Source organism: Urocampus carinirostris, chromosome 12 (assembly GCF_059441175.1).
Source record: "Urocampus carinirostris isolate Australia breed hairy pipefish chromosome 12, RoL_Ucar_1.0, whole genome shotgun sequence".
Lineage (NCBI taxonomy): Eukaryota > Metazoa > Chordata > Actinopteri > Syngnathiformes > Syngnathidae > Urocampus > Urocampus carinirostris.
In genome coordinates, this window is record NC_142360.1 from 20,325,715 (window position 1) to 20,469,893 (window position 144,179).

At 38.9% G+C, this 144,179-nt stretch overlaps 4 protein-coding genes and 3 pseudogenes across 5 annotated transcripts; 4 read left to right on the forward strand and 3 right to left on the reverse strand.

Annotated features, from left to right (window-relative positions):
* Window positions 1-13,106: 13,106 nt before the first annotated feature.
* Window positions 13,107-36,012, reverse strand: cth (cystathionase (cystathionine gamma-lyase)). 2 transcript variants are annotated; one of them, XM_088349874.1, is made up of 13 exons: window positions 35,752-36,012; window positions 30,738-30,819; window positions 26,642-26,737; window positions 26,452-26,561; window positions 26,239-26,373; window positions 26,083-26,140; window positions 25,119-25,196; window positions 22,272-22,424; window positions 20,307-20,428; window positions 18,607-18,659; window positions 16,744-16,891; window positions 15,248-15,313; window positions 13,107-13,511 (listed from the first exon to the last, which is right to left on the reverse strand). In XM_088349874.1, exons 1-13 carry the CDS (start codon window positions 35,932-35,934, stop codon window positions 13,494-13,496), a joined length of 1,302 nt encoding a protein of 433 aa, XP_088206000.1. In that variant the 5' UTR covers window positions 35,935-36,012; the 3' UTR covers window positions 13,107-13,493. The 2 variants fall into 2 exon arrangements, with proteins under 2 accessions (XP_088206000.1, XP_088206001.1); XM_088349875.1 differs by lacking the exon at window positions 15,248-15,313.
* A 395-nt stretch (window positions 36,013-36,407) lies between these two features.
* LOC148355213 (U2 spliceosomal RNA) lies at window positions 36,408-36,580 on the forward strand (annotated as a pseudogene).
* A 921-nt stretch (window positions 36,581-37,501) lies between these two features.
* Window positions 37,502-37,670, reverse strand: LOC148355214 (U2 spliceosomal RNA; annotated as a pseudogene).
* A 2,047-nt stretch (window positions 37,671-39,717) lies between these two features.
* LOC148355215 (ankyrin repeat domain-containing protein 13C-like) lies at window positions 39,718-82,831 on the forward strand. Its single transcript, XM_088349270.1, has 13 exons — window positions 39,718-40,331; window positions 45,453-45,494; window positions 55,511-55,615; window positions 71,701-71,786; window positions 72,386-72,431; window positions 72,579-72,645; window positions 73,040-73,184; window positions 73,272-73,403; window positions 73,465-73,626; window positions 75,051-75,130; window positions 76,181-76,279; window positions 76,345-76,445; window positions 77,691-82,831. Exons 1-13 carry the CDS (start codon window positions 39,956-39,958, stop codon window positions 77,819-77,821), a joined length of 1,572 nt encoding a protein of 523 aa, XP_088205396.1. The 5' UTR covers window positions 39,718-39,955; the 3' UTR covers window positions 77,822-82,831.
* Window positions 82,832-83,511: 680 nt separating this feature from the next.
* LOC148355216 (uncharacterized) lies at window positions 83,512-102,707 on the reverse strand. Its single transcript, XM_088349366.1, has 12 exons — window positions 102,363-102,707; window positions 100,070-100,203; window positions 94,878-94,987; window positions 94,723-94,812; window positions 92,147-92,193; window positions 91,091-91,224; window positions 89,896-89,977; window positions 89,178-89,294; window positions 87,141-87,227; window positions 85,964-86,020; window positions 85,706-85,877; window positions 83,512-84,800 (listed from the first exon to the last, which is right to left on the reverse strand). Exons 1-12 carry the CDS (start codon window positions 102,482-102,484, stop codon window positions 84,594-84,596), a joined length of 1,359 nt encoding a protein of 452 aa, XP_088205492.1. The 5' UTR covers window positions 102,485-102,707; the 3' UTR covers window positions 83,512-84,593.
* Window positions 102,708-103,386: 679 nt separating this feature from the next.
* Window positions 103,387-115,162, forward strand: xxylt1 (xyloside xylosyltransferase 1). The gene is made up of 5 exons (XM_088350074.1): window positions 103,387-103,650; window positions 103,723-104,885; window positions 105,848-105,995; window positions 107,437-107,569; window positions 111,522-115,162. The coding sequence occupies exons 2-5, from the start codon at window positions 104,403-104,405 to the stop codon at window positions 111,916-111,918; spliced, it is 1,161 nt and encodes a 386-aa protein (XP_088206200.1). The 5' UTR covers window positions 103,387-103,650; window positions 103,723-104,402; the 3' UTR covers window positions 111,919-115,162.
* A 16,857-nt stretch (window positions 115,163-132,019) lies between these two features.
* LOC148355218 (U2 spliceosomal RNA) lies at window positions 132,020-132,176 on the forward strand (annotated as a pseudogene).
* The last annotated feature ends 12,003 nt before the right edge of the window (window positions 132,177-144,179 follow it).

The window sequence follows — 144,179 nt, forward strand, 5'->3', positions numbered from 1 at the left end:
TTCAGGGTGTCCCCTGCCTACTGACCAAAGATAGGTGGGATGGGCTCCAGCACCCCCGTGACCCTACTGAAGATAAGCAGTGCAGATATTGGACGGATGGATGACGTCACTGAACACTAAGGTAGTGTTTAGCACATCTATCAAAAGGTAATAAATTGTTCAAACCTCATGTTGTTGGGATATGATATAACGAAATTGTGAATATGCTCATTTCCTGTTAAAAATGTCGGAAAAAAATTGTTAAAACGTCATATTGTTTATTTGCTGTTAATAGTGTCAATAAAATTGTTCAAACAACAAATAAATAAATAAATACATTGTTACAACAAGTAGATGGATGAGGTAGAAGCTTTGCTGCTCCATTTTACTCGTAAAATATTGAACTTTAAAACCACACTGAATGGATCGATCCATAATGAAACCTTAGCAAATGCTGTAATCCATAAACATTTTAACCTGCTGAAAGAGAGTTGTACAATAGATTACAGGACAGATATTGAATCAAATTCTACAAAAGCATACATAAAACAGGGTTTATATACTGTACCTTTTTGCATGGCCAAACTCTGACACTTTTTAATGACTTTAAAAGCCAATTGTCCAATGTCTCTAGTACCATTAAAAGAAAATAATACAGTGTGATTCATGTATTTTCCAGAGCCACAAATATATCTGCGATTAACACATGTTATTTTTAATCTTGCGTGTGCATTAATCGAGACTACTGGGGCGGCAGTAGCTCAGGAGGTAGAGCGATCGTTTTAGGATTAAGGGATCCCAGTTCGAATCCCGTCTTGTCCGTGTTACATGCCGAAGTGTCATTGGGTAAGACACTGAACCCCCAATACCCCCAATAAGCAGGTTAGCGCCTCACATGGCTGCACAGATCATGGCCGCTATTGGGAAATGTGAAGCACAATGTAAAGCGCTTTGGGAAGTCATTGACTTGAAAAGCGCTATATAAATGCAGATCATTTCATTTCATTTCATATGATTTTAGAATTTGGGTAAATCGCAAATATAGGTGTTGGGTAAAAGTATGTAGCTTATATTTTCAGTTCCTCCCATTACAATTTACCACTGGGAAATTCTTCCTCATTTTACTTACAGGGCCCATCATAAATATCCATGATTGAAAATCCTTGCACTAATATACATTCCATAGTGCCTCGTTTAGGTGTAACATGCGCCTGTTCTCTTAGACGGGTCCTGTAGGAGGCAATGGCGCTTCATAGGACAATGCCGTACAAACTAATGCCAGTGCCGTTAATTATGAGGGAAGAAGAAATTCAACAGGACAACAATGTCAAGCATTTGCAAGCACTTCACCTGAGATTCAAGTACTTTTTAATCGTTAAAAACACATCAATATTCGAGCATTTTTGAGGATTTCAAGCACCTGTATGAAACCTGATACCAAAAAAACAAGTTAACTTGGGTTAAATAAATAGGGTTGCTTTTATTCCAGTTGAAGTAACGTCCAAATTGAAAAAGAAACCACAAGACCTTTTAAGGAAATTGAGGGACGTTTGCATTCTAAGAAAGAACACTCATGGGTTTTCTTTGGAGCTTGTAAGGAAAATTATTGACAGGAAAATTAAAATGTAAAGGCTTCAAGGTCCTTTCCAAGCATTTCCATGTTCCTATGACTGAACAGGAATATCACTGAACCTCCCTCGGCTTGGCCACAGGAGGAACATTAAGGATAATTAATGAATATTTTATCATTCTGGGATTTCATAAAGGTCCACTGCTGGCAAAATGTCAATTTTATGTAAATATAAGAAATTACATTTTGACAGCTGAAAAAATAGAGAAGTTGCCAGCTCAGTGTGGGAATAATTGATGCAACCTGTCACCTCCACGGGGTTAGAAGCTGGTAAAACGTCGCCTCCAGCTCAACTTGCTCAAGCATCCATCTACTTCGTGTTAATTCGAACTCATGCAGGAGTCACTTAATTTTCTTCCCTAATCTGACACATACCTCTCGCTCAATTTTGTTTCCTGAGGGCTGAGCGAGCGTGTGGTGTATTATTGACTTTCGGAAAAAAATGCAATGGGGGGTGGTAGTTATAATAATGAGGAAACAAGACATAATTTTCCGCTTGGTTGGCTCCAAGGCTTGTTTGCAGTTGAAAGGTTGTCATGCTGCGCCACTCCACAGATTTCAACCTTTTGTCAAATCAAACAACGACGGTGTATTGATGGTCACTTGATAAGTTTACGGTTTACAGTTCACGGATCCCTTAACGGCATGGGTCATCGGATGCTGCTGGAAATGTGAATTTCCCTTCGGGGATGAATAAAGTATCTATCTATCTATCTATCTATCTACCTTGGGGATTGTATGTCACTACTTTTGATTTTTTCTGTGCTGATTTCCATCACATTCTGGGTTGATGCTTTGTCCAGGGAATTGACCAGATCTCTGAGATCCCGTTTGTCTCCTGCCAATCCGGCAATATTTTCAGCAAAAAGGAGTTCAGTGATGTTGTGTCCCCCAATGCTGACTGCACCTTCACGTTGCTCCAGAGCTTCGGACATGATCCTCTCCAGAAAGATGGTGAATAAAGTTGGAGAATGCAGCCTTGTCTCACACCAACTGGGGTTCAAAACCACGCTCTTATGGTACCATTTATGAGTACTGCACTGTTGGCATTGGCATACAGTTTTTTTATGGGTTTAAATTGGTTTCTGGCCCATATCATACTTTGGCATGGTGGCCCATAGAGTAGATTGCCATACTGTGTCAAATGCCTTCTTTAAATCAACAAAAATGTGACAGGTTTCTCTGGTGTTGATGAAACTTCTCGCATAGGATGCGCAGATTGAAAATCTGTGCTGTGGTGCTTCTTCACTCCCTGAAGCCTGCCTGCTCTTCGGCTGGATACTCGATGAGTACGAGTTGTAAACACTTCAACATGGAATCAGTGCACTTGTATTGGGGTTGTGGCCAACCGGGGAATAAAAGTTAGGTTCACATTTATAAAACACACAACCAATAGACTGTTTTCTAGGTTTGAACGGAAAGAGCTTTATCAACCACTATAAACAATCTCGGGAAATGAAAGGTGAGGTCCAAAAAACTAAGGTTCTTCTCCAAAAGGAGGTGGGCTTTTCTACGTTAGTGGAGCCTTTACTCAGGGGTTGCACGGTTCTTTGAGTCCTCCCCTCCCTAGATGAGAACACATCAGACAGAGAGAGTGAAATGTTAATGACAAAATCAAGGAATTCTTCCAGTGCTTCCAAAACCTAGGGTTCTGTCTTATCTTCGGCCCAAACAAAAGGAAGTTCCTCTTCGTTCTTCAGAAAATATTCGGCTACTGACTGCTTACTCCAGAGAGGTGGAGAGATTGGCGCATTCGCTTCACCAGGCTGATCATCAATCTTCTTCTCTGGTTTGCGGCGATTAAATGTTGCCCCATTGAGAATCAGTGGATTGGCCTCAGGTGCAACCACACTCAGGATACAACTGATTGAAGGACATGCACTGGGAGGACTTCGCCCTATACAGAAGGTCGTGTCCGACCGCCCAGTGCCGCCTGCCCTGTCGGATGGGTTTCCACAAGGTATTGAACAAAACAAAACCGGTTTTTGTTTTGTTATGAGTGTATTTAATTTTTCATGTGAGTTTGCATTGTTTGGAATGTGCTCATTAGATTTGTTTGTATTAAAATAATTCCACTTAATGTGAACCGTCTGCCATCAATCTTTAACTGGCATTATAAACATTAAACTCACAGTTGCACTATCAGAGGTCTCACAAGAGAATGAAGGACAATTTTGCCTCCAGGAAGGGTAAAAAAATGCACCAAGGGCCTTTCACTAAACTACAGTGCCATTCATGGGCCATTGCCAAGATCCTTGCTGTGGCCTTCTTGCACCTTATTCTTGGCTGGGCTCCTTCTCTGAAAAAATGAGTACCCCAATTGAGCTGTAAATGCCTTTGCTAATGGCTTCTGCAATTGGCTTCAGCACCTGGTGTGTCACCCAGTGTATCTCAACTGGCCAAGTACTTTCCGGCAAGAGCTAAGAATATGTATGAGTTCCTTTTCGAAAAGATAGTTGGCAATTTGGAGTTTCTTCTTTCCCCCAGGTGAAGAGGTTCACTGGGCTAGGTAGGACGTCGTATATCGCCCAAACGAGGAAGCTAATTCGGTGGGGTCCGGCCTGCCACTTATCCCTCCAGGCGACTTTGCGGTCTATGGCATGCTCCCGCCTGGTCCAGGCCCCCTACCGCCTCAAACTCAGCTCGTTTTCCTTCCTCCGCTGCAGTCCTGACTTCCTCCTGGATCATGCGTACACTCCCCTTGCAACCCCATGTGACAGGGTTGTGTTGGAAACATCCCCAGACCTACTCTACCTTGGGCCAAAATTCAAAGTTTTCCAACTACATTTTCTCAAGATTGCTTAATCGTTGTTAAAAGTTGTTTTCCATGCATATGGTCTTTTTAATCAAATCTCTTTCATTGAATTCTGATTTTATCCCTTAGTTTGCTAGGGGTTTATTTGCTCCTCCAGATATTTGCAAATTTCCGGACAAATGTTTTCCAAATTCTTTTGGCTATCGCCAGTGTTTGTGCAATCGCAGTTATTGATTTTTCAACTCTTCACAGACAAAAGAAAAACATACTGGATGTGAAGGCAGTTAAAAACAGTTAAATCATGTAGATATTTTTGTAATAATTTAGCCAAGTTAATATTTACTTAAACAGAAACAAAATATCTAGAGCACTGTGTTACATATTGGAAATGAATACCTATAAACAATACAATCCTCAGTGACCTCAGCACTCAACGGTTTGGGGGGAAAATCAAGTTTTTCACACTCAATACCGGCTTAATTATGTTCTTTTCCTTTTTCCAAGAAACACAAGCGACTCCCGCTGGAAAGCTTTCACATCTGTAATTATTTCTCTCCCTACGTCTACACTTGTCAAAAGCATTAGAGCCAGCCTGCACGAAGACGTGACTAGAAATAATGCCGGAAACGTAATTATCAGGAAAAATTGGTCAAGCGGTCATTTTTGATCGAAACATTAATTGATGACTTTGTGCATTTGTTTTCAAATACTTGCATCTGAACATCACTTTGTTTTTAATATGGCGGAAGGGAAATATGCCAGTCAATTCTTTGTAATAGAAGAATAAAAGGAAGTTATTTTTTATTTTGCTGTTATCTTCTGTATAAAAAGTAATTTTGGGGACGGCGGTTTTCCAGACAGATACCACGACTCATTTTGATACCACACGTAACATTGATTATTTTTTCTTCAAAAAACATTAAATATAGTGAAGGGGGGATTAATATCACATTTTTTTAGACCGATACCGTAATCCTGAATGGTAGTTGATACCATTATCACTTTTTACGATACTATCACTACGGTTACTTCATGAAATTACAGTACCTTCATTCTAAAAACAATGAGTGCTATTTTAAAAGATAATGTTGTGAATTCCATGTACATATATTTTTATTATTTGGATTTATTTAATGGTTGATTTTTAAATTTAGGTTTCTGTTTTGTTAAATGGCTCTTTTCACTGGGGCAGCACGGCGGTCCAGTGGTTAGTGCGTGTGCGGCAAAGTTCTGAGGTCATGAGATCGAACCTCCTGTGTGGAGTTTGCATGTTCTCCCTGTGCTCGCGTGGTTTCCTCCGGGCTCTCCAGTTTCCTCCCATATTCCAAAAACATGCATGTCAGGTTAGTTGGCCGGTCCAAATTGTCCCTAGGTGTGAATGAGCGAGTGAATTGTCTGTACCTGTGTGCCCTGCGACTGGCTGGCAACCAGTTCAGGGTGTCCCCTCCCCACTGCCCGGAGATAGCTGATATGGTCTCCAGCACCCCTGCCACCCTACTGAGGATAAGCGTTGCAGATAATCACTCTCTCATTATTTCTTTTCCTTCTGCTCTCTCTTCTCTCATTCTCACTCCGTATCCTTTTTCTTTCTCTATCTCTGTTTCTCTCTTTCTCCCTTTGATGAAGATACCAGGTATTGGTTCTCGTCATTTACTTGGATCCGACATAACGAGCGCTCCTAATCGGAAAACTAGAAATGTATCCATTTTGAATTCATCCATTCATCTATTATCTGCACTACTTATGCTCTGTAGGGTGGGCCGAGGGGCTTGAGCCCATCACTTGCTCATTCATACCTAGAGACAATTCAAACTGGTTATGTTTTTGGAATGTGGGAAGAAACCGGAGTCAAGTCAAGTCAAGTCATTTGTATTTGTATAGCCCTTAATCACAAAGGGTCTCAAAGGGCTTCACAGGTTATTACACAGACTATATTACACAGACTATTTTTAGACTATTATTACACCATCCCCTGCTCTGGAACCAACATGAGGGCAAGGAAAACTCAAAAAACCTCAACATGAGGAAAATGAAGAAACCTTGAGAAGGGACCGCACATGTGGTATCCCCCTTCCAGGATTACCAGACAGCAAAGGATGTTGCAATCCACGAAAAGTATAGGTTATTCATATGCTATAGAGCAGAAATGAGTTTTAAGTTTAGATTTAAACATTTTCACTGAAGTTGCAGATCGGATCTCTGGGGGAAGAGCAATCAGTAAACCAAGGCGTGCGTCTTTTAGGTCGTGATTTAAGCCGTATGGGCGCTACTGTATCCAGGACACTAGCCAGGGTAGCATTAAACTCATTCATGAGTGAGTCGATAGAGCCTTTGTATGAAGGAAAGGACGCAACTGCTCTTGGAAGAAGATCGGAGAGCTCAGAAACTGTGCCAGAGCTTATATTGCGTCCGCTAAATCCTTCAGCTTTTTTAGTACTAAATTTAGCTAGCACCTCGAATGTAACTAAATAATGATCCGAGATAACGGTAGTACACGGTGCCTAGAGGAAACTCACGCAAGCACGGGAAGAGCATGCAAACCCTGCACAGGAAGGCTGGTGGCTGGATTTGATACCATGACCTCAGAACTGTGCCGCGGGCATGCTGACCACTTATTTTGAATTTTTTTAGACGAATACTTTAATTCGAGACAACACTGTAGGATGAAATACCGATATTGCGATACATGGATTTGTTATCGCATGTCAAACAAACTATCATCTGTCAACTTCAGATTAAACTCGATGCCCCAAAGTTCCTGATCTCAATATAAAAGACAGATATATCACGATACTATCACCCCGTACTGCAATAATTGTACTTTGAGCAGTGCTCTATGTTTATAAAGGATCACGTGGCATATACCTGAAATGGACATATGAGATAATGTAGAGCACATTTTGTATATGTTACCAAGTTCAATATTGAATATTTGTGTCCGTTTAAACAAACAGGCCTACACTGAAATGATCATATGCTGTTATCGAGCAGTATAGGTCCTAAGTGGCCTTGGATTCAGATGGGCACGCAAACATGCCTTTTATGGGCGTTTTGTGTACCCTCTGTAATTTTATATGGACCATAAAAACCACAGCGCATACACATCATACTGCTGTTTCACAATTTCTCTCCTCAAGACAAATAGCACCATTGGAGCATGAGGCATCGGGTTCGGGAGGGTACAAATCATACTCACCAAGACAACCGGTGGACTGGGGAGGTGTATAGCAGTTGCCGTGGCGACGAGATTACCGGGTGCTTATCGCGGGGTCGGTTTTAAAGCAAATCACCCAAAAAGATGATGATGAAATTTTTATTTCAAGGTAAGTGTAAGGCAGTGTTTCTCAACAGGTGAGTCAGGACTCAAAAGTGTGCCGGGTTATATGTCGAAATGTCCTTGGGCAAGACACTGAATGCCTAATGCCCCTAATTAGCAGGTAGGCGCGTTGCATGGCTGACTCCCTATTGGTGTGTGAGTCTGTGTGTGAATGGGTAAGTGTGAAGCACATTGTAAAGCGCTTTGGGAGGTCTTCATTAACTTGAAAAGCGCTACCATTTACCATCTAAAGTCAATCGGCGCCAGCCGGATAGTGTTTGAGAGGGTGCACATCTCATTTTATTGTAATTTAGTTTGTTTTATTTTCTTTTTCTTCCTATAATAATAAGTCCCACAAACGTTAGTGATGAGGGGAAGAGGGGTGGAAAACAGTGACATCAATGATTGAGTCAAAGAAGGAAATGATTGCGAAATTCGAAAATGTCTGCCAATTAAGCACGGCTTGAAGGTTCAGTAAATTGTTTTAATTTTTTTTTGTTTTCAACCAGTATATTAATATTTATTATTTACAAAATCAACAAATTATTGTTGTTTAGGTATACCTTTTATTAATATTTGGAGTATGAAATAATTTTAGTATGTGGCTATTTTAAAGCAGTTTTAGGGTGTCGGCTTCTAAGAAAATATCGAAGTTGATTTGTAACTAGGTACTTTTGGGTGTCAGTAATCTTGGGTTTACTGAATTACTTTTTGAATAAAGTAACTAGTAACTTCAAATGATTACAGTTTCTCAGTTACACGCCCAACACTGCAGTATATTCTAAAAATTATGTTTGTTTCGAAAAATCAATACATAATCACTGCCAGGCTTTCTGGGAAATATCCCAAGGAGAAGAATTGTCAATATTAATATTCAGAAGTTATTTCTCTGGCTTAGTGTTCCTCAACTGGTGGGTCTTGACCCAAAAATGGGTCATAGACATGGCAAAATAAGGCTGCAAGGTACAGTAAATGTATTAAAATCAATATATATTTAGCTTTTTTTCCATCAGTATATTAATCTTTATTACCTACATAACTCAATGATTTTTGTTGTTTAGGTATACGTTTTGTTAATAATTGGTGTATGACTTTTTTAGCAGTTTTAGAAGGTCGTTTTTTTGCGATGCATGCTTATATGCAAGTATATCAGTTTAGTTCAGTTACAAAAGTTCTCTACAGCCCCTTTTCATCCTCCAAAAACATGCAATTAGAACCATACACAGGGTAGGACATCGAGATCATACTAATATTTTATTCCTTCAGTCCAAATTATTAAAATTAGATGATTTAGTAAAATTTTTCACTGCACAACTGCTATTCAAGGTCAACAAAAACATAGTGCCAGAAAACATCCATAAATTATTCATTCAGAAAGAGGGGAATTATAATTTAAGGGGCGGTAGTGAATTCATAATCTCAAAGGTGAGAACCACCAGGAAAAGTATGTGTGTGTCTGTGTGTGGAGTCAAGCTTTAGAACGGATTGCAAGACGAGATCAAACGGTGCCCAACTATTCACTTGTTGAGGTTTAGATACAAAGGAACATTCCTGGTGGAATAAAGAGATGAGGAGGGTGGGGTATGAGTGGTGCGGGAGATTGGGTATAGTGCGTCTAGTTAACTTTGTGTTATTGTTGCTATTCTTATATCAAAACTGTTATTATTAACATCATTACATTTGTTGTTATATCATTGGTATATTTGGTGGGGAAAATGAAGGGGTGGGTAATATAAGCATTTGCTTCTTACTACCCCTTTGCGAACATATTATGTAACATTATTTTGTTGTTGAGTTATTGTTTTTATTTTGATGTTCGAATAAAGTTTTCATTCATTCATTCATTTTTGCTGGTTTAAATGGCAAAATCCTTTACTTGGATACATTTGAGAGGTGAAATTTCTCTCTTGATTCTGGGTCGCAGATTGTCATGGTGGAATGGTGGGACCTCAAGTCAATTGAGGACCACTGTTCTAGCTTCCCTCCAAAGCACCACAAATCTCTATTCCTAATCAGAGTGGATGAAACAAGTATCATCTCTGATATTCTACGTGATAGAGAGCCCATTGGAGCTGCAGTGTCAGTCACTTAAGCAACAGCTGGCGCGTGTTTGTACAAACAACGTTGGATTTGCATCTTGCTGTTTTATTTGGTGATAGCGTGCGGGTGAATCACACTATTTTAGACTAACACATAAAACTCCCAAGACGACTACTTTTTTTTTTACTTTGGAGCCACAAATGCTATTAAAGCAAGTTGCCTAAAAGAGAAATAATTTACAATCATTGTGTTACCCTGTCTTTTGTTACTCAATAAGTTATTGTGTTTAAAATATAATGGTTAGATCCCTAAACTACTATAGGGCCGTAGGAGCACCATTTCTTGTGGTGTGTTTTGGCCAAGTAGTCTGGTAGCGCCCATCCCTCTCCAGGCCAACATCTGTTTCCACCCGGTCTCGAACCAGGGACCTTTTGCGTGTTAGGCGAATGTGCTAAACACTGCAATACGGAAGGCCAAAAGGGAACGTAGGTTCATTAGTAAGTGTTTTACATAAAGATTTTTTGGTTTATTTGACCTCAAAGGATTATAAAAGACCCTTGTTTACATCTAGGCACAGAATGTGTAGTGTTCCTCCCCACAATCATGCAGATATGTTTTAAAATATTCCAAACGCGATTGATTTTGATAAATGAATTTTAAAAGTAGACAGTTCGACCTCATGTGCCGTCACCGGATGACACCAGCACGTCCCGTTGAAAAACAGACAGCCATCAAAGTAATCAGCGAATGCATGGCACTCCTTTCAGCTTGGAGCGATTTGAACTTTGCTTACCGAGTCTCCGGGGGACTTTTGTTTTGTCCGAGTTGATCGTCAAAGGGTAAGTTTACCTGATGTCGTATACAACGTGCGTTTTTTTTTTACTTCGCCTAATTTTTAGGTATGTGATTGCGACGTTTTGTGTTTCTGTCCACGTGTCTTGAAATTAAAACTCGCCAAGTTTTCCAGTTTTCTTTGGTCTGGGTTAGCCCCAATAGCAGTCGGCTAGCTGGCCAGCCTGCCGTGCTCATTCTTTTTTGTCCCACCTGGTTTTGTGTTTGTTGCTGCTATGGATCGTGGTTATCGTGGCCGCTTACTGCATGATTTTGGTCAGCCAGTTTGCTTTTTTTTTTCTGCCGGTCCGTCCCGGTTCGTTCTCTATAGCAGTCGGCCAGCCTGCCGTGTCCCGGCTGGTTTAGCCCATGTAAGCTCTCTGTGTGTGTGCCAGGTCACTCCATCTTGGCTGCTTGCCATTCGTTGTACCATTTCTGCACCCACCTGTGACACAACGCCTAGACAGTCTCCCTTAAAACTACCACAACTTGGCTCAAAACTTTTTCGACTAGATTACATGTAAACCAACATGGTGTCTTTCACGTGACGCCAGTGCTCAGGAAGTTAAAGAGAAAATAGGCTGTCTTCAAAATGCATTCTCTCGGAAAATAATTGGAATATACCAATGACATATATGTAGATATTATGCGAAAAGTATGTACTATTTACTTTTGTATGTTTGTTTTGTATTTTTAAGATCTGGGAATAACTTTAAAGTTGATAATTGTAGCAAAATAATACTTCTTCCGGGTTTCTTGCATCATTTCTGGTTCCGCCAGTTTAACCGACACGGACTGTTGCATGTCCAATCCATCCTCATCCATGTTGATGGATTAACAAGGCAATGCTGTAAGTTTCTAACGATATTTATATGATGTATTCAAAACTATATCTTGTAAAAGATGGAAAGTTTTTGCACTTTTTTTTGCATGAACTTAATGGCACAAGGTCTCAATGCGTATTGTACTTTTGAAGTTTTCACCATTCAAAGAAGAATTTAATCTTCAATAACACATTCCTTGTGGTCACGGTCCCTCTTCAGTGGTAAAACCAATTGACGAAACTACCGCCATAAGCAGGTTTAGTGTGTCGAGGGAAATTACCCATTTTATCCTTGCAAAAAGGCATGTACATATGTTTTACCACTAAAAAGGAATGTATTGATAAATGGTTACTGTATGTAGGAGTTTCATTGGAAATATGCATTTCCGATTGTATTTACTGTAATTCTGCTAAACCGTTTGCATTTATAAAGCGCTTCTCAAGTCACTAAAGGCCTCCCGACGCACTTTACGTACCCGTTCTCAATTGGCACTGGGTTATAAGACGCAGTTTAAAATTTCTAGCAAATGTTTGTTTTAAGTTGCACCTTATAGTCCTGAAAATAGGGTAATGTTTATTTTCTCATTTGTATTCATTCTCAACTGTATGCAACATTTTCGATCAGGATTTTGGACTTTTTTTCAATGAAAAATCTAAAGTGACTTGTTGTCACACACAATTTTAGCATGTGCACTCAAACAATATACCTTTCTTTTTCGTGTCATTGAACCTAACACGTAGCACTTGAATGAATTATACATACACATACATACATTAATGATACATACTACATGAATAACTTGGTCAATAGAACATTTATTCAAAACGATCTCAGAAGATTTAAATTTATTTCATTTATCACGCTTGTGATCCTGAACTTTTGTTCAACCTCCTGGTATTCGTCCCGGAAGGTGCCTTGAAGAAAATGAGTCACGTACAGACTGTAATGTTACGGAAAATTGACTTTAAATAGATTTGTTTGTCTCTAGTCTTTAGTGCTTCTGACTGGAAATAATGCATTTTAAGAGTAAGGTGGAAACTCAACAAATTCAGTGCACCCGACAGCAATACACGTACACAAAACTCGCTTTTCCATTTCAGATGACCAACAGTGAATGAAGACTCCTGGTGCAAGAAATAATTCAGTTGAAATAAAACATATGTATTCTTTAGTCACATGTTGCAGGAAGCCATAAGGGTCCAGACTTTTTACCCAATGGGCCGCTGACAGATTTTACTAGATGTCAGTGTTTTGAGTAGTTTAAACTCAAACAAGTGCTACTAAGCACAAGGAACGAAAACTACAGACACTCAATGTGAGCAAACCGCACCAAATTTATTCTTATCTTGCCCCACCTTTCACAAGTTTTTTAGTTTTGGGGGGAAGCCTTCTCAGCAAGATGGCGGAAAAGCATTTTCGCTCCTTCTAGATGAGCGTCATGTAAAAAAAGAATTTAGGAAAAAGGTATTTAGGAAGAAAAGCACGTTTACTCAATATGTAGTTTATGTAATTTTGCTTATTAAGATCATTGTTTTTTTAATACAAGGGGGCGTTAAAAAGTAACGGTCAATGGTCTGCATTTATATAGCGCTTTTCAAGTCAATGAAGACCTCCTAAACCGCTTTACAATGTGCTTCACACTTACCTACCTACAAAAATAATCAATCAAATAATAGTATATTATGGGGTTTCTTTCGGTACGTGTCCCAAAGTAAATACAAGGAAAGCTGCTTTATATAGAGAAGGTTTATGCGGGTAATTGAAAAGACAGAAATTTGTGCTACTTAGATTTGCGATTATGGCAGAAGCGTAGTTGGTGTTACATTCAGAGTATAAAATGGCATGTAAATGAAAAGTCATCTTTAGACGTGGATGGTGTTAAACACACTTTTAAATCCTGTTAGAAAAAGAGTTTGGATCACTTTGCTCTTCAATTGATACCAAGCATATAAAAACCAAGTCAACTTGGTTAAGATAAATCATATTTTTGTTCCACATCAAAATTTAAAAGAAACCACAAATCTTTCTAAAAGACATAAAGTGACATTTTCATTTTGGTTTGCGACAATTAATCCAGTTGGAGTCGTTTCATCCTCAAAAACGGGCCCGGCTGACAATTTAGTTCATCTTTGGGTTCTATAAAAGAAGACAACAGAGTCAAACTCATTAATAATAGATTCGCAGAGCAACAGGCAGACATTTTAATAAGATGCGGGTAATGAGATGATGCCTTTTCCACACACAAAGAAAAGAAAAACAACAGCAGGATCCGTTATATGCTTTCTTTCCTCGTCGTCTTGATGAGTAATGGAGGGCGGGGAGCTCGGTGTTGCGCGAGTCTAATGCAGATTAACAACCGCTCACGGTTGCATTATGCTTGGCAGCCACCCAAAATCGAGAGCAAACGGGCTCATCAATCAAAAGACGCAATTGAGACTCCTAGAAACGAGGATGCCGGACTTGATGATTTCATTTTTTGGCAGCACTCATCAAAAGGGGACTTCTCGCATCGCCACGTGCCAATCCAATTCCGATTTGCTACCGACGGATTTGAGAAAAAGTATTCTCCGGGGGTTGATGAGGGAGGGGGGCGATATCGCATAAATTCTGCTGCATCAGAGCGTCAGCGGGGAGATTTTGGGAAATGCACTTTGCTTCCCGGCAGTGTGGCAGCGAGTGGGAAGCGGTGATAAAAGAGCCAAAGTCAGCCGATTTCGACGCGCTCAATGGCGTTTAAATGTGTTTAGCTTGACTTTAGAATGTCAATGGTCATTCGAGAAGATTTTGTGGGAATCAGGTGCTGACATTATAATTCATGTGTTTATTACTGTAACATATTGCTCTCTGGTTTTACTGATGTCTAACATCAAAAGTTTGCAGGTGGTTCCAAAACCTTTGACTAAGACAAAAGTCTGCAACCCATGGCTCTGGAGCCACATGCGGCTTTTTCATCCTTCTGTTGTGGCTCCTTGTGAATGTGGAAAATAATGAGTATTTTACAAAAATTTAATTGGTAACTTGTAACATTAAAACTTATCATTTTTAATATTTTTACTGCCCGAATACTTGGCGTCCCCTCACGTCTGGCAGCCAGCGTTTTTCCGGCACACTACCAGCATGATTTTTTGACCCCTGTCTGGAAGGTAAATGATGGATAAATCCAAAGAAAGGACAATTTCTGAAGGTAACATAACTTTTAATGACACGGGGGCAGATTATTTTGCTTTGAAAAATCGGGAAACAACAAAAATGTTGCGAGACATTTTGAAAACAAACATTCTTACTTTGTGAAGTAGTCCTTTTTTTTAAATTCAGGAGGACAACTGCTTAGCATTTATAAATAAATACAAAGTTAACTACACACACACACATAAAAAAAAAAAAAAAATGCCGAGCATGTTAACTACCAAAAAGTCTTATGTTAACCATAGCCAGACTGAATATTGTGTGCTGATGTGGTTATTATGTTAGCTTCCTATGTAATGTCTGAGCTTTCTGTACCCTCATAGAATGAATGCCAAGAATGGAAGGAGATAACGTATTTGACAAACCCACATTTGATTACCAGCATAAAAAGCTAGTGAGAGGCTAGAACCTGCTTTCACTGCCTGGAAAAACCCTCAAACAATTTAGAGAGATATATAAACTAAACATTGCCTGCACAGTTAATAATTAAACATAATGTTAGTAAGTGATTTTTTTTTTTTGGACCGCATTGTTTCCTACGGTATTACGATCAGTGTCCCAAAACCCATTGTGTTGAACTTTAGAGGGTTCACTTTCACTCCAAACAAACATGGAAAGAGATGGGCAATGGTGCACAACATCGGACGGGATTAATGGGATGAAAATAAATAAAGTGATCACAGAACCTTGGAGGAGAATTCTGGGAAAGCGGAAGAGCCATCTGCTGGCTTTTTTAAGACTCTGATGCCTTTCTGCAGCAGAAAATACAAAAGAAAACTACAGCTATAATACACAATATAATCAAATGTTCTCTTTTAACTGGAAATAAGCAGAGAAAGCTGTGGAAAAATAAGACGACTGTGCACAAAAAGACTTCTTGCTTCTGATGGAGAACCATGTGACAGTGAAGGCCCGTGCTAAAAGACCACATCATCTGACAAAGCAATCACACCTATCCATCTGCATTCATTTGTCTTCATTTTGACAAATGTTGTTACCAATTGAATAGGTCAAGTGAATAAATGCAAAATACTAAAGTAGACCTTTTCTCCGCAGTTGCGTTTTTGTGCTGAATAGTCACTTTTTAGATGGAATAAAATTGGCTATTCGAAAGTGCTAACGTATAGTTAGAGTGTGGCTCCATTTAAAGTGATTTAAGAAGCTGTGCTCAACCAGTCTGGATAAGTGTGTATAAATAACATTTTTTTTCATGACTTTTATATGTGGCCACGAGACACAGGACATACCTTGACAATATGCACAAATTCTTAAAAAGGCTCGCAAATTCAGCCCACTAACGGATAACTATGCAACTGTGACATAGCCTGTAAAAATATTTCTATTAATCTTTAGTGCTGTGCTTGGTGTACACTACATTAATGTCAAAATAACATTTGGCAATAAAAAAAAAGGTAGTAGTGTATTGGTGTTTTATAACCACACCAGACGCATAACGCTTCGAGGAAAATTTACAAGCAATGGCCAATGTGAACCCCATATGGGGGTGAAGATTTGTTTCCCTCTGAGCAAAAATAATTACCATATTTTCCGCACTATAAGGTGCACCCACAAAAACTAGTCTTTTGTGATATGTTTTCCATAAAGCCCACTGGAAGTAAAACTACAGTTGGAGCTACCATATATAGTGTATAAGTGCAATAATTAAGCAGTCCAAAAAAGGTGGCTGACCAAAAATGCAATAGATATAAATTACAGCAAAAAAAGCACGAATATTTGATGCATTTGATGATGATAAATCATACAACGCATTCTTTTATGACTACTTTCAGTTTCCTCCATTCCAACATTTGTTTCAGGCATCTTGAGTAAAACTAGTGTGCAAACGGGATAAAACCCCATGCCTTTTCTAATGTCATCTGTATCCCTAATGGCCAAGACCTGGGTTCGATTTCCGTTGCATACAGTGTTTTGCAATAATGGTAAATATTGGAGATTTTTGATTGATTAATCATTGCACAAATATTGTAGTAAAACCTCGAGTAGTAACATTTCTAATCATATTCACTGTGTTTGTGATATATTAAAGCACACTCTCAAATATCAGAAAACATTATTTTTCCAGATGCGCCGTATAGTCCAGAAATTACGGTAAAACTTGTGGGGCAAAAACCAAAGGGGTTCATCAGGCAGCTACTTGATATTCCCCTTTTTTTAAACTCACTTCAGCAAAAGCAGCAGCAAGCGCTTGATCCAGATCTCGGATGATGTCCTCCTCATTCTCCAGTCCCACAGACAGCCGGATTAGAGTGTCGCTAATGCCCAAGACAATCCTCTCCTTCTCGGGAACCGACGCATGAGTCATAATTGCCCTATGTTCAAATAAAACAGGGACATTTTGGTGCGAGTCACCAGCTTTAACACATGGTTTTTGTGTGTGGAGAGACACATTAAATGGAACGACATTTTGCCGTAAAAGACTATGAAATTACTTAATACTTCCTCAAATTGAAAAAGAAAACCCACAGGTATTGGAGGTTGAATAATTACAAAAAAAAAAAAAAATACCTCAGTGTTGTTTATGCAGTTTCTCAAAGACAATCCTATCGCTGTGAATTGGGCAATATTGATCGAAGTGCATTTACTGACGCGAGTCATTATTAGACCCCATGTTGTTACATTGGTTGATATCTGCCTCTCTCTGGTGGTGTTTCTCCTGCATTACAGTTCTCCTGTTTCAATTGTCATGATGCAAAATGACCAGGCCTAGAGTTTTCTAACCAGTGTTCCAGGACTGTTAAACCTTGTCTAGTGTGCCACAGAAAATTGCCTAACTTTATCTTGGAAAAAAACACGCCATAGTTGAGTATCTTTGCTTTTTCCCAGTGGTCAGATGAGTAACTAAGACTCATCTATAGCATGTGGCAGCAGACTAGTATTATTTTACACGCCAATTAACTGCTAATGTCAGGCAGCAAGTTAATATATTCAATATCTTATTTAGTTTAATGAAGCTTTTTAAGATTGGACAAGTAATGTGCATAAATTGCACATATATTTTAACCCCACCCAAAAAAACTGCAAGAAGCTAGAAGTAAATTAAAAAAAGTTCCACTGGCAGATACCTTTTGCCCAATTTGAGTTTATTTTTCAAGAAAAGCAACATAAAAATAAGTTAAAAATATAGTAAAAACACAAAATTATAGTAAAAACATTCATCAACTTTAGTAACTGAGTCATTGTGACCCAAAAAAATAATAACAAAAACATCAAACGTCAATTTAGGCAACAGGATAAAAAAAGCAATGATTTTCAAACATTTGACAGTTTGGATGTCAAAAGTGTAACTTAGCTAAGAAATGTTGAGAAACACAGACCTAGCCAACCATTCACACATCAAAGTCTATTAATGAACGTATGGAAATCAATTGTTGCGTAAATTATTTTTTTTTTCCCCCAGTATTAATTGTTAAATGTCACTGTATTGGGTAGTGTAACTGGAAAGGAGAAATAAAAAAAGAATACAAACTATGGATACTCAAGGTGACCAAGCTGCACCATTCTTCTTCTCATTTGTTTTCTAGCTTTGCACACTCATAGCAGCAAGATGGCGAAAAATTACGTCAGCTACAAATTTCTCAACAAACAAGTATTCAAATAAATGCATGTTTACTTGATAGTGCATACATTTTACACATTAAAATAAAATAAAATAAAATTAAATAAAGAAAAATCCATACGTATTTTCTAATTACGTTTTTACCACCAGAATGTGTTCAAAAGACACGAGCCTCTTTAACCAAATATTGTTTTCTAAAATATGTACTTGTGTCTTGATATTTTATTTTATTTAGTAGTTTACTAGTGATTCTACAAACTACTTGTTGTATTGTCATCTTAAATTATTTACTTGTGTGAGACTACAAATTATGCATATTGATTTATTTTACCATGAATACAAAAAAAAAAAAATTCAATTTGTGCACATTTTGGTAACGTTAGAACAATCCTGGGTATCCATAAAGAAAATCATGCAAGCGCATGCAAACACCACATGTTATAATATAATTATGTCACCCATACTTACGGATGTTCTGCTAAACTCTCATAACCGCCCAGACTCTCAGCTGTCGCAAACATCTGAATGAAAAAAAAAGGGGAAATGAGTCGTTGACTTTACACCAACACATTGCCATGGTGAAATGCATCAACACAGACTCAAACGTTAAAAGGTGGGGTGTGTCGTTTGAGGGGTACCCCCCAAAAAAATAATCCTCGGATTTTTACCCAAATGCCTAAAAAGATGCACCCAAAGTAAAACTGAAGCTGTACTTGAACCATTTGGAGTATGAGCATAGTTTTGGACTCTTTTTGAAGACAACAGTTTGATGTTTTCTTCTTCAGAGTCAAAATCAGTTGTAGTATTACTGGCACTAAATTATGGAAGTTTGAATACACGCACCAGAAAAAAGATTATGTCTGCCTAATCTTTTCTTTACATAAATTTGCCAGGAGATACGATGTAGCAGAGTGATGGGACTGAATGACACAACAGGATTACAGCCCAAAGACTCCCTGAACTCCACCTCAAGTTTGAAAGCAAAATTACAAAAAAAAAAAAAGAGGAAAAAGCATTTTGCATTAGGTTTTGCTAAAGAGAGGTCCAGGCAAACCAAAGGTATGCAAGTTGGGTGACCCTTTGGAAGAGGGCAGCTATTCTGGAAATGTTTCATCATAAAAGATGATCTTGGGCTCGAATTTAATATCTGTTATTAGCCATTGTTTGACTTAAATGCTCGCAGTACCGGCAAATATGATTTCATTTTATAATGGTTATTTTGTGCTGAAGAAATGGGAACAGTTTAAAAAGTTGAAGGTTTAATATTTTATTTTCTCAAAGAAAAACAAGTGTAAATGAAAAATATATACTATTGCGCCAAACTGTAAAGAATTAAATATATATTGCACAACTTATGGGTTATATAGGTCTTTTTAAATTGCTGTTGCTAAATGTTATCACACTTATCTTAATTTGCACTAATGTTACAATGTACTATTCTCAAATGCATCATTATTATTACAACATATGCCAGTTTTACTAAGCATGTTACAATTATCATTTTTTAGGGGGGGGCCTAATACATCATTATAGTCTTATCTTTTCATAGTCTCTATACTGTATGTTTTATCCTGCAGTGCTATGTCTAAACTCAATGTTTTACAACATTGATATCAATGACAATACAGTAAAGACAATTCTAAATCTATGTAGTATGTGTTAATGCCCAACTGTGATCAAAGATTTCCTATGCTCTATTTTCCATTGCCACCCCATTCTACTTTTATCAGAGCTGTTTGGGGAGGAACCCATTGTGTTTGAGTGAAGAGGGCTGGGGAGTGTTAGAGAGCTGTCATGCTGGTTGTCCCATCAGTTTTTTTTTTTAATTTCAATTCGTCAGTAGAGCATTAATCTTGTGAAAATAACCTGTGGATAAGGGGGCGGGAACATTTTTGAGGGCGTCTAAGAAATGCATGTACTTGCACGCACATCATGAACAGGCTACAATAACTACTTTAAGCCAAAAGATGGCATCAGAGAGTAACTATGTTTTCAAATCATGCACCCTACCTTTCAAGATTCTAAATGAAATACAAAACATCAGTGGTTTTAATCTATCATGACACTAAAATAATATTCATTAAAAAAATTAAAATAAAATAAAAAGAGCACATCTAACCAATCTACCTGTGTATCACAGTCTTGAAAAAACTTATAGAAAAAGTTACTTTAAGACTTTTGAGGAAGGTGCTGGCATGCTGGAGTTTGCCTTTAATGTAAAAGGTGATCATTCCAGGGCATCCTGTGCATTGTCTTTTCACGACTTCGTACTGAGGGTGAGAGGGTAGGCCTGTGATAGCAAATAGAAAACATTCAGGTAAGAAAGAGTGTCATTACCGCGTTTCAGAGTGCACTCTCATTTTCTTTGTAGGATAATAACCGTACATCTCTGCAACTCCTCAAGAACTTACTTGAAAATGTGCCAAAAGCACATTCATTCAATAACAACCACATCATTGTAAGATTAATTATGAGAAAAATGATAATTTTAATGTTAAAGAAAAATCTGACTGAATATGATAATTGCATAGCTGCCCTTGAATTAATGTTTCTCAACTGGTGGGTTGGGACCAGAAAGTGGACCCATTTTCAGTGGCTTGCGCGGCTTTGGGAAAATAATACTAACAGAAAAAAAGAGGGTAATTTAAACTCCTTAACAGTAGATGGCGATAAGAAGTGGGATGACATCAGTCAATTCACACCACACAAAAAAACTAGACCAATCAAGTTTTACACATTTTGAACATGGCCAAATGCAACTATAGAAGAGAATACATGAGATATAGATTTTATTATGTAAAAGAAAAAGCTACTGAAATAAAGGGTTTTGGATTTGATTAAATATGCAGCTTATTGAGCATGAAAGGGAATATCATTACATAAAGTTCTTTTGGTTCTGCTGGTCATATTATCTTTCATTTAAGCGGCACAATCCTTTCTCAGGTGGTGCTTCCAAAATGCACGTTTATATGATAAATTATATATGTTTGCTGTCTTGCCGTCTCTGTCTCTTAGGGAGTAGAGATAGAGAGGAAGGCTGCAGTTGACGTGGATGGATAGTGTTATGAGTGCACTGCAGGAAAGGGGGCTAAATATAGTGGAAGCTGGAGCTTTTGTTGGTGATAGGAATGAGTGGAGAGGTGTAAAAGGATAGTAGGATGTGTAGACGCGTTCTAACGGATGGGCAGGGGACCTGTATGATGTGGCACGGGTAAACCAGTGAAAGCTGTCGGGCCCTGCTGTTGAGCAGAAGAGTGTGTTGTGTCACCCTGACTTGAGTGACACGACCGCTTTCTTGTGTCCCTTTTCATCTGGAGGGACGAAAGCATGAACAACTTGGGTGCCGAGGTGCTTGTTTGGGCAATTGGGTTGGCCATGGTCCACAATACGTTGTGTGTGTTTTTGCTACCTTTTCCCTTTTTTGTATGTGTTTGTCTTGCTGTCGGTCACCTCTCTCGAGGGATATGACCAGGGTAGATAGGTATATGTTTGCTTATTATTCAAATAAATGTATTTTTGTAATAAATGGAGGGTTTTTTTTCTGCACCGCTTATTCCCTACTCATCCGCACTGAGAGGAGCCAGTTGAGGTGGCTCTGGCATATGAAAAGGAGGCCTCCTGGACACCTCCTCCAGGAGCCGTTGTGGGCATGTCTCACCGGCAGGAGGCCCCGGGGATGACCCAGGACACGCTGGAGAGACTGTCTCTAGGATGGCCTGGGAACGCCTCGGGATCCCGCCAGATGAAGTGGCTGGGGATAGGGAGGTCTAGGCTTCCCTGCTAAGGCTGCTGCTGCCCAGCAACCCGAACCCGAATAAGGGTATCCGTGTATTTATTACTGAAACATCCATTGCAGCCTGGTCATCCTGGAAGGGGGGGTTACCTCATGTGCGGTCCCTTCCAAGTTTCTTAATTTTCCTCATGTTTAGGTTTTTGAGTTTTTCCCTGCCCTAATGTAAGTTTTAGATCAGGGGATGGTGTAATAATTGTCTGTGGTTGGCAATAATCTGTGGTCTTTGCAGCCCTTTGTGATGAAGAGCTATACATATAAACATGACTTGACTATTGTGCAAAATACATGAAAATATAACAAATATATAATATTACATATTGTCGGCCGCACAGTTACTCGCCTGGGTAGATCACACGCTCCACTCTCGAATCAGCCTGGAGAAACTTCGCTGCAGCCATTGCATTCTTAAAGTGGCAATCCATGCGTAGGTGCAAAGTCTTCAACCCTCGGTTGACCAGGTAGCAGTCAAAAGGGGACGGCACGCCTCCAAGGGCTAAAACAAAAAGGCGCATGTGAGAAACACTTTTAGAATTCAGTCCACAAAAATAGCTCAACAATAAAACATTTTGGGGTTGTATTTCTCAATTTAGCTTGAGAAATTATGACAAAAAATGCTTTGAAATATAAGCATTTCTAGCACATAGTTTCAGAGTCAAAGTGCCCCAAAATGTACAGGTCGTATGCAAAAGATTTGGAATCCCTGATGATTTAAGATTTTCCTTTATAAATCATTGGTTGTTTGGATTAGCAATTTTAGTTAAATATATCATACAGCAATTGGACAAACACAGTGATATCTGAGAAGTGAAGAAAGTATACAGGATTTACAGAAAGTGTGCAATAATGGCTTAAACAAAAGTAGGCAGGTGCATACATTTGGGCACCCTTCTTGTTTAATGAATTGAATACCTTTAGCACTAATTATTGGAACACAAAATTTGTGTCTTTGAAACTTCTCTGAAGAGTGGCAACATGGGAGCCTCAGAACAACTGTCAAATGACCTGAAAATAATGATTGTTCAACATCCTGGTTTAGGGGAAGGATTAAAAAAAGCTAGCTCAGAGATTTCAGCTGTCAGTTTCCACTGTAAGGAACATAGTAGGGAAATGGAAGCTCACAGGCACAGTTCTAGTTCAGGCCCGGAATGGCAGGCCAAGAAAAATCTCAGATAAGCAGAGTCGGAGCATGGCGAGAACAGACAAACTCAACCTACAGACCAGCTCCAAACTATTCAGTGCAATTTGCACAAGGAGATGCTGTATGGAAGAGTAATTCGGCAGAAGCCTTTACTGCGCACAAGCCACAAACAGTCGCTTGCGGTATGCTAAAGCACATTTGGACAAGCCAGCTTCATTTTGAAATAAGGTGCTGTGGACTGATGAAACTAAAATTGAGTTATTTGGACATAACAAGGGGCTGTATGCATGGCGGAGGAAGAACACAGCATTCCAAGACCAATACTTGCTACCCACAGTGAAATTTGGTGGCAGTTCCATCATGCTGTGGGGCTGTGTGGCCAGTGCAGGTACTGGTAATCTTGTTAAAGTTGAAGGTTGCGTGGATTCCAGTCAGAATCAGCAGATTCTTGCCAACGGTGATTTAGAATCAGTGACAAAGCTGCAGTTGCGCCGAGGTTGGATACTTCAAGACAACAACCCCAAACACTGCTCAAATTCTACTAAGGCATTCATGCAGAGAAACAAGTACAATGTTCTGGAATGGCCATCTCAGTCCCCAGACTTGAACATTATTGAAAATCTGTGGTGTCCATGTTTGGAAACCATCAAACCTGACTGAAGTGGAGATGTTTTGTGAAGAAGAATGGTCAAAAATACCTTCAACCAGAATCCAGACCCTCATTGGAAGCTATAGGAAGAGTTTAGAGGCCATTATTTCTGCAAAAGGAGGATCTACTAAATATTTATGTAATTTTTCTGTTGGGGTGCCCAAATTTATGCACCAGACTACTGTTGTTTAAGCAATTATTGCATATTTTCTATAAATCCTATAAACTTAATTTCACTTCTCAGATATCATTGTGTTTGTCTGCTATATGTTATATTTAACTGAAATTGCGGATTCGAACAACCAATGATTTATAAAGGAAAATCTTGAAAATGATCATGGGTGCCCAAACATTTGCTAACGACTGTATATAATTACACATATGGACTTTAAATATCTCTCCCGTTTGAAGTGTCTTTATGAATTCCCGCCAGGTGCCATTTAGAAAGTTAATGTATTTTAAAAATCCAGGAAAAGCATAGCAGTTTGATGAATAGGATTTGTATGGAAGTCAATCAATGTCCCCAAAATTGAGACTTATTGGAAATGACTGGTCTGATACCATTTAAAACCTTAATATTGACAATTAGTTTGACATTTCAGCACCATGGCAGTTTGAGTGCTTTATATTTTAATGAACAAATAAAATACATTAAAAAAACTGTGATGTTACACTGTATTTTCAAAGTGGAAAACTTGTAAATGAAAACATACCCCACACGCATACAAAAATTATCGATCACTTATTAGAAAAAGAAAGCCCACAATAATAACATGGAGAGAAGGTTGACTAAGAAAGTCAGGTCAAGTCACATTAATTTGTATAGCCCCTAATCACAAAAGAAAACAACCAGTAAAAGTCTAGTCACTTGGTCTAAAGGACATTCTGTCATAAGCGGTTTGGCAAATTCTATTTTTGCTTTATATGATTTATATTCCAGATTTGCATTCTCCTTGGTCTTGTTTATTTGAACTCAGACAAACACAGTGCACTTTGAGGCACTGATATAGCTTGCCCTTGGCATTCACATTTCATTTGGAGGTTGTTCTGTCCGTGCAGTTTCGCTGCTATTTCTATTATGAATCTCCATTTGCTTTCAATTATCCTGATAGTTACCAAAAGAGGTTTGATGGATCTTCAGTATTTCACTGTGTTCAATTGAAATTACAATTACAACTTGGGGATACCCTTATGGTCATTGCTTTGAATGATTTTCTTCGCTTTATGAAAACTTCACTTCATTTAGTCTGTTTATCGTTTTTCACAACCACATTACTTGCATGTTTACAAACCTTGCTATCGAAACATTCCGTTATCGTTTTGCTTAATTCAATTCCATGGCTGTCAAGTTTGTCTGACTTTTAAGAAGTTGCCCCATTTTACAGCAATTTTCTTCTCACCATTCTGCAAAAACTTGAGTCGCTCATACAGATCTTCACGGATGACAGACATCAGTCCCATAACTACGTCACTGTGACCTGTAGGTCAGATAAAGAACAGAATGTGGATCAACCCTTGATAACAACCTGGGCTGTGCAAATATTTACCATGATGCAGATAGGGATAATGACATATATGACAGTGGTACTCAAATGAGGGTATAAAGAGGAGACTCGACGAGGCACATGTGATTTTAAATAAACTTTACAAGTACAATTACAAACAAAAAAAAAAAACAAAATTAAAAAAATTAATTAAAAAAAAAAAAAATTTCAAGAAGATACTGCTTAAATGAATTTATGTCATGTAGATATTTTTTTTAATGTATTTTGTTAATAATTTGGATTTTAGAACATATTCATTATAACCGCCAAGTAAGACTTCATATGGTGGAATAAATATTCTAATTATTATAATGTTGTATAATTGTCTATGTAATTATAAAATGTAATGTATGGAAAACATGTCCATTGTCAAGTAATTGTGTTTGTTTTCAGAATTATATTAATTCACCATATTTTTTATTGTAGAACTATATATATATATATATATATATATATATATATATATATATATATATATGTGTGTGTGTATGTATGTATGTATCGTTTTTGCTTATTCATCCACAAGGGTTTTATCTTAGTAAAACAAATAATATTAAATTTCAGCAAAAATAACTACCAGCAAAAAAAATTTTCGGAAAGGTGATCAAATCATATGTTACTGCTTTTTTCACTTTTTTTCATATAGTTTTATATTAATTGGGGTTAAAAAAAAGAAAAAAAAAGAAAATACAATGATTATCACTGATTTATTCTCTATTGATAAATGAGGATGGTATTTTGAAATGACATTCCCCAGCAACTAATACCGCAATCTAATAAACTAATTTTAAAAGTAAAATAAAACCTCAACCTCACCTACCATTCATATATTTGGTGGCCGAGTACATACAAATATCTGCGCCTAAAGCCAGAGGGCGCTGCAAAAACATATAGAATAAATGTAAACATCGATAGATTGTCTACAATTTCTCTTTTTTCAGCTTGATCATTAAAACTGCCCATCTTATTGACTTACCTGAAAGTAAGCAGACATGAAGGTGTTGTCTACAACGACCACAATGTCTTTGTTATGCTCGTGCACCAGGTTGGAACATGCCCTGATGTCGACAACTTTCATAGTTGGGTTTGTTGGAGTTTCGATCCAAACCATCTGCAAAACACGTGAGAAATAAAGTTGAGCCCAAAAATGTTGAATTAGACAACAGATATATAATGTGTCATTACTTACTTTAGTGTTGGGCTTAAGAGCCGCCTTGAGTAGCTCAGGTTTGGTACAATCCACTAAGCTGATCTGCAGTCCAAAATTGGCAGCCACTTTTTGGAAGTAGCGGTTTGTACCTTGTAATATGAAGAAAAAGAAAATATCACCACTGATGGAGAAAAATATTGCCTTGAGTGCCTGCTGAATGAGTGCTCACCTCCATAAACGTCATCCATACAAACGATTCCATCTCCTGCCTTCAGCAAGTGAGTGATGGTCACTGTGGCAGCAAGCCCGGAAGCTACAGCAAGGCCTGCAGCATAACAAACCGCAGAAGAATTGGAATAGTCTTAAATAACTATATAAATATAACAAAACTATCAAAAAAGGGAAGTCAACCAAAAAGGTTCCATTTCCAAGGACCCAGTCATTACATGAACAGCAAGTGTCAAAATGGCCACTCACTGAGATGGATAACAACAGGTGGATGTCATATCTCGATTCATATTTCACACTAGTAGTATTATATAGAATGCTTAGAGAAGTGGATGGGTATAGAGCAAGTTTGGGATTGCTTTTGCTTCAAATGAAAGGTCAGTGCCGTGCAAATGATCTGATATTTATACTTCTGAAAAGAAAAAATCCCAAAGTTTGAAAAAAAGAACTGAAAGAGCAGATATTGGGCCGGTCAAGAATAACTACCCTGTAGATCAGGAGGCGGGAAAACTTTTTTCAAATAGAAATTAATTTATAGAGCAATTTTCAGACAAGAACATTTAAAGTGCTGAAGAAAAACATTGAATGGAAAAAAATAAAAAAAACCCTTTCCCCATAACATCCCAGAATGTCAAACACAGACAGAATGATGCAAATTCACGTTGGCAAGGCACAGAATAACCGTGTGAGGAAAGTGATCTCAGGACCTGAGGGAGGTTCATCCACACTAACAGAAATGGCAGCATACAAAGTTTTAAGCTTTGCTCCCATCAGCCAGCAAACCACACCCTATTAGTGCCGAGACAAACCCACATAAATACAATATGAAATTTGAAGAATTAAAAGGAAAAGCTGCAGTGTATAAGGACTAGAGAATGTGTACATAAAATAATAAGATAAAAAGTAAAATAAAATACAGTGAACGAGAGAGAAGTAAAAATAATCTACCTAAGTAAAAACAGTCAATTGAAAGCCATACTAAAAAAGTGTCCCTTGAAACTAATTTTTGGGTTTACCCTGGGATCAGTTAACCTAAATGACTGCTAAAGTTGATATAATAAAAGCAGATCAGCCAAAGGCAGTCTGAACCTGTAACGAAATCTCAAAACCAGTAAAAATGCCCAAACAAGGAAGAAGTTTGAAAAACATCCAAGTTGCCGATTTTATAACTGGTATAATGGGAAACCCCCCTGCTGCTCAATTCTGCAACAGCTCCAGACTTGTGATATCTATTTGGGGAGTCTGGAGAGCAGGGAATTACAATAAACTAAATGGTGGGAGACAAAAGTATGTAGAAACTATTTTAGGTTTTTTTTTTTTTTTTTAAGTTCGGAATAAAACTAAGCGCAGAGTGAAAAACAAGAACCAAGTTTTAACAAATTATGAGGGTCTAAAATCTTGTAATTCTGGTAACATTTTCGTTTCATGACTCCCAAGGCCTATGAATACTTGAGTGTGCATTGTTTATTTTGTACATATTTTGTTTAATTAGGTTTTCCAAAAAAAAATGAATAAAATCAATGTGAAGAATTTTTTAAATTTATTTTTAATAATAAGAAACAAATTGTTATATTTATTGTTGTATAAAATAAAAACAAATTGGTAAACTATATCGTTAATAGTTCAGTTAAAACAGGATGAGTCATTATTTACTTCAAGTTGTGTTATGCATAAAATGTCAAGTTTAACATATGTACAAACAAAACCACCATAATGAAGGGGTTTTGGTTAATTTAGACACCAAATATTGCCCATGGGCACCAAAGAATTTGAGTCATGTGAGAAGTATGCGATAAAATTACATTAAAAGTATTCCAATATGAAGCAGAATAAGTGCCGAGAGATGGAATGACACAGACGTTAATTTCATAACGCAATTATTTTTTAAATAAACAGTTATTATATGCTGCTGTAGTGTAATAGAAAACGAGTGCTAAAAAGCACAAGAAAGAAAACCAGCTACGGGAACTCAAAGTGACCAAAATGCACCAAGGCTTTTTGCACGGTTTTGTGGAACCTTTAGCAGCAAGATGTCAGACATTTATGTCAGCTACTTTTAGGTGAGGCTCAGGTTATGAAAAATAAATGCAAATTTCACAACCTACGTCAAGGTTCGTAAACCTTTTTGACTCAAAGAGCAATAAAACCAAAATATTTTGATTTTTTTTTTTTTTTTATAGAGCCACACCATATATTCTAAGACAAAAATTCAACAAAACAGCTAAACCTGCTGTCCGGACAAAATCAGATTTTATTTTACTGAATGACGTTTGATGATTTGATAAAATGTATAGAATAATGATAATATCAGAGCCTGTGACCCGTATCAATATAAATATTCCACTTAAAATGTGTATCCCTCCTTCAGTTACTTAAGGGTGTTCAGGTTCATTTTGACCGTCATTTTTGTCATAAATAAATGGTTTCATGTTGAGAGCAAGTTATTTTGTAAAAATGTCACAAAATAATGCAAACAAGAAAACTAGCGTATTTACTTTCAGCGCAGACAGCAGAGTGTTTGTGCTGTGTGCATATCTCGGCCAATCCCTACCAGCACCTAAACAAATTTCTCTGGGTGCTTTGATCGCATTTTTGGGTGTTTATGGTTTGTTATGTGGGTTGTTATCAGTAATTGTCTCAGCAGTGAACATATGTTTAATGACCTTCCATATGAAGAATTCCTTAGCAGAGTACAGTTAAATAATGTTAATTTGAAAACTTGACAGTGGACTGAAGTTAATAAGGTGCCTAATATATACTAGACCGAAAAAAATGTTTTGATAGTGTTATTTCGACTTAGTGTGTATTGCAAATATCTTCCATCAAGCTTTAAATGAATCGACGCGGGGCAAATTTGTATGAACATAATTTTGTCTCTGAGCCAGATGTACTCATGGAGAGGCATAGGTCCCGACCCCTGACGCAGGCTATACAAAAAAAAACAGCACGATTACATGTTAGTTTATGTATTTTTACTTAATATAATTATGTTTTTTTTCAATGAAATCTGGTTTTTGTTACTACTAGGAGGCTCTAAATTACATACCGTCTCTTTAAATGTTTTTATGTTGACTTTCCATTGAGGTTTTTTTCTGCAAAGTGCAGGTTTTTGTGTTCAGCCCCAATCATGTTACGATATTAGCTAATAGAACTACTAAATTCAAATTTAGAGAAATAAATAAACATGTTTTACTTGGTGTAAACATACAAATGTGTCCATCACTGCAATAGGCTGCAATAAAATTATTAAAGCGGCGCTGCCACGAGCGGCTGCCTTTTCCAGCAGCTGCCCTGTTGTTTTATTGTCTGCTCCTATCTTCGGTGTTTTTTCTTCCCGTTTTGACAACTACACTATGGATTACTTCTATCCTATGGACATGGGTTTCAACGCACAAGAAATGCGTGTATTTCAACTCCTTGCCCTGAGGAATTCTCGTGCCGGCGTGATGAAGGGGCCCATGGTGGAAGAAAAGCCGAAGCTAGCGAAGCGGCTAGCGGCGTTATAAGTTTTCGGTACCATCCGTAATCATGGTAAATGCGAACTCACGACCAAATAGGATCATCGAGTGCTTTTTGAAAACATCGAAGCGCACAGGGAGCGCAGTTGCTGTGTTTTGCGGAAACGTGGCTAACGTTTAGCATTCCGGACGCTAACGTGTAGCCACCCGGAGCCACCTGGAGAAATCCGGCTTCAACGTCGCTAAACAGAGACATGAAAGCCAGGGGGAATCGGAGAGGAGGCGGACTTGCTAACACGAGGTGGTGTATCCCTGGATTCTCACAAAGAAAAGATTTCCATCTGTCGCAGGAATGTCGAACTTTTGGACTGGCGTGACGTCATCCACTCCGCTACAAGCACCCTCGGGCATCATGTTAATCTGTTAATAAACAACGGGGTAGACTGCTGGAAGTGTGAATTTCCCTACGGGGATGAATAAAGTATATATCTATCTATCTATCTATCTATCTAGGCGACTAAAAGAATGCCCATTTCACTTTTACGGTTGAAAATTCATAAGACACTACTGAAAAGGAGAAATGACAACACAGCTTAAATGAAGGAAAAATATGCAGTTATTACACATTGTTGCTCTTACAGTGCTTGGCCCCATCGAGTGCTGCCACGGCCTTTTCAAGACATTCTCTAGTCGGGTTTCCACTGCGGCTGTATTCATAACCCTGCACAAAACAAAACAAAACATGCTCTTGAAACTTTCACTTTGAGATCACACATTCCTTCGCTTTTACTTTGCAACCACTTTCTATGTTACTTTTTAGATTTGTTTTTTGATTGTATGAATGCATTGTTTCCTTTAGCGGCAGTTAAGTTGCTTCAAGAGAATCTAAAATGCAACATCAATAATAACAAGGCGCATTCTTTGTGGGGATAAAAACATCTAGTTTGCTAGTTGAAAGCAAAGCATTTCCCCTCCATTCTAGAATAACTGTTATGCAATCGGTTTCAAAGCCTCTACACAGATGTAATGATTACAAAGAGGGTGTCTTGTGACTATTAAAAATGGAAAACGTTTGACAAAGCATGCAGCTAAAACTTTTATTATACATTTACAACTTAAGTGTTTAACAAAGATCTCTTTGTTATAAATAAGTCTTTGTGCAAAGGAGCATGCAACAATTAAATGTTCTAAAGTACTATTCAGTCAGAGCATAAGGACCATGATGAGCTCTATTAAATATTTTAAATCGTTATCCAGGAGGGAACTTTAACAATATCATTTAAATGACCCTTCCTTCATGAAAATCCATTTTATCGCAAATTGTTAAGACCGAATTTAAAAACCACTAGGTTACAGTGCGTTCTCACGACATATAACCTTCGATATGTGAAGCGATGCTAGGGTCTAAAAATGAAGACCCTAGTGTTCATATCACCAATGTTCATATCACCAATGTAGGGTTGTCCAAACACTTGAGAAAGCGGGCCAGATTTGGTAAAATGAATATGTGTGAAGGCAGACTATTCAGCCTGGCTTTCTTTGATCAGTTTATAAGAAATGTACTCCCTGTGAAAGGTTTGCAGTGCTTGGTGATCAGCGGTGTGACACAGTAGCATTTTCATTTGACTCACAGGGTCTCGTAAAAACACGCTGCTGTGCCATTAAAACAATTTCTAGGCGCTTCACATTTTCACAGCATTCGTTTCCAGTTAGTCTTTTTTTTATTCAGAAAGTTTTGTCTGCCAATGCCACTTGATACAGTGTTCCAGCAGTCTTGAAAAGTCTTTAAAGGCATGGAAGTCATAATCTTGAAAATAAGACCTTATTTGCTGGTTATGCGTGCTAAGCTTGAAAACAGCAAATGTAAACACAAATAATATTTATATTAGTTTGAACTGAAAATATTCCGTAACATTTCTTAATTGTCTTTAATAATTCACCGATTTACTTTCGTAGCAACATCGCGTGACCACAATCAAAACGGCAATGTGGTTTCACTTGAGCCTTTCCGAACAGACGCATAACATAGATTTACCCACAATACACACAGCAACTTCGGACGAAAAGTTTACTTTGAACCATGGGGAAGTGTATATTTAATGAGAAGTGGCTGTCCGACCGACATTTTTTGCCATGGCTAAAAGTCAAGTCAAGTCATGTTTATTTGTATAGCCCTTAATCACAAAGAGTCTGAAAGGGCTGCACAGATCAAAGAATATTGCAAACCGCAGCAGACAATTATTACACCATCCCCTGATCTAAAAAGCTAAATGAGGGCAAGGAAAAACTCAAAAACCTAAACATGAGGAAAATGAAGAAACCTTGAGAAGGGACCGCACACGAGGTACCGGTACTCCCCCTTCCAGGATGACCAGGCTGCAACCGATGTTGCAATAACAAATAATACACAGATATTGTCAACATTAAATATAGGTTAATCATATGCTATAGAATAGAAGTGTGTCATTCATTCATTATCTGCAGCGCTTATCCGCAGTAGGGTCCCGGGGGTGCTGGAGCCCATCCCAGCCATCTTCGGGCAGTGGGCAGGGGACATCCTGAACTGGTTGCCAGCCAGTCGCAGATAGAATTGTGTTTTAAGCCTAAAAGCTGATCCAGGTTATGTGTACGAAACACGAGGTATTGTGTGCAGAAAAATGCGGTCTTTTTTTTTTTTTTTTTTAATAATTTTGTATTTCTTGGTCGGCTGTCTTAAATTTGATTTCAAAGGGCATTTAATAAGTCTTAAAAAATCCTGAATCATATTTGCATTACGCTGCAAGAACCCTGTGATGTTATATTCTTTACAAACAGCCACGGTCTTTTAGCAACTCAGGCAGACGCAGTTGTTTTTGAAAGAAATACTCAAGTTTACACTTGTCTTGGAGGTGGCGGCCCCCACAGTCAAGTCAAGTTAAGTCATGTTTATTTGTATGGCCATTAATCACAAAGAGTCTCAAAGGGCTGCACAGACCACAGATTATTGCAAACCACAGACAATTATGACACCATCCCCTGATGTAAAACCTACATGAGGGCAAATAATACAAAGATATTGTCAACATAAAATATAAGTTATTCATATGCTATGGAATAGAAGTGTGTTTTAAGCTTAGATTTAAACATTTCCACTGAGGTTGCAGATTGAATCTCAGGGGGAAGAGGGGCCCAAATGGAGAATGCTCTCGAACCTGCGGATCTCTTCTCACCAAGTCAAATTTTCTTTTAATATTTACAGTTGCCGTGTTGGAAATGGGGTTGGCTAAAATGGCCAAAGGTCAATGCCACCATCTGGTGGAATTTTGATTTTTTTTTGGTGGGGGTACAAATGTGTTTTATACTGCTGTCAACAATACTGGAGGGCCACATATTATCAATTTCATGAAAGAAGCCGAGGGCTAGTAAAAATTTGATCGTGGGCCATAACTAGCCCCAGGACTTTGGATAGGCCGGCACTAATGCACATCCACATCACATGTGTTAATCTTTGCTAAATAAAAAGGGACTTGGCCTGCCGGGAAACAAAAAGCAAACACCCCTGAGAAAAGTCCCACGTGTGCGAAGGCAAAGCAAAAGAACTTTTATGTAAAGTCAAATACACTCTACGGTTGGTCGGAAGACTTCAGCCTTCATCCCACAAGCTGTATAATAGGCATTCTGACTACGTCTATAGGACCAGTGCCCCACGCGTGTGGGGTCAAGCATACCAGAATGGGATAAACAATGTCAAAGGTCAGTAAGCCAGCAAATTGGATTTTAGAATTCAACATTTTTTTGTGTGTGTTCGTACCGCTCTCTTTTCATCTTCTCATAAAGCACAACTTCGCTCAAAGAGACATGAATGTAAGGATAACGAACAGTTATGTGTATTTGTGGTGTCAATCTCCACTTGGTTTACTGACATCCAAGACACATGGACACATGAGAACTTATTTTTAAAGTGACTATATCATAATAAAATGTGCCTTTGTCGACCTTTGATAATGGTAAATGGTCTACATTTATATAGTGCTTTTCAAGTCAATGAAGACCTCCCAAAGCGCTTTACAATGTGCTTCACACACACTCACACACCTTATCCCAGTGGTTCTCACCCTTTTCTTCAAGTGAGTTACTGTACCTCTTGCCAGATGATTTTCAAGCTTAGCACGCATAACCAGCAAAACCCTTTTGGGGAAAGTAATTTGGTGCTTTGGAATGCAATGTAATACAATAAAATGTTTCGCTTTCTTTAATAACCATTCAGATAGAAAATGATGGAACAAAATATTTTTAACTCAAAAAGTTTTCAATGAAAAGTCTAGATAGAAAATTCAAGGAGAGGGGGGGTAAAGTAACTAAACTAACCATATTTTTTAGATGTTCTTGTTCAGTTGGCAGATTATTTTATCACTAAAGTAAGGAAAATACTGTTGTACAAATAAGCAAAACATTTAGTTGCTTTTTTAAATTTTACTACAAAAACAATCTAATGAGATGAACATATAATTAGATCGCGCAAAATTATCGGAAGAATAACTCAAATGTTTTTTTTTTAATTGCTACAGAAAAAACAAACATGAAAGGTATAGCAAAATACTGAAAAATATAAAAACTAGCAAAATGATCCGAAAACAGATTAAGATTCGACTTTGTTGTGTTCAGTTGTCATCAGAGATCATAATTTTTCGTGTACGTTACAAAGCAGGCTAAATGATAAAGCATAGTACTGAAAAACAAAGCTACACATTAGGCGTTGACATTCTGTGGTGTGTGAAGCCCTTTGAGACTCCTTGAGATCAAGGGTGTCACAAATTAACATGATTTGACTATAACCAATAGTAGTGTTTTCAAACCATTGAGCGTTTCTCATATGCCGCAGAAAATCGCCCAAAGTAATTTTTTTTCCAGTGGTCTGCTAAGTCCTCATCCATTTCAGGAGGTGACACCATATTACTTTTTTAATTTGATGTACTAATTATCAGCTTATGAGGGAGTACATTTACTAACTTTTTTGTTTGATGAAACGGTTTAATGTTACACCTTTAGATTTACAGTTGGATGAATTTACTACAGGAAAAGCGGTTCTTTTTTTTTTTGTCATTGCCCTTAAATGATGTGGATAATCATCGCACTAATACACATTTCATAGTGCCCCGTTTAAGTGTCGCAGGCATCAACGCCATACAAACTAATGCGAGTTGCCGTTAATCAGGAAGGAGGAAGAAATGCAATGGCAAAGCGAAGCCACTACAGAGCTATGTCGTCGTTATTTTTTAAGTCCACTTGTTGAGAAACACAGCAACAATTTAAAGCACTTCAACCAAAACTCAAGCACTAGTTAATCCTTGAAAACACAATATTAAAATTCAAGCACTCCTACAAACCCTGTAAAAAAGGAAAATTAACTACAAGAATAGCCATTCAGAAAACCTGACAACTCAATATTTACTTGTGAATTATAAAAAAAAACTGAACGCTTCCCTTTAAGTTCTTTTTTAAGTTTATTGAAATGTCTGAAGGGGCTTTAGTGGGGTTTAGCATTGCCCCTATTTTAGAACCACTGCCTTACATTTCATTTAATTTACTTGCCACAACAAGATTTGGTGTTTTACAGATCGATAAATGGTTCTTCAGACCACTTGACACTATTTGACTAGGCAGTCGTACTCACAGAATGCTTTCCGGGTTCGCTTTGTTTGAACGTGGTTGACAGCGATATCGGCGGCACTACAGCCATGGAGTTCCACTGCTCCGGCTCTTGGCCGACGTGGATGGCATCGGTTGCGAAAGACTTGAAGGGCGGGCCGAAGCCGGAAAACAAATCGCCTCCGTCGCCCTGAATATGGTTCGCCATATTTACACCACCACGAAGCCTCTGAAGTGGAAATGACAGCGCAGATGCAGCGGAACACTAGAGGGAGAGCCCTTGTATGTACGCGGACTTGGAATCGTGTCTTTAAGCCAATTGGAATCCGGCATCATGGACTGCGTGGCGTTGATTGGTGGGTGGGGAGAGGCATTGGAGCCATGTGACCCAGCACGTTGTTCCAGCGGGAGAGCTGATGTAATGTTTCGTTGTTTAAAACTGTTGAGAAGTAAATTAAATAATTTGATTTATGTTATTCATTTTGCAGACAGGGAACCAAATGTGTTAATCTAAATAATTGCTTGTTGTTATAATACCAAATATATATTTTTATTGAATAAAAAGGGCGAATACACACACTATCATATAAACGTGCATTTTTTTGTAAATACCCCTAAATTTGATTTATTTAACATAACATGAGCTTCAGTGCTAGGACCTTAGCTTGGCCTTTATACCAGGTCCTTGGCTTGGCCTTTGGCTTTGATGCTAGGCCCTTAGCTTGGCCTTTTGTGTACTTTCTATGAAGTCACTATCTTTGATTTTTGCATTTCGGAGATGGAATATGAGCTTGCTCTGTCCACTCCACGCATCGGCCCGGTATTGCAGTACCTCCGGGAACGGTGCATTCGCAATGATCGCAGCAAGGCTTTAGGGCTAGGACCTTAGCTTGGCCTTTTGGCTGAGAGTAAGTGTCCCGGCTCCTAGGCTTTGTAGCGTATTATGAACTGACCCGATAACGGATAATGGATAATGAATAACGAAGATAGATCAATAACCCTTAAAAACCCCAAAACCCCCTCACCTTTGGGGAGCTGACATGGTTCTCCGCCATTTTCCTGCAACGAGGTACCTACAGACCCCCAAACCTTATGATTGTGTGCTGAGAAGTCTGACAAGGCTAGACAAGTGGTGCATTTTGGTCCCTTTCAGTCCCTGCACTTTGCATTCTTTGTAGCTTGTTTTTGCTTGAACTACACAATACAGTGCCGTTAGTGGTCAAATATTACACAGTGTCCCTTTTAAATTACCTCAAAGCAACATTGTATATTATTTAGTGTATATAATTGATCTGCATATACAGCACATAAAACATGTCAGGTATATATATATATGTTTTCTTTTTGTATGTACATATTTAATTTTATGGTTATACACTTTCTTATAAACAACCCAAGTTGCAAAATACATTGTATTCGCATTTTTCTGTTAATAATAATAAAGGCAACCGTGAATCGCTTATATCTAGTAGTAAAAATAGATATAATTAAAAAAAAGATTTAAGTGATAAGCAAAAATACACACACGAACTATCATATAAACATGCACTTTAAGGACTTTTAGTATGAAAAAAATGCATTTATTTCCCACCATGAGCCCTGTATAGATGGGGGTTTTGGGGTTTTTAAGGGTTATTTATCTATCTTCGTTATTCATTATTCATTATCCGTTATCGGTCAGTTCATAATACGCTACAAAGCCTAGGAGCCCGGACACTTACTCTCAGCCAAAAGGCCAAGCTAAGGTCCTAGCCCTAAAGCCTTGTTGCGATCATTGCGAATGCACCGTTCCCGGAGGTACTGCAATACCGGGCCGATGCGTGGAGTGGACAGAGCAAGCTCTTATTCCATCTCCGGAATGCAAAAATCAAAGCCTAGAACTGACATAATTTTTCGTCATCTTGCCGCTGTACCCAAAAACCTCGCCAAAGGCTGGGCAAAAAAAGAAGAGAAGATCTGTTTGGCTTAAGAGTCCTCGTTGTTTCTATTCTTCCGTGTGTTTTAGCAATCGTTTAAGTTGCACAACACAGTGTTTCTATTAAAACACATTGTCCCTTTAAAATGAGAAACAATTTGACACATTTAAATTGTTTTAAACCACACTCAAGCAATTTGCGGCATTTATTTTGTGGCCGCAGTTCTACCCGTTTCCCGTAGGAGGTATAGAAGAGTTTTACACGCTTTTTTACAGAGGACCTGTAAAAGAAAAGAATAGAATAGAATAGAATAGAATAGAATAGAATAGAATATACCTTTATTATCATTGTTACAAAATGGGTTGAATATATTGTGACAACGAAATTGGACGTGGCACTCCAGTTTGACATTTTACTAAGAGAATAATAATAAAAAAAAGATAATTTACACAATATTTACACAAGAAAGTGTGGGTATGTAGAAGCAGAAGATATTTACATTGGGTGTTTACATACCGTTTAGGGATCGGATGAGTCTAATTTGCGGTAGTGCAAAATAGGCAACAGTGCAAAGTAAGCATAGGCATGAATACAATTTTACATCTGTATGAGGTAGTGTGTTTGCAAGAGTTTCAGTTTTTTGTGCAGTGTGTTTTAAGGGTGGTGATGGTGCTGGGGAAGAAACTGTCTCTGAGTCTGTTTATTTTTGTTTTGTGTGACCTGTAGCGTCTGCCAGAAGGCAGCAGGTCAAAGAGGTGGTGGCCGGCGTGAGAAGAGTCCTCTATGATGTTATTAGCTCTGCTGAGGTAGCGAGAGCAGGCAATGTCCTCCAGACTGGGCAGAGAGCAACCAACGAGTCTCTGGGCTTTGTTGATGACCCTCTGAAGTGTTTTCCTGTAGGCTACTAGGGGGGTAGTATTAGGACAGTAAGCTATTTTACATGAGTACAGAATTCATTTTGGAAATAAGATTCACACTTGCAAACCTCTTTGGAGATGAGGGATACTTTGTTGCTGATTAGAGCGGGGTGTTACAAGTTTGCATTGCATTTCTGAAATAACTCTTTAAGTCATGATCTCTTAACCACTACGGTCGTGGGGGGCCCCATTTCTTGGGCGTCCATCCCTCTACAGGCCCATAATGATTGTAAAAGCTGAAATAGTTGTATGTTTGTATCCCTGCTGATCAAGAATCCAATAAAAACATCTACATAAAGACACTAATCAAGGTAATTAATTATTTTCCATTGTTAATATTTTTTAATTGACTACAATCTCAATAACATTTGGAACTGATCCGTGGGCTACCTATATTGGGGAATACCTGGTCCACGATGGTGACCCCTGCACTAAATATAAGGGTTGTGTTTGTTTTTCAGCGTCAGACTGACGTCACATAAGTGTACATGTACTGTATTCAGGGTTGGGTAGGGTTACTTTTACTGGATTGCTTTAAATTACTTTTGGATCACTCAAATACCAAATATGCTAATAAAAGACAAAATAAACTAAATATGAATAAAATTACTAAATTTTGTGCAGGCTTGGGGAGTAACGGAATACATGGAATGGCAAAAATGATGTTGGCAAGCTGTTTGGATACATTTTCATTTTGTTTCTGTCGCATTTTATGATAGTTTTACCTGAGATCAAAGCCAGGAGAGAAAGCTTACCACGTGTTGTGAGTCATATTTTTTTTAATATTTAGTTTCTTTTGTCTTTTATTAGCATATTTGGTATTGGAATAATCCAAAAGTAATTGAAAGTAATCCAGTTAAAGTAACCCTACCCAACCCTGAGTTTGTACTTTAAAAAAAACTCGTTCTCCCAAGAAGTGCATGCAACAATAACTCGCAGACACGAACATTAATGTCGATATATTTTGATTGGGTAGTCAGTTTAGTTAAGGTATTAATACATATAAATTATAACCTACTTTACTTGTATATTACCTGACCCAATTTCAATACTTTTAATGCTTTCAGCATAGTGTTTTGTTTTTGGTGGCTGTCACCGTTAGTAACCTTTGCAATGAAGTCTCGCGATAACTTGAGGAGGAAGCCACTTAAGCGAAGTCAACGAGAGGCGCTCGTGTTGTGCTGACATAGCGATGGGAGGATAACGAGCTCCCCCTCCCTCTCTCCCGACACGAACATCAAAAAGAAGTTTTAAGTTGCGTTTATTCAGAAAAGTCACATTTGAAAGCGACTTTCATGTTATTTTCTTCACATTGCATGGCCGAAGACTTCCAACTGGCGAATCGCATCAGGGTCTTCCTCACCCTCTGTTCTCTTCAAGTCAGCCCTTTTAAAAAATGACCGGAGAGAAGATCCGATCCCTGCGGAAGGACCACAGACACAGCAGTCAGGGCGATGATTTGCTGGAACCCGACGACGAAGCAGCCCCCGGGACGTTTACCGCCTCCAAGTCGAACAGCAAAAACAGGGCGAGTCGAATCTTCAGTAACCACAAGTTAGTCAAGTCGACGTCGGCTCAGCTGCAGAAACAGAACCAGCAAGTCAACGTCAACAACTCGCCATCTTCGACTGATGTCGTCGACGACAATAACAAAAACCCCGTCGTCCGAAGTGGACGAGACTATCCCGTACATGAATGTGTCTTTAAAGGAGATGTCCGACTTCTTTCGTCGCTTATACGGACTCAAAACATTGCTCAGAAGGACATCCATGGTAAGTATTTTTTTAGCCCGGGTATGACACGTAAACTTGATGGCATGCAATATAATTCACGAATACACAATTACTATTGGTATGATCCCCAAACAACTACTGAGAACTGCTTTCATCTAACTACTTACAGGCATTTGTTTCCCCCTTATTAAAAGGGTTCATACTGGTGCTTGAAATCCTTAAAAATGCTTGGATTTGATGTTGTGTTTTCATGGATTGAAAAATGCTGAAATTTAGATGAAGTGCATGCCAATGCTTGAAATGGTTACCATGTTTCTCCATTCTACTTATAAATGACAACTGACACTGCTCTCTGGTGGCTTCACTTTGCAATTGCATTTCTTCTATCTCGTAATCTAACGACAGATTAGGTTGTATGGCAATGTCCTATAAAGCGTCATCGCCCCCACTGGGTCAGTGCATGCTACACCTAAACATGGTATGATGAATTGTGTATTAGTGCAGGGATCAAGAATCAATATTATTTATAATTCTAACATTTATTATGGGGATTGTAAAAAAAAAAGGTAGAGTTTTACAGTAGTATAAAAATTGCCTATGTAAATTACTAGGGTGAGAAGCTCGGTCATCCGGGAGGGACTCCGTAAAGAGCCTCTGCTCCTCCGCATTGAGAGGAGTCAGTTGAGGTGGCTCGGGCATCTGACAAGGATGCCTCCTGGACACCTCCCCCTGTTGTTGGGCATGTCCCTCTGGCAGGAGGCCTCGGGGACAACCCAGGACACGCTAGAGAGACTATGTGTCTAGGCTGGCCTGGGAACGCCTCAGGATCCCGCCGGATGAGCTTGATGAAGTGGCTGGGCCTAGGGAAATCTGGGCTCTCCTGCTGAGGCTGCTGCTCTCGCGACGGGACTGAATAAGCAGAAGAAAATTGATGAATGGATACATATGTAAATCGCAAAAATATTTGTGGCTCATGAAAAAGGTGTACGGACCCTGCATTTAGCGATAATAAACCTTACAAACACAACACGGGACCTATTAACTCAAAGCAAGACTATAGACTCAAAACAAGCATAATTTGTTTAAGCAAGTTTTTTTATTTTCCATTTCTCACTGTAAATGTGGAACTGGAGTCGTCCAATTTCGTTGTCACAGCATATCCCATGTTGTAACAATGACAATAAAGGCATATTCTATTCTATTCTATTCTATATGAACAACACAAACTATTTGTTCAGCACACTTATTAGTCTGTCCCCAAATGCAGTAAATTCAGTAGTTGTATTTAAAAAAGAAAAAAATAGTCCCGTCCAAAAATTGTTAAACGGCATACACAATGTGAAATGATCAAAGCTGTATAAAATATAGAGAAACATAAAAGTTGACAGGTATGTATTTACCCACAATTTTGTCGATTCTATGCAAAACGAGAATGTTTGCATTTGTAATTTTCAGTCCAGTAAAAGTACTGGACTAGTTTTTTCATATACTTGTTGTTATTATAAGAACAATCCCACTAAACTTACCACTTTCTGCTTTATATAACGATTCACCAACAATGCTATCACTTCGATGTGAAACGAGAATTTTTGCATTGGTAGTTTACAAACTAGCAAAAGAACCGGTTACGCTTATTTTTTCATACAACTGTTGTTATATTAGGATAACCCCTAAAAACCCACTGACTCCCGGTTTGATTCGACTATTTACCACTAGTAAGAATATTTGAATCGGTAGATTTCAGTCCAGCAAAAGTACTAAAATGTATTTCTTTATATTATTATAAGAACATTCCCTAAAAACCTATGTGAGTCCTGCCTTAATTTGACTTTTTACTTACAATTCTGTTAAATCTATGATTGCATTGGTAGTTTTCAGTCTTTTGAAAGAACTAAACTATTTGTTTTCATATAATTGTTGTTATATAGTTATTATTGAATAAACAGCCCGGTAGCGTTGGGGTAGGGCCCCCATGCCGAGACTTTGTTGTCGCTGGTTCGAGCCTCAGCCGAGTCAAACATTAGACTTAGAACATTGGTACCCATTGCCTCTCTGCTTGGGGGTCGGCTTTAGGAGTTGGAATTGTTAGGTTTGGTCACCTAATGACTCCCAATGTCAGGTGTTGTGACACATCTGTGGGTAGAACTATCGTTGCATCATTTACTGTGCACAGTCGTACAAATGTTTATGGGTTTTTGCACCTAGTTAATCAGAAAAAAAGAGGATAGTTATTATTGAATGATCACAAAAACTACCAAATCCTGCTCTGATTCAAACTTCCCCAACAACTCTGTCACTTCTAAATTGGGTCTGTGCATTGGTAGTTTTCACACCAGCAAAAATACTAAACTTTATTTTTTATACAATTGTTGTCTTTTTATGCAACAGCCACTAAGAACTTTTAAAACACTTAATCAATTTAACACTTACAAAAACATCTAGGGTTAACCTATTACAACTTCCTGGCTGAATATCAACTCTTTTATGAAGTTAAACATTCATGAAGACATGCAATAAATATCAGAATTATCACAGACAGTATGAGAAAGATTCCCCAGAACACACGGAGTTCTGCTTTAATTCAACTCCTTTCTCCTGGAAAGGAGAATCTTTGCATCAGTAGTTTTTAGTCCAGCATAAGTACTAAACCCAATTCTTTTTTAATACTATTGTATCTTTGCTATACTTCTAATACGTGTAATCAACTTAACGATACTGTATACAAATTCTCGTCTGATTATCGACACGTGATCTTTTATGAAGTCAAACATCAGGACATACAAGTACATCCATCCATTATCTGCACCGCTTATCCTCAGTAGGGTTGCAGGGGTGTCGGAGCCCATCCCAGGTATCTTCGGGCAGTGGGCAGGGGCACACGCTGAACTGGCAGAGCGACATACAAGTACATTATTAGAATAATCACAGACGCCGTGAGTGAGATTGCTTTAAATAAATTATTTACCAACAATTCTGTCAATTTTATGTTAAAAGGAGAATTTTTGCATTGCTAGTTTTCAGTCCATCAAAAGTACTTAACTTTATTTTTTTATATATAATTGGTGCCTTTTTGCAACAGCCCCTAATTGAACTCTGAAAACAATCAACTCAACACTGAATAATAAGGGTTCACCGATTACAATTTCCTGGTTGATAACCGACTACCAATCTCTTATAAAGTTAAAGCCACACTGCTCGATTGGTTTTGTCCTCATCCTAATATTCTAAAACGCATGCACCGCATACCTTCACGTTTCCAAACATGTTTTAGAGTAAGACATGTCACCAGTGCTTCTCAAAATGTTTGAGTGATATGAAAAAAAATGGTGAAAATTGACTGTCTCTCACTTTATTACAAAATCACACAATTCATTTGGGATGTTGAGTTTTTATAACCACCATTGAGTTATAATTTATTTTCTTTCGAATAAAATAATGATTTTATTTACTACAAACTACTGTGTTGGAAAATATCGCTATACAGGTTATACATAATGTCCACTGTTTGAATTTTGAGGCGATTTGATTAACGTACAATTCAAGACAAATATTATTAGGGTTTTACTTGAGCATTCAATTTGTGATGGCCTTTTTAGTGGCGGGAAGTTCGACTCGTTAGTATTCGTTTGGCTGGGCAAAGTCTGCTTAGATAAAAACAGGATTTCCGACCAAACACACCCTTGTTGCTCTTGTCTGTACTGGAATGCAACCTGTCCTCATATCACAGCACAGACTACATACAGCACAGGCCGGGGTCGGTCCTACTCATCTCTGTTTTGTTGAAGCTCTAACTTGTCTATCTCAGTTGTAAAGCGAGAGTCAGAGTGTGGGGCTCGGATTCCACTGCAGTCGGGCTGTAACCTCTTAAACTGCGCCCGCTGTTTTGCAAGCGGCATTTATAATTGCTACTATTTGATGGAGATTACAATGTCCTATGTTTATGATTCAAGGGTGCACTATTCTGCTTGATTCCTCATGAATCTGTATTCTTTGTATTCAAAAGACATTTTAGGTAATTTTTTTTCAGCATTGTGTGAACTATTTGAGGAAGGCCCTGGAGTAAGACATCGTGGTATGAAAGGCTTTAAATATGGGAATCAAATGACTTGTGTGATATAAAAGACTTGCTTTAAAAACTTGCTTCTGGTTCTGAAACAACAAGGACAAACATGGCAGTGACGAAACGGAGACAGTGCAAACCCCCCACCTTCTGGTTGGGCTCCAGTTACCCATGAATGTAATGAAGACCAGTGCAACGGATCATGGGGTGTTTGATGAAACATGAACCGATCAAGTACAATGCTGAAACCAGTGTGGTTAACAGGCATAATGGCCCGGCATTGCCAGGCATTCTACATGGGGGGTTGTTGGTACGGTTGTTTGTTGAAAAAGCGCCGGGAGGATACAAAGGCAAATGTTAAGCGATTGAGTTGGTATTTATTTCTTTGTAGGTGGTGACTTGACACAAAACTTGGCTAAAAACACTTGCAGAGTTCTAAGGAACAACTGTCAATTTTCACATGAATTGGGTCAGCGGTTTTGAAGCCTAAGAGCCAAATACAAACACACACACACAGAAATCAGGATTTATAAATAAGTTTATATAGATAGCGCTAATTGTTGAAAGTGTATTTGCTTTCATGTTTTTTGGTTTTAAACAACTTACCTGAAATTGTGTTCTTTTATTGGCTGTTTTTAAGACCCTGATCCACCAGCATGCAGTTTTAATGATAATTAAATTAATAATAATTTATTCATAAAACTTCTGCATTTAAATGTCTATTTAAAATACTTTTGAGTTTTGTGAACATATTGGTGTATGTATTCTGCTTGTCTTGTCACTCATAATGCTTAAAAAGGAAGACATGTTGTCCTGTTAATCCTAAAAGAAAGGCTCTGTAAGTGCTGTTTGGATTTCCCTCAAGGGATGCACCAATGCTTATTTCCCAATAATGCATTTCTAGGATGAACCCTGTGCACTTCAGTGTTAAATTACTCGTTTCACTCAACAATTTCCTTTTTGGTAAATGCATCATGCAATACTTTCACACTCTGACTGACTAGAATATGGGCGAGACGCTATTTTGGTTTCCTGGTGACTCGACTTTGTAATCATCTATTGGTACTAAACACAATGAATGTGTCTTCTGCCCTCTCTAGGAAACACACCGTTGCATTTGGCTGTCATGATGGGGCACAAAGGTGAGTTTTATTTCTATTCATGACATGTATTTAATCCGTTTTCTTATTTTACACATGTAAAAATTATGCGTATTAAATGAACGTCTCCAACATATGAAAGCAATCTATGTTGTCGTATATTTATGCCATAAACTCATCCACAGAATAAGTTTTAGTTTTATGTCTATGAGTTGTGTCTGTTATGACCTTTCAAGCATGAAAAAATGATTAAAATGACCTTCTTCTTTAGTCAAAATGTTCTGGACTGAATGCTGCAGTCTAAAATATTAATTTACTTCCCTTTGGATTGTGCAAGTAGACCTTGGAGCGCAGAGTTGAAATATTTAACAGCAAAGAACAATTCTAGAATATTTCCTTGACTGGACTTCAAATTTGTTCTTGAAAGGGAACAATGCTTGCAATTTCCGTCTCAACCTAAATGGAATTTAAAGAGCAGAATAGGATCGGACACTGTAGAATTGATTGTGTTAATGAGGTTGCCAGTCTCTTGCCTGAGCTGCTGGTATGTACTCCAGAGATGTTCCAGTTAGACGGACAGAGGCCACAGCCTGACATCATGCTAATCTGGGTGTGGCTGTCCTCTGGGTGATGGTGAGACTGTTTGTGCAGGCCTTTGTGTGTCTTTTCACTGCCCCACTATAAACCCTAGGGATGTACAGTAGATTAAAAATGAATGGACACGAGCACTCAATAAGTGCAGACAGACGTCTGTTTAGGTTTAAGCATGTGTCCTTTGAAGCCATTTTCTGATTAGCTATGATCTGCTATCATTGTAAAAATAGATGGAATAAAAGGAAACATTATATTTCGATGACATTTAGCTCTTTAAATGTCAGACATTTTTCTCAAATTGGCAGAGCTGATCCCAGCAATTGTTTTCCGTTTCGACTAAATTTTAAAGGCCCGCAGAAAATTTAGTTTTGCTGCTATATAGGTATAGGACATATCAAAAGAACGCTTGAACCCTCACATCTTTCATTAGAAAAAAAAACTATGTTTCTAGCGTTTACCATTGTTTCGTAAACAAACAGTTGAACATTGCTAAATTTCTTGAAATCAATAGTTTCCAGCAAAACTTCTGAGAAAAACGGCTTTTCGTGCGATCATGCATTTCAAGCAGAACTTTCATTTCGGTGCTTTTTCAATTTGTGTTACCTCTAATAGCTAAACAATGCTGTCCATAAACACAAGGCCTCTTTACTTGCAAAATAAAATTATATTGCAAAAACGCCGAACGATGAATGAACTTTGCAAGAACCTTTCAACGACTGATGTTTCTGGTGATCACACGATTTCGGACAACCTGGCCATTGTGTTACGAACAATCGTTAGTAAGTTGAATTTGTTCGTAAGTTGCTTCTATACTATATTTTGTATGTTTAAGGTTTATACAAGTATCTTTAAGGCTTGTATAAGTAACCTGTATTGTTTGTACCAAAAAATAAACATTACATGAAATGATGTGCTCTATAAAGATAAATAAAGTTGAGTTTACCTTACTTTTGAGAGATGAGCTTCAGGAGGTCCTCCTCTGTGGTAAAAAGTGGCCGAAAAAAAGCATTCCGACCATTTTCTCAACCATATCAAGCGTTCTTATTCCACTTTCATTTCAAAAGAAGCGGCTCGCCTCTTCTTTATTTATAAAAACGTCAAAGTTTTGAGCGTGCTGGAGATTCAGTACACATACCACTGTATGTTTACATACGAACTAGAAAGAAGAAGCAGATTTTTTTTATTTCCGGGTGGATGCTGGGTCACCTTTCACAGCGCCACACGCCAGTAGCGGCGGAAAAAACACTACAGTACTGTCCTGTACTCTGAAAAAGGTGCACACAATACAAAATCTAACTTACAGCAATGTCCGGATATTTTTCGACGCCCCGAAAAAAATGTTTGTATCTACCGTTTTACGTCAGCCGACTGGTCGTAAGCAAAGAGCGTCTGTACTCCCGAGCAACTTATAGTCAGTAAAATACTGTATTTGCATATCTTTCGTTTTGATTCATTTATTATACTCACATTTTTTAGGTGGTGCAATCCTGTATTCTGTTTCTACCATGTTTTTCACATGCAGCATGTGACTTATTATGAAATATATAAGTGACACCAGTCAGACCGAAATCTTGTGTTTTTCCCACCAACTCCTTTGAGTCCTCAAAGAGTTATCTATTTTCAGCACTTTAGACTGCTAAAGAACTTGTGAGATAACACCCATGCATGTGGGCAAACATAATACTAGTAAAGAAAAATCTTTATTTTATTTTTTTATTTTTATTATTAATTTAAACAAAACGTCTTTGCCGAGGTGAGTTTTGTTTATCATGTTTATTTTTTCCAGTTACGCCTGGAGAAAACTACGCATGTAATGGGAATAGTGTGGCCTGCAAAATATGAGGTCACGACTTGACGATTTAAAACAATCTGCAGCGCCAGGCTTTTGTAATGTGGTCAATTATATTTGTAAAGTACTTTCTTCCTACAGACGGAACTTGACTACATTTGTGGCCTTGGCCCCTGGGAAATCACGGCTAACATTCTTAATTGGAATATGCTCTCTCCACAATGAGCGCCAGCATAACAAATTGAATAGGGATTGTGATGATGTGCTATTTTAACCATCATTCCACTAAATTAGTGAAAACAATGTCAGTCGCATTAATGTTTCCCAATGAAGGATGTTCAAACCGTGTTCTGTTTGCCGACCCGCATGATAAGTAGATTTTGCACGTCATTGCCCCGTTAATGAAATCTTGCCGTTCTGTTGTTTAGGGCGACAGGAAATGGCTCCCAGTGATTATGTAACGTGTCTGCTAAATGTTGTCATTACACAATCGTTGGCTTACATATGTAGGTGAAAAGCTTCAGGGAATCTAAAGCTTACGTCAGAGCGCACGTGCGGTTTCCGTTATCGGCCGTCTCTGAGGTACGACAGATGTTTACTGCAGTTGGGCACAGATGTTTGATGTTTTATTTGTGGTAAAAAAAAATGTGGCAGCTGCACTCTGATTTACTGGAAAAACTGCAGTGATCCCTAATTCTATTAACTTGAGGCCTTCCTGAGTCTCAAAGGGAGGAGTTCAAATCTTGGAGCCTGTTGCTGGATTGCAAATTAGATTTAGCGTAGATTTGAAGGACAATGATTCGGTGATACTGTACATATTTTTGATTTTACGCTGAATCAACCTTTTCGTTTTATTAAACATATTTTGAGTTCAGGAAAACTTGGTGTTGAGCACGCTCCCCTACTTTTGACCATTTCACTTCCGGACATTGCTGTAAGTTAGATTTTGTATTTTATGCACCTTATTCAGAGTACAGGACATTACTGTAGTGCTTCTCTCCGCCGCTATCGGCGCGTGGTGCTGTGAGAGCTGTACCAGAATCCCCTTCCTCGTTCGTATGTAAACATACAGTGCTACGTGTACTGAATCTCCAGCGCGATCAGAACTTTGACATTTTTATTGTTTAATATCTCGTGCATCCATTCAATATGGTTGGTGTAAAGTGTAAAGAAAAGGCGAGCCATTTGTTTTGAAATGAAAGTGGAATAAGAATGCTTGATGCAATTAAGAAAATGGTTTGAATACTTTTTTTTTCAGCCACTTTTTGCCACAGAGGAGGACCTCTTGAAATGCATCTCCCCAAATTAAGTTAAACCTCACTTTATTTATCTTTATAGAGCATATTATTTTATCTAATGTTTATTTTTTAGTACAAACAATACAGGTTACTGATACAACCCTTAAAGATACTTATATAAACCTTAAACATACAATATATACCACTGAAGCAACTTCAACTTACGCACAGGGTTAGGTAGGGTTACTTTAACTTGATTACTTTCAATTACTTTTGGATTACTCCAATACCAAATATGCTAATAAAAAACAACAACAAAAAAATATGAATACAATTGTGACTCACAACACATGGTAAGCTTTCTCTCCTGGCTTTGATCTCCGGCAAAACTAACATAAAATGCGACAGAAACAAAATGAAAACACACAGCTTGCCAACATCATTTTTGCCGTTCCATGTATTCCGTTACTCCCCAAGCCTTCACAAAATTTAGTCATTTTATTCATATATAGTTTATTTTGTCTTTTATTAGCATATATGGTATTGAAGTAATCCAAAAGTAATTGAAAGTAATCAAGTTAAAGTAACCCTACCCAACCCTGCTTACGAACGATCGTCCGGAACCTCGTTCGTATGTCGGGCAGTGTCTGTACTTGATTTTAGGATTGGCCGAGCATTAAAGCTGGCATTCTTAGCTCTATTGCAGTAAAGTTTTAGGCACTACAAATACCCAAATGTTGACATTTTTGTTTCTTTGTTCTTAGTCTATTCAGTATTAAAAAAGGATTTCACATATGATATGATTCAAGAGGCCTGTGCACATTGTATCATTTTTTGGAACAAGGGTCTCGAACTCATGGCACAGGGCCAATTGCGGCTCCCAGGATGATAGTTTTGCCCCAGACTTAAAATAAAGTTAAGGGAGACTGTGTATTATTTTTGCACTAGATGTCGCTGTATTCTGTCGTGCCACTAAAAACAGGTGCTAAAAGCACAACGGAAGAAGACAAAATTTTGGAGACTTAGTGACCAAATTGCACGTTACTACCTTTGAATGGAATATAAATACAATGCATAAAAAGAAAAAGAAAAAAAAGAAGAAATAAGACAAAAAGTAAAACTTTAGAATAAAGGAAAATAAACATGAAAAAAAAGAAATAAAAAGAAAAAAGTGAAAAATGTAAATGTATGTCTAGAACCCTTTACAACAATCCTCTTGGATTGAAGATGAAATAAGATAAAAAGTAATACTCAAGAAAAAGGAAAAATGAAAGAAAATAAATAAGTGGAAAAAAACGGGAAAAAAATTCTCTTTTCTTTTATCCTTTTTCTCCATTTTCCTTTTTTTCCCTTTTCTTTTTATTCCTTTTTTTTTGCTTATTCTTATTTCACCCCTATTTTAATATATTTTTTTAAATATTTCCTTCTTTTTGTGTTCCTTTGAGAAAGGCTAGGTAAAAATTAAAGAAAAGGGTGCTTTTTGCTCACTTTCAGTCTCCATAGTCTGTAGTCTTCCTTGCACTACACATTATAGCAACATCTAGTGGACAAATATAAAACACTGTTCCTTTATGAACAGCGGAATGTTGGTTTTTTTTTTTTTTTTGGGAAAACCCCATTTGGCCCATCCTCACTTGGATCCGAGCTTCAGCGGCCCCAACACTAAGACTCCCTGTCTTAAAATTTTTGTTTTCCTTGAAATTTAAATTATATAGGTGTATTTTGTTTCTTTATCATCTATCGGGTGTTAAATTATCCGTACCTACAATTAGTTTTTGAATACCTTTCAGAGCATGGGTGTTGTAGAGCGTGGTGTGGGGATGCACTGCGGCATTGAGTTCAGCACGTGGGCCATATGTTGCGACCATCCCGAGACCGAATCTCTCTGCAACAACGAGTAAGAGGACGGTATCAGATTTACCAACATGTTTGCTGGTTCTTGGGAATGAGCGTTTTTTTTCTGTACAAGGGAATCTCCCCAAATCGACTAGCATTGTAAGGCGAAACTTCCTTTTTTTGCGTGTAACTTTCAGCGGTCGAAAACTCCCATAATCTCCGGCACCACCCCCTCCCCTTTTTTTCCGATCATCAATTCTCTGTTAATGAATTGTGTGTGCTATTTCAATCGGCCTGGTTCATTAAATTAATTTCCTTGGGATTAATAATTCATATCAGAACTCGAAGAACTAAGAGTAATAGTGTCATATAATTTTTTTTTACCAGTGTAGGAAATTCTAGCACCCTATAGAGAAAAAATTATTTATGGTGGAGGATAAGCAACACCTTGAGGTAAATTTGTTTAGGGATTGCAGTTAAAGAATAATAAATTTAAATCCTAACGACTTTCAAAATTGGAGCGAGAAAAATCCCTACAGTGTCCAAGTCAAACGGATAGTATGGACAAATAATGAATTTAGACCGATCGAATTTTAAAACCTTTTAAAACGACGCATATTGTCTCGTGAACCTGATTGAACCCACTGACAAACCAACAAATACATCCCATATGATCAGATGTCTGTTATTTTTAATTTTTGACAGGCGCAAGAGACAAAAAGTTTTGATATAAAATTACCACTACATGAACATTAAATGAAATAAAGCGTTAATATCAAGAAACTATTGGTAGGCTATAATTTACAATAAAATAAAGTGCAAGGGGAAGTGATGTACAGTACAAACAAATACAAAACATATGTTTTTATCCCCACTAATCATCAGATACAAGGTTAGAATCAATTGAAATCAAACAGAAGTAAAAAAGGACTGATGGGAAAAAGCTGAGGCTTATCTTGTTTCCGAGTGCTTGATACAATAATGAATCAAGATCATCTCAGGGGCCGAAGAAAACGTTCTCGTGGCCTATGGGCTTTTACATGTGTGTTCTAGCGCAGTGTTTATCAACTTGTGGATAAGGACCCAAAAGTGGGTCCCATTTTCAGTTGGGCATGGTACTTAGCCATGTCATAATAATGCTAAGAAGAAGAAACAATGGAGGATTAGTTACAACCATTTCAAGGACATGGGGATAATACCCAGTTCAATCTCTTCCGGTTCAGTTAATCGGCGCCGTTTCAATTGTGTTTGAGAGGGAACCACATCTCAATTTATTGGGGTTTTGTTTTTTGTTTTCCTTTTACTGCACATAATAATGGGGCTCACAAATCTCCCAGGAAGATTTGTGAAAAGGGGAAGGAAAAGTGAAAAACATTGACAAAAGCTATTGAGCCGAAGAAAGAAAAGGATGCCATCGACGTGCTGCTGGAAAGTACCGTAAATCGTTTCTAAATGTGATATTTTTACCTTCTTTTCTAGCAGTATATTCATCTTTATCATCTAGAAAAATAATTATTGTTGTTTAGGTACACATTTTAGCAATGTTTTGGGTACAAATTTCTTTCAGTATGTGGCTATTTTAAAGCCAATTATATATGATTTAGGCTTTTTTGCCAATATTTACGGTGATCTGAAGTCCTTTTGGTTTTGTTGGTCATTTTGTTTTCTGAAAAAAGACGATTAATACGGTACGATATCTGCTTCATACTGCATAATCCTTTCCATACATTATAGAAGTGGACATTTTTCTCGATTTTGGTCGCGGGTAGTAATTAGGGTGCAATGGTGGGTCCTTAAACCAGACTATTTGAGAACCACTGTTTTAAAGCAAATGCATGCAACAAACTAAGACCCAATGCTGTTAATGTCATGTGAAAAGTATTCTTCTTCGTTGCCATTAAGAATAAATGGCCACCGCACCTTGACATAAGCAGTTTATGTGGTACTTTTCATTTTTGTTGGGACAGACGTAGCTTTGGACTTAATGGCTAAGTAATCTTATTTGCTGTGATGCTGATGCCGAAGCACTCAAAGTGAAAGCACTTGTCTTGAGACAATGGCTGCACTTCATCTGCTTCACTGCTTATTCGAAAAGGTGGTAGGAGAGCTCGGGCCTTGTTTATCAAGTGAACACTCCATTATGTGTTTAGCTGACGAATTCACTTTGTTGCTTAGTGTTCCGGCAATGAGCTGTGAAAACTTCACTAACCTTTTAATGAGTGACGCCATCACATTGAAACTGTCTGCTACGCTGGGACAACGGGGGATTGATACATGGGTAGTTTCTTTGCTCACTGGCTGCTCGCAGAACACATACTGTCAAATTCGGACTACAGAGCGCACAGGATTATAAGCCGCACCCTGTACATTATTAAAGTAAAACACATTTTGTACAAACATAAGCCGCAATTGCCCACATTGAAGCATGAGGTATTTACAAAAGAAGACGGTACAGTGTTTTAATAATACACGGGACTTTAACCCTTTAACGGACTCTTGATAAACAAATACGTATCTGTACGATGGCACCAGTCACCAAAATATGTCTTGCCACATTCATTGGAAAGCTTATACTCTGGGGATTTTGAAAGAAGAAGAATTTACTTTTATTGTCATTCTTTGTAACCATGCACACAGAACGAATTGTCGATACACCTGACCCGTACAGTTAAACTGTAGCGAGTTGATGCAGCCGCAGCCAAACAGGGCGCAGCCATTTTAGTCATTAGGTGACCAAACCCCCCAATTCCAACCCTTAATGCCAAGCAGGGAGGGAATGAGTACCAATGTTGTAAGTCTTAGGTATGAATCGGCCGAGGCTTGAACCAGCGACCTCCCAGTTTCGGAGCGGGCGCCCTACCATCTAGGCTACCGAGCTGGTAAATTTCTGGTGATTCAAGATATGATGACCATTTCAAAGTATACTCATCTGAGAAATCCATCAGTCTGAAACAGGGTACCTGAAACTATAAAGCCGGCGTAACTCACCACTTACGTCCCCTGGCCGTCTTCAACTTCTTTGAATGTCAAGGACAAGAGCTTGCTCTGTCCACTCCACACACCGGCCCGGTATTGCAGTACTTCCGGGAACGGTGCATTCGCACTGATCGCTGCTTGGCTCTGTGGCTAGGACCTTGATTCAGCCTCTTGGCTGAGAGCAAGTGTCTCGGCCCCTTGGCTTTGTAGCGTATTATGATTTGACAGATAACCTTACAAAATCCCCCCCCACAATCCATCGAAACCAACCGTGTCAAATATTTACTCCAAAACACACGATAATGCCGACAGATTAATAGAAATTCGCCTTGAACATTTCTGTTTCGTTGGACGTTGCTTCTTGTAATCCTTTCGTTTCGCCAGATTATTTCCGTTTACAAATCAACAGACTCATAAAATTATTCCCACCATGGTAGTTAGCCATCCCCTTTCGATTGACACCTATTCAATGATAAGTGTTTGTTCATGCTAGTTTTATTCATGCACAGAGCACGAAGTTACATGAAACTTGCTTCTACCTCAACGCATATATTCCACCTGTCTCACTCTTACCTTTACGGCTTGGGCACCCCTGGTGGCCGTTAAAAAAAACGCATGAATTGGCCGCATCATTGCATAAGCTGCAGGGTTGAAAGCCTTGGATAAAAGTGGTGGCTTGTAGTTCAAATTTTACGGTATTTGTTTTACTCCTGAGTGTCCGTTTGGCCATTATGAAGCTTACTATTTTTATTGTCAGTGTTTGATTACACGGTGAATTGTTCGTCATGGATGTTAGCACAAAGTGTTCTCTGGTGTCGATTAGGTTGAAAACGAATTTCATTTATGAAAGGAAAAGATCATTTGGAATTTAAATCCGTATTTTTAAGCTAGATGCTTTCAACAAGAAACATTGTTTTGGAACACTGATCCCACCAGATCAACAGTAGCATAAAAGCTCTTTTACAGCTTGATAATGTAAAAGTACAACAAAAAAAGACTTAATCAGGTTTTCAGGGTTTGTACGGGTGTTTAAAATCCTCGAAGCTTGAATTTTCATGGTGTGTTTTCAATGCTTGAAAGGTGCTTACATTTCGGGTGAAGTGCTTGAAATTGTTGCTATGTTTCTCATCAGTCGCACTTGATAGAACACGCTTTGAAAAAAGGACCAATAAAAAAACTATGCTCGTTTTTATTTAACTTTGTTTCATTTTGATGGAAAACAGTGGGTTTCTGTGATTATTTTTTTTTAAATTTACAACATGCAACCCATATTCTGTGACGAATCAAGTTGAGCTAGTATTTACAGGTGAATTATTTTGACAATAAATATATTTTTTTATTTTAAAGGTTTAGGTTGCATGAGTTCTTTTAGGATGCCAGATGGTTTAGTATGATATTCAGCAGCTTTGTGGTTTAAACTATAGCGGTAAGCAATTAATCACCGGCTTTTGGATAGGAGGATGTTATCATTTTTTTCACATTGCTGTAAAGCAATCTAGTCCATCTTCAATGGCTAATAACACAACCAATTCAACCTGTAAAATGTAACGATTTTTATATTCACCATATTCATGTTATTGTCTGTTGCTCCTCGTATTAATGTACTGCTTATTTTCCGTCTGCAGAATGTGCTCATCTATTGCTGGCCCACAATGCACCAGTAAAGGTGAAGAATGCACAGGGATGGAGCCCCCTCTCAGAGGCTATAAGTTACGGAGATAGACAGATGAGTAAGTATGATTGTCTAAAACTGCACTGTGAGATGAGGACACGGTCCTCGGTTGAGTTTTTAGGAGTTCAAAACCGATAAAAGCAACAGATGAAAAAAATCAAACCCTCCCAAACATTTAACTGCAGCCTGCCAGTAAGGGCAGCTCGGCTTGCTTTGAACATGACATTCCTCAAGGCCCTTCAGCCTTTGGTGTTAGGATTAAAAGAAATGTGTTTTCTCACTCCTCATTGGCGCAATAATCCCAAACCCTCTTCAACCTCATTTAACCCCTACACGCCACTTTCTGATTCTTTATTAATAGTAACAAAAGTCGCTCAAAACATTTTTCATTATTTGAAGCGATTTTTAAATCTAAATTCATGTACTGGCAATGTTCGATTCTAAAGCTTTGAATTCGATTAGACTAAGACCTCGGTTATCGCGGTTAATGGGGACCAAAACCACCCGCAAAAAGTGAAAATCTGCGAAGTAGCGACGCCCCTTCAAAAAGAAAAAAAAAATCTCATCTCATCTCACTATCTGCACCGCTTATCCTTATTATTCCCATAACCCGCGGCGCGGGTACTTTCGGGCGCGATACGCACGACACGGCGACAAGCTTCGCGCGGAGGCCGGCCTGTTGGAAGCGCAGAATCGCCCCCCCCCCCCTGCGTGAGGGGGGGAGGATTTTGCACGGGAGTCGGATTTGGGCACAACACTGGCGCGCGGTTTTGGTGCGGCTTCCGCTTCACCGCCCCCTAACCCCACAGGTCCCCCCTACCCCTTTCCACCGCGGCCCTGTCCGTCGGCCGGAGCCAACGAGGTCCGTGTAGAGCCATCGCGGCCCGAGTGGGAGACGTTGGTGACTTTTTCATCCGCGTTAACAAACGCATTTTGTAGAATACGATCGCGCTTTATTGTTTCGCCCAATTATTTTAATTAGCTCGCTTTATGGTTTCAATTATATAGAATACGATCGCTTTTGTCGGAAGCGCAGCAGAATGCGCGTTCACGCGAGGGGGGGAGGATTCTGTACGGGAGTCAGATTTGGGCACAACACCGGGAAATGAGAACGGGTCCAGACCAGTGTGTTAAGTGCCTCCATTTTAAAGACTAGGGTCGTCGGCTGAGGGGGATACCCGCAAAGAGTGAAAATCTGCAAAGTAGCGATGCCCCTTAAAAAAAAAAAAAAAAAAAAAAAAAAATATATATATATATATATATATATATATATATATATATATATATATATATATATATATATATATATATATATTTTTTACCATTACAGATCGCAAAGCTCTGAATCCGCGAACCGCGAAGTAGCGATGTCCCACTTTATATGATATCACACGAAAATATTTATATTTTCAAAATCCAACATCAGATTTACCATTGTTTTCCTGATTTTGACACTACTTTTCTCATGTTGATTTGATTACTATTAGTTTTTAACACGGGATCCATCCATCCATTATCAGCACCGCTTATCCTCAGTAGGGTCGCGGGGGTGCTGAAGCCCATCCCAGCTATCTTCGGGCAGTGGGGAGGGGACACTCTGAACTGGTTGCCAGCCAGTTGCAAGGCACAGAGGGACAGACACCTCACTCGCTCATTCACACCAAGGAACAATTTAGAATGACCAATTACCATGACATGCATGTTTTTGGAATGTGGAAAGAAACCGGAGTGGCCGGAGGAAACCCACGCAGGTACGGGGAGAACATGCAAACTCCACACATGAAGGTTTGATCCTATGACCTCAGAACTGTGCCGCACACTCGCTAACCACTGCACTGCCGTGCTGCCCCTCGAATAACCATATTTTAAGATTTTAATTAGTGCATAATTTTTTATGGTAAATGGTACTTCATTTTTAAAGAATTGTTAGATGGCTTTTTTACCACTGCTTTAATACCATCTTATTAGTTTAATTGAAGTATAGTTATTCTAAATACTATATAAATACATTAAACCAAAAACACTTTTGTTGATGTGTTCAAACCTTTTCAATTTTTCCATCTTCAACACATGCAGCCTCTCTACTACGTTCTGATCCATACAGCATTTGAGAAACCCCAAGGCCACCAGCTGGGGGGTAGATGAACAAAAAAAAAAAGAACATAATTGGCATATTAGTGGCCAGAAAAGTGTGATTGTCACAGCAAGATGCTATATCCACAATCATTACTAACCACTTATTTCCATCGTAATTCCAGAGTAAGCGATCATGACTGTCTGACACAATTGCGCTTGAGCATTGACTGATTTCATTATGCTGCTATTGAGTTTTTTTATTATACCATGTCTGCACTTTTACTTTCAATGCGAATATCGGGTTATCGATGGGTATTGGGTTTTTATTTATTCTAAATATTTATTCCGTTAATCTCATCGCATTTTCTATTGTGAATGGATGACTGGATGCTCCAAACTAAGTGTTGTTGTTCTTTGACAAATTCTGAACTAAACGGAACCAAAAAAAGACTTAATTATATAAAGGATAACATTTTTTTTCTTTGGCACATGTACATACATTAGCTCCCTAAGTGGTTGTTTCATACCTTTTGATATTCTTCTTTTGGAAAAAAATTGGATGACTTCCCGACACTTTCTATTTCACAAATTGGTTTCTGTCAGGATTCCATGTCACATATTCACTCTTCTACCATCACAACATCAAATAGAGAAGGAAAAAAGAAGTTCTTTTGTAGATGTGAAGTTATATCTTCGTTTAACTGGAACAGAAGAACAAGAAAAAATGCATGTCTGGTCTTGTCACGCCTCCTTACACCCAACTCCTAAGTACCAAATGTAATCGCAGGCTATTATTAGCATAAGACATTTTATGAAAGCTCTAATTGTCTGAAGTTATTTTGAACCAATATTTGTGACCTACTTTTTTGGGATCTTGTTTGGAAGCCCGTTCGAAATCAAGAAAGAAATGGGTTGATCTTTACTGGCAAAGGTTTGGCAGTTTGTGCCCTTAATTGCCTTCTGCTGTCTTTTTTGATTCTTTAATGGTGGACACATTAAAGAACCTATTAAGATTATCTTTCTTGCCATTTATTCCTTTCTCTCTGACTTTCTCTTTCTCTATCTCTTGCTGTCTCTCGGTCTCTATCTTTTTCCCTAGTTTTCTTTCATTCTTTCTTCCTCATTCTCTTTCTCTCTTTCTTTCTCTTTCTTTCTTTATCCCTCCTCATCTTTCTCTCTTGTAAATATATAAATATATATATATATATATATATATATATATATATATATATATATATATATATATATATATATATATATATATATATATATATTATTTCTGATGGCAAAAAAATATCCGGACATTGCTGTAAGTTAGATTTCGTATTGTGTCCCCCTTTTTCTGAGTACAGGACATTACTGTCGTGATTCTTTTCGCCGCTACCAGTGTGTGGCGCTGTGAGAGCTCACCCTGCATCCACCCCGAAGAAGAAATCCGGCTTCCTCTTCCTGTAAGAGTCCCAGTTCGTGTGTAAACATACTGGACTGTATCACCAGCGCGCTAAGAACTCTGACATTTTTATTGTTAATATCTTGTGCATCCATTTAATATGGTTGGTGTAAAGTGTAAAGAAGAGGCGAGCCGTCCCTTTTGTAACGAAAGTGGAATAAGAAAACTTGATGCGGTTGAGAAAATGGGTGGATCGCTTTTTTCAGCTACTCTAACACGGAAAAGGACCTCTTGAAGTTTATCTTCCAAAATTTAGTTAATCTTAACTTTATTTATCTTGAGCATATTTTACGAAATGTTCATTTTTTAGTACAAAACAGTACAGGTTGCTTATACAAGCCTTAAACAGACATATATAAACCTAAAAAAATACATTTCATACAAAATATAGCACTGAAGCAACTTACGAACAAATTCAACTTACATTCATAAGTAGGGGAGCGTCTGTATGTACATATATATATATATATATAGATGGCATGATTTTATTTCTCCTTTTTCTCTTTTCTATATTTCTATATCTTGTTCTTTCTTTATCTTTTTTTGTCTCCTTCTTTCTTTGGTTGTCTATTTCCTCTTTCTCTCTTTGTCTTTCTATCATGTTTGTCAGTTTGTGTCCTGAGTTGCCTTCCGGCCACGCCGTTCTGCAGTCGTCTCGGGTTCTTTAATGGTGGACGCAGACATTGCAGTGTTTACTCATTAGGGATGTTTCTACTTGAAGGTGACGGACACTAATTAGTGGCAGTCGTTGGCTCTCTGTTGATTTGGCCTCGGGCTGGCTGCTGAACTTCAATTTTTCTCTCTTGTTTACCAGAGGAAAATAGGGGGGGGGGCATGAAGTGATTTAAAAAAAACTGACAGTTTTAAACCTTTTTAGCAAATTGTATGCATTTCTTTTTTAACAGTTCATACAGGTGCTTTAAATACTTGAAATTTATTTTTGTTTTTAGGTCTGAAAAGGTCTTAGAATTTGGGTGAACTGCTTAAAATGAATATGAATTTCCCTGCGGGGATGAATAAAGTATCTATCTATCTAAAAAACAAGTCTGCTAAAAAATATTGCTGACACGCATGTGCTGGTGGCTTCGCTTTGCAATTACATTTCTTCTTCCCTCGTGATAACGGCAGCTGGCATTAGTTTGTATGGCGTGGTCATGTATAGCCTCATTGCCCCTTAGCTTCACGCCCAAGAGGACAGCTTAGCTGCGGCACATTGTAACCTCCCAAATAAGCTCAAAATATGTACCATCAGCCAGCTGGCGACTTATTTTAGTGATCAAAGTAAACCAAAAAAACAACGTTCTTTTGATCAGTGCTGCACATAGATTGTGCAAGCCTATTTGGGGCACTTTGGTGTGTGACTTTTTCGCCTTATTTACAACTTCGGTTCTTATTGATTAAGTAATAAGTAAAACATATTTTTAAATTGCCAAAGATAGTGGCTCAGTTCAGATTTACAGTTCACATATAAGTTAACATTTAGAAGAATTGACTTTCCATGCCTTGCACCTACCTTAAATAATATATGGTTAGTGTTGGTGGGATCCATTATAACGACATTTAATCAATATTTATTGTTAACAATATAATAATGTATAATTTCTTTTTGGAATGGTACCGGAGAAATTTGGAATTTGGCTTTGAAAGTCCTTCAAAAGTGCTTGAATTTGGCCATGAAGGAGGTGTACCAACCCTGTTTAAATGAAGATATGGAGACAGAAGGACCAGGAAACCTGGGAAAATTAGGAATTGGACTCTTTTAATCAGACGTTTTAAAGAATACACTGAAACACTCTGTAGCTTAACATAACGTGTTTGTTTGTTGAGTTTTGTGATATTTGCATTATCCATTCTTCTATTTGTTTGCTCCGAGCCTCACATGTTCACATGATGCATGTGTCAATATTGATTGTTCTCAAGTTTTGGATTACTTCCAAAGGAGGCCTAAAAAGGTGAAGGTGGTTCAAAGTTCCTTTTTTGCCCACCCCTATTGCTGGAATATTTTCTGTGTCCTACTTAGTAGAACAATGAATTTGTGTCAAATAATTATGTTTGGCTGAAAGTTGATGGAGTCTGCAGGCTCGTTCTCTGGTGGTCTGTGGTAGGTGGGTGGTCTGTAAACACATGCATCTGACCATGTCCCATTTAACGGTTGCAAGACCATCAGGAGGAGCCCCAACTGGGCTTGTCCACGCTGATTAGGCATGTGTGCCATGAGGGCATTTCCATCCTGTTGCTTATTGCTGCTTGGTGGAATGTCAAGAAACATCCATCCATCCATTATCTGCACCGCTTATCCTCAGTAGGATCGCGGCGGTGCTGGAGCCCATCCCAGCTATCTTCGGGTAGTGGGCAGGGGACACCCTCAACTGGTTGCCCCCAGTCGCAGCGCACACAGAGACTGACAACTCACTCATTCACACTAGGGACAATTCGGACAGGGCGTTTAACCTGACATGCATATTTTGGAATGTGGGAGGAAACCTGAGTGCCCGGGAGAAACCCGCGCAAGCCCGGGAGAAACCCGCGCAAGCCCGGGAAGAACATGCAAACTCCACAAAGGAAGTTTTGGTCCCATGACCTCAGAACTGTGCTGACAATATGTTTACTTTATCAATCACGCCATTATTTGGACTTTTCATATTTGTTTTTTTGCGGGTCGTTTTTTGGGGGAAAATGTTGCTTTTAATTGTACTGCAGTATTCTATTGAATGACATACTTTGCTTTACCTATTACTATAATCGTGGTTTACTTTACGCGGTTTCGCTACTTTGCAGATTTACTTTGTGCATTCTGATTGGCTAAACAGCCGTCCTTTTGTACGTGTGTCTGCCTATGCATCAACAGTTGTAACGGCCTATGTTATACATGTACGTAAAAAAGCTTGACGACCCTACCTTGTGTTTTTTGCATATTTATCACTCTAAAAGGTTTCAGATCGTCACTGTAAATATACCTTCGCGCAAATCGTTTCAATTTCAAGTGTCTTTAAAAGCCATTATTTCAACAAAACTTTCTGGACCAAACAAAAGCACAAAAAGCAGAGGGGAAATCATTTCTCTCGCCCACAAACTTCGACTTCGCTTAAGAAAGGTTCATGAAACATTTTTGGTTCCAAGTAACGTCCATATGATGGCGACAAAATATCATAAGTTGAAGTGGATAGTGCTGAGACGTGTAGAATTAGTCTTTAATAACTTTTTTAAGACGTCCTGCCGAACTAAAATGGCAAAAATATAATGATGACATTTTGTCAAACAGATAACAGTGCACAACTCACTTTTTTAGGGTTAAATTGAGATCTGACTAAATCAGGTTACATGCACATGCGCCCAAATCTGTCAACAAATCACATTTCAGATACCCCATCAATTGTGCAATATAGTAGCAAGATTTTTTTCTTAGGTATAATTTGACAGCAACCAGTTCACGGTGTCTCGTGCGCACTGCCCGAAGATAGCTGGGATGGGCTCAGGCACCCCGCAACCCTGGTGAGGATAAGCGGTGCAGATAATAGATGGATGGATAATATGACATGTTAAAGTCAATCATTATTATGACTATTTCGTGGCCATATTTGCACAGATAAAATACATGTATATGGTTTAATTCGACATTATGGTGGGGGCAAAAAACTCACGCGACCTCTTGTTGAGTTTTCGGAAAGAGAGAGAGAGACAGGAAGTTTATTCGTGACGTCAGAGGAATCAGTACAGAGCCAGAACACGACTTCAAAATAAAATACAAGATTGATAAAAGTACAAAAGATATAATTACACTCATTGTTAAAACGTTACTTTATGTGTGTGTTTGTATGAGAAACATTTTTATATTTAGTAATATAAAAACAAGCTGATTACCTTGAGACATAAAATCAAGAGATTTACATTAAAAACCTGACATTTCCCCCCTGTTGTTAATCTCGAAGAATTAAAAAAATAGATTGGTAATCACACGGAGAAGCAAAAAACCTTCAAAAAAGGAAAAAACTTTCTCGCCTCCAAGGAATGTCTCTTGCTGGGAAAAACAGGATAAAACAAAAACGGACAAAAACATACAAAAGTTGGCCAACTAAAACGAACAAAAACAAAAAGGTGAAAAAGTTCAAAAGTGAAAAAAAATCTCCAGTTCAACAATCGTTAACTCTAAGGTCATTGATGGAGACCGTGAGAATTAAGATAAACAGAATGAAAAGATCCCCAAAATCATTTTCGAAACTGTAGCATCACTAGTTAGGCAAGAGGTTAGAATGCATGATGCCAATTTATCAAAAAATTGTATGCATGAACAAACCTCTAAAACCCTTAGGAAAAATATTGTTTTAAATTATAGCAATATGACAACCAGCATCGATAAGATGTGTGGATGTCTTACTATAGGAATAAAACCCAAAATCAAAAACATTATATCCTGTCACCCTGATGGGTTCTTCATTAAGTTTGAGACCTAATGTTGAAACGTATCAGAAAAACCTTGATATTTCTTATCATAATACGTTCATTCTATGATCTGATTCATGTGTAAAAACTTTATTCTCTCGTGCTAGCTCAATTGTCAAGCTTTTTGACCTAGCAAGTATTTGTTATAGAATAAACAAAAATTTCAATCAAAGAATCAATCAATTAATCAGTGTTAATTTTGATTAACCCAGTAACTATGTTTATAGTTGTGGGGTTCGATGTGTAAGTATGTGAGACTTGTGAAATATCTGATTATTATCAATGATATTGTGTGATGTGTGGTAGGCTGATACCATTGTAGCAAAGCAGTGCGTGAAGTCCAGAGTTTTCAACAAAACAATCTTATTTTGGTACTTTTACGACCGTCATTTCTCTAGATCTCATTGAAGAGTCCGATACCTATTCTTTCAGGAGAATAGATTTGGGCACTATTGGCGGCTTTGATGCCGTTTTTCATGAGCATGGCCGTTAGGATCCCCACGCCTCCTGGCGTGATGACGTGTTGCTTGTGGATGATAATGGCCTCGGACGTGTGTAGACATAGCTGATGGCGAAGGTGCTGGCACACTCCACAGAGTCCTGACCTCTGGCCTTGGGAAGAAGTTAAGTTTGACGCTCCCTGGGCTGACAGAACTCCATCATCTGATCAGCAGGGGTCACCTTCTCCTGTATGGATGAGAAGCATAAATCAATACCATGGAACTGAATATTCAGGGAAAGCAATAGATGGAAAAAAGAATAGACTTAAAAAAATTTTTTTGTAATAGTTTATTCTATGCCTTTTTTCCCCCCTATTAAGACTTTATGGCTCAAAACAAATTTAAAAAAAACAACAAATTCATTTATAGATTTGTATATTTTCTTAAGTTGTCTTTATATTTATTATAAGTGAAAATCAAAATCCCCACTATAAGTTTCCCTATCCATTTTGAGCATTTTATCCCAAAATTCCAACTCGAAGATAAACAATTTATTTTTTAAATTGTTAGTTCTAAATTTCAAATTTTGCTTTTTCACTAAATCTAGTCACTGAATCAGTTTAACCATTATCTGTCAGAATAGTTTACCCTGATTTGAGTGATTGATTTTTTTCTTTTTTGTGGATCGATCATATTCGAAAAAGATTTTTGTATGCACTTTTTATTTGCATTTTCTTTTGATTTTCAATGTGTTATCTTGCTGCTGGCCATTCCCCTCGAGGCAGATGACCAGGGTAGATTGTTAAATTGTCAATTTAACCCAAGAAAAGACGTTTTTATTGTTATGATTCACTCTTTGTTTAGCCTTTTGTAAAAATCATAACCTATATATTATCTTTTCAGTAAGTAAATTTGTTCAAAATAACAGTCTTTTGCAAAGAAAGTAGATAATTCACGCTCAAAGTGAATGATTTTGCCAAAAATGAAAAATACCATCCAAAAATGTTCTCAATGTGGGCGATTTTCTAATGGTAAACGGTTATTTTAATTGATTTTTGTTAATCAATTTGATAAACATTGTAAATTTTGTTATATTACAACATTTCTTCTGTGTAATATTTTTTCTATCCGTCCAAATTTCGTAATTTGAATATCAAAAAACAGTTATATGGAGAGCTTATTCAGAAGACAATTTTTCATCAATCGTGGACAAAACTAGGTTTTAACTTTTATTTTACTGAATGTCTCAAAACTTCCCCCCTGAGTTAAAACCTAAGTTCACTATGAATACGAGTGAAATAAGACGGCATTTATAAATTTGCAAGATGAATTTATCAATCTTCCTCAAATACATTTACACTTTGTATTAACAAGACTCTATATAACTTCAAGCAGACGTATTGAATGTTGTTGTCTTTCAGTCTTTTGATTTGCTTATTCCACATTACATTCACCATTTGAATGTTGCTTTTGGCCCATCAAAAATACTTTTTCAAAAATGTGTCCATGTCAAACACAAAATTACTTTATTGACTTTTCTGTCAATTCCACTGGCAACGACTGCAGGAATCTCCTGTTAGCTGTCTGAAAAGCAGCTGGGATGTGCCCCCATCACTCCCTTGATCTCGTTGTTGATGAGCGTAGCTGGGATGTGCTCCATATCACTCCCTTGGCCTCGCTGTTGATAAGCGGCGCAGATAATGGATGACTGATGTCTTTGTCTCTTTCAGCAAATGATTTTTGTCCAGACAGATTGATATGTCCTTTGGAGAGTGCACTGACTTTCAAAAAGAAAAGAGTCTTTTTGTGGAATTCACTGGCACTTAAGAGTCTCGTTAATTCCATTGTGCTTACGTAGTGGGATTTTTTTTTTTTTAAATTGGCCGGATTATTCAATGTCTTAAATTTTTCTCTAAATTTAAGTACTAGTAGACATTATCATACTTTAATCAATTTCTATCCATTTATTTCCCATGCAATTATTTTTAAATTAGCATGATATGTCTCGAAATCAACTAACCCGTTACTTTTATTTCCTATGACTCTCTTCAAGATTGATCAGTTTCTCATTGTCTTCTAAAAATGCTCTTCCATAGACACAGTTTCCTTTTTTAACTTAACCAAACCATAAGTCAGTATTTGTTACACATTTGTTTATCATTTGTCAATCGTAACACTCATTCTAAAAAAAAAAATCAGTGTGTAATCAATTGTCCTCCCAATTGTCCTTTGGGCTAAATTTGTCAAAATTCCAAACCCTCACTCTAAACATCAAAAATCTCAAAAGATCTAAAAAATCTCTAAAAATGCCAAATCGAACTTAATGTCATAACTTTCCTAATTGTATTTTCTTCTCTCTGTAATCATAATCAATCTTTTGTTATTGATTCAATTAAGAGCAATACATACTTGTCACTTATGAATTATCTTGTTGAGTATTCATTTTGGTTATTCATTATCTTTTATTCTGCGCAACAATCTTTGTTTCTACGCATTAGTCTTTGTTCTAAGCAGCCTTTCGAGATCCCTTGTGATTAAGGCTATACAAATTAACATGATCTGGTCCGACTATTAATACTTGTTTCTTTTTCTTTCCTGTTTAAAAGGAAATTCATTTAGTGACTGAAATAGCTTCAGCTACGTTATTAATGATTTCTAGTCCCGAATTCTTCTTTTCTGTGTTAATTTGTCGTCATTTTCAAACTTCCTTCAAAATTTTGATTATTTGAAATGGTTCCTGCATTATTTTATTGAGAGTAATCTACTATTGAATAGGAGAACAACTAAGGAAATAATCTTTTTATATTACGCCTCTTTTGAATTTGTCCATTTACGAACGAGAAGATGAACACTAAAATTATGGACGGTTTTTAGTCATCTTCATTGCTTTTTTCGTCCCTGCTTTATCAGGAGCAAAACTACATGTCTTAAAGTTATTACCCTTTTGCTATTCGCATATTCAACAAGAAATGATTAGTTCGGTTACTCAAATATTCTTTCTTTTTAAACTATTCTGTAGTTATCTTGTATTATACACTCATTGTTTTCATTTCCCCACGTCATTCATGCTGGGGACGCAACTTTTTTCCCTTTAAATTGTCATTATCATTTAGTTACTCTTTAACAAAGATTTAACACATTACAAGTCTAATCGTTATTTTGGTTTTGCTGTACGAGTTTTTATTTTCCTGCACGCCGATCTTAGCTAACGAGATCTCGTCGCTTCGAGATTACGTCATTGTTGTTGGTAATTCTTGTCGAGTGACTGTCAGTCTTTTTATTAGACAAACGGCTTTTTTCCTTGTTCAATTCATCAAAGAGAGCTTGCTTTTACGGCTCATTTGCTTTGATGATTGATATCACGAATTACGTTGTACTAAGATGTTAAAGAGAGAAGTACAGAAAGTAGAAAAATGGAAAAAGACAAGCCTGTTATTCGCAATTACCATCAACAAATGCAGAAAATAAATTAATAATTCGATGATCAAAACTGAATGAATACGCAGATATCTACTATATTTGTCACCGATTCATAACTTCGATCTTTGTATCACTAAATTTCAGGGGTTCTTAGATCTCTGCCAAGATCTAGAAATCTTTTAGCCAGCTAGTACAGGGAATTCAAAATCCCTATCATATTATCATTATTGATAGTTCAGTTTTAAAATTGTTTCATATGTATATATATATAATTATTATATATGTGTGTGCAGCACGGTGGCGCAGTGGCCAGCACGTGTACTGCATTACTAAGGACCTGGGAACAGGTGTGTGTGTTCCAAGCCAGCCACTGGGCTCCTGTGCGGAACCTGCATGCTCTCATTGTTTACGTTAGTTTCCTCCGACTATCCGGTTTACTTACCTCTTTCAAAAACATGCATTTCAGGTGGACTGGCTGGTCCAAATTGTCCCTACGTGTGAATGAGCTAGTGAATTGTTTATCTTTGTGTGCCCTGCAATTGGCTTGCAACCAGTTCAGGGTGTCCTCCAATCGCTGCTCGATGATCGCTGTGATGGACTCCAACAATCCTGGGACCCCACTGAGGACAAGCGGTGTAGCTGATAAGATGAGATCTACTTATCATGGTTATGGTTCATACCGGCCGAATATGAACACAAAACTTTTCTGCATCTCACCTGTAACGCCCTTATTGTTGATATATTCCTTTAATATCATAAAAATTGGGTTTTCACTTACCATTGTTCAGCACATATAATATCTTCATCATCGTTATTAGTGCTACCTTTCCCTGATCCCATTTTCTCCTCATCGGGTTGTTGAGTCCAAATGAGACAAGAACCAAAATTCTAGAACTCAAAACATCGTTAGTGCAACACTTTTGCTGTAAAATCAAACTTTGCCTTAGTTCCTTTGAAGTGTTTTCACGATAGTTCCCTAACAATATTTCTGTAGTCTATAATATTTCCCATTATGGCAACGAAATAGTGTAGTGTTCGATAGTATATCTATGTTCATTTGCCTTCAAATAGATTTTCATCCTTTCAATAATTTCCGTTAATTTTTATAGCTTAGCTATAAAAATACTGTCACGTTTTGCACAATGCTGACAACTTTTTTTCTCACTATGATGACTATTCACCAAATGCATATTACACAAACCTCAATTGATGTAACATCTTACATGCAATTATTTTTGTGTAAATATTGTATCAATTATAACTATAACCTTATCTTCTCTGTTCCTTTACCTCACTTTGAAGATGGATTGTCATGCCAAATTTCATTGTCAGTCACAATATGTTAACCCATTTTGTAACTATGTCAGTAAAGGTATATTCTATTCTATCATAAATGGTTTGCATTTATATAGTGTTTTTCAAGACCACGAGTAACTCCAAAAACCTCACATAATGTGTTGTTTTTCACTTTTTTCGCAAGTTTTCCATACCCAATTTCCAGCAAATTATTTTATTTAAGTAGCTTTTCCCTTTTACCTTCTAACACTCTTTTTAGCTTACCAGTTTAAATGTAAAAATGACGTGTATTGATCTACGAGTCATTTTATCATTTTTATTCCACTCAATGAATTTTCCCTCCATATTCATTGAAAATAAAGTATTCGCTCTTTTTCAGTAATTTTGTATAAAAATCCCTTACCTCAAATTAATCCATTCCAATTCGCTCAATTTGATTTTTCCCCCGTCTTTACAGTCCTTAATTTTCTAATTTTGAACTGAAAACCGGAATATTCTATCTTTATTTTTGTTATTGTATCTTTAGTAAGTGTTATTCTGGCATTAACTTCATTTAACGCATCTAAAATAACTCAAACATAAGTTTTCTAAACTTACCCCTCCTAAATTTATCGTTTTCTTATTGAAAAAACAAAGAAAAAAATTTGGACCGAAAAAAATATTTATTGGAACCCCTTAGGCCCGCAGGCGTTATGTTGTACACCCTTAGCGTCAAACGCCGATTTCCCAAAAAACGAACGTTTTCGATTCCTGACGCGATGTGCTCTCGGTTCCACCCAAAACCAACATTTTTTTAAACGGTCTTACTCTTTAAAAAAAAACGTTTCTCTCGTTGCAATGTGCACTTAAATTCGCTTCTTCCTTTTTTTTTTTTTTTAAGTTGCGCGCGCTCTCTCGTTTGCGGCAATTTTGCTTCGTATTTTTCTATTTTCTTCTTTTCAGTTACGTGGGCCGATTAAAAGCCAGCGCAAAACAAACATATAAGACAAGAAAAATAAGAATACAGGAAAGAATACAAACATTTACAACATTGAACAAACAGAACATTTAAGACAGAGGCCCACCAAAATTGGCTTAGTTTAGATAGTTTTAGACGGTGCACCGTGAAGCCATGTAGTCTATTCAACGTATTTTGTTATCTTTTCATTTTAAAACGATTTCAAATCGGGGACTCTACCGACTGTAGAGATTTAATATATTCACAATAGCGAACCACTTTAAGCCCGTCTTCTCTCTCTATGATATAAGAGGCAAATTCCAATATCATAGACTGCCGTTTCATTTTCCGTTAACGGCTACTTCATTGGTCTGAGACTAGTACTCAACTCTACAGGCTACCGATCCCGTTAGCGATGAGGCGAACCCTCTAATCCGGTTACCGGCTCGTCAATATATGTATCACACACACACATATATATGTATCATATATATATATGGACATACACAATCATATTTGACTCGGTGAGGCATACCCTCGAACCAATTTAATAATTCGCTAATGAATCCCCAATTGTCAACGTCTTCTTTCATTTTATGGCTTTTCTTTAAATTATTCCAAATTTGTATTATAATACATGCATTTTAACTTAGCAAGTACACCACTCTGGTTCGTTGAAGCCCGTTCCCATTCGATTCCAAAGCACTTTGGATGCTAACCTCGGTATGCTAACCGTGTGGTCCCATGTGTTGAACATCCCAATCCGTTCGAATCGAATAAAAAACCTGGAACAAACCGGTAATCGGCACCATTTGTTAAAGTCAATCATTATTATGACTATTTCGTGGCCATATTTGCACAGATAAAATACATGTATATGGTTTAATTCGACATTATGGTGGGGGCAAAAAACTCACGCGACCTCTTGTTGAGTTTTCGGAAAGAGAGAGAGAGACAGGAAGTTTATTCGTGACGTCAGAGGAATCAGTACAGAGCCAGAACACGACTTCAAAATAAAATACAAGATTGATAAAAGTACAAAAGATATAATTACACTCATTGTTAAAACGTTACTTTATGTGTGTGTTTGTATGAGAAACATTTTTATATTTAGTAATATAAAAACAAGCTGATTACCTTGAGACATAAAATCAAGAGATTTACATTAAAAACCTGACATGACAGTACAGAGATGATTTGTAAAAAATATTTAAGTACAGTACTATTATTTGTTGTTTGGAATGTTCTTTTCATGCCACATTTTTGTCTTACCCATACATTTCCTCAAATTGGTGACAAAATATCTTCTGAAGTAAAGGGGATTGTGTATCCTATAGTGCAATAGAACAGCAAAATCATTAATATAATTATAATTTGACAGAGGTTTGCAGACGTTATTTATACTTTTATGTTGAACAAATAATAAATAATCTTAGAGGTTCCTACTTTGTGGGTTTTGACTATTGCGGAACCTTTTTGAAACAACCCCCCCCCCCCTGAAAACAAGGGATTACTCCTAATGAAAAGAAAATGTGTGGTTTTCGGATAGGGCTTGTAAATAGGATGAAAATATAACAGTATTAATGTGGATGTGCGTTTTGTACTTATAATTATGTATTATTAGCAATTGTAAATTGTTAACTGCATCTAAATGAAGAATGTTGGTATGGTTCCATTAGAATTACAAAAGCTACACTAGATAATTTACACATTTATCTGTCAATGGATGGGACAAGGGAATTGTATGTAATCGTTAAGGTTTATTATTATTTGTATCCCCCGATTAAGAATTAACTCTCTCGTACTGTGCACATACGCCCAGATCATAAAATCATTGGGAAAGCTTATTATAAGGACATTATGTACCAAACAAAAATACAGTGCCTTTTTATTATGCACACCTTCTTTTAATACCTTTAAAACAGTATAGGGACTTTTGTTTTGTGGATTGTGATTTTTTTCTTGTAAGGTACTGTATTTCTAATCCCCTCAACTCACAATATTATAATAGTTGTCATATGGGGTATCTAATCAAGGTGGCTTAATCATTAAATCAATTGGTTTGGTTTCTGTGTGGTTTTCAGTAACAGCGCTGCTAAGGAAAATGAAGCAGCAGTCCAGGGAAAGTGTCGCAGACAAAAGGCCAAAGTTGCTAAACGCATTAAAGGAGGTAGGTAATGTGTGCAGGGCTGCAACTGAAGATTATTTTCGTTATCGATGAAACGGTCAATTTTTCTTTTCCACAAAACAGTACAATGTTCTTTAACATAAAACAATTACAAGTGTCAAATAAATTGACAATAAACAAAAATGCAAACAAATGTATGCTATACACTTGCAAAGATGTAACATACTCATTTCTTACCACCCTACCCAAAGATCATTTGGACTTATAATACCAAACAAATATGAAGAAATAGCAATATTGTTCATATGTTTAATCCACAAAAAAATGTAAACTCACTTTTCAAAATGTTGTCAACGAATTTTGTTATTTTAGGGTTCAATCTTTAAATATGATGAACATTCCCAATGTCCATATCATCTGTAATATGCCCCCTGTGTTGAGTTAAACATGTCATGATTATTTTTTTTACTTTTTACATTGTTTATTTTATTATTATAAAATGATTTTGTCTATCAATAAAAATAAATAAAAATAAAAATGGGTATAAAATACAATTTTTGCTATTGATCTTCACTCATCTAAATGCAAATCAATACTAATTTGACTCTTTCCAGCTTGTATAAAATGTTCTTTTTGGGCAGCTTGGAGACTTTTACTTGGAGCTTCACTGGGACTTCCAAAGTTGGGGTGAGGCATTTACAATTACTTGCAGTGGTTTGATTTTCCTAAATGACAAACCTCAGAAAGAACACATTTTTCTTTGTGTTTGCTTCCTCATAATCAAAGAGGAAAGGTAATTCTGTTTTACACATATCGCTTCTTCCTTTGTCGCAGTGCCTCTGCTCTCCAGAATTTTACCCTCGGATGCGTGCAAGATCTACAAACAGGGCCTCAAAATCAGGCAAGTTGTTTCAGCAGGTGTAAATCAGCACGGACAGGATTCTATCTAAAATGTGTTTTTATGTAGATTTAGTGTATACTGTGAATGGTTAAGGGATCCCTGTGGTTAGGGAATCGCTGTTCTGCCTGTTTTCCTCTTCCATCATAAAATCATTATAATGCTGCAGCTGTGATGGATGAAGGAGACATGGAAAACAAGCTAGAGTGTGGTTTTCAAGGACAACTGTTTTCTACGTCTGTTTCAGCTGTTTGATTTCGTGAGGGGAGTTTAGGCCTAATCAAACAAGTGCGTTGAACTGAGTTTATTCGTAAGGTTTCGCTGTGTAAGACTGAACGTTTTTGTCTGAATCTGTGTGTTCATGCTCCTTACACTTTTCTTTTTCTCATACATGTAGACTGGACACCACTCTGATTGACTTCACAGACATGAAGTGTCAACGCGGTGACCTGAGTTTTATCTTTAACGGTAACGCCGAACCATCGGAGTCCTTCGTGGTGCAGGACAACGAGCAGAAAGTCTACCAGCGGATACACCATGAGGTTTGTGAACGCCAAAATCCAACAATTATCGAGATAAACATAAAATAATTGGTGATCATAAAACCTTGGCTACTCTCGCATCCATAGGAATCTGAGATGGAGACAGAAGAGGAAGTTGACATCCTGATGAGCAGTGACATTTATTCAGCCACACTCTCTACCAAGTCCATCACTTTCTCCAGAGCGCAAAGCGGCTGGCTCTTTAGAGAAGACAAGACGGTCGGTAGCAGACGTAGTCCGCGGGATATTCCTGATGCTCACATTAGGATTCCGTTTCCAGGAGCGTGTGGGAAATTTTCTTGCCGATTTTTACTCCGTGAACGGTTTGGTACTGGAGTCGAGAAAGAGGCGGGAGCATCTGAGCGAGGAGGATATTTTGAGGAACAAAGCCATTATGGAGAGCCTGAGTAAAGGAGGGAACCTCATTGATCAAAACTTTGAGGTAAGGTTTATGAACACAACATTTGAGATTTTGGTTTTGAGTTTGAGCTCAGCACAAACATGCTATTGATATTCTCACTATGCTTTGTACTCAAGTGACCTCTGGGGACGGCAGGTAAAACAGCAATGTAGTGTTTTGCTGCTGACTACTGTCAGTGCGACGACCTTTCGTCCTGTGCCTGGCATTTAATCTATGTCTCCATCTAGTGGTGAAAGAACGAGACAAATTAGTCTGGCGTGTTATGAATTAGATTGGAATTTAGTAATCTTTTGGGTGATAGCAATTGAAGCCCTCCAAAAAAACTTATGAGTTGTAACATAGACAGCTGAGAGGCTTTGTTGTGATAGCCTCAATTATTTCAGCCCCCTGCTGTCTTAAATTTTGTCTGTAAAATGCGTTGATCCAGTGGTCACCAATGTGGTTTCCACGGGCACCAGTAGCCCCCAACAAGACACATGGTGTAATATTAAAATGAGTCACTGCATATATAGACACGAGCTTATGAGTTCTTTATTCATAACCTTTTTATTATTTCAGTCATTCCAGTCAAATCATATTTATTTGTAGAGCCCGTAATCATAAATAGGGCAAAGACCACAGTTACATCTTCTGATCTGAAACCTACATGGGGCCAAAGAAAATGTCGAAAAATCTCAGCAAGGAAAAACAATTAAGAAACCTTGAGAAGGAGTTGCACATTTGGTAATCCCTCCTTCAGGATGAGCAGGCTGCAGTGGATGTTGCAAGGGCATGATCTGACAATAAAGAGGGCAGATTAGTATTATACAGAACTGGGACCCTACTGCAGAATGCAGATTTATTCTTTGCTCTTAGACCAGCATTTTCTAAGCAAAGCCAGAACATAGGGGAAAATTAAATCATAAACACAAGAGGAGGAAACTCCATGAAAACTTTTATCTGTTTGTAACAGAACGATGAAATAGCATCTTAAATTGACACGGAGACTGTGCAGGTCAGCTAAAATGGGGGTCATATAATCAAACTTTCACTGATTCAGTATCACTGATTCATTTGGAACCAGCTGCAAACATATGATGCTGTACATTGGGAGACGAGAGAGTCATATACTACAGTAATCAAAACAGGAGGTAACAATCACAGGATTAATATCGGGTGAATCTTTGCAATGTTGCAAAGCTCAAAAGAGGGATCATCTCTTCCCCATGTTAAACATCCATATCATACTCTTACATGAAACTTGCGTTTTAAGGTGGGGACTTTACTGACCCTTGAGGTGCGCATTTGAAACTCTTGCTTTAAACTCTTTTTATGCAAATAAAATTCAAATGAAACATAATGAAACACGCTCCATAAGGCAAAATCATCTAATCACATCAGTGGAAGAGATAGCTTGCTACCATTTTATTCCCAAGCAAGCAATGTGTTTTTTCTTTTCTTTTCAGGCTGTAAGGAGGCAATCTCTAACCCCGCCTCCAGGAAACAGCATTTCCTGGGAAGAGTACATCACTGCTGACAATGGAAAGTAAGTGACTGGTTTAGCAAAATTCAGGGTTTGTACAGGTGCTTGAAATCCTTGAAAATGCTTGAAATGTGTTGTTATGTTTTCAACGATCGAAGAAATGCTTGAATTTTGGGTAAAGGAATTGTTGCCATGCCCCCTGGTGGGTTTGCCTTGCCATTGCATTTTTACTTCCCTCGTGATTAACTGCAGTTGGTATTAGTTTATATTAGAGGTAAGATCATAGGCCTGGGCCTCAGATGTCAATTATTAATTGGGCCTGGGTTGGGCTTCTCTCTCGCAGTTTTAAAAAAAAAAATTTAATTCGTGACATGTTGTACTGCGATAAAAACACCTTCTCCTGCAATACGAGGTCCGTTGTGTGCTCAGCTAGCTGGTCTCGAGGAACGAAGAAAGAGGTGAGAGTAAAAGATCCTTCCTTGTCGACAATGTTATGTTCAATAAGGCACTAGGAAAAAACAGCTCTGTGCTCATTTTATTTACAGTTGCCATTCTTATCGCCACACTTTTCGAAAACTGCGCACTTTACGACTGTGACGTCACGCCGTCTAACATTACCCTCGGCTGTGATTATCACAAATGGAACACAAACAAAATGCCTTTTTCCGTATACATCTCTGAAGGACTTCTTTTGAAGGGGAAATTAACTACCTAAGCTGACACTATTGTAACAAAAGACAAACAGCCGTTTGACTTCGTTAAGGTACTTTTGAGGATAAAATCATACAAAGGCACATTCAGACTATAGATTTCTCACATTACCTTTCAAAAGAGACCAAAAACGTCCAGATTCATTTTTTCCCCCACGCATTAAAAAAAAAATGTGTCTTTATTTATTGCGGAGTCTATAGAGTAAGAATGCCAAGAAACATGGCAACAAGTTCAAGCATTTTCAAGCACTTTACCCCAAATTCAAGAATTTTCTTGACCTTGAAAACAATTAAAATTCAAGCATTTTTCAAGGATTTCAAGCACCTGTACAAATTGTGTCGATGATTGAATTCAGTGAATTTATCCTTGAAGTTGCGTTCTAATTGTCCCGTTTTGCTTCAGAGCTCCTCACCTGGGCAGAGAGCCGCTCTGCAAGGAGAGCAAGAAGAACTTCAAGGCCACCATGGCCATGAGTCAAGACTTCCCACTCAGCATCGAGTCGTAAGCCAATCGGATGGCAGCGCGCCCCTGCCGCCACCACGTCTGACGCTCCTTTATGCTTTCAGCTTGTTGAATGTCCTGGAGGTCATCGCTCCATTTAAGCACTTTAACAAACTCCGAGAGTTTGTGCAGATGAAGCTTCCGCCTGGCTTTCCTGTCAAACTCGGTAAGGAAAGCGCGACGCCCTAATAGTTAAATGCAGTTGAATCTGATCCACAGGGAAACACTAATAGTAGAACTGTTAAGCTCTTATCATCATAACGATTGTGCACAAAATGAAAAAAGCATGAAACTGTCAGGGTCTGTTCTGATTGGCTCCACCGCTCAAATTTAAGCTTATTCCTTTCTCAGTTTGACCTCTGGGGTCAGCTAGAGGTCACAACCTCCATAATATGACATTTTGATGCATTCAATTAGAATCGTCTGTATATTGACACCTAAATGTGACAGAAATGTAAATTAAATTTGTTTTCCATAGACCTAGGCAAGACAAATCATTTTTAACACAAATATGTCTCTTAGAGGCATCTTTAGAGGTCAGGTAGAGGTCACAGACCAAGCAGCTCAGAAAAAAATAAGGTGTTACATGTAAATGTTTAAAAAGACCTGCGGTTCTTTTTAAGATTTAGGTATTCAGTACTATTTTATATGTTACTGCTTTTCAATTATTTTTCATTCCTATCTGTACTAGTTTTGTTTTTTTCCCTATACTTATCAGTACCTCTCAGTGCTTTTTCATACTTTACTTATTTATTTTTATACATTTCACTAGTTTTTGTTCATGCCCTATTCTTTTTATTACCTCTAAGTACGTGTTCATACTTTTCAGTACTTTTGCTTTTTCTTTATACTGTTCAGTACTTTTTCATAATTTTCTGTACTTTTTTTAATACTTCTCCCTATTTTTGGATTCTTCCCTGTACTTTTATTCTACTCAGTATTTCTCTGTACTTTTTTTTTTATTCTATTCAGTTTTTTTACTTTTCCCTAGTTTTTGTTTTTACCTATACTTTTCAGTACCTCTCAATACTTTTTTTGTAATACTTTTTAGCTATTTTTTTCCCATCCTTTTTATCATTTATTTGTATTTTTTGGTACCTCTCAGTACTTCTCTGTATTTTTTATTCTATTCAATTCTTTTTCATATTTTTCTGTACTTTTTTCATCCTTTAACAATTTTTTGCATATTATCACCCCCATTCTTTTCATTATTTATTTGTACTTTTTGGTTTGTCTCAGTATATTTTTCTACCTTTGATACGCTTTCATTTTTTAATTTTTTTAACTGAATGTTTCTCTACCATGAGACCCCTGAGTAGAAATGACTTTGACACCCCCCTGCCTTAAATGAATGAGGGATAACTTGGCACCGACACACAAAAGCTAAAACCTAGGAACGCCTGTCTTTCAGACATCCCGGTCTTTCCTACCATCACGGCCACCGTGACTTTTCAGGAATTCCGCTACGACAGCTTCGACGAGAACATTTTCACCGTCCCCGGGGAGTACAAAGAGGACCCCAGTCGTTTCCCTGACCTTTAACCTACCGCCTCCCGATCATCACAAAGCGACATAACACAGTAAAGAGGCGTCAACCTTTACCTGAAGCCCAAAGAACCTTCGCTTATTACTTGTTCAACGAATCTACGGCCAGCCGAGAGGAGCAAAAACCAAGGACAGCTAAGTCGACGTCTAGTATTGATAGTCACGTTTCCACCAAGTGGGATAGTTTGATATTATAACAGGGTGACTTAATATTCATGAAATGTTTTTTCGGGTGTTTCTAGGAGGGAAAAAACACCATTTTTATATTTTTGCTTTTCCATACAAACAGCATTGTGTTGAGGTCCAAGCTAGAGGCAAGGCCCAAGTCCTTTTTGTTGTTGTTGGGTTGGCGATGATGGCCAAAATAACCCCTCTTCCTCCCGAGTCCTCGGAAATAAAAGATAAAAATTTGGGTTTGCTTTGTGCTTGGTCCCTCAAATCAAGTCAATTGGTCAGCCTCAAGCTGGGTCGGGCTTTAACACTCACAGGGTTAACACTCAGGCTGGATTATTTGGGCCGAATCTTACCTCCATTACAAACCTTTGATAACTCACCACATATTTTAAATGATTCAAACACTCGGGACAACTACTGCATGACAGAAACAGATTTATGCATCTATGTATTGGACCATTGGTGGGCAAACTTTGAGTCTCGGGCAACATTGGGTTAAAAAATTGGACAAAAGAGCCAAGAAACAATTATTGATTTATTTTATTTTTGTATCTACCGATACAGCCTCAAATCCGATACCTCGTCAATAAGATAATGTCGGTCTACCTCTATGTATGGGCATTTTTTCACGTTCCATTTAGACCAAAATTTTAAATATTTATGAATAAACAAACATGAAGACATCAGTAAGTACACGGTATAAGGTGCACCATATTCTAGGACACACCTTAAAAAACAGTCCACTGTGAAATATTTCATGTATAAGGCGAATTGGACTCTTAGAGCTGCGGTTGCATTAAAAAAAGCCGTCAGAAACTAAAAACCACTTATTTTCATAGAATTGAGATTATGAAATTAAATTAATGTATTCATAAATTGTTAGGTGGTGTAGTGGCATTTCATTGTAATTATGGAAATCCAAGTTTGTTCACTGCGTTTTTGGTCCAAAAGGCACTCGTGATTATGAGGCGCACTTTTGAATTTCTGGCCTATTGGGAGTTTTTGGGGTGTACCTTATAGTCTGGAAAATACAGCTCATTTCTTTTCTTGGTTATAAACATTGAATCAAATTGGTTTTGAAACCCTCAGAATGAAAGCGAAGTAATAAATGTCCCCTTTTAAAGCACTAAATTAGTTAATATACCTTAATAAACTCACAATGCAATACAGCTGAGTCAGGATTTTTTTCCATTGAATTTGAAAAGTATCTTGATTGATGAAAAATACATGATGATAATAGCAAGTAAAGAAAAATAAGCATGCTATTTAAATGTTGGGGTGACTGGGTACATGAGTACAGCTAAGAGTATACACATTTTTGTTTTTTTCTAACATCAAAGTATGTAAACCGTGACATATATAATCGTTATACATATACTATTTTAATTTGGCCAGGGCGGATGAAATGGCCAAACGGGCCGCATGTGGCCCGCAGGCCATGGTTTGCCCACCCCAATGTTAAGCAGTGATTTTGGCATGGAGAAAAGAAAGATGCAGAGTTGTACATTAGTGAACACAAAGAGGGTTAGTATTTACAAATTTGTCTTTGTACGAGAGGTCGTTTGAGAAGTAAATCATACTTGCTCTCAATAGTCTCACTCATGCACAACTATACTTTTATACAGACAGTTATACACATGCACAAAAACTACTCTCATACACACTACTAATACTCTCTCACACATACCACGATACTGGTACAGTCATATACATGCACAAACTCTACTCTCTCATTCACACTACTAGAGTGACCCTGGGTATATTTTCTAATCTTAAGGGGCTACCTGGGCCTGCAGGCAATGTGTTGAAGACCCCTGGACTAAATAATACACACTGTCCCATTAAGCTCTCCCTTTCATCCATGTAAACATAGATAATTGAGATCTAGATGCCAAAGGCAGTATAAAAGGTAGTATTCAAAGATTTATGTTTGGAATGTATGTATTTGTTCCCTTGATAGTATGCAAAGTAATGTGGGGTTTCTGTATAAACAGAAGTACCGTGTTTTTCTCAGCCCAAACTAAGCAACAAAAGTTAAATACGTGCAGCCATGTTTCAAATCATTTATTGACAACAATGAACACAAAACCGACAGAAATTTACAAAGCATTTATTTAAGTCCAATTTATTATCTGATATACAAAAGAGTTGTTCCCCTTGTCGGCCCGCTTTTGCGTTTATTTCTGTTTTTCAGGACTTTGTATTCGACATCTCCTAACATTCATCTCTGGTACCGTGACAAAAATGTATGATAACGAGATAAAATGAATGCCTTTTCGTATGTTAACTATATCACTGTTGGCCTAGTGGTTAGGTTACGGCACTTTCGCCGCCGTGACCCGGTTTTTATTCCCTTGTGTCTTACGTTTTGCATTTGCGATCAGAAATATTTTTCGCTCATTTTGAAACCTAGAGGTCGCAGGTTCGATTCCCGGCTCCTCCGAGTTAAATGTCGAAGTGTTCCTGGGCAAGACACTGAACCCCCTAAAGCCTCCGATAAGCAGGTAGGCGCCCTGCATTGCTGACTCCGCTATCGGTGTGTTAATGGGTCAGTGTGAAGTACATTGTAAAGCGATTTGGTAGGACATTAGTGACTGGTTGAAATGCTATAGAAATGAAATGAAATGATCTGCATTTATATAGCGCTTTTCAAGTGAATGACTTCCCAAAGCGCTTTACAATGTGCTACACATTTCCCAATAGCGGCCTTGTATTGTAAGACGCTAACCTGCTTATTGGGGGTATTAGGGGTTCAGTGTCTTACCCAAGGACACTTCGACATGTAACATGGACGAGCCGGGATTCGAACTGGGATCCCTTGATCCCATGACGAGTGCTCTACCTCCTGAGCTACTGCCGCCCCCAATGCAGTCCATTTACACAGTAATACACTACTGCAAAACCTTATGTACAACGCGCACCCAAACTTTGAGTTCTTTTTTAGGTCAAAAACAAAAACAAAAAATCGAATACACGAAAAAATACAGTACTCTCGCCGGTGTGAACTACACAATTTTTTTAATTCAAACGCACTGCCTCAAACACCTGATTCACACTCTGTGAAATATCTGGATACACCCCTCCCCCCAAAAAGCATTTTCTCCTCTGATCTACACAATTCACATAGGTGACCTTTTTGATTGAAAAAGGGTGAATTTCACCAAAAGGTGAGACATTTTCATGCTTCCCACTCTGCTATTGTATCCTTTATATTTTCTCTATGATGACCTCAGCAAAAAAGAAGTTTGGACACCTCTGGTCTAGAGCATATTGTCACTTTTATTCATATCCCTACAACGTGTAATAAGAATTTGAAGGAATCCATCAAAGGTTGAACTTCAACCTCCAAATGCATCGTTCCCACAGACCACGTGACCCCTCTGGAGCAGCCATCTTGATGGCAAAATATTTATGTTTACATCACTTTACCGGCACATTTCATCCATTGTCTTAATACTTTAAAGCCATCATGAGAAGACAGGGTGACCCATATTATAAAGCTAGTCTCACAAAAACAGACGCAGACATATATTTGACGTGAAAATTTCAGTTATTAATGCACTGAACCCATATGGATTAAGGAAAAAAAGTTAGCAGAGATTATGAATATTTGCAATTCGATACACAGCAGAAGTAAATGGAAGGAGACCATGAGGAAGGCCGCGATTGACGTGGATGGATGGTGTTATGAGTGCACTGCAGGAAAGGGGGCTAAATATAGTGGAAGCTAGAGCTCTTGTTTGTGATAGGAATGAGTGGAGATGTGTTGTGAAAGGAAAATGGGATGTTTGGACGTGTTCTAAGGTATGGGCAAGGGCACCTGTATGATGCGGTAGAGGTAAACCAGTGAAAGCTGTCGGGCCCTGCTGTTGAGCAGAAGAGTGTGTTGTGTCACCCGCTTTCTTGTGTCCCGTTTCATCTGGAGGGACGAAAGCATGACCAACTTGGGTGCCGAGGTGCTTAACTTGTTTGGGTGTTTGGACATTTGGGTTGGCCATGGTCCAAAAATGTTTGTGTGTATTTTTTTGCTCTTTTTCCTCCTTTTTTTATGTTCTTTTTATTTTATTTTCATTTTCTTTTCTTTGTTATTGTAAGTGCTTGTCTTGCTGTCGGTCATCAGATATAGCCTTCAATACAGTACTATTCTGCATCCATCCATTATCTGCACTGCTTATCCTCTGTAGGGTCACTGCGGTGTTGGAGCCCAACCCAGCTATCTTCGGGTAGTGGGCAAGGGACACCCTGAACTGGTTGCCAGACAGTCGCAGGGCACAGAGAGACAGACAACTCACTCGCTCATTCACACCTAGGGACAATTCAAACCCACCTATTAACCTGACATGCATGTTTTTGGAATGTGAGAGGGAGGAAACCGGAGTTTCCCGAGGAAACCCACCCACGCAAGCACAGGGACAACATGCAAACTCCACACAGGAAGCTTTTGATCCCATGACCAAAGAAGTGTGCTACCATGATCTCGAACTGTCCAGAAATGTATACACATGAAAACTTCAAAAAGGTCCAAAATGAACTGTTCTCAACCCTTAAGACGTTGTACATGCTCCAAGTGTTTATAATGGTACGGCGTTGTATTTTCTACCACCTTTGTATGCACCGGAACTTGGATTGTATGAGATGTACAAAATATTCATTATGCACAAATGAAACTTCTTTTTTGCTGCACAATGTGTACATTTCCACGGACTCACTTTCTTGCATTCTTGAGTCATTTCCTTCTGTCAATACTTGATCCAACAAAGTATAGGATTGTAACCTGGTGGAAGGTACTATTTTTGTATATAGACACTTTTTTAATAAAGCTTATCAATTTACTGTATTTTTTTCCTCGGAAGAATTCACTGCAGCCACACACGATACAGGGTTCGTACGGGTGCTTGAAATCTTTGAATTTTAGTGGTGTTTTCAAAGGTTGATAAGTGCTTGAATTTTGGGTGAAGGACTTACTTGAAATATTCGCAATGTTTCAAACCTCAGCTATAAAATCATGCAGACACTGCTCTCTGGTGGCTTCTTTTGCCATTGTATTTCTTCCCTCTTGATTACCGGCAGCTGGTATTTGTTTGTAGGGCATTGTCCTATGAAGCGCTATTGCTCGCATGCTACACCTAACCAAGGTATTTTTGCAAGGATTACATGTCAATTATGGACATTTATTAGGAGCCATGCAACAAATTAAGGTAGCATTTTCCTGCAACTGAAAATGTAAGATGTAGATAATTGTAATTTTACAAAACACTTATGGGGAGAGATATGTCCCAAAAATATTTACACATATTTTGTCCAGAACCACAAATATATTTACGATTTCTTCAAGATCTAAAATTCTCCTAATAAATGCACATGCAATATTAAACATCATATATGTACATCGCAGATATATGTTACTGCAAAATGATTCAAACCAGAATTCTTCTCTTAATGGTACTGGTGAAATTGAAAAAAGGGCTTCAAATGTCTTTAAAAAGTACTTGAATGAAAAAGGTCTACAAACATTGATAATAGATGAGTTTATTAGTTAGCCTTGGAAAACACAAATACACGTATAAAGGACGGGAAATGTAAGTGGAATGGGATGAAAAGAGACATAAGGAGTAGGAGTGTCAAGAGAAATGATCTTGACATTTGAGCAAAGTCATTGAAAATTCATGAAAACATTGACCGCTTTTATCCCTTTCTGACGCTTTTTTTGTTTACAATTAATATCGCGCTTCAGGATTCAAGTGATCAGGCACAGATACAGTAAAAATACAGTAATCCCTCGCTAGTTCCAGCTTCGGTTATCGCTGGTTCACTGCTTTGTAGATGATGAATTGTCTTTATTGGTATCAACGTATCGTGCATTGTGTTCTGTAGCAGACAGCAAATGCTACCACGGGGGCAAGTAGTGTTTGTGCGTGCGACGGTGATAGGCTGTTGTAAACAGTGGGGCGGGGACAGCAGTCAATTGGGCCACCAAGACAAAGCGAAAAGCATAGCGACAGATGGCTTTTGGCAGCCCGTTACATTGAAAAGAAATTCATCACTTAAATGAAACGCTAAAGAAAATCCGAAAAGCGCAAAGAAATAGTGATCACCGGCGGTTGCTCTGTGGATTGTTATCAGGTCCGGAAAGGGACTGAAGCGACGTCCCAAAAGACAGCACTATCAGGACTGCATGTCCGGCCTACCGCCAACTCTCAATCCATTACTCATGAAACGGATGACCTGGAGCTACATTTGGGACCTAGCTTAATTTGAGAATACCCGATGATAGTGTGAAGCTAGCCAGACGCTATCTAAATTGCTTTGCACTGAAAGGAGAAGCCCTCCAATTTGGTTGTACTTTTGTATAATGACAATAAAGACCAATCATTTAACTGGGTTCTTGTTTTTTTTATTTGTGGATAAAAAGTTATTTTGTTACAGTCATATACTCCCAGTTGGGAAGGATGTCATCCTGAAGTAAGTTTGACCTTTGGGGGCTTTTATAAAGGGGCGTGTCTACTTTGCAGATTTTTACGTTTCGCAGGGGGGGGGTCTTGGTCCCCATTAACCGAAATAACCGAGGGATTACTGTACAGTGTAAATGGGGACCCTAATCGCTCATTTCCATGTCTTCCTGATGATGATCATCTCCGTTGACTTTTGACTTTTTGGAGCGGCTCCGGATCTTCTCAGTCTCGTCGGGCGCTATTGGCGATAATGCGGAGTCCGAATCGCTCTTTCCCTCTTCCTCCTCTTCCTCCTCCACTTCCTTTCCACTACTGTAGCCTTGTTCTTCTTCGTCGTAATCCCGTGTCACCTGAAGATGAAATGAAATGATCTGCATTTAAATAGCGCTTTTCAAGTCAATGACTTCCCAAAGCGCTTTCCAATGTGCTCCACATTTCCCAATCGCGGCCTTGCAGCCATGTAAGTAACCTGCTTATTGGGGGTGTTAGGGGTTCAGTGTCTTACCCAAGGACACTTCGACATGTAACACGGACGAGCCGGGATTCGAAATGGGATCCCTTGATCCCAAGACGAGCGCTCTACCTTCTGAGCTACTGCCGCCCCAAGATAATTGCCAAATGCGTGAGAAGTGATGTGGTAGGCTCTCTAAGAGCTTAACTCCTCTATGTAGGCATGAATTCTAGTCGTGATCATTGTTAACCACTCAATAGATTTCAAACGATAATAATATTTAAACCGTATGGGAAAGAAAGAGACAGAGAGAGTAAGAGAGAAAAAAACAGAGAGGGAGAAAGAAAGAGGTAGTATGAAAGAGAGGAAGAACGAGAGAGAAAAATAAAAAACGGAAGAGAAAGAACAAGAAAGAAGAGAAAAGAAAAAAGAGGAAAAAGTGAGCAGAAAAGAAAGAAATCGAGAGAGAAAAAGAAAGAGGGGACAAAGACAGAATGAGAGATACAAAGAGAAAATGGAAGAAAGTGAAAGAGCTAGAGAGAAAGAAAGAGATGGGAGAAAGAAAAAGAGTAGAGAGAGAGAGTGAGAACAAAACACAGACGTAATGAGAGGGAGAGGGGGAAAGAGATTGAACTGAATAAGGGGAGAAAGGGAAATAAAAAGAGAAAAAGAATAGAGAAAATGGAAGAGGAAAAAAAAGTTAGAAACAGAGTGAACGAGAGAGAGAGAGGGAAGGTGGGAGAGAGAGACACAGAAACAGAGACAGACAGAGAGAGAGAGAGAGAGAGGGCGCTCAAAACGAACCTTGACATCGCCTTTGTCACTTTCCGACTTGCGGTCCCGGTCTTTGTCTTTACTCTTCTTCACACTGGACGAATGCTCTCTCCGCTCTCTCCTCTCCCTCCGCTCTCGGCTTTGCTCTCGGCGCTCTCGATCTCGCTCCTTCTCGCGATCTTTCTTCTTCTCCTTCTTGTGCCTTCCGAGACAGACGTGCATACGCCCAGCCATTGATTTAGCTTCTCGTTAGCCGACTCAAAAGTAAAGAAAGGCGTGAGAGCTCACCGTCTGGGCGAGGGACTGTGTTTCTTAGGAGACCTGGAGACACTGCGCTTGTGTTTCCTAAAATGAGACGGGTTGGAGAAAGGACTGAATAGCTTCAATCAACATACTACTGTCACCATTGTTGTTGACAATTGCGTTTGCTCTCCACTAAGTCAACTGAGCTGTTAAAAAGCCATGGTTTCGAATGCTGTAAATACTGTGTCAACAGTATTTATAACTTTTTCATCACCAGAAGCTAGAGACTTGAAAAACAGCTTGTGTAAGCAGAAAGGAGCAGCTTCACGGCTTCTTTGAGATTAAATTCTTTCAGGAATCAGAGTAAAAATAGAAGTCAAGTAAGAAGAGGGGAAGAAGTGAAGTCAAGAAATAACATGGTAAAGAAGTAGGGCAGAGGACAAAAAAAAACACGTCAAAAAGAAAGAACAACGAAAGGAGTAAGTACTGTACGTACTGGAATAGGTAAAAACAGAAGTAAAGAAAGACAGGAGTAACAAAGTAAAAAAAGGAAGAAAGAACATTGAAAGGAATAAGTGCGAAAAAAATTAAGAAAAAGGTCGAAAAAGAAAAGTAAAAGAAAGAAAAAAGAAAGGAAGAATTAGTGACAGGAAAAGGAAAGAAGGAGCAAAAACAGTAGAAAAGGAGAGAAAGAAAGAAGAAAAGAACGCTAGAAGGTAGGATAGACAAAGGGAGGACAGAAAGAGTGAAAGGACAGAAAGAAGTATGGAAAGAAAAAATAAAGAAAGAAAAAAAATAAAGAACAGGAAAAAAGAAAGGATTTATGACAAAGAGGAACAGGGAAAGACAGAGAGAAAGAAAAAAAGTACAGAAGGACGGCAGAAAGAAAGGAGGGCAGGAAGAAAGGAAGAAAAGAAAGAAAAAATGAAAGAAATCAAGAGAGAAAGATATCACGCCAGTTTGGTTTTCTTGACACATTGCAAACTGACCCAAACCCTAAAAAAAGGAAAGAAAGCAGGGCGGCCATTCCATTTTTTTATTGTATTTGAAAGAGGGACAGAGCGAAAGAAAAAAAGAGAGAAAGACAGAAAACGAGAGAGCATGCTGTTTTTCTTTTCCTTATAGGCTGCAATCAATAGCATTTCAGCGCTTTTATTTTAAACCGATGCCACCATTTTGGCTCAAACTGATTTTTCTGTCAACATTTCGTCGTTGTTCTCACCTATTCACGCTGCGAGACCTTCTTGCGCTGCTGTAACTCTTTGGCGGCGTCTTTGACCTCTTCCGAGACTTCTCCTCCTTCCTGTCCCTGCAAACCAGCAATCCACCAATCACGACATTTCATCAAATACGTAACTGTAAAATTCAGACTAAAGAGCGCTCCTGATCATAAGCTGGCGTTTTTTGTTTATTTACAGTTTGTTCTGTGGGTTTTTATTATAAAGAGTCTCAACACTGAACATACAGAGTTTAATGAGCTGATTACCTTTTTAGGGAAAAAACATTTTGTACATACATACGTTGCACCTGACTGTAGGCAGCATGTGCCCACATTGAAACCACATTGAAAGACGGTACACAGAAAGTTTTAAAAATATACGGTACCTTAACCCCATGACGTTCCACCGGCTTGCCAGTGGGCCGTCGGACTTTTGATAATCAAATACAGACGCTCCCATACTTACGACAATTCGACTTACGTAAAACGTTAGATACGAACACTTTTTCTGGGATGTCGAAAAATTTTCGGACATTGCTGTGATTTTTTCAGAGTACAGGACATTACTGTAGTGCTCCTTTCTGCCACTACCAGCGTGTGGCGCTGTGAGAGGTCATCCAGCATCCACCCGGAAGTAAAAGATTCCGCTTCCTTTTCCTAGCCCGTGTGTAAACATCTCTCCCTAACCTGCTTGTAATCCCACCACTCCCACCAATGTAGCGTGTCGTTTTGTGTAGGTAATGGATTATATTTGTGGATTACTTAAAAAATACTCAGACACACTTACGGTCTCTTTGGAGAGTGACAACCGTCAGCACCAGTCTATTGTTAATGCACCGAACCCTCTCCAAAACTAAACTCTCGCGCTCCCCTACACTCTCACACCAACTCTCGAGACATTCGTCACACCTCACATTCTACGCCTACACTATGTCCAGCGAACTTTGACATTGTTATTGTTTAGTATGTCGTGTATCAAATCCATATGGTTGGTGTAAAGAAGAGGCCAGCCGTTTCTTTTGAAATGAAAGTGGAATAAAAAAGCTTGATGCGGTTGAGAAAATGGTCAGAACGCTTTTTTTCAGCCACTTTGTACCACGATGGAGGACCTCTTGAAGCGCATCCCCCAAAAATAAGTCAAATTCAACTTTATTTATCGTTATAGAGCATATTCTTTTATGAAATGTTTATTTTTTTAGTACAAAATAATACAGGTTACTTATACAAGCCTTAAACATACTTATATAAACCTTAAACATAAAAAATATAGCACTGGAGCAACTTACGAACGATCATCCGGAACCCATCTCGTTCCTAAATCGAGCAGCGTCTGTACGAATCCACCAGTCACTGAAATACCGCATGTCATGCCGCATATCATTGGAAAGCTTAAACTCTTAGAATTCAAGAGATAAAGACCATTTCAAAATGTACTCATCAGAAAAACATCACGAATCAGTCTGAAACAAGACACCTAAAAACTATAAAGCCATTATGTCCTCTGGCCGTTTTCAACTTCTTTGAACGTCCGCGAAAATGGCTATGTTACATCAAAGACAATCCATAGAATCCAACAATGGGAAATATTTACTCCAAAATACACGATAATGCTGACACAGATAAATAGGAATCCGCTTTAAACGTTTCTCCTTGGACATTGCTTCCTGTAGTCCGTTCGTTTCGCCAGATTATTTTTGTTTACAAATGTACAGTCTCGTAAAATTATTTCCAATATGGTTGTTAGCCCTCCTTCGATTAACAACTGTTCCATGAAGAGGGTTTGTTCATGCTAGTTTTATTCATGCACAAAGCGCAAAGTTACATTCAACTTCTACCTCGACACATATATTCCACCCGTATCACTCTCACTTTTACTCCTTGAGGCGCCCCTAGTGGCCGTTAGGGAAAAGTCATAAATTAGCCCCATCATTGCATAAACCGCAGGGTTGAAAGCTCGGGGAAAAAGTAGCAGCTGATAGTCTGAATTTCACAGTACGTGTTACTTGTCTTTGTTTCTATCCGTATCTAAACAGGGCCAACCTGGATCGACTGCGCCGGCGGCTTTTATCTCGGGAGTGGGACCTCCTTTTTCGTGGGCTCTTGGACCTCCTCCTGTTCCTCGAATGAGACCTCCTGCGAGATCTGCTGTGGGACCTCCTGCCAGACAAAAATTTACAATGATTCCGTTTGAGAGATTACTTAAAACAAAGGGTAGGCGAACATTTTGCGTCGTGGGCTGCATCGGGCTAAATATTTAGTCATGAGGGAAAAAAAACAAAAAACATTTGTCTTTTTCTGTGGCCCGCATCGGGAACGTGAAAGAAGGACTTTTTTTTTTTGCCGGAGACTTTTTAATAACCGACTGTACTCTATGCTTCGAGAACCGGTTTATGAAAAGCAGCTGGCCAAAGTTCCCCGAGGCGGAACCGCCATGACAAGCCACCAGAGCAGACGTGTTAAAGCATTTTCACGCACTTTTTTAAACAATTTGTCTTCATTTATTGCGTGGTCTATAGTCAATACAAGATGGCAATGGCAGCAAGTTCAAGCTGGGTATTTGGATGTTGGCCTTGAGCTTATGAAATGTCACCCAAATGTCAAGCACTTTAAAATGTACCCATTTTCAAACATTTTGAGCACCTGTACGAGTTCGATACCCCTTTGTTATCTATTTTCACCATTTTTGTTTGGCGGACTAGATGGAAAATCCTGGTGAGCCACACAACCTTCAACATGGCTGAAAAGAAAATAGTTTTACCGGCGTCTTGAGCGAGATCTGGAGCGTCGGCGCCGTGATCGTGAGCGGGACCGAGAGTGTTTCCGTTTGTCATTTTTTTTGCCTGGGAAACGAGAAATAAAATGATGACAATTATATATAGTCAAATCAATTTAGAACAGAATTTTCATAGACGCTCATGATTTTTTTTCTTTGCTGTTGGGAATGAACAGGGTTTTTTTCTCCCCAGAGCCATTCTAACAATATATCTTTTTTTTTGAGGGAGCCACACCATATATTTTAAGACAACATTCAGCAAAACTGCCAACCCACTCTCCAGACAAAAGCTCATTTTTTCTCACTGTGTGATATTGGATAATTTGATCAAATCTATGGAATAACAATGCCAGAACTTGTTCCCACATCAACGAATACTGTATACCACTTTCAACTTCTCTCTCTTCCGTAGTAACCTAAGATCATTGAGACTCATTTTTACCTTGAATGTTTTTTTATAAATAATGGTTTCTTCACAAGGTGCAAGCAGAGTTTTTTTGTAAAAAAGTCACAAAACACTGCAATGAGGTCACTGACGTATTTAACTTTGGTGCAGACAGCGCTGTGTGCATAACTCCGCCTACTCCTACCACTCACCTAATCGAATTGCTCAGTGTGCTTGCCTGGTTGTTTTTTACAGTTTGTTCTGTGGGTTTTCATCATAAAGTGTCTCAACACTAAACATACATTGTTTAGATGGTAAGGCGCCCGCTTTGAGACTGGGAGGTCGGTGGTTCGCGCCCCGGCCGAGTCATTCCTAAGACTTAAAAAAAAAGTGGTCGGCGGCGCCCTCTGTTGGCTGCGGCTGCATCGGCTCGCTACAACGGGTCAGGTGCAATCGACATTTCGTTCTGTGTACATTGTTACACAGAATGACAATACAAGGAAATTATTATTATTATTATTATTAATGAGCTTCAATATAAAGGATTCCTTAATGACGTAGAGCCAAAAAGGCTGTTGGTGTCACACCTTGACCTTAAACTGTTGTTGGGACAGTACCTTTTCAATACTGGACTGGCTGTCAGTTACGCACGCACCAGATTTGACTCTGCGCTTGTCAGAATAGGAATGCCACAGATGAAATTTGCACAACTAAACTTTTATCTCAGAGCTCTATGTACCCATGAAAAGAAACATAGATTCCCGACCCCTGAGCTAGGGAATAGTGGGAACTAACTTCCTGGTTCAATGGCGGCAGCAATGAGCGATTGGGCTTCTCGGACCCGTTTCATGGCGGCTTCGATTTCCTTGTTGGCGCCGTCATTCTTCATACTGGGACTGAGGTTCAGTCCAACTGCAAGTGGATTCAACCTGCAATAAGTTAGGACAGGGGTGTAAAACATACAGCCTGCGGGACATTGCAAAGAAAAAGCATAAGAAAAAATAGCAGAATGACCTGCAGTTTCAAATATGTCCACTGGATGCACCCAAAGCCATGCCCCACTCCAATCCACCCACTGTAGCTGTATATGTGGACTGCCATTTATCAACCAGAGAACATTTCAGGAAACACCCATCCGAAGTTCATATGACTTAAAGGTCACGAATGCGCTGTTTAAAACAATACCATTTGATGTCTCTCTAAACAGCAGCATTTTCTACTAAACAATACGTTTTTACCCAGTGATTGAAAATGATCAGTTATCACCTGGATTAAAAAAGTACAAAATTAAACAATAGCACTTAGGTTTCTTAGCTGAAGTTTGAAGAATCTTTATCTCCTTTCTACAATAGATATGAAATCCAACAGCAAAATCCCCAAATTCAGGTCAACATTTTCATAAAAGAAAATTATAAATAAAAACAGAAATATACTTCTAAATCATTGACTGAATCATTTTATACATTTGCACTTAAATTATAGTTGTATTGCTATTTTAGTCACTTTCTATTTTGCTATTATAGTCACTTTCTATTTAGTGGAAAATAAATTGCTTCTTGTTTTTTAAAAAAACATTTTTAAGAAATGCAGTTAATAAACACTCGAGATATCAAATCTTAGTGAATGATAAAAACCCTCAATGATTTTGTTTAAACGTTTTATTATCAAATCTTACACCCTTGACTCATTATCATAATTTAATTGTAAGCCTCAGAAGGAGCCCAAGCCCTTCAAAAATGGCATTTTATGCCATTATAATTTACTAATTCAGCCCCCGGAGAGTGCTGTTTCTACCATGTGGTTAGAATAATTAGAGAGAAGGGATAACTGCAAAACAGAGGGAGTTCTTACTTTGGATCCATAGACTGCATCAGCTTGAAGAGGTCCGCAGAAATGGCCTGAAATGGGAAAATTTTATGAGATGCAGTTATTTTATTTGGTTGTACATTTTACACCCGTCTGATCGACTAGATCGTGATCCCATTCGTTTTTGCAATTACATATTTATTAGGGAATAAAGAAACTACCCTACCTTTGGTAATAAGTGAGGGATTAATCAGTAAAAATGTATAAATTCCAACTTACTTTGTTTTGTTTTATAAATTGGGCTATTTGACTTAAACTATTCCGTTTTCTCTTCACCACTTACGATTCGCGGAAGATCTTTGAATTGACCAACTGATCCTTACGCTGTTGTTATGAAATATTCGTTTGGCACAGTTTATGTACATCTCAGAAATTTAATACACTTCTGGCCACAATTTTATTTAATTGAGTGATATAGACACCCCAAATATTATCTTGATTTTATCCGTCTGGGTGATTACGATTTTAAAGTATTTTAAACGATATGCCTTACCAAACATACATGTATTAAAGAATATAACTTGCTTAAATTGCACAATTATCTAGTAACTATTTTTTCATATTCATCACCAGCTTTGAGTATTTCAAAACTTTGTATTAAATTCTAACTATCGATTTCGCTATGCTTCGTTCCCGGTGAGGGTTGGGCTCCGCCAGGGCTGCCCTTTGTCACCGATTCTGTTCATAACTTTTATGGACAGAATTTCTAGGCGCAGCCTTGGCGGGGATGGAGTCCGGTTTGGGGGCCTCAGCATTGCGTCACTGCTTTTTGCAGATGACGTGGTGCTGTTGGCTTCCTCAGCCCGTGATCTTCAGCTCTCGCTGGAGCGATTCGCAACCGAGTGTGAAGCGGCCGGGATGGGGATCAGCACCTCCAAGTCCGAGGCCATGGTTCTCAGCCGGAAAAGGGTGGTATGCTCCCTCCGTGTCGGGGAGGAGGTCTTGCCCCAAGTGGAGGAGTTCAAGTATCTTGGGGTCTTGTTCACGAGTGAGGGTAGGATGGAACGGGAGATCGACAGACGGGTCGGTGCAGCGTCTGCCGTCATTCGGACCCTGTACCGGTCTGTCGTGGTGAAGAGGGAGCTGAGCCGAAAGGCAAAGCTCTCGATCTACCAGTCCATCTACGTTCCTACCCTCACCTATGGTCATGAACTTTGGGTCATGACCGAAAGAACTCGATCCCGGATACAAGCGGCCGAAATGAGTTTCCTCCGCAGGGTGGCTGGGTTCTCCCTTAGAGATAGGGTGAGAAGCTCAGTCATCCGGGAGGGACTCGGAGTAGAGCCACTGCTCCTCCGCGTTGAGAGGAGCCAGTTGAGGTGGCTCGGGCATCTAATAAGGATGCCTCCTGGACGCCTCCCTCGGGAGGTGTTCCGGGCATGTCCCACCGGCAGGAGGCCCCGGGGGCGGCCCAGGACACGTTGGAGAGACTATGTCTCTCGGCTGGCTTGGGAACGCCTCGGGGTCCCGTCGGATGAGCTGGAGGAAGTGGCTGGGGATAGGGACGTCTGGGCTTCCCTTTTAACGCTGCTGCCCCCGCGACCCGACCTCGGATAAGCGGAAGACAATGGATGGATGGATGGATGGATGGATTTCGCTATGCAGCTAAGTTTCAATTGCTTTAGTAAAGAAATAATCGTATTTAATGCCCAGCAATAGTATTAGAGGATATTGATCATTAATTGTTTTAAAACAAGTAATTGTTGATCAATGATCGACCCCAAAAATCCTGCTCATGTCGAGAGGTTAAGCCCCGCACACACTTAACGCCATTAACATAGGGAATATGGCATTGATGTAATTAGCTGCAGAACGCCAATGGCGCCGTCTCACGCACAGCTGAAGCCGTTTTCAAGCGCTCTGTATGTAACAAGTTGTCCAGGTATTAAATTTAAACTTTAGTACACACTCAAAATAAGGAGAGAAGACATAAATGGATTTTAAACTTGTAAGGAGGTCAGGGAGAGTGGCTCTCAGATGAGAAGATTCCATCCCTTCCTGAAGCCCTTCTCCGAGCCCCATCATCTACTAAATCTTCAATGTTACAGGAAACAGATCAACCCTAAAGAGTGTGATGATCAAAGAACAGCCACGTGATTGACCGATAGCGACAATGATGGAATAATCAAAACAACGAACAACAGTGAGTCAAAGTAAAGAATCCCATGAAAACTCTTTTGCACGTTTTCAATTGTAAAAAAACCAATGAACATATAAATAGGTCACGTGTTTTCAGATCAAAATAAAAACTACCATAATGTCGGCGATTATAAGACGAGTACATATTTCTACCGTGCCAGATTAATGAGGGCCGTGTTGTTCAAATTTGAATTAGAAGTTTATTGTAGAGTGAAAAAAAGTATAGTATAACATAGTAGTATAATACATTACTGTGTTTATTAATTGATTCCATGCATGTTAAAGTATTATTGGTAAAATATCAGTTAAAGCAACAACAACAAAAATCAGAGGAGCCTTCTGGAGTGACCGAGCTGATGAAAAAAGGACTAATCACTCAAGGACCAGGGTCCCCTACCAATAAAATAGAACCACATTCTGACCTGAGGGTTCATGTTGGGTCCTGCCATTCCCATCGCAGCCATCTGCTCCAAGCTGGGAGCCCCAAGACCAACGAACGGCGTCCCTCCCATCTGACGGGACACATTTCATCAAAATGAATGTTAATTGGCGTTTAGGTGCGATTGCAAGAACTCACAGAAGCCAGAGGATTGGGTGTTGGAAGAAGCCCCGCCCCGGGCATCATTCCTGCCACGGCATTGGCCGGCGCCAGAAGCGACATGGCTTTGGATTCATCTGGAATGGCTCCTGGATAGGGGAAAAGGGGGAGTCAGTCAGGCAAAAACGAAATAAACATACACAAGCCAGTTTAAGTGCCATGTAGCAAAGAGCAATACAATAGCTCGTGTTGCCTTGTCTGTAAATTTTAATCACCCCTGACGTGTTGCTCTTTTGTCAGTATGCATTAGCAGATTGGGAGTTGCATAGTCACAATCAACACACACTGTGTTCAACACTGCCAAGATTTGATCACCTGTACTCGTTTTCTAAGTCATGAACCAAACGTAAGCAAGCACAGCCGGTTGCCCCGTGGGATGTGCTCTCAACTTTCACTAGACGTTTTATGAACAAGCGACTCGAGCCGGCTGCTTCGCTATAAATCACACAGAAACATTGAGATACAGAAAACATAGTTTGTGATTTGGAGGGGTCAACAGGGGGGAACATTTCAATTGCACTTACCATTACACAAAAAAGGCTCAAATATAATTCTTTATTACTTTCCACAGTTAAAAAAAAAATGAATACCCTATTTCCTCAAATAGCAGCCGGGGACGCACTGTATTATGTTAAACAGCCATAAAGGTGCTTGTTTTCTTTCCGCAACATTATGGGTTGAATCCAAGTCGTTTGAAATATGAAAATTAGAGTTAACCAAATAAGGCCTGGGGGCTATTTTGCCCTTCAATGAGTTTTCAGCAGCCCGCACTGTAAATTAAACTCAAATTTCCCCTCAAAAAATACACTGCACAACAGGGATCACTACTTATTATCTATTAATGTGAAGGGAAACTAAATGGATTATCAGATCTGAAATGACTTTTAATACTAATATAGTATTGTTACTACTAGGTTCTAAGTGGGAATGGGGCTAAAATAGGTTGAATAAACCACAAAAGGTTATTCCGTTAAAAAAGCAAACAGGCAATTATATATATATATATATATATATATATATAATATATATACATATATATGTATATGATTAATGGGCTTATCCTAAAAAGATGTATTTAGTTACCAAGAATTAATTATGTACAGAAAAACACTAATCATGGTAATTATCCATCCATCACCTTCCGCTTATCCTGGTCGAGTCGTGGGGGCAGCACCCTCAGCAGGGAAGCCTAAACCTCCCTATCCCCAGGCACTAAATCCAGCTCATCCAACAGGATCTCGAGGTGTTCCCAGGCCAGCCTACAGCTGAGTGTCTCCGGCGTGTCCTGGGGGTAGGACAGTCCCAGAACACCCCCGGAGGGAGCCAACCAGGAGGCATCCTTATCAGGTGCCTGAGCCAACCCAGCTGGCTCCTCTCAACATGGAGCAGAGGCTCTACACAAAGTCCCTTACAGATGACCCAGCCTCTCACCCTATCTCTAAGAGTGAGTCCACCCACCCTGGGGAAGAAACTCATTTTAGGGGCAATTTTAGGTTCAGTTTTGTAGGTTCTGTGCACCTAGAGCAGACATGGGGACTTGAGACTTAGTGACTTGGACTCGAGTCGACTCGAGTCGCTGTTTTTATGACTTGTGACTTGACTTGGACTTGGCAATCTAAGACTCGGGACTTGACTTGTGACTTGACTTGCCCAAGAAAAAAATACTTGGGACTTACTTGGGACTTGAAGGTGAAGACTTGAGACTTACTTGAGACTTGCACATGTGTGACTTGGTCCCATGTCTGACCTAGAGTGTCTGGCTGGTTGGTTTCTTTTTTTAATTTCACTTAAAGTGATATACTCTCACTGTAATACACCAGTGCCTCCATAAACTCGGCTGTTATGTCGCAAGTGACATTAGACAAGCAAAAAAGGAGCAGGTTAGGGGGTTAGAGCAGTGCTCTGAATCGCATGGACTGAACCAATTCAAGGTATAGGACTTTTTTTTTTAAAGAGTGGTTTTTTTAACCATATTCAAGCCCACCCCGACGTTTCAAAAATGCTATCATTTTGGAGGTGCTCAAGCATCTCCAAAGAACAGGCTGTTACGCCCATGTCTCAGTCACTGGTTATTATGCCAGTTAAAAACAGATGCTACCAATATAAAACCCTCTGAAATCTGTATTCCATCATTAACATTTACAGATTACCTAAAATCGCAATGACCCAGCATTAGTGAGCTATTTTTGCAACTAAACATTGGCTACCCAGCTGTCGGTTGAGGGCTACTAGGTGCCTGTGGCACAGCTTTTGGGAAACTTGGTTACAATTTTGAAAGTTACCTTTCAATTCATAGAATTGGTCAATTAAAATAGTTTGTGTTCGGTTTGAAAAAAAAAAACAAAAAAAAAACAATGGCATGCTTGGTAAATAATAATAATCTCATTACTTAAGTATTGCTTATTGCTTACGTAGCCCTATTTAAATACTCTATATCAACACTTTATATTGGGTATTTCTGTATTCCATTTCTTTTATTTTATTTTTCAACACAAGGATACTGCTGGAAGTGTGAATTTCCCTACGGGGATGAATGAAATATTTATTATTAGTCATAGTATCTATTTCAGTCATCACAAAGATACAACTCTTGTTATACATTGCTGGCTCAGATTTAAAACACTGCAAAGGGTCATGACTGCATTCCTATTTGTTTTTCCTCTCATTATAGGTCCAACTTGATTTGAAGGATAAGAGGATTTCAGCGTTTGACAGCTTGCATTTTGCAATTTTAGTACCTAAATTTTGTGAATGCAAACCTTGATCACTCTCCAAATTTGCTAGGTGGAAAAGATCAGTATTGGGTTATTAGCAGGCCTTATTTCAAGGTATTACAGGTACCAGTATCTGCAGCCCATCTTTAAAAGGTACCTGGCGTTTAATTGTTGCTTTTCGTGGGAAATTCAATCTATGAAAACTAACAAGTTCTTGAGAAAAATGTTTGCTTATCATTTAAAGGTTGTTTATGCAACTGACTAAACAAGGAGTTCAGCATTTACATTTGATGACTACAGATTTAAGTCTTCACAGCATTGTATCAAAAGAATTAACTACAAATGATTTGGTTCACTGACTAGCAGTCAGATATTTTGCTTTGAATTTAGAGAAATAATGATGAGCATTTACAAATTTCAAGGCATAAACTGCCAAACAATAAGGTCATCATTGTTGTTGATCGGGGAGAATTAGAAAAATTTCAATAAAAAGGATGACTTTAGGTACAACTCAGATTCATAAAATCCTTGAGCTTCGATGGGAGAGCCAACCGCTAGGCGTGGTAGGGGATGGGTTGCAAATTAAAATCCCGCATTTAAACTAGCAGTGTTACGGTTTTGTTTTACCTTGTCCTTCAAAATAAGGCCAATTTGCAAACACGCATTCAGAATAATGAAGCTTAGCGTATATGTAGTGGTCACTACTCCAGGAAATAGGGTACCATAATAAAATTAAAAACTGAACTCCATTTTGTCAACTTTAAACAAATACTCATAAACAACCATAGGAAAATATACATTTGCATATTTCTAAAGCTTGAAAGAAGTACGCTCAAATGGATAATTCCATGAATGTGCAATCTGCAAAATAATTCAATGTTTTTTTTCTATTTGATATGTTCATACACAAAACATACACTCATACATACAACACAGCAAAAAACACAAGACACTTGAGAAACAGGATAAGGTTGTAGTGGACAAAACGCTTGGTGGCATTTGCAGCAGGGCCTGGTATATAGGACTGGCTGAACCAGGAAAAAGAACTGTAAAACACAATAACAAAAGAAACACCATTGTTAAAAATGGTAGAGGCACTCCACCCTTGCCGAGTTATAGGTGGTGATGCTCAACTCAAACGATTGCCTAGTATGATACTTAATTTCTGCAATTTGTGTGTGTGTCTGTGTGAATTCTGTACGGACGCTCCCCTACTTACAAACATTCGAGTTACGAAAAACTGTCGATTTTTTTCGGGATGTCGAAAAATATCCTGACATTGCTCCAAGTTAGATTTTGGATTGTGCACCTTTTTCCGAGTACAGAACAGTACAGTAGTGTTTCTTTCCGTCGCTACAGGTGTGTGGAGCTGTGAGACGTCACCCAGCATCCACCGGCTTCCTCTTCCAGTCAAAGCTCCAGTTTGTGTGGAAACATACTGTACTGTATCTCCAGCGCGCTAAGAACTTTGACATTTTTAATAGTTTAATATCTTGTGCATTCATTCAATATGGTTGGTGTAAAGTGTAATGAAGAGGCGCGTCGTTTTATTTGGAATGAAAGTGGAATAAGAAAGCTTAATGCGGTTGAGAAAATGGTTGTATCGCTTTTTTGGGCCACTTTCTACCACGGAGGAGAAAGTATCTCTTAAAGCCCATCTTCTACAAGTAAGTTAAACTTCACTTTATTTATTTTTATAGAGCACATTATTTTAGTAATTTTTTTTAGTACAATACAAAACAAGTTATTTACACAAGCCTTAGACATACTTATATAAACCTTAAACAAACTTATATAAACCTATAATATACTTTTATAAATCTTAAACATACTTATTTAAAGCTTAAAAATGCATTCCATACAAAATACAGCACTGATGTAACTCATGAACAAATTCAAATGACAAACGATCTTCCGGAACCTATCTCGTTCGTACGGAGGGGAGCGTCTGTATATGTGTGATGCAAACATTAGCCTTACAAAAATCCTTCACAAGTGGATAAACTGTATGGTTTTCGGGGTGCATTGCATGATTTTTTTGAAAGTTGATCTGTTTAGAAAGAGAGTGAGAGAGAAAAAATACAGAGCTAAACAAGAGCCTGGTGCCTTTTCCCCCTCTTGCTGACAGCAGAGGACCACTTTCAGCCAGCAACGAAGCAGCTCTCTGCAAGTTACTTCCCTGCTATGAAAACCACAACACAAATAACACAAATGTACACCTATAATGCAAGAAAACAATCGATTAAAAAAAAATCAAAAAAAAAAAAAAAAAAATCACATTTTTCTTTTCCAAATTACTTCTTATTGACACGTTACTGCTCACTTGTAGAATCGTATTCCCCCCCAAAAAACACTTGAAAAAAAAAAACTTGAAAAAAAACACTCTTAGTGTAAACAAACCCATCAAAAAAGGAGTAACCATTACGCACATTCAAGTGACAAAGACAGAACACCAACCTTCTGCGTACGGAACCACAATCAAGGCCCGGTCCACGAAAACGGTGTTGGTCAAGTGCTGGGACACTCCCACCGACTCGGGCTCAAGGAACTTTACAAAACACACACGGGAAGTCACAGGCAAGGGAGAGTCACTGGAAGAAAACACACACATGTTGTGCAAAGCATACAAATCGGGACACAATAAGGCGACTCAATAATTGATTAGGCAGAAAGGAGAAGCCTTAGATGAGTGAAAAGAGAATGTATCAAAACAAAGTCTATTCTGAGTGATGTGCTCCTCATTTCAAATCGCTTAAGGATGCGCCGAATATTTCAGATCAGTGGTTCATGAAACGCGAGTCGAGGAGTGCATTAATGAAATAAACGGAGACGTTTGAAGTCCTGCGAAGTGGGTGGACCCCCTTGACCGACTCAGAACATTATTCACAAGATATGAGTGTAGTTCGAAATTAAAGAGGTAAACTAATGCTTAAGATCCCCCTAACTTTGGCTTTGTCCAAAAACTTTGGGAAAAAACATATAAACAAAATGAATAGGCACTTTATTGGAACTCCTTATTTCACTTGTTTGAAAAACACTATCACACAAAGTAACACGATTGAATTTGTGTTTAAAAACTATATTGGAATTATTTACACCGCATTATCTTATTACATGCACCAAGCAAGTTGTATATTATTCTGCCCACATGGTGTAATCGAGGAAATTATTCATCTTGAAGCCCCATACATGAGTGCGTGTGTGTGAGAGACACCTTTAGGATTCACTGCTTTATGGGGCTTCATTTTGCCATCACGCTCTATTATATGAAAAAAAAAAATTATTAAAAGGAACTCTGTAAATTATTTGACAACTAGATGTCACTTTTCTAAGCTGTGCAACCGAAAACAAGTCCTACAAAGAACAAGAAAGAACACAAACTACAAAACCGCAAAAATTGCATTCTCAATCTTTTGCCAGGAATTTCACATGCTTTTTGAGGGGTACCCTTAGCAGCAAAAAGGCAGCGGTTGTGTCATATCCTGCAAAGTTCTGCACCTACAAGTATTTTTAAAAAATGTTTATTTGATAGTCATAACTATCAACTTATGTAATTTCTCTGTATTTTAGTTTTTTTTTCTTTTTATTAGGATAAAATGTGAACATCAAAAAAAGTTTTAAAAAAAAAAAAGTTTTTTGTTGGACTGATATCGTTTTGCCGATTGTGGCTCTTATCCAGATCGTCTTGGTTCCTGGTAACGGGCACCATCGTAGATTGGTAATATAGTCGTGGTGAACTAACAAATGTTATACTCAATCAAGCACTCATTTCTCGCGCATATTTTTTACACAAACTATTTGCTTTAATTATACATAGTATGTCTTGCTGTGAGTAACTAGGCGCCGCGTGGTGTTTGAAAGGTTTGTCATTGCTTTAAAGGGGAATTACAATTATTAATAAGGGAAGCACATCCCTGTCAACCTGTACGTTTTTGCTGTACAAAGCATGTTTATTATGCATTTGAAGGCATGTACAACGTAAAAGAAAATCTGTACGGAAAAACGCAAATTTGTAAATTATGGGTACCATCCGGTAAACACTGACTATCAGGCAACGGTAAATCAATCAAGTCTAACGAGTTTGCCGCGGTAGCCTCTATCTCGGTATCATTTTTTTTCCCATTGCAAACGAAGCGAGCGGTTTAATGGTACTGTGCGCATGCGTCTGCCGCCTGGGGATTTCCCATCATGCATCAAGATTATTTTGTATTCTGTAAGGGAACATACGACAGTTTGCACAGGCATGGAGCTAAGGAGGTTGACAGGTATGGAAGCATATGATTGAGGTCAACAGGTATTGGATAGTTCTTGTAATTTAGCTTATTATTCAAGTCAATATTATTTGTTTCAAATGAATTTCGTTATTACCACCAGGAGGTTCTAAATAAGACACACACTATCCCTTTAATGGATTAAAACCTTTGAGCAGGATTCGAACCAGAGAGAAGCTCCACACATCAGTGACGTCATATGGCAAATCTCGCGCGATTTCGCGGTCGTGGCAAATAATCAATGTGTCGGCTAATTTTAAAATGGCCTCGGTGTATTGTTTTGTTTTTTTAATAAAACGGTATCAAATATACCCAGCCTCAAACAAATAAATGAAATAGAACATTGAAATTTGAGTTTATTCATTATATTCGGGTTAAAATGCAGCGTGTAACCGATTGCTAATTAGCATTAGCATCGATGGAGGCCGGTTTGAGCCTAGGAACCAAACTAGACAGAAAGCTTGCGCAAAAATACTTACTCTGGTGGAAATAGTTTGAGTTCTTCTATGTTTCCCAAAAAGCCGAAAAGAGTCCTCATTTGTTCCGAGGTTGTGCTCGGGGAGACATTTGTCACCTGAACGACGTGGGTGCTGGGACTCATCTCGGCAATTCGAGCTAGCGACCCTGCGCGCAAAATGTAAACAGCGATAAAACAATATTGATTTTACGGTTCGAACAAAAAGCAAGCGAATACAAAAAGTAACATAGTTCGAGTAGCAAATGGCTACGCAATTATTTGGTGCGAGGGCATCAATGCAACAGCACACTCGGCGACGTGAGCTGTGTTCAGGGACACTGGGGGAAAAAAAGGGACACGAAAAATCTAGCATAATTGTCTACGTATCTTTACACGACGAGTCGACGGGATGCATAATGTAACTAAATATACATTTAAACTTTTGAATACTATAAAATCAAATTAAGATAACCCTTGGGTCTGCTGTTTAATATTTTTAATGCGTTGATGAATGTTTTCCCTTTAATTTTAACGCAACATATAATGATATGTGAAATAGGCGTGGTGACATCGAACCGTCTGCTAGTTTTCGTTTTACTTAATAAAGTGTATAATTTAACTTACTATTTTAATTTTGAATTGAATAGAATTAGAGGGAAGCTTTATATGTGCCATTTCTTTTATTTTTGTTTACTTTTTTGGCGTTTGGTAAGCAACATACTACAATATGCAAAATAAATTCTGTGAGCGTTTTATTTTTTTGACACATGTGTGATAAAATGTCAATTCACTTTCCAACCATATTATTTTATTTTTTTTAACAATAAAAGAGTACCAGACCGAGATAAAATCTTGTAGATGCCAGCCTTGTACTGCATTTTGCACAGACCACAGTAGAGTGTAATACGACATTTTAAATAACGCTTTGATTTTATTTGTTTGTACTGGAATAATATGAATAAAGGTTTCATTTTAGGTTTTAATTTTGATGATAAATCCTACTCAATTCCAGAAGGTGGCGCTACTGCACCGAAGCTTGCGAGGCAACTCCCAAAACAAAAAGAAGAAGAAATAAGGAAAGAGAAGCTTCAAGATTGCCGCTCAATGTAAACATTCGAAAATTGTGGACCGCTCCTCAGCAAGCGATGATTATTTTGTTCTTTTTTTAACTGGTTTGTGCATTTATCTCACGCGTTAATTCTGTGTGTATTTTTAATGTAAAACATTCAAACGGAATCCCAATATTCCTAAAGAGTGCCTTGTGAAAAAATATCAAAATAAAACATCGATGAGCATCGACACTTCAAAATGTAAGCAACGTCAGATTCAATAGTGTTGTTTTCATCATATAAGTTGACTAAAGTAGTTGTGCTTTTTTTCAGGAACTGGCTAGAAATGACTCTCAAACTCGGTGACAGTTTTTCAACTGATCTGACATGAGTGTACAGACATGCGCATCGTCAAGTTATGTTTATTTGTATAGCACTTAATTAAAATCAGAAGACGCCTCAAAGACCTGTACAGACTATTATTAGACCACCCTCTGATCTACAATCTACATGAGAGCAGGAAAAAACTCAAAAACATTAGCATGATGAAATCTTGAAAAGGGGCCGCACATGAGTAATCCCCCTTCCAGGATCACCATGCTGCAAAGGATGTTGCAAGGGCATCAACAAACATTACACAGACGTCGTCAACATAAAATATAGGTCATCCATTAGCTATTGAATATAGGTGTGTTATCAGCCTCGTTATAAACGGCTCCATTAAGGTTGCAGATTGATATCATAGAGCAGAGCATTCCACAGTGCTGGGGGGCCTTTATGGAGAGGGCTCTCGAACCTGCAATTTTTTTCTTGGCTGTTGGGACCGCTTGTAGACCAGCATTTCCCGAGCCAATGCTGAAGCGGGAACATTAAATCTGAAAGATACAAGGGTGCAAGTCCATGCTTAGTTTTGTATAATACCAACAGAACTGATAGCTAGCCAGTGCAGGTCTGCCAGATTCGGCATAATGTGATCAAACGTTATTGTCTTAGTTAATAGCCCCACTAATTTCATGAGATTTGCTTTCATGATCATGGGCTATGTCATAATGTTCAAGTCTTTTCAGTGTTTGGTGATCCTGGCTTCTGTCCTGGCTGTTGTGACATTCTATTATTTTGGCTCAGAGAAGAATAACTTTTCAAGTACCATCAAGTGGATGAAACTCTCCCATGCAAACCGCAAAACCCCAAAACCTCAAGATCTGACCCCTCACACCAGGTCCTCCCTGCTTGACCGTGCTGATCAAAAGAAAACAGGACAAGTTGACGACAAGATTTTGGACTATCGCTACAATGTTCTTATGTTGTTCACAAAAGTGGATAAAAATCATAGGCTCCAGGACAAGTTCAGAGTGGCCATTTCTTCTATGGTCAAGCATGCAAAGTTCTTAAAAGGAGAGATTTTGGTGCTTCATTTTGTGAGTGATCCAGCCAGTAAAGTCCTGGGGGAGAAGATACTACTAGAATTGCTTACAAATGTCGCATTCACATATGAGGTAAGAAGGCAAAACTCAATGGCTAAATAAAATACTACTGTTGCAATATTGAAACAACATTTTAAATGAGCAAAAAATATCTGGCAGTGGAACAATTTATTTTTACTGCCCTCTAAGTTTTTTCTGTTTTTTGGGAGTTTTTCTTTTCAGTAAAATAAATGAAATCAGTAAAATCAAGCAAGTTTTTTGAAATACAGTTATCCCTTAAATAAGTCATTTCCAAATTCTGGCCCAGGCTCCACTTAGGGCCCATGACCAAATTTTTACTGACCCGGACCCTTTGTCATAAAATTTATCATATGTGGCCCGCCAGGAATGTTGGCTGCAGTATAAAATAAATATGTAAAAAAAATATATATCACCATTTCATCATCAGATGACAACAGTAGCGAGTATCCCTTTGACCACCTTGTGCCTGGCTTTCTGTGAGAATTTTAACCCAATTTCTGACATCGCGACTGCTTCCAGGACAAGTGGAAATTGAAGTCTTTTTGTCCACCAAAATCCAAATCAACTGCGTCTGCCTTATTTGCAAAGACACTGCGGCTGTTTCCAAAGAATACAATATAAAGAGGCACTGCCAGACTAAAAATGCTGATTAAAAAAACTGGAAACAGCCTGTGAATAGGTGAAACAACTGGAAGCTGTTTAAATGGCAATGCAGCGTTTTTTCACTAGACCCTGCGAGTTAAATGAAAAGGCTACTTTGGCGAGCTACAAAGGCAAGCTACGAGGACATACAGCTTATTGACAGGCACTGCAAACCTTTAACAGAGGGTGAATTCATTAGATTGTTCAAAGAATGACAGGCTGACTATTCGTCACCAACATGTTTTCAGTTAACCAAATCTGCCCCGCTTTCTGTAAAGACACCCCTGCCTTACATCCTAGCAAAAGCAGGAATGAAAATGTTTGAAGTTTTGATTCTGAAGCCACTAGCCACTGTGTTGCGGTCCACACAGGTGGTGTTCTACGATGTGGAAGCTCTCTCCAACCAGATGATTTCACTTGTGGAAGTCTTGAGAAATCACTTCAGTGCTGGCTCCAACTCTTATTACAGCGATGCCATCTTCTATCTGTCTGTAGCCATGCACCGCATCTTGCCTAAAAGTAAGTGCAGCCCTCAGTCACTTCTTTGCTCCTACAATATTCAGGGTTCATACAGGTGCTTGAAATCCTTGAAAAGGCTTGAATTTTAATGTTGTGTTTTTAAGAATTGGAAAGTGCTCGGAATTTGCGTGAAATGCTTATAAATGTTGGTATTTGTTGCCATAATTCTCAGCAAGTCTGTTTAAAAATTACGATAGCATTCCTTTATGGTGGCTTTACTTTGCCATTGCATTTATTCTTCCCTCGTGATTAACTGTAGCTGGCATTAGTTTGTCCGACATTGTTCAATGAAGCGTCATAACCTCATAAGGATCGGTGCATACTAGACCTCAACAGAGCACTATAAAATATGTATTTGTAAGGATTACATAACCATTATGGACATCTCTGATGGGCCATGCAACATAGGTAGCGTTTCCCAGTGGCAAATTGTATTGGGAAAAACTTCCTGCAACTGAAAATGTTATTGTTAATATTGCTGTCATATTCACCCAACACCTATATGGGAAGAGGTTTGTCTCAAAAAGAAATACGTTTTGATGTACTCAAGATCTAAAAATCATATGTCTTGATTTATGCACATGCAATATTAAAAATAGCAAATATAAATCACAGATATATATTTGGCTCTGCAAAATACATGATTTTCATTTGATTTCTTCTTTCTACAGTACTGGAGAATTACAAATTTCTGTTAATGCAAATTTAATGGTTATTGACTGCTGCCTTAGTTGGTTAAGATTGCAACAAGTGCCTCAATCATGGCACAATGATTTACTTTTCTGCACGAGATATTGCCCCAGTTTTTTTTTTTAATTTAAGAAATGGACGTATGTGGGTTCAATTTTATGACTGCTAAGCCTGCGGCATAAAATCCGTGCGCAAAAACAAAGTTGAGTTTCTTCCTTAAATTTGCACTTACAGCTTTTAGTCGAGTACACTCTGTAGTCCGAAATTTACGATACTCAGAGGTAGTTTAAGAACATATTATCACTTTAAATAAAATAAGGCTCACCTAAAGGCAGCTGCCATTATCGTCTGCCATCTTGCTGCTAAGGGTACCCTCAAACATCTTGTGAAAGGCTGTGCAAACAAATGAAGAGAAAAACGGTACGGTTTGGTCACTGAGTCTCTGTAGTTTGTATTCTTCCTTGTCCTTTTTAAGCACTCATTTTCAGTTACAATACACATTATAGCTACATCTTGTGGTCAAATATTACACAACGTCACTTTGATTAATATCCGTTTGCTTAATATTGTTAACTGCATTTACTGGTTTCTCTTCTGGGTTAATAGATTCCTCATTTAACAGATTCATCTATAGTTTTATATAAAATCTTACCCCCCACATGGGCTCTTATTTACTGAATGGTTTGCCCGTGATTTGTTTGCAAGCATCTGCTCAAAACTCCTAGGGATTCAAATTTCTTCCCTTCCTTAGATTTGACACGCATTGCGATGTTTGACATCGATCTGAAGTACCGCACAAACATCAGACACCTGTTCCAGGAATTTGACCATTTCCCACCTGAAGCGTTAATCGGCGTGGTCAGGGAAATGCAGCCGGTGTACAGGTACTATGACGCAAAATACACAACATTTTACTGTGTAAGGGAAATATTTTGAGGCTTTGTATTTCTGTTGATCACACCTGTTGCGAAGCTTGGACTGCATTTTTCTAAAATTGACTGAGCACATTTTTTCTTTATTTACTGACACAGATTTCAATTCAAATCTGGTGGAATATTTTGTTGCTAAACCAGCTCGGTGGCCTTTTGAGTGTTTGCCCCCAAAACTGGGATGTAAGGGGTTTAAACCCTGGTCGTGTGATACCCAAAAAGGGATACTGATTGCCTCCCTGCATGGCACTCAGCATGATAGGTTTGATCACTTAATAATTCTTACCCATCCATTCCTTGGCCGAGTCATACCTAAGACTTATAACATTGGTAAAATGGCGGCGCCCTCTGTTGGCTGCGGCTGCATCGGCTCGCTACAACGGGTCAGGTGTATCGACATTTCGTTCTTACAAAGAATGACAATACAAAGGAAATTATTATTATTATCTATTATCTGCACCGCTTATCCTCAGTAGAGTCACAGGAGTCCTGGTGCCCTAATTCTTACCTTAAAACTCCCAATTATGCAAATAAGGAACCCCTTAAAAATAAGCATCATGTCTCAGTTATCGTCACATGTTTTGATAGTTTGTCATATTTATAACTGTCACTTGATTTTTGCCTTCATTTTTGTTTATACATTAGTAAATTGGTGTTTTTGATGGCAGTCATTTGCCAAAACTGAGATTCTAATGACGTTTGTCTTTTTTTTTTTCACTATCTTAACTATTAAATGCCCTGTATATTTTTTTTTGATGTGCTGCCGGCATGACGTTGGTTTGCTCTTTGACTCTTGAGAGATAACTGAATAGCTGAACAGAGATGCTTCTAAACACCAGGGGTCTTGTTGCCGGGCGGTAATTCCTGATAAACGCTCTATTAATTCTCTTCTCGAAGTAAATTAGCAATCTTCTAACATTCCCGCCTCATGGATCTTTTTGAGCTAGTTCGACAATACATCTACTGATGCACCTGAATACATCACCAGTAAGGTTTCCCGAGTTAACCAAGGAGTTTCGGGCCTCACAAGATGCACCGATTGCTAGTTGCCTTGGGCGGTCAACCTTGCAACTGGGGTTTATGTGGCATCTGCCTATCCCCATGGTTCTTCTCTCGGGATCCAGTGCTATTTTGAGGCTTGTCAGCTTCTTTGGTGGTGGTCTTGATGGTTCTGCTCCTTGCTGCTCCCGTCAAACCCATGGCACTTAAATCTCTTGCGCGAGTGACCCAAAAATCCTCTGCTGCCAACTTTGATGGGCATACATCCTGTTTTCCTGCCTTCTGCTGACTGTAAATGATCAGCTGTTGGTATTTGGTCATCTTCTTTTCATAAGCTCCCCCCAAGCGGTCCTCTCATGGCACAGTCAACCCGTCATGGAGGCGATGCCGCCATCATTTGGCATGGCAGGGTTTTTGGCGCGGATCCCGGTCATGGGGCCGCCCAGCTGACGTCCAGAACCTGTCAGGCACGTCAGGAATACCGGCGGCAGTCGGGCGCGGACTTCTATCACACTGTCACTTGGCTGACGTCCCGCACCGGTCGAGGTGGTGTGCCACTCTCCCAACCCGGATAGTTCCAGTTCGCCCCCACACAGTCACCCGCCTCCGCGCCCACACGTGCAGAGCCTAAGCGGACTGAGGGTACATGCGAGCTTTAGGGGTCAGCGCAAGCGGTCGCCGTCATTCGGCACAGAGGGCTAACAGCTGCAGCTGGGTGCACGTGGGACCTGAGACGCCAATGCAGCCGGGTTGTCGGGGGCAAGGTTAGGTGTCACCAGGTACCCTGATTTTGCCAGGGCATCGTAATTTCGACGGCCGTGGCTGGCAAGTCGCCTTAAAACCTGGGTCGGTCCGTACCCATCCCCGACCCCTGCGCGCTCTCTTGCTAATGGCTGCCTCGGTCCCAGCCGTAGTCCATTGTGCCAGTGTGGTCCGGCCGCCCTTGCAAAAAAAACGTCAGCCGCGGGGTACGCAATACCTGTCCCTGTTGGGTGTGGAGCAGGGCTTTAAAGTTCCTGCCGTTGGGCGCCAGGGTCCGTCACGACTCTGCCTCCCACGTCTGTATGCCAGAAAAGGTGCGAGATTGGTCATACATTTTATTGGATGTTGTCCTGAAAAGGTCGTAACTCAAACTTGAATGGCAAATCATGGGGAACCCTGCTACAGACTCACTTCTTTTGTTTTTGACATACTCAGAAATTCATGGTGGACTGGTTCAAATCATTTAACAGGCCGGTTCTAGCCGGCCGGCCATGTGTTTGACATACATAGTTTGGATAATAAAAGATCAAAACTATAAATTGAGACGTTTTATCTTCAGCAGACAGGAAAACCATCCACTACATACACATTTCATAGAAAACTGCTCTCAAGATAAAATACTGGGTCAGGAACTTTTGTGGGCCGTGTTTGATAACAGAGTGTCATAAGAACAATCCTTAGTCCTGCAAGCAAAGTTTCTGGAGGAAATCAAAAATTATCCACGGCTGTAGGTAGTACGCGTCACACTGAGGATATTACCTGTCTGTCTGCCCTTTACAAACAGTGTCATACCAAGGCATTGCATAACAATACTTGGAATAAAGACTGGGCATAATGTCTGGAAATTATAAATTAATCATTTTATTACGAAAAGATACTTTGGGACCAATATCGGAAGTGAAATAGAAGTATTTGCACACTATTTATGACTTGAATGAAAAGACAATGAAAGCAGATTGATTTTTTCCTGCATTTAATGGTACCTCTTTATGTAACAACTCTAAACATGAGAATTCCGGTTTTGGAGTTTTTTTTGGAACAAAAAGTTAGAGTTCACGAGCAGTCCTACGGGCTACCACTACATCGCTCACCGCTTGTGACTGCTTACTGCCAGCATAAGCTCATCCAGTTTAAGCATGCAAACTACTAGATGAAAAAACATAATAAATTGAGCAGTTTTTTTTGTGTGTGTGTACGTTTATTTAAAGTTAACATAACTAACTTTCATTTTAAGTATACAGTAAGTGCTTACGTATCATCAAAAGTCTCTCGACCTCACGCCTCTCAACCTCCTCCAATTAATGATTGCAACTGTGACAATATTTGCAATCTACGATGAAACTGCGGTCTGATTAGACGAGATCGGTCTTTAAAAAAAGAAATTCCCATTTATAAGTTGGTATACAGCGTAGTTTGAAATGATCAAAATACGTATAAAACATGGGAAAATGTGTAATTTGGCAGGTATAGGATCTCAGTGACTCTATCAAACCTTTCCTACCTCCGCATGACTTGGAGCCGTTGGTTTCAGTGCTCAAAAAATAATCTAAATTTATTCAGTTAATATCTTATTTATCTTATTATTGGGTATTATATGATGTGATACTGAGAATTTCGGAACAAAGTATTTTTTTCGTCTGTGATCTAGGACATAGTATTAGTATTGTCACACGCCACTGCCCTTCAATGCCAAATTTATGTCTTAAGAGTAGAAATACACTTTACACGGACAACAGTGACCAGATAATAAAGGTGCTGTATCTGAGTACGATCAGGAGGCTTCTTATGCTAATGGTAACCATGGAAATGAGTGCTATCTGTTTCATGTGGGGGAGAAAACCCCTACCCAAAACTTCCCGGAGAGGGATTGGCATCGCCAGGCTGTACATGTCCAAGACACACCACCGGAAGTGATGCCCAGTAGACAATGGCGGTTAAGTGAACCTTAAATTACTATTTAAATGTGATCAGGAAAATGTGTTTTTACACAGTAGCGAATTAGGGCTTATTTGAATACTTTTGGGAGGACCGGAGCAGACCAATTAGTTTTCGTTATCGGTAAAATTGTTTCACGTTCAATCCGCGCTTTGAGCACAATCATACAACAAATTACGCTGACTACTAACATTTTTCTCTTCACACACAGACACACGTTCTCACAGTACCGCAAGGCGAATCCTGGTACCAGAGTGGGTGATCCTCCTCCTGAAGGCCTCCCTGGCATCAACTCCGGTGTGCTGCTACTAGATCTGGCCTCAATGAGGGCCTCCACTCTCTACAACCAGTTACTGGATCCGAGAAACGTGCCCAAGCTGGCTGAGAAGTACAGCTTCAAGAGCCACCTCGGTGACCAGGATTTCTACGCTCTGATTAGCATGGAGCACCCGGAACTGTTCTACTTCCTAGCTTGCGGTTGGAACCGCCAACTGTGCACCTGGTGGAGGGATAACGGCTACAGAGAAGTATTTGATTTGTATTACCGGTGTGATGGACCAATTTTTATCTACCACGGGAATTGTAATAGCCACATACCAGATGATTGATAGTCAAGATGCAGTTTTCAAATGTAATTTTTTTTCTATACCTTGTTAATTTACGTTTCCGTCATTCCACTATCCAAATGCGTAGGTTTGATGCTCTTTTTGGTGGGGACATAGTGTACTTTTTTTAATTGATAACATACAGTGGGGTGAATACGTATTTAGTCAACCACCAATCGTGCAAGTTCTCCTACTTTAAAATATTAGAAAATGTTTGAATTTTGAAGAATTTATTTAGAGTGGAACATAAATGTTAGGTCACCAACAATCAAGCACGATTTCTGGCTAACTTCTTCCAACGAGGTTTAACGAGGTCTAACTCATTACCTGCATTAATGGCACCTTTTTAACTCATACGAGTATAACTCATATCACACTCCAAAACTTCACTAGAGCCAAGACCAACGATCTGTCAAAGGACACCAGAGACAAAATTATAGACCTGCACCAGTTCAGGAAGACTGAATCTGCAATAGGTAAAACGCTTGTTTTAAAGAAATATTGGTGGGGGGAAATTATTAGAAAATGGAATGCATACAAGACCACTGATAATCTTCCTCGATCTGGGCTCCATGCAAGATCTCACCCCGTGGCATCAAAATTATTCCAGAAATATCCCACAACCACACGGGAGACCTAGTGAATCACCACAGAGAGCTGGGACTACGGAAACAAAGGCTAGAACTTTTTGGTGGAAATACAGGTTCTCGTGTTTTGCATCTGAAGAACACCAAACACACTGTTAAGCATTGTGGTGGAAATATTATGGTTTGGGCGACTGATGTGTGTTAAGAATGGAATGAATGGGGCCATGTATTGAGAGATTAGGAGTGAAAGGCCTTCCACCAGAAGAGGCATTGAAGATGAGACTTGGCTTGGTCCTTCAGCATGACAATGATCCCAAACACACTGCCTGGACAACAAATGAGTGACATCATAATAAATATTTCAAGGTCCTGGAGTGGCCTACCCAATCTCCAGACCTCAACCCCATAGAAACTTTGTGGAGGGAGTTGAAAGAATGTGTTGCCCAATGACAGCCTCAAAACATCACTCTTATAGTGGAGATCTGCATGGAGAATTTTGGACCAAAAGACCAGCAACAGCGTGAAAATAATTCCAGAAAAGGTTTGGCCTCTGTTATTGCCAAAAAAGGATACATAATAATGTATAGGGATGAACCCCTGGAATTGACCAAAAACTTATTTTCCACCATAATCTGCATATAAATTTTTTAAAAATCAAACAACGTGATTTTCTGTTTTTTCTTTTTCTTTTACACAATCTGTCTCATGGTTGAGGTTTACCCATATTGACAATTACAGGCCTCTCTAATATTTTCGAGTGGGAGAACTTTCACAATTGCTGGTTGACTAAATACTTATTTACCCCACTGTATGATTGGTGGGGATCAAAAGATGTTTGCTCAATATTGGTGGGGACATTGTGCACTTTTTTAGATGATCATTTGATACTGGTAAGGACAAAACAATGATTACACTGTATTGGTTGGGATACATCCCCTCTGTTCAAGCAAAAACTGCAAAGCTACGCCCTTGCCACTATCTCTCCATTGCAGATTTTCCCATTATCTTTTATCTATTCATTATATATATATATATATATCATTTATATATATCTTAACAGCCTATTAGAGTTATTTAAAGCAGTGTTTGTAACCCAGCAGTGGGTTGGGGAGCCATTTCCAGTGGGTCACAGGCCTTTTCCTTGGCAAAATAATGCTAAGAAGAAGAAAAATACTTAGGGCAAATTACATTCATGAATAGTACTGGCAGATGCCAATGATACCCTGATTGATCTCTCCTACCCGTTTAGTCAATCAGCGCGATTAAGGGGGACCACATCTCATTTTATTGTGTTTTGGGGGGTTTTATTTCCCTTTTCTGAACATAATCATATGTCCCAAGAAAGTTGGTAAGAAGGGGAAGAAAAGGTGAAAAACGGTGGCAACAACAATTGAGTCGAAGAAGGAAATGAATGTGAAATACCAAAATGGTATACAAGTTTCTGCCATTGAAGCGCTAACTAGTTTGAAAATGTTATATTTCGAGCTTTTTACCAGTGCATGAATCTTTATCAGCTACATAATTCATGTTTTGAATTTTTTTTTTAGTACGTGGATTTTTTAAAGCAGTTTTAGAGGGACGCTTCTATGCGATGTAGGTTTATATGTCAGTGTTTGTTTTTTGTTTTTTCTCCAGTCATTTTGTTTTTTTGAAGAAAGAAAAAGCTAAAAAAAAAAACTACACAATCCTTTTTTTTCCTCCAGTCATTTTGTTTTTTGAAGAAGAAAAAAACTAAAAAAACTGCACAATCCTTTTATTGGATACATTTGAGAAGTGGAATTTCTTCTTGATCTGGGTTTCAGCATGTCATATGGGTGGAATGGTGGGTTCTGAATTCATACCAATTGAGAACCAGTAATTTAAAAAGTAATTATTTTCATAAATTGTTCATATTAAATGAATTGCTGGTCTCATGTAAAAAATAATAATCTAAATTTCATTTTAAGAGGGGAAACAGTGTTTTCTACTCTTACTGAATGTGTTTTTCATGTGATAACAGTGGTATGGATTAAACACCCATTGTACTAAAATGAAGGTAGTTATGATAAAGAATGGATATTTTAATCAATAATATTATGTTTTTGCGACAGATTATCTTTGTTAAATCACCCCTGGCCATCTATATTGTCAGCAAACACATAATCATTAAGTACATCAACCCTGTTTTTGTGCTTTATGTACTGCTACTCATCGAAAAGCTTTTGGGTTTTGTATCACACAGTTTGCAGTGATTAGTACAATAACACTTTACACCCAATGCAATCTGGATTTATGTGATTTTCAAACAAAATTGCGAACTCCAAAGCACCGTCCAACGTGATGTTTATCCATCTAGTCCATTATCACATTTTCCATGCAAGCCCATTTTATTAGAGAATTGATTATGCAATAGGTTTTGGGCCAAAAAGTTGGTCTTCAACTAGCTTGCCTTGGTTGTGTCTTTTCTACTGGTCTCAACGGCTCCTAGCATTACACATTGTAGTTGGGATAATTTGTACTTTCATTAATGCACAAACAATTGAGTTACTGTACTTTTTTTTCTGAGGTGTTTTATCAGGCTAACAGTGTTTAGTGATCAAAACAGATTTATGTTTGAGTTTTACGGGAGTGTGCAAAGATGAATTGTCTCTAATAGGCAATAAAATCAACATTTAACTGTACTCTGTCTCTGACTCGTAATAATAGAAAATGTTCCCCACTTGCTGGCCATGGGCCCACCAACAGGCAGCAGATACCATGGATGGGTGCTAAACAAGAATTCGGTCTCCTGCAATTCAAGCCTTCGAAAAAAGACTTCTGGGAAGGAGCTATGGTCAGTGTTTTTGAGAATGAGGTAAATATACCAATATCTGCTTTGCTTCTCGCACAGTTTACCTCGATTGAAATAATGTGTGCTTGGTTAATTGAAATTCAAAATATATCTAGTATGTATAATCCCTGTTAAAAAGAGTGTTAGAAATAAATAGAATCATACTTAAATGCTCTGCATTTGTATAACTCTTTTCAATTCAATGAATACCTCCCAAAGCACTTTACAATGTGCTTCACACACTCGCATACCGATAGCACCATCATCCATGCAAGGCAACTACCTGCTTATCGGGGGCATTAGGGATTCAGTGTCTTGCCCAAGGACACTTCGACATATAACACGGAGGAGCCGGGAATCGAACCTGCAATCTCTTGATCCCAGGACAAGCGCATTACCTCCTGAATTCCTGCCGCCACCTCGACGTCCAATTGTAATATTAAAATGTGATAGCACATTGTAGTAAATATTTGATCATATAACTAAATTGTCAAATGAAATACATGTTTTTAAATTAGCGAACAATGATTTGTTGTTCCGTTTCAACAACGTTTTGTAAGTAAGACGTCATTATATTGGGCTCAGATAACCAGTTTATCGTCATTGCTCATGCTGACTGTGGGCCGTACATGCACGCATAAGATGACAAGCAAAACCCTGCGATTATGATGGCAATAGTTAGCACAACATACTTTGGATTTAGAAAACCAAATCTATTTTTCTTTGTTGACTCCACCTGTGATGGGGTGTGAGTTGCACTGGATAAAAACCCCCAAAGTAGACTAGTTTCAGCCAGGTTCTCTTCCTTTGATCCCTTGGACCAGGGGTGTCAAACTCAAATTCACAGTGGGCCACAATTAAGCAGAGAAGTAAAGTCACGGGCCAAAGTCAATAATTAATCAAAAATTACCTGCAACTCTGTGTGCCCTGCGACTGACTGGCAACCAGTTATGGGTGTCCCCTGACCACTGCCTGAAGACAGCTGGGATGGGCTCCAACACCCCCGCAACCCTACTGAGAATAAGCGGTGCAGATAATGGATGGATGATATGTAACATTTAACCTTTTCATATGGAAAAAAACTTTAGTTTTGCTTAAACACAGAATTTGGAACAACTAAAGCCTAATATAACAAAAACATACAAAAATAAATTTGAGATAAAAGATATAGGTATTCATTTCTGATTTAAATAATTAAAGTTGTATGACTTTCTTCTGCTTATCCTTTCAAGTTCCTTTTTCAAAGCTAACAACAGAACTAAAAATGATAATGCCATTCGAAAAAGATCCAACATTTCAACTATTGACAATGCTTTGCAGTAGAAAAAGTGCATGAGAAAACAGATGTATTCAAGCTCTTTTTGCTAAGCTCTGATTTACTCTGAACATTGGTCTAGGACAGATAGATACCTGGTATCTTTTGTTAGATGCAAGTTCGTCAAACTCTGGAGTCAGGCTCTGAGCTGAGGAAAGCTTCAGGATGGAGGGAAGGTGCTCATAAGTGAGTCGATTTCTGTGAGGTGTTTTGTTCACCTTCATCATAGAGAACAGTTGCTCACATAGATATGTGCTGCTGAACATTAAGAGCATCTGAGCAGCTTGGGTGCGTAATTGACGCATTGTGTCGGGGAGAAAACATGGAAACTGACCACTTTTTTTGATTAGTTGTTCCGTGTAGATGAGTGGACAGCTCACACACGCGCTCAGCCATGGTATTTCTGCCCGGGCTCACGTTTAAAAATTCTTGCTTCTTACCTGGGCAACCGATATGACCATGCACTTTTTGACAAACTCCCCTCATTTTGCGATCTCTGCTGCCACAATAAAGCTTGCTTTTACAGCAGCTTCACTTTTTGATTTTGTGAACTAGGTCTGCCTGCAAATCAGACTTCTTTTCATCTCCTCCACCTTTTGCAGCTTCTGCTTTAGGTCCAGGTCCTTGTACTTTTCATGATGTTTAATTTCATAGTGTCTTCTTATGTTTTCCTCTTTTATTACAGCCAAACCAGCTCCGCATACAAGGCAAACAGGTTTCTCCTTTATAGTCGTGAACAAATAATTTTCCTCCCACCTGCTTGGAAGGTCCTGTTGTCTATCTTTCGTTTGGCCATTTTTGTGGAGGGTGAAATTATTAATTTGTCCAATGGGACCGGGGCATGGATGAATGACTGAATGGACGTAAGAAGCACTTGCCGGGTTTTACTGCGCGCCAAAATCCTAGCAAAGCTTTGCGGGATTTGTAGTATTAGCGGCACAGTATATACCGTGGGCCAGCTCTAATGCACATTTGATGTCGCGGCCCAAAGATAATCACACTGCAGGCCAAATTTGGCCCGCGGGCCTGTGTTTGACACATATGCCTTAGACATTTGGAAATCCCGTTGATGCGTTAAGTAAGTTACCCCAGATCAAGAATCCAGTCAGGATCTGATTCGTCATAGAGCTCTGCATCAAGGTAGCGGTAGGAATTAGATTACTCCTTTGATCATGACCTTTGAGAAACCAGAGATACCGATCGATTTGGGACTCCTTGAATTGAAAAATATCAAAATTGGGTTTTCTTTGCTTATTTGATGAACCTTCTTGTCGTTTTTTTGAATTGACATTTCAAGTGTATTATTGTGTGACTTTATTGCGCACAAATGTACATTTTGTAACCAATAATTGGTTTATCAACCGAAATTAGAGTAGATGATAGGTCATTAAACTGAAATAGAAAGACAGAGAAATCAAGATTCACCAAATGTATGATTTTTCATCCAACCCCTAAACCAAATAAGTTATTTGACAGCAATTTATGTTAAATGTTCTCAATGATCTTTTTCATTGTTCATTAAATTGCCGGCTTTTGTCCAAAATAATTTTGAATCTGATGTTTCCTCTATTAATTTTAAAACTCATCAAATCTAGAACTTGTCCAGTGGCTTTTCTTTCATCTGACTAAGAGCAATGCTGCTGGATTTCCTCCCAAATGGTTTTTAAATATTCCACAAGGAAGCAGTGTTGGCTTGTTAAATTCACACATCTGCAAGGGCGTGCTGGGAAACATCCATCACCTTTTGTGTTTCAAGGCAAAAGAAAATAAAAGAAAGAAACACTACGAGCATTCAAATTTGAATTGAAATCAATACAAAGGTTTGATATCACAAACTTAGTGTTTCTAAATCTTTTTAGATATTTAGACATTTTTTGTTTTTACTGTTCAGTCGTCAGTACTGTATTGAACACATTTTCTCAGATTTTGCCTATCTAGTGACTTAAAGCAAGGGTGTCAAACTAACATCTCATCTCATCAGCCGTACCGCTTATCCTCATCAGGGTCGCGGGGGGGCTGGAGCCCATCCCAGCCATCTCCGGGCAGTGGGCAGGGGACACCTTGAACTGGTTGCCAGCCAATCGCAGGGCAGACAGGGACAGACAACTCATTCGCTCATTCACACCTAGGGACAATTTGGACCAGCCAATTCACCTGAAATGCATGTTTTTGGAACGTGGGAGGAAACCGGAGTGCCCGGAGGAAACCCACGCAAGCACGGGGAGAACATACAAACTCCGCACAGGAAGTCTGGAGCTGGATTTGAACCCACAACAGGTTCCCATGCCATGAACTGTGCCGCACAAGCGCTAACCACTGCGCCGCCGTCCATTTTTACGGGACTAGCCGGACTAGTAAATTAATGGTATAAAATGTGTGTCTTTGCTGGAGGGCTGGGGTCTTTTAGGAGGTTCAATTAGATTATGATTCGGAGTTGTAACTTTGGTTATACAACTATTGTTAATTTATTTATTTTTTTCACGAAGATTTATTTCTTAGGTGTTGTTTTTCTCAACTGTGCAATTGTTTTTCTAAAGATAAAGCAAAACAAATTTAAACAAATTTATTCAACTGGGGCGAACTCATGCAGATGGAAAGTGTCAAAAATAGCATACTAACACTAATCAAAATCTCATCTCATCTCCCATTTCATTAGCTGCACCGCTTATCCTCAGTAGGGTCGCGGGGGTGCTGGAGCCCATCCCAGCAATCATCAGGCAGTGGGCAGGGGACACCGTGAACTGGTTGCCAGCCAATCGCAGGGCACACAGGGACAGACAACTCACTCACCCATTCACACCTAGGGATAATTTGGACCGGCCAATTGACCTGACATGCATGGTTTTGGAATGTGGGAGAAAACCGGAGTGCCCGGAGGAAACCCACGCAAGCACGGGGAGGACATACAAACTCCGCACAGGAAGTCTGGAGCTGGATTTGAACCCACGCAGGAGGTTCCCATGACTTGAACTGTGCCGCACATGTGCTAACCACTGCGCCGCCTTGCTGCCCCACTAATCAAAATGATGGATTTAAATATCTAAAGGTTGTTCTGCATTTAATTTCACATCAAAGCTTCTTTATTTTTTGTATTGACTTAAACTGTGGTTCTTCTGTTACTGTTATTTAAAGTAAAAAAACAATTTACTCTGTTTGATTATTCAGCGATTACAGCTACAGTGGGTGCTTTGCCAGGGATGCCTGTCTTTGTCAAAATTTGCTGGACATATTTGAAACTGCAGGTCATTGAGTATCATTTTTCTTTTGTATTGTGGGCTATCATAAATTGATGTAATGTTTTACATTTGGACAACCACCCATGAGTTTGACACTTGTGACTTAAACATTATGTATTATTTAGTGCCTCCTTCATTTAAAAAAAGACAACATTGATTTTAAATAGTAATCAATAATCATTGGACTTGTTGTTTTACATAACATCAGGGTCACCTGGAGGGGGCTATCATGATTATCTGCCTTATTTCTGCCACAGGAACCCCCAAAAACCAAATCTTTGTGAAAGTCAGGGCAACAATTTGAGATGAAAAATGGTGCTGTTTGGTCACTTTTTCCGTTGTCTGTATTCTTCCTTGTGCTTTGTAGCACACGTTTTTGGTTGCACTACACACTACAATCAAATTAGACTAACTCTGTCTATTGAAATGAAATGATTTGCATTTATATAGCGCTTTTCAAGTCAATGACTTCCCAAAGCGCTTTACAATGTGCTCCACATTTCCCAATAGCGGCCTTGCAGCCATGTAAGGCGCTATCCTGCTTATTGGGGGTATTAGGGGTTCAGTGTCTTACCCAAGGACACTTCGACATTTAACACGGACGAGCCGGGATTCGAACTGGGATCCCTTGATCCCAAGACGAGCGCTCTACCTCCTGAGCTACTGCCGCCCCGGCAGTAGATTAACTCTCAGCTCTCATGTTCGGTCCCTTTTCAAGGTTTCTTCATTTACCTCATGTTGAGGTTATGAGTTTTTCCTTGCCCTCATGTAGGTTTTAGATCAGGGGATGCTGTAGTCTGCAGTTTGCAATAATCTGTGATCTGTGCAGCCCTTTGAGACTCCTTGTGATAAAAGGCTGTACAGATAAACATGACTGTGCTATTGGCTATTAGCTTCAATTGTATTCTCATTGGCTTCTGGAGGATTCTTTAGTAATCAGTAGACATTTATGAGTAGCTCCAAAGGTGGTGTCTGTCTCTTTAAAATATTGTACTGGTAGACACCATTTTCTGGCTGAAATCATTATTATAGCTCCTTTTGTTGAGTGTGCAAGTACGCAAAATTCTTGAATGCTCTCAACCCTTTTTATCTTTTTGGGGGTTTGAATTGGCATTTCGACTGCATTTGAAACAGACCGTTTCTTACTTTCATCGTAGGATAAACGAAAACCAGCAGCACACGCGTGAAATCACTCCCCGCGCCATCCTCCCGCCTTTTTTCCTCCAGCATAATGCGCTCCTTGGCCGGAACACCGTGACTAAAAGTAAAATAAAAGCGGATAGGCACATATATAGGCTTTTTGAACTCAGTTTGGCATTGCTAACATGTACTTAATAAAGAAAATATTTCATTTTCAAACTTTGTTGGGATTCGTCAAGCTATGCACCCCACCCAAAGAGTTCCAACCCAGTATGTCCAGAATATTTATTAAGTGTGGTTGTAAAGACAATATCTTGTCTTTTGGCTACTAAACCATAAAGATTGCATTTAAGAGCATTCTGTGAATATTAAAACTCGTTTACAACTAGCCAACCATGTTAAAGTGGGTTTTGGTATTAATAGCACTGATAGCACTAATTTGGTATTAATTTGTTTTTCTTCCTGTTTTAGTGTGCGAGTCACACATCCTAATAATTCTGGTATAATAGCGAGTAAAAGGGCATGAAGCCTGAAATCCAAGGCGACTTTTGAATGGAAAATGTTGTCCTTTTGCCCATGGCGTCAGACCCTGAATTGGTGTCGGTTAATGACGGAGCTTTAGCAGTGCCTTTTGGAAATAAATGTCAACAAATCTCTGAATAAGCAAGATATCCACTTAAGCTTTTGAATAGGACTTTGAATCAGCAAAAGTAGATATGAAAAGAAAATACATGACACACTTCTCTAAGTGTAAAGAACAATTCAAGCAATATTTTTGTTTGCCTTCTTAAAACTGGTACTTTACTTGAAACGATAAAATTGTTTATTAGCATAATTTTACATTTTATTGAAATGTGATATACAGGCATGAAAATCATACACTTTTATGAAAAAAAAATCAATGTTTGGAATTTTTAAAAAGCGATTTTGGTGAATTGCACATATCCGTGGAGAAAACATTTTGAGGTGGAAAAGTTCGGTATTGTGAAATTACTTCGAGTGAATTAGACGGTTAAGGTGGATCGTTTGAATAAAATCAGTGTAGTTCTCCCTGGCAATATTTGTTCCAGCAGAACGCGCATTAGATGTTAGGTCATTGTATTCATGGTACCAGAGACAAATGTTAAAGAATGGAGAAAACGATAGCCGTCCAGAAATAAAGAAATAATCACACAAAAAAGCATGACGAGGGAAACAACTCTTTGGTGTATCTGATGATGAGTCAGACTTTGAAGAATATGGATGGGCACCACCAGGCTGTATTTGCCCAAGACACACCACGGGAAATGATGCTCTTACAACCTTAGTGGTGAAAGGAACCACCCACCCTCGCGTTGTTCTCATAATTGTCAATAAACGTTTGTCACTTTCAATGTTTAGTTTGAGCTGAGAGGAAGTCAAACAAAATTTTATAGAGATTTTTAATAAAAAAATGAGGAGTGCGCTTTTTTATACAAGCTTTGAAGATGACGGCACGCATGGATACAGCGGCTCACAGCTAATTATCCGTTTATTAATTTCCCCCAATGTTCCGGTCCGGAGCCTTCGCTCTTAAAATGCTGGTTTACTAGTGATCCCAAGAGCCAAGAAGAGATCCGCAGGTTTGAGATCGTTCTCTAGTCGGGCCCCGATGCTGTGGAATGCTCTTCCCCCTAAGATTTGATCTGCAACTTCAGTGGAACTGTTTAAATCTAGGTTTAAAACACACATACATTCTAAGGATACTAAATGACCTTTAAGGGGGATTACCTCATGTGCGGTCCCTTCTCAAGTGTCTTCATTTTCTTCATGTTGAGTTTTTTGAGTTTCTCCTTGCCCTCATGTAGGTTTTAGGGGATGGTGTAATAATTGTCTGTAGTTTGCAACAGTGTTCCCTCTAGGCTGCGCAACTGCGCACTGCTCTCACATTCTCAGCGCACAAGAAAATCTAGCCAGCGCACAAAAATGAGGGCTCAAAATTACTAATTAAGAAGCGACTTAAGTCAAAGTTGCAGTGCATGAAGGTAAAAATACACGGGTTGCCCTGACGTTGTGTCCTAAATGCGGTATTTTGAAGTCGAGTCGAAGTAGAACGAAGTTGAGTAAAGTTAGTAGAATTTGTCGAGAACCGGCTTCTTCGGCTCAGCTCACTAAAAGGAACCGGCTCTTTCGGGTCCTAAACGGATCTTCAGGTTGTTTTTGCTTCTTTAATCCCAACATGGCCAAATACTATGTAAAATTAAAATGACCTAAAAGAAGGGGGGGAATAGAACAAAAAAGAAAAAAAATACCAAAATGAAAGAGTAGTGAAAAGCTGAGAAAAAAAGAAACAAAAGGAAGAGTAAAAAAGAAGGAGAATTTAGAAAAAGCCAGAAAAAAAAGAAAAGAAAGAAACGTAGGAAAAAAGTAGAGAACAAGAAGAATAAAGTAACAGCTCGAAAAAAATAAACACAATGAGACTTTTTTTTTAAAGGAATTTAAAAATAAGTAGATAAAAAAAACGGAAAAAAAGTTTGTGTTGCACTCAAATAATTTCCAATTATATCAAGTGAATCTTGTTGCCAACATTGTACTTTCACTAAAAAATGTGATTAAGTACGGTTCTGTATCTTGCAACCGACTAAATAAGCCCCCAAAAATGTTAATATTATGCGACAAAATATATCAGGGAAAAAAAAGAAATGGATATCTTGTGAAAGAATTGTAAGAACAAACGTTTGTAGGCCGCACAACCTTTGCAATAGTACATGAGTCAATTCATTCAAAAGAGAAAAATAATTTTGCATTGCCAGAAACTCAGCAAAAGTTAACTTGATGTCAAGTTTTGGACATGTTTGATAATTAATTATCTTGCCACACTTGGGATTATGGTTGCTCACTGTTGTTTCAAGCGTTGCTCACAGACTTTGTGTGAACGCTCAGACCCCTGGAAAATTAGAGGGAACATTGGTTTGCAACAATATGTGGTCTCTGCAGCCTTTTGAGACTCCTTGTGACTAAGGGCTCCACAAATGAACATGACTTGATTTGTCTTGACAAATAAATATGGTCTCTCCTCCGTGCCCTTCTTACCTTTATAAGCCCTGACCTATTTCCATGCCTAGATATACAGTATAAGGTTTGCTACATATGTGTAAATGTGTTATTGCTGTGTGACATTTGTCTTCTAAGCAATTCTGTGCAATAAGTGTCACATTGTGCACATAAAATAGATTTGGATCATCGGGTAATTGCTTGACGTCAAAGTAGGCATAAAACCAACAGACTGATACGTGACACAAAGGAAAATTGATGACCTTCCTGGAGCGCTGGGTTGCTGGGTCTTTGTAGATGAAACCCTGAATGCCAGGGAAAATACGTCATTACTCGTTAGTCAGAATGCGTATCCATTTGAAAACTAATTGTTATTTTGTGCATCTGAAGAAGAAGAACATCCTGAAAATGATGTGAGCCGTTGTTTAAAAGATTCTTTCACTCAGGATGAGTTTAAATGACATCATGGAAATGCATTTCGATTAACAAGGGGTTCCAAGGAAACCGTTTTCGTTCTCTCTGGAGATGTCAGCATGTACGGACTTGTTACAGTATTCTGTAAGTTCGTGTTCCGTTTCATGATTATTTACTCTTCAAGGACAACTTTCCGTTGACCTTGTTCAGCCTCTAAATAACCCTGTAGCAGTAACATGCAGTCATGGAAATATAAAAATTTAAATCTATAAAATGTTTCTATTTATTATGTGTTAAATTTCCTTCTCATTTACCTTCAAATGTGTTTGATTTTTCTTTTTGCTGAATTTTCACATTTTAAATGAATATTATTACAATAAATGTCTAACGTACAACTGTGTTGCGCGGATGCAGAGTCAAGTCAATCATGTGTATTTGTATAGCCCTTGATCACAAGAAGTCTAAAAGGGCTGTACAGACCACAGACTATTACAGACTACAAACTATAATACTCCTTCCCCTGATATAAAACCTACATGAAGACAAGGAAAAACTCAAAACCTTGAGAAGGGACATCACATCAGGTAATCCCCGTTCCAGACTGACAAGGCTGCAATGGATTTTGCAAGGGTTTTAACAAACATTTCACAGACATTGTCAACACGAAATATAGGTTAACCTTAGAATAACCTTAGAATAGAAGTGTGTTTTAGGCCTAGATTTAAACAGTTCCACGGAGGTTGCAGTTCAAATCTCAAAAGGCAGAGCATCCCATAGGACCGGGGCTCGAATGGAACACATTCTCAAATCTGCAGATCTCTTCTTGGCTCTTGGGATCAACAGGGACATGGGGTGAAAATAAATCTGAAAGCATGATTTTATATAATAACACCAAAACCTTAAAATCACATCTTAAGCTAACAGGAAGCCAATGCAGGTTAGCTAAAATCGTGTTGAGAGAGGATCGCAATTCTCTTGCCTCATGGCAGAGGGCGACAGTGAGGTTTAGCGCACTACTCAGCCCTAAACAATAGAAGTAGTGATAGTGTTATCAAGCTTTTTTTCATCACGAAGGATTACCTATTCTCACATGATGCCCTCTTGTTCCTTGGATGTCGGAACCCATGAAAAAAGGGAATCCTCTCAGATGTTAAAACCAACCAACAAAACCAGAATGCGCCTCTCTAAGGTATTCGTATGCAAAATAAAACCAAATGCTGTCCTGGTGTTTTTGGGTTAATCAAGTAAACTAGAGACGCCTGTGAGTATAAATCCCAAATGATTCTCATCAGTAAAAAACATCTTAATTTCCTCATCATTATTTTCAAAGCATGCACACCTATCACTACAAAAAGAGCAGTATGATATGTACTACTGTGCCGAGCAACTTAAGACAAAAAGTGAGGCACGCTATACTCTTTCCTTATGACAGAGGGCACTAGTGAGAACAAAGATTTTAATTCAGCACACACCTCAGTTTCAAACAATGAAATAAGTGATAGTATTACGAAGCTGACTGCAATTCAAGTCGTCCAGTTATTTTTTCTAATCGTCTGGACTGGGGTTTTTTTTTATAATGGAGGCTTACCTACAGTGTGTCACAAAAGTAAGTACTCCCGTCACATTTCTGCAGAGATTTCCTTATAATGTTTAACACAACAGCACAGAAAAAACATTGCTTTGACACATTAAAAATAAGTCTGTGTTAAGCTTTTATAGCAGAGTAAATGTATTTTTCCCTGATAAAAAACTCAAAATATAGCCATCAATAACTAAACTCCTGACAACAAAGTTGAGTACATCCCATGTCCAAACAAAGACTGCTTGTCATGTTCTCTCTAAAATATGTGACTTGTAACTCCTTCTAGGTGTCAGGTACAAATGGGGAGCAGGTGTGTTAAATTTGAAGTACATTCTATTATACTGGACACTGAAACTCCCAAAATGGCACACCATGTCAAGAGACTCTTTGGGAACCTTAAAAATGAATTTCAATACTACATAAGGATGCCCAAGGCTACAAGATGATTGCCAGCACCCTGAAGTTAGGCTTCAGAACAGTGGCCAGGATCCTCTAGTGTTTTAAAAAAATCAGGTTGCACTCACAACAGGGCTCATGTTAGATACCCAAAGAAGCTGTGTGAGCATGCACAGCTTCACATCCAAATAAGAAAAATAGATGCAGGAGTGCTGGCAGCATTGCTGCAGAGATTGAAGAGGTCAGCCTGGAACTACACAGACCATACACTTCAGGAACTTTCACTTTAGGGTGTACTCACTTTTGTTGCAAATAGTTCTTTTACACAGACTGCTTTTCATTGTGTCAAAGTGATGTTTCTTCAGTGTTGTTCTACTGAACAATTTAATGAAATCTCTGGAAATATGTGAGATCTGTACTCACTGCATTTATTGATGCTTTTATTCAAGAGGAGCAGTATGAATTACTGTGCTGAGTAAGGCACGCAATTCTCTTGCCTCACGGCAGGGTGCGATAGTGAGACCAATGATTCTGATTTGACGCACCTCAGCCTCAAACAATTTAATTAGTGATTGTATTAGGAAGCGGATAGCAAGTCATACAATCCAGTAATTCTTTTCTCTTTGGACCTTTGCGTGGACTTTTTTCATAATGAAGGCTTACCTATTTATGGATGCTTTTATTCAAAATGTGCAGCGCTACAAGCTAAGCTAAGACATTAAAATATAATTATCTACGCTAGAGTTTGAATGTGCCTCACCAGATAAAAATCTCACTCCACGTCCTGCACTGTAGTCGTCTTGTCCTTTAAAGTATGCTTTAAAGTTTTTCTGTTCTTTTAACTTAACAAAATCGCTTTGTACTGAGTGTGATGCAAGTCATCTGAGTTGGTCTCCACCAGTATTTGATTAGAGGTTGCACAATGAAGCCCATGGAAGCAAGAAAATTAAGTTATGCTTCGGAAAGTTAGTTGTGAAAGAAGTTCTTGTAGTTACATGAAAATAAAGTGAGGTCAGGGTGTTGGTCATTTAACAGCAGGCGCTGTAAATAACCACAATTGCCATACGTTTTAAGCATATCTAGTGGCTTTGTGCAGCAGCAACTTGTGCCCTGTTTCCACATTTTCTCTTTTTGTGAATTTTGTGTGGACGAGACAACTGAGTTTTTGTTCTTTATGTTATAATGCCAAACTTCAATAATCTAATTGAATTGAATTATCTTCATTGTCATTGATGTCAAAATAGGGAAACATTGTATGCAACGAGATTAGACATGGCACTCCAAGATATTCATGTTGTCAGAATCAGAACAGGAGGAGGACCCAGATGCGTAACGTTTTTCACACAAGCTTTATTTTACAGGAATGGGGCAGTCATGCACGTTAACACAAATGCCAGTGATTCGGCGATCACTGGGCGAAAGAAATAAGGCAGAAGTCCGGCGTGGAACAACAGGTTGCCGACAAGATCGATACCAGATACACGAGCAGATACCGGACAGACTGGGTTGATACCAGACAGGACGGGACAGACGGGATCAATACCAGATATCGGACAGGACGGGACAGACAGGATTGACACCAGATACACGAGCAGAAACCGGACAGACGGGATCGATACCAGACAGTACGGGACAGACAGGATCGATATCAGATACAGGAGACTGGACACAGATATCAGACAGAACGAGACAGACGGGATTGATACCGGAAACTGGAGTAAGATATCAGACAGGATGAGACGGGCAGGATTGTTACCGGAGATTGTAGCAAGGTATCGGACAGGACAGACGGGATCGATACCAGACACTGGAGATTGCAGCAAGACGGGCGGGGCCAATTGAGGGCAATGGGCAACCGTGACACATGTAATTACTTTTAAGAGAAAAGAAAAGACCACCAGGATAAAAGGCAGAAAAAAATGTATCAAAACATGGTGCTCATGGACTGGCCTAAGTTATAGTAATATAGTGCAATGTTTGTGAAAGAAAAAAGAATAGTGCATCGTAATAATAGTACAATAAAAGAAGTGCAATAACATTTAGAGGCAACAAACACCCCAAAATAAGCTCATCCAGTCATTCATTGTATTCTGCTTATCAGGGGTTGGGTAGGGGGGGCAGCAGCCACAGCAGGGAAGCCTGGACCTCCATAGCCCCAGCCACTTCATCTAGCTCATCCAATGTGATCATGTGGCATTCCCAGGCCAGCCTAGTCTCTTCAACGCGTCCTGGGTTGTCCCCGAGGCCTCCTGCCGGTGGGACATGCGTGGAACACCACCCTCAAATCACAAAAACAACTCAAAATAAGTCACAAGGTATATATTTTCACAGTTTCTTGCAAAAACATTTGGAAGCAACATAAAAAAGAAAAATAAGTTAAAGATATATTTCCCAGAATTTTGTAGGCTCGTTTAGGACAGTGATGGCCCTGGGGAAGAAGACTGAAGTCTTTGAAGCCAGTTTGTTCCTTGGGTGCAAGATGTTTTTTTCTTCTATATTTGGATTTTCAAGCTGCCAATGTAATCCTTAGAAACTGTATGAGTACGAAGAGAGAATGTCACACATGGATGTTTGTACAGCTACTGCAGTGTAGCAGTCAACTCTTAGTCACCATCCCTGAAGGGTTCTTCTCATTTTAGCGTCAGTTTTACGGGGACTTTAGTTCTTTGTAATACCACTGTAATGAAGGATTTACAGTATATGCTGTGTTCAGTGGTGTGTTTAATGTCTTGTTAAATATTTGGTAACCTCCTCTTCACAACTGCTTTTGAGCATGGAGACACCTCTCATACTGTGTTAGATCTGTGTTGACATTGGCTTTTGCAGTAATATGTGACTGCAAACTTGCCAGGAAAGTAAAAAAGCAGAGTATTTAACTTTATCTTCGGTCAAATTTGAGGTAAGCCATTCAATGTACTATGGACTTCTAGCTAGCTTTTGGCCAAAGTGTTGCTGACATTACTTTTTTAGCTTTTGTGAATTTTATGTGTTGAAATGACGCAGTAATGTAATTGTTACTATCATTATTGTTAGACCAGGGTTCTCCAACCTGTCGCCCATCTGTCCTTAGGGGCCACCCTACGGACAGCTGAGGTGCCCGTACACCTGCTCTGAAAATAGCTCCCCACTGCTGGGTCATTGTGAATTTCCAGTAAGATGAGTTTCTTTAGTGGTTGACTGAGTCTATTTTTTATTACTTCCAATATGAAGGAACAGGTGCTTAAGCGCCACCTAGTGGTTTACTACCCATGTGCCTCTATCATGCCTCCCGAAAACGTCACTCAGGATATACGATGCCATTCACTGACATACCCAAAACTAATCATTCATATTTGTGGCCTAAAACGGTTTCAAATTCGTATGCACTGTACATTCTGCCATAGAATTGTTAGAACTGTATACTTGAAGGTGATAAGCGTTCCAAAGGATGAAAACTGCCATAAACCAGTAGAATTGTTTGATGTGAAACCCAAATTTTCAAAACCAAATTGTTTTTGATTTAGAATGAAGAAACCTTGAAGAGGGATGTGCGCCACCATGCTGTATTTGCACAAGACACGCCACAGGAAATGGTGCCCCTCCGACCATAGTGCTTAAGGGAACTTACAGTGGAACCTCGGTTCTCGACCATAATCCGTTCCAGAACCCTGTTCGAAAACCGATTTGTTCGATCACCAAAATCATTTTTCCCATTAAAAATAATGTAAATCGTTTTAATCCGTTCCAACACCCTGAATGTTTACCTTGAATGTTTAACGTAAACATAAAGCTAACCCAGGCTAATTGTACGTTCGCGTTATCATAATCTTCCATACGAAAGATTACGCTAACATGAACGTGTAAAAATAAAAAAATCAGGTCGTTAACAAGTCATTTAGCATCCGGGTCTCCACAGCAAGTGGTGAGCGGTTCATTGGAAAGGGGGCTCCGTTCCAACACCCTGAATGTTGGGCTCCGTTCCAACACCCTGAATGTTTACCTTGAATGTTTAACGTAAACATAAAGCTAACCCAGGCTAATCGTACGATCGCGTCATCATAATCTTCCGTACGAAATATTACGCTAACATGAACGTGTAAAAATATAAAAAAGGCTAAAGAAAATAATTATGAATAGGATTTCTTACCTTTGTGGTGGTCAGCAGAAGGCGAAGGTGGCTATTATTTCTTTCTTGAATGCAATAGTTGTACGCACTACTTTTCTTTTTTCACCTGTAGCAACTTTGCTGCTTGCACTGACTTTCTCCGGAGGCATAATTAGGGGCTAAAACACTTCATACACCTATATTAAAAGCATAAGCAAAACGAAGCACGTCCGCACGCGGTAACAGTTGGTCACGAAAAGAGCCATCTACACCCGTACGCTGCTCAGCATCGCACCGTAGCGTACGTACTCACGCATTAACGGCGTTCGAACTCCGATTTTTTGACCGGACAGCGAAGCAAGAATTTCTCGAAATTTTTGGTCGGACTCCGATTTGTTCGAACTGAGAGGCGTTCGAAAACCGAGGTTCCACTGTATTAGTATTGTTTCACGCCCCTGCCCGACAATGGCGAGGTCCAGCTCATCTTTAAAGTGCGGAATAAAACTTTACACAAAAAATTAACATGATGAAGGTCCTGTATCTGACCCAGATCAGGGGGCTTTTTCTGCTACTGGTACCCTCGGAAACCAGTACTGTTTCATGTGAGGTTTCAAACCCCTACCGAAAAAAAAAACTGCCTGGAGAAGGATCGCCGCCTAGGCTGTACTTGCACAAGACACGCCACAGGAAGTGGTACCCCAATGACCTTGGTAGTTAAGGGAACTGTGAACTGCCAAATAACATAGTATCATCATTGTAATAAGATGATAAGTTGTTATCTCAGAAATCAATAAAACTGGATGCCCTTTGTGCTAATTAGTAACAAAACATAGTTCTCAGCTTGAAATAGTTTGGAGACCCCTGAGTTTGACTGAATGTATGTATTCCATCAGCAATAATAAGGGACATTGTGTATTATTTAGCACCTCCTAGTGGTAAAAAATACTTAATTCATGAAAAAAGACACATTTATTTGAATAATAAGCAAAAATACATGGATTATCATATAAGCATGCATTTTTTTTAAATACTCATAGGTCGAAAGATTTGTATTTTTCATGCAACATGAGGGTCACGTAGAGGGAGCTGACATGATTGGCCGTCATCTTGCTGCTACAGCAAATATGATCCTTAGCAAAGGCTGGGCAAAAAAATGAGAAGAAAATCAGTGTAGTTTGGTCACTTGTACTCTCCATGTTCTGTTGTCTTCCTTGTTTTTGAAGCACTCGTTTTAAGTTGGACTACACAATACAGCAACATCTAGTGGTCACATATAACACCGTGTCCCATTAACAATAATTGAAAACTGTACCCCGAGAATCTGTAAACAAAAGCGGGTTGGTTGATTGGTTGGATTCCTTACCCGCTAGGGTCATAGAGGCACCATTTCCTGTGATGTGTCTTGGGCAAGTACAGCCTGGCGGCGCCTATCCCTCTCAGTTTAAACAAGCAGTGGCCTACTACAACCTCAAAATAAACATCTTGATGACAACAAATAAATAAAAATAAAACTCTTCAAAAAGCAGACCTTAACTTGGCCTTTAGGTCCTTAGCTTGGCCTTTTGTGAACTTTCTATGAAGTCACTATCTTTGATTTTTGCATTTCGGAGATGGAATATGAGCTTGCTCTGTCCACTCCACGCATCGGCCCGGTATTGCAGTACCTCCGGGAACGGTGCATTCGCAATGATCGCAGCAAGGCTTTAGGGCTAGGACCTTAGCTTGGCCTTTTGGCTGAGAGTAAGTGTCCCGGCTCCTAGGCTTTGTAGCGTATTATGAACTGACCGATAACGGATAATGGATAATGAATAACGAATATAGATCAATAACCTTTAAAAACCCCAAACCCCCCACTTATTTTAATGTAAAAAATTCTAATATACTGTAATTAATTGATTTTAAAAGTCATATGTGGCCTGCTTATTTATATACTGTAAGTAAACCTTATCCTTGAACCAAATGATCAGCGCTATTGAGCTTTTACTACAGCTACAACTTTAATGAAGCTATTTTTTTTTTATAATCCTAAAAGTGACTGAGAAATGTTTATGGAAATTTGTTTCTATTCAGCCTTGGCAAAATAGAAAACAACAACATTGGTAAATAAGCATTGAGTGCTCACACCAGGGGGGATATTAGGGCTTAATAAGATTGACCCACATTCTTCCTAGGGAAAAAGGAGTGTGCTTATATAACAGTGTGCCTTTTGTTTTGTAGCCATTTAAGGTGTTGCTATGTAGCGCTATCTCCTCTGACCAGAGCCTTTGGCTCACTCCCATGGCGTTTTTCATCCCATAAACCATGAACATTAATTTTCCTTGTTCTATTTTGTTTCTTTGCAGGCTTAATTGTTGAACATTTTGTCAACAATACAAAGGTTATACAGGTTAAACTATTATATTTGTGCCATTGCTATCTTTTAAGTTAAAGAAAACGACTGTAAATTCTGGACTATAAGCCGCTACTTTTTTCCCAAATGTTCAACCCTGCGGCTTATTCAGTGAAGCGGCCAATTTATGTAATTTTTCTATCGGCCACCAGCGGCACTCGAGTACAAAAGGTAAAATTTAGACAGGTGGAATTGTTTGAATTGTCCGTATGACAGAGGACAGAGGTTCGTTCCGATTATGAGGAAGACGCCCTTTATGGCGACAGTTATGAGGAGAAAGACGAGGACGGTTTGCCGTGAATTTCGCAATTGCGGTACGGCTTTTTTTAACGGCTACGCTTTGTGCGTAGCGAGCGTGTTAGGAGTAGCGTGGTGGTACCTTTCACAGCCACGGTTTAGGATGAGTTATATTATTATTATTATTATTATTAAAGCTTTGAAAACTGTACCGTCTTTCTTTGTAAATATGTGTAACCATGTATAATATGTATTTGCAACTGTATATTTTTGTAATGTATTTATTTTAGAGACTTATTGTGATATGTTTTCTACGAGCGAATCAAAAAGTAGGGGCGGAGCAGACGCGGGCTGACGGGAAGTGGGGTAAAGCTGAGTTAAATCTCTTTGTTGTTGCAGCGGACAATAGTGGATATATATTTTTCCCACCCTTAACTTTGGAAATATACATTATTTTCGTTGGATTACTTGCAACGGGATCTCGACTTTAAAGGTTTGCATTAAATTTTAACTACCGGTATCATTTTCCGTTCATGTTGCCGATTGTGGTGGATGGATTGTGTACTATATTTGCAGTTACAATCGCGGCACCTAAAGTCAGGTTTGGGATAAACTTGAGACTATGATACATGTTAAAATGTTGGCGCATGCGGCTTATATACAGGTGCGGCTTGTGTAAGGACAAAACCAAAAATGTCCGCAAAATGTGGTGCGTGCGGCTTATGGTCAGGGGCGCTCTAAAGTCCGGATTCTACGGTACTCCAAACCATGCATGTCAAACGTACAGCCCTCGAGCCATAAGTTATGATTTTTTGGATTAAATGCAAACCAAATACTCCTTCTGGTCGCTAGAGAGCAGGAAAGGATATACCGGTACTCTGACCTTCAGTAGGCCCAGCCCAGTAGTTTGAGACGATGAAGTCTAATCTTATTGCCCATGCACTACAAAATCTTTTGTTTTTCTTGTTTATTCATTTCAAAACATTACAAAAGATAAGACCCGAATTAATTTTTTTTCATAGCTTCCACTTGAGTTTGTATAGCGTGGTGAGTTGGTTCAAATTGCATTCATGCAACTGTTAAAATAAACCAATAATGCAATAATCGCCGACTTATTAAAGATCATGATTTAATCCATGATTATATGTAGGGTAGGCAACTAAAGCAGGATTAATAATAAAGTATAATACAGAAAAACTACAGTGAAATAAAAAAATCAAGTTGACAATCTTTTACTGATCCGGGCCATCCGAGACCAGAATGTCTTTATCCGGCCCTAGAGCAAACCTGAGAGTGCCATCCCTGCTCTAAACTGAATGCAGGTTCGTCCTTAAGTTCGTCCCCGAAAAAAACTGGGGGTATGTATGCGATGGATTATTAAAAAGTCCAATGTACAGTTTTTTCCATTTGAACAAATCCCCCTCTTCTCCCTTCCAGCACACCCTAATGAAATAATCAAGATCATTATCAGGCTTCCCTGGAATAAGTTAATCAGCTGATCTTGTGTTAAGAGGGTAAATATTGCTAAGGAATTGGGAGTTTTTGGGCCTAGATTTAAGTAACCCTGGCCTGATTCAAGTACAAGTTGGTTTTGTGTTCTGTGTGTAAGCGGATTGTTACATTTTTATCATAAACTTACCAGGAATGACTTTCCCTCTCAGAAGAGTTTCAACAAGCGCTAGAGTCGAGATGCTCCATTGAGGTTAGTATGGAACAAAAGTATTTGATTCTCAAGTCACAGTCAAAATGGCTGACAATTACTTTCATACTAGGAAGGAGGGCTATGTCAAACAAAACAAACTTTAGGGGTAGTGGTAACATCCCTACATCCCACCAGCCATCTGTCCAAACCAGTTCTGGCAAGTCTAACTGCAGACTAAAAACACCTCTTGAAACAATGTAGAGACTTGATTACCCAAGAATGAATGGACATATTAAGAAGTCAAATTATTAGGTGCAGAAGTAAATAATTACACTCAATACCCGAATAATCACAAAGTGCATTATGTGAGATTAAATAAGGAGAAGGAAATATAAACGAATGAAACAATAAATATTTCGAAATGTTATAAATGAAGAAATCATAAAATGACTAAATATGCGGTGACACATTTCAATATAATAAGACACTTACCATGACTTATGCAAGAGTATACTGTAAACAACAAGAACGGCTTATCCTGACGTTCACCCTAAGTAAGTCCAATATCGAAGCTTAGTGTTGTAAGGATTAAGTACCTGCTTCCCGTTTCACTCGTATTTGTTAAACTGTGTTAGTAGTGTAAACTCACAAAGCAAATCACTAGTCATAAGTTGCTTTTTGCTGAAATATGACAAGGGTTTGAAATTCTTAAAAATGCTTGAATTGTAATGTTGGGTTTTCATAGGATTTAATAGAACTTCAATTTTGGTTAGAGTGAGTAATGTGTGAAATCGTTGCCATGTTTCTCTACAAGTCTGCTTAAAAATGAGCCCGACACTGCTTTCTGGTGGCTTCGCTTTTGCGTAAGCTAGAGTGCGATGCTGAGCGGCGTACGGGTGTAGATCGTGTAGATCGCCCCCGCCCCTCGTTGACCAACTGTTATCACTTGCGCACTTGCCTCTTTTTGCTTTCGCTTTTAATATCGGGATCAGAGTGTTTTAGCCCCTAACTATGCCTCCAAAGAAGGTCGGTGCAAGCAGGACAGGTGAAAAAAGAAAAGTTGTTCATACAACTATTGCCTTTAAGAAAGACATAATAGCTAAATATGAAAGAGGTTTGCGAGTTTCCAATCTTGCTAGGAAATACAGCATGCACCTTCTGGTGACCACCACATAATTATTTTCTTTATCTTTTTTTTTCTTTTACACGTTCGTGTTAGCGTAATCTTTCGTACGGAAGATTACGCTAACGCAAACGTACGATTAGCCTGGGTTAGCTTTATGTTTACGTTAAACATTCATGGTAAACATTCAGGGTGTTGGAACGGATTAAAACGATTTACATTATTTTTAATGGGATAAATGATTTCGGCGATTGAACAATTCGGTTCTCGAACAGGGTTCTGGAACGGATTATGGTCGAGAACCGAGGTTCCACTGTAGAGTGTTTCAACAGTTCGATTAGAGCACCTTTCTATTGATGATAGCCTCGCCATCCTTGGAGGAATTTTGCCCAAAATACTCAACTTTTTAAAGTGACAGTCACGCTCAATTTCATTTGTCAAATTGTCAAATGTACTTGACATACTGAAATTTCATTTCACACTCTCCCATGTGTAGACAACTATTTACAACAATAAATTTCAGAGGCACAGAACAGTTTATTCTATAGCATATGAATAACCTATATTTTATGTTGACAATATCTGTGTATTATTTGCCCTCATGTAGGTTTTAGATGAAGGGATGGTGTCATAATAGTCTGTAGTTTGCAATAGTCTTTGATCTGTGCAGCCCTTTGAAACTCTTTGTGATTAAGGGCTATACAAATAAACATAACTTGACTTAAATTAACAGTCTTAACCTATGATAATACTCAATAAAAGTGCAAGTGACTTTTCGAATAATCCTGAAGTAAAAACAACTGACATAAGAGACACGACATACAGTAAAATGTAAAAACCAGCATCAAACAGTGGCAGCGACATAAATAATGGTATAATTTTAACAAGGTAAAAGATGAAATAGGTAGAAATATAAAACAATCAGCAGGTGTGCAAGTTGATGTGTAGTCATGAGTATTCATTTCTCTTATTTCGGGTTGTCAAGAGTGTTCAGTGGTCCTACAGCCTGGTGGGAAAAGCTGTTCGTGAGTCTAGTAGTGTGGGAACGATGCCTCTGTATAGTTTCTAGAGGGCAGGAGGCTGAAGGAACAGTGTGCAGGATGGGTTACATCGTTGGCGACGGAGGTGGCTTTGCGAGTGAAACGGGCTGTGTAGATAACTGGCAGGGAAGCAAGTAACCCCAATCATCCTTTCGGCTAAGGCAAGAGAACTGTATGCCTCACTCTGCATCTCCAGATGCTCAGCACTGTAATACGTTACATGCAATAATATTCATAATATAATGTCAAGTCAAGTCAAGTCATTTTTTTTTGTATAGCCCTAAATCACAAAGAGTCTCAAAGGGCTTCACAGATTATTACACTATATTACACAGACTATTTTTCAGCCGACGAGAAGAGTAGGTTATTCATATGCTATGGAGTAGAAGTGAGTTTTAAGTTTAGATTTAAACATTTCCACTGAGGTTGCAGATCGGATCTCAGGGGGAAGAGCATTCCACAGCACCGGTGCCCGGATGGAGAACGCTCTCGAACCAGCAGAACACTTCTTTGCTCTTGGGATCACCAGAAGACCGGCACTCTCAGATCGTAGGCTTCGAACCGGGACATAGGGACAAATCAGATCTGAAAGATAAGAGGGAGCAAGTCCATGTATGATTTTGTACAATACTAAGAGAACCTTGAAATCACATCTATGGCTAACTGGGAGCCAATGCAGGTTAGCCAAAATCGGTGTTATGTGATCATACTTTTTTGTCCTAGTTAAAAGCCTCGCTGCGGCATTTTGTACCAGCTGAAAAGACCAATTAAGACGAATGTAAAAATTTAAACATTCTGAAAATAATTCCAATCAATCTGAATGTGAAATAACTTTAATACTGGACAAATATCCTCATTCACTATTTTCTTGTTATTATATTTTAATGTTGACAGGTGAGGCATAGCCTCATCTGCCTACCCTGGCTGGAGGTAATGGTGTAATCACTACATATCAGCAGTTCTTCATCTTGAGATATTATGCACACACTTGATGCTTTAGATAACTCAAGAACTACAGTATAATGTTTGAAAAATGTGATTTTATTCAGACAAACGAGTACTCTGGGTCATGATTACTGATGAGCACCACCTGCGCCCGCTCATTTAGCGCCAGCCGCTGATGGCTACCTGATTGGTTCCCTGTCCTATTTTAAGCCCTGTCCTGTCACTCTCCGGTTGTCTGTCAGGGAACCTCTGTAGTTACAGGGCAAGCATTTATGACCCTGACTCCCTCCTGTCCCATTTTCTGCACTTGTTTTTCCAGCCGTCCATCCCTGATCTCTCCGTTTGTCTCCGGCTCCGACCTGTTTTTGACCCCGACCACGTCTGCTCTCCCGGCTTACGACCCGTTGTTTGATCCCGACCACGTTTTTGCTCTCCTGTCCCGGCAATTGACCTGTTTTTTCTGTCCTTGACACCGCCATCCCCGGCTACTGAAGATCCACTTCCGTATTTGGATCACGATCCGATCGCATGAGCGGCTTGCTTCCTCGCCCAGCGAGCACCGGATCGCGGGCGCTGCCCTTCCTCTTTCTATTGTTGGGGAAAAAACTATATTACAAATATAGCGTTTACCAAATCATTTGAATTAGTTATCTGACTCCATAACCAAACATAACTTCGTCAGCGCCCCGTAATCAAAATTCCCCAGCCAAAACACTCCACACTTGGAACGGTGCCACCTGTCATCGAACTCCTCAGTGAAAAATCTTCATTGCGTTCAATAACTGTAATTTGTGTAAAATTGTATAAAATCCCTTACAGTCAAATAAATAAATTATAAAATCCTTCATTATCAATAAACTTGTGGTTAACACTACACATTTGGGTTCCCACTACCCAAATTATTCTTATCAGTACAATAATAATGGTCCGACCATGCCAGCAATATCGTTCCCCTATTACATTACCTTGCCAACTCCCAAAACAGAGGAAGTTGAAACAATTACCAAATTTATTGTGAAAATCCTGTTCACACTTATATTCAAGGGCAAGCTACACTCTTCATCGTTTATGAGTCATATGCCAGAATATGGTCTCTGTGCATTTTGACATTTGACTTGCCTTACCTGACCTTCCTTATTTTTTCACCTTCTCGAGACATTTCCTCCTCCGGGTCCTCGGTTAACAGGTTTAAATAATCCTTATGAAACATCTTAAACTCCCCTACCAAACAGGCATCTATTTCCTGAAAGAGTGACTTGTGTTTGCACAGCTGCTGAAGAGCCATTCATTTTGTTCATACGTTTTCCTTCTTTTAGATTTGACTTGCATTGTAATGCTTGGCATTGATTTGAAATACCGGGCTAGCATCGAGTATCTTTTCCAGGAATTTGCCCGCTCCCTTACGGGAGCAATAATTTTGACGGAAATTTAACCTCGTATCACTTTTCCCTCCACAGTAATAGATGTGTTCTTATATTCAAACATCAGCATGTCTTTTATTACCTTCCTCAGACTCAAAAATAAATGTTCCGGTTTGGTATTGTGGAACTTCTTTCTTTGTTTATGTATAGAGATGTAAGCTCCTCTTTACTGTAAGCCAGGGATGTTCAAACTTTTAGAGAGCGGGCCAGATTTGGTAAGCTGAGAATATGTGAGGGCCGATTATTCAGCCTGGCATTCTTTGAACAGTCTATCATAAATTCACCCTCCGTGAAAGGTTTGCAATGCTCGGCGGTCAGCGTTGCGTCCTCGTAGCTCGCCTCGTAGCGTTTTCATTTGACTTGCAGGGTCTCGTAAAAAAGCGTTGCTGTGCTGTTAAAACAGCTTTTTGTTACCTCACTTTTTCGCAGTGTTCGATTCCAGTTTGGTTATTGTCGTCGGCATGTATTGTTTGACAGCCAACGTCTCTTGTTAAATTCAGCAGTTGTTTTGGATTTTAGTGAAACAAAATATTCCACTTGTAGAGGAAGTGGCGGCCTTCAAAGTCAACTTTCCTTTTTTTATTTACAGTCGCTATGTCAGAAATGGGGTGAGATAAAATTCTCACAGTAAGCCAAGGGCAAGTTGGCCAGAAGGCTACTCGCTATAGCCATCATCTGGTGATTTTTTTTTTCTACAAATGTATTTCATACTGCGGTCAACATTACTGGCAGGCCACATATTATCAATTTTATGACAGAGGCCGCGGGCCAATAAAAATTTTATCCCAGGCCGTAACTTAGATTCTAGCTTCTTAAATAAATCATATAAAAAAATAATCACATTATTATAACATTAAACATCTAATTATTTAGATATTTAGATATATTATTTGGTTCTGACTCGAGGAGTTTCAACCTCAAACATGATGGTGATATCGTGTACTACAGTTATCTCGGATCATTATTTAGTTACATTTGAGGTGCTAGCTAAATGTAGTACCAAAAAAACTGAAGGATTCAATGGACGCAATATAAGCACGGGCACAGTTTCTGAGCTCTCCAATATTCTTCCAGGAGCAGTTGCGTCCTTTCCTTCCTACATAGGCTCTATCGAATCACTCATAAATGAATTCAATGCTACCCTGGCTAGTGCCCTGGATTCAGTAGCGCCCATCCGGCTTAAATCACGACATAAAAGACGCACGCCTTGGTTTAATGATGAAACTAGATCCCTTAAACGAGAATGCAGGAAATCTGAAAGAAAAAGGCGCGCTACCAAGCTTGAAGTTTTTCATCAAATCTGGTGTGATAGTTTGTTGAAGTATAAAGCGGCCCAGGCCTCTGCAAAATCAGCCCACCTTTCGAAGGTGATTGCGTCACAAAAGAACAATCCCAAAGTCCTTTTTGACACTGTAGCATCGCTTACAAGGCAACAGACTATCCCAGATAGCTCCACTCATTCTGCCCACGACATAATGGTCTTCTTTACTAAGAAGATCCAAAGCATACAGGAAGAAATCGCTAAAGACAGTATTAATTCAACACATACTAAAGCACTCAAATCTAAAGATGCACGACATGGTGGCTGTCCAGGGATTTTGTCCCGTTTCAGTGAACTGTCACTCGATAATCTTAAACAGATGGTGAATACGGCAAAAACCGACGACTTGCCAGTTCGACCCGCTTCCAGGTTCACTTATTAAAGCTCTCTTTAGCGTTCTTGCACCTTGACTGGGTGTATCGACTGTGAGAGATTCAGACTGGGCATCAGATCTGCTGTCGAGTGAGTTATCCTCCACCTCTGAATGAACTTGCTCTTCACCAGTTTACTGTACGGACATCACTGTCTGCGACCTCGTCAGGTACATCAGGGCATACATCACTTCCGTGCATAGCAGCGTCACACCCTGAGTTTTCAGATTCGCTGGCCAGATCTCCCTCTCAGGGCAAGAAGCAGAGAGCAACAAATTCCTGTGAACTACCTTCTCTTTGCCCGTCAGGCAATCCTTGACTCTGTAGACATTGAGATCAGGCTTGACTGATATGACTTCATACGGGGTCGACTCCCACTTATCTGCAACCTTGCGTTTCCCTGGGACACCTCTGTTGGCGATCAACACCCGGTCCCCCACAACGAGGGGGGATCCTTGGCCCTACGGTTGTACAGCTTGGCATGGCGAGTTCTCTGAGAGTAATTCTCCGTACAATCTGAGCAGCTCACCTTCTTCTAAAAAGGACGCAGCTGAAAATAGCTTCAGGCAGGTGCCAGGCTTGAAAAGTGAAGAATGGATGTGAATTAGTTCAGCTTAAGTCAAGTCATGTTTATACATATAATCACAAGAAGTCTCAAAGGGCTGTACGGATTACAGACTATTACAGACTAGCGATTATTATGTCAGCATCCCCTGATCTAAAACCTACATAAGGGCAAGAAAAAAACTCAAAAACCTCAACATGAGGAAAATGAAGAAACCTTGAGAAAGGACCCCACATGAGGTAATCACCCTTCCAGGATGACCAGGCTGCACTAGATGTTGCAAGAACAAATAATACACAGATATCGTCAACATGAAATATAGTTCATTAATAAACTATGAAATATAAGTGTGTTTGCATTTTTATGGCTGTTTAAGCCCGAGGCTTAAAATCCAGTGTGGCAGTGGCTCAGGAGGTAGAGCGCTCGTCTTGGGATCAAGAGATCGCAGTTCGAATCCCGGCTCCTCCGTGTTACATGTCAAAGTGTCCTTGGGTAAGACACTGAACCCCTAATACCCCCAATAAGGAGGTTAGCGCCTTACATAGCTGCACAGCCGTTATTGGGAAATGTGAAGCACACTGTAAAGCGCTTTGGGAAGTCTTGACTTGAAAAGCGCTGTATAAATGCATATCATTTCATTTCATTTCATGGTTCTGCCTGAAATGCATCCTTTCGGAAAAAGCAGTTCACTTGGAAATGAGTATTCTCAAGAAAATTAACCACCGTCGTTCACTAAATAATGGTAAAAGCTGTAACATACTGCTATAAAACTGCGATTGGCTGGCAACCAGTTCAGGGTGTCCCCTGCCCACTGCCCGGAGATGGTTGGGATAGCCTCCAGCCCCAACCAGACCCCCCCACCCCCACCCCCAAACACCCCCCCCCCCCCCCCCCCCCCCCGCGACCCTAATAAGGATAAGCGGTACAGCTGATGAGATGAGATGAGATAAAACACAATTTTGGGGGGATTTCAAAAATGAGTCAAAATGGCAAAAAATGGCTGGCACTGGCTGTCATATTAAAATTTTATAAAACACCAGAGATGTGATTTATTAATATTATATATAGCTTTCTCTTTTAACTAGTACATTTGTGTTTAAATGCCATTAGCATTAAGCTAGCTTAAATTGGTATTTTCTAGTATGTGTTCCTCATTTAGGTGATGGCCCCTAACAACCACTGTATTTTGGGTTAGGAGTTGCTGGCTAATGCAGGTCTGCTCTTTTATTCTTGGGAGATTACTGAGAAGTTGGAACAGAGATGCTTCTAATCACCAAAGGCTTTGTTGCCATGTGGTGATTCATGTTTTTCCCCCGTCGCTTTGTTTCCTTTCGGAGTTAAATAACAATGCGTTCGCCTCTCCAACCTGACAACCCCCGGCTGCGTATGGATTACTGTTTTTCCTATGCTGGCTTGATTGTTGATGTCAACACACATCCTTTCTTGTTGTGTAACAAAAATTGGTGTCTTAACAAGTTAAGTATTATAATCATGTGGTTATTATTGTTCCATTGATCGTCAATATTGAAAGTATGGAGCACCGTTGAGCAAAATTTTTGAGCCGAGTGCAGCATTGAGGTAAAAATATTAGAAGACAAGAAAGTTTGATCACATTACCCCGATTTTAGCTAACCTGCATTGGCTCCCTGTTAGCTTGAGATGTGATTTCAAGGTTCTGTTGGTATTTTTCAAAATCGTGCATGGACTTGCTCCCTCATATCTTTCAGATTTAATTTCCCCCTATGTTCCGGTCCGGAGCCTTCGCTCTGAAAATGCTGGTCTACTCGTGATCCCAAGAGCCAAGAAGAGAACCGCTTGTTCAAGAGTGTTTTCCATTCGGGCCCCGGTGCTGTGGAATGCTCTGCCCTCCGAGATTCAATTTGCAACCTCAGTGGAACTGTTTGGATCTAGGCTTAAAACGTATCCAAAAGTTTATGAATAGCCTATTTTTCCTGTTGACAATATCTGTGCATTGTTGGTTAATGCAACATCCATTGCAGCCTGGTCATCCTGGAAGGGGGATTACCTCATGTGTGACCCCTCCTCAAGGTTTACTAATTTTCTTCATGCTGCGGTTTTCGAGTTTTTCCTTGCCTTGTAGGGTATAGATCAGGGGACGGTGTAATAATAGTCTGTGGTTTGCAATAATCTGTGATCTATGCAGCCCTTTGAGACTCCTTGTGAATAAGGGCTATACAAATAAACTTGACTTGACTTGTGTGGATTTTTAGTTGTATAGTTACACCCTGCTACAATTTTGATAGTTTCACAATCCTGCACTCAGGTTCTGGTTTCTTTGTAAATTTGCTCTCTCTCTTCTGTTTTGTCCCTCCCGAACATGCCTTATTTGGTCGCTGACTTAAGGGTTCAATTTTCCTTCTCACAGTTGCGGTCACTTTCCTTGATTTCCCTCCTATCGCAACTCTCCCTCATCACTGTTTTAACACTCCCTTAACGCTGTGCTAGTTTGTTGTCTTCCATGTCACCTCCCAAAACCTCTTGTCTCAATGTTATGTTACTCTAGTGTACCGAACTCTTGCCTACTTCTCGCTATCATGAGCAACACCTGACAAATTTTTCACTGTTGCCTTTGCTGTTTGGGTTTACTGTATCTGTATCACCTGCATTTTGGACC

What these genes read in the sequence shown, in the direction of transcription:
- cth (XM_088349874.1), bottom strand. Translation starts at nt 35,934, where the DNA reads ATGGCGAACCATATTCAGGGCGACGGAGGCGATTTGTTTTCCGGCTTC. An exon ending in ACTCGATGGGGCCAAGCACT is followed by an intron (nt 26,738 to 30,737) that starts GTAAGAGCAACA and finishes GTTATGCTGCAG; the next exon opens with GCCTTGCTGTAGCTTCCGGG. An exon ending in TTGCTGCTGCTTTTGCTGAA is followed by an intron (nt 15,314 to 16,743) that starts GTGAGTTTAAAA and finishes TTTCTGCTGCAG; the next exon opens with AAAGGCATCAGAGTCTTAAA.
- LOC148355215 (XM_088349270.1), top strand. Translation starts at nt 39,956, where the DNA reads ATGACCGGAGAGAAGATCCGATCCCTGCGGAAGGACCACAGACACAGC. An exon ending in CTGGGACTTCCAAAGTTGGG is followed by an intron (nt 72,432 to 72,578) that starts GTGAGGCATTTA and finishes CCTTTGTCGCAG; the next exon opens with TGCCTCTGCTCTCCAGAATT. An exon ending in TCATTGATCAAAACTTTGAG is followed by an intron (nt 73,627 to 75,050) that starts GTAAGGTTTATG and finishes TTTTCTTTTCAG; the next exon opens with GCTGTAAGGAGGCAATCTCT.
- LOC148355216 (XM_088349366.1), bottom strand. Translation starts at nt 102,484, where the DNA reads ATGAGTCCCAGCACCCACGTCGTTCAGGTGACAAATGTCTCCCCGAGC. An exon ending in AGATCTCGCTCAAGACGCCG is followed by an intron (nt 89,295 to 89,895) that starts GTAAAACTATTT and finishes TTTGTCTGGCAG; the next exon opens with GAGGTCCCACAGCAGATCTC. An exon ending in CACAGTCCCTCGCCCAGACG is followed by an intron (nt 85,878 to 85,963) that starts GTGAGCTCTCAC and finishes CTGTCTCGGAAG; the next exon opens with GCACAAGAAGGAGAAGAAGA.
- xxylt1 (XM_088350074.1), top strand. Translation starts at nt 104,403, where the DNA reads ATGAGATTTGCTTTCATGATCATGGGCTATGTCATAATGTTCAAGTCT. An exon ending in ATGTCGCATTCACATATGAG is followed by an intron (nt 104,886 to 105,847) that starts GTAAGAAGGCAA and finishes CGGTCCACACAG; the next exon opens with GTGGTGTTCTACGATGTGGA. An exon ending in GCACCGCATCTTGCCTAAAA is followed by an intron (nt 105,996 to 107,436) that starts GTAAGTGCAGCC and finishes TCCCTTCCTTAG; the next exon opens with ATTTGACACGCATTGCGATG.